Below are 144179 nucleotides of genomic sequence, written 5' to 3'. Positions count from 1 at the left end.
GACCTATATCCATCCTGCCCTGCCTATCTAAGTTCTTCGAAAGCCAAGTCAACAAACAGGTCACTGACCATCTCGAATCCCACCGTACCTTCTCCGCTGTGCAATCTGGTTTCCGAGCCGGTCATGGGTGCACCTCAGCCACACTCAAGGTACTAAACGATATCATAACCGCCATCGATAAAAGACAGTACTGTGCAGCCGTCTTCATCGACCTTGCCAAGGCTTTCGACTCTGTCAATCACCATATTCTTATCGGCAGACTCAGTAGCCTCGGTTTTTCGGATGACTGCCTTGCCTTGTTCACCAATTACTTTGCAGACAGAGTTCAGTGTGTCAAATCGGAGGGCATGCTGTCCGGTACTCTGGCAGTCTCTATGGGGGTGCCACAGGGTTCAATTCTCGGGCCTTTTCTCTGTATATATCAATGACGTTGCTCTTGCTGCGGGCGATTCCCTGATCCACCTCTACGCAGACGACACCATTCTATATACTTTCGGCCCGGCATTGAACACTGTGCTATCTAACCTCCAAACGAGCTTCAATGCCATACAACACTCCTTCCGTGGCCTCCAACTGCTCTTAAACGCTAGTAAAACCAAATTCATGCTTTTCAACCGATCGCTGACTGCACCCGCATGCCCGACTAGCATCACCACCCTGGATGGTTCCGACCTTGAATATGTGGACATCTATAAGTACCTAGGTGTCTGGCTAGACTGCAAACTCTCCTTCCAGACTCATATCAAACATCTCCAATCGAAAATCAAATCAAGAGTCGGCTTTCTATTCCGCAACAAAGCCTCCTTCACTCACGCCGCCAAGCTTACCCTAGTAAAACTGACTATCCTACCGATCCTCGACTTCGGCGATGTCATCTACAAAATGGCTTCCAACACTCTACTCAGCGCCATCCGTTTTGTCACTAAAGCACCTTATACCACCCACCACTGCGACTTGTATGCTCTAGTCGGCTGGCCCTCGCTACATATTCGTCGCCAGACCCACTGGCTCCAGGTCATCTACAAGTCCATGCTAGGCAAAGCTCCGCCTTATCTCAGTTCACTGGTCACGATGGCAACATCCGTAGCACGCGCTCCAGCAGGTGTATCTCACTGATCATCCCTAAAGCCAACACCTCATTTGGCCGCCTTTCGTTCCAGTACTCTGCTGCCTGTGACTGGAACGAATTGCAAAAATCGCTGAAGTTGGAGACTTTTATCTCCCTCACCAACTTCAAACATCAGCTATCTGAGCAGCTAACCGATCGCTGCAGCTGTACATAGTCTATTGGTAAATAGCCCACCCATTTTCACCTACCTCATTCCCATACTGTTTTTATACTGTTTTTTATTTATTTACTTTTCTGCTCTTTTGCACACCAATATCTCTACCTGTACATGACCATCTGATCATTTATCACTCCAGTGTTAATCTGCAAAATTGTAATTATTCGCCTACCTCCTCATGCCTTTTGCACACATTGTATATAGACTCCCCTTTTTTTCTACTGTGTTATTGACTTGTTAATTGTTTACTCCATGTGTAACTCTGTGTTGTCTGTTCACACTGCTATGCTTTATCTTGGCCAGGTCGCAGTTGCAAATGAGAACTTGTTCTCAACTAGCCTACCTGGTTAAATAAAGGTGAAAAAAATATATATATATATATATTTTACTAGAGAGCCCTGTGTACATTACAATTAAAACAGCATAATAAAACAACATACACATATGTGCATAAAACAACATAATAAAACATATTTAATAAAATAAATCATATTCAGCTACATAGAGGTACTCAATCAATAATGTAAACTGCCTGAGTGGCACCAGTACATCTAACTGCAGTGAACTCTGTTCCACAAATTAGAGCCAATAAATCAAAACAGAGATTTTCCCAAATCTGTGGAGACTGTAGGTATCTTTAGTGTTATCCATTCCTGTGAACGGTTTGGTGCTTATGATTCTTAACTTAATATGAAGGAAGTTTCTGTAAGATTTAAATAAAAATAAAAAACAGAATGCAGTTCTCTTCTTAAAGACAGAGGTCCATCCCACATTTTTATACAGACTACAATGATGAGTCCTAAAATTGTCTGTGATGTGGTACTCCAGGACATGACATATCCAACTGTCCAGTAAAGGACCAGGCTCATCAGTAGGTACGAGTATGGATGCTAACCGACGTTAGCCAGGAGGCTTTTAGTACAAGCTAGGCTAGCAAGCCACTTCGACCGCACATCAGTCTGTTTAGAATAACCAAGCGACTTAATGCTACATGTACTTAACCAGAGAGCTATCCAAGCAACTCCACAGTGGGGAGGCAGAGGTAGCTAGCTTGCCTCTGCGACTTAACCAACCTGGCTACAGCTAGCTAGCCTGGTCTCGAGGACCGGACCACCGAGGTGGGACTGGACCCTTCAGCGACAAGTCTGGGAAGAGAGACAAGCGGTGCTTGACCGAGGTAGAGACAAGCAGCGGGGCGTACCCATCAAACCTGGCCGCCCTCTCTCTTTGAGTACCCTCTCGTAATTGGCGACAGAACGTATAGACGCCGGGATAAGCTCGGGCAGCTCCCGCATACACCACACCTAGGCAGATAAGACATTTGCCCCGACAAAAGATGCAATCCATCTCTGCGTCCCGTAACTCAGACTCTGCCAAGGTACCCGGGAGAGGACTTCACTATCTTAAAACAGCAAGCCCCTTCAAGAATGCTACACAATTGTCAAGAGAATCTGCACCGCGGAGTAGGGGAACAGTGCCAGCTGCAGTCAAGCCAATGTTATTGACACTGTCCCCTAGTCCCACACAATAACTTATTCAATTGAGGGCAGCTAGAGCATGAACTGAGCCAATACTTTTTATCTACTTGAGCATGGTCACGAATCCGAACCCGAGTTGTTAGCCTTCGTTGTTTTGGTCGCGTTAGCATCTCACCCATTGCTACAGCCAAGCCAAGCAATCCGAAGAATAACTCATTGGTTTGTGGTTAGGAACTAGAAGAACAAATACAAACTCCAGCACACAACGTCCAGGGGGCGAGCACACTCTACTATAAAATGACAGTTAAGTTGGCGCAAAGTCAGTCTCTTGTTTCAACAATTGTTGCGTTTTGGGGGTGAGTCGTTCCTTATCACATCAGTTCTTCAATCGAATTTGTGAGAGTGTGACTCCCCATTGTTATACCGAGAGTACTGTACAGACTGAAATGGAACTATCCTAATCGCTACCTTTTGAAAAACAGAACTTCAACATTTATTCTTGATTAACGGTCAGATTGAATTACCCAATCCCAATCTGAATTATCATCAGAATCACATTCAGTTTTGAAATACCCAATTCTAAGATTTGAATCCAATCCGATTGCCGAAATCCAATCAGGAAAGTTTAGAAAAACTGTCCCAGAGATCCTCATAAATTGACAAGAATTGTATTGAACAGTATAGTCCCAGTCGGTATTCACGTAATAATAAGGAATTCCCCTCGACCATGGCCACATTCTATCCCATTGGTCCCCAGTGTGAAATAGCCAACTTCGTTGTCGATCTTTAGTTATACAGAAATAACAAAACATGCCGAAGTGCTGCTGTGTTGTTCAACGTACATGTAACCAAAAATCCCAATGTATGGTTCGCAATTCTCCCACATGGGGAAATAGAGCCTGCAAGAAGAGCCCTATGACTTCAGGTTATTTGCCGTGGGATATGTAGGGACCCAGTGTCCAAGTAGGCTACATGTAGCTATATGTGTGGAAAACATTTATTCACAGGTAAGACATTTAACTTATAGTATGTTTGTAACTCCACACACGACTTGTAGATTTATAGGCCATTTGTTTGTGTTGTTGGTCTTGGCTAACTTAATGTTGTGGCCGGTAGCTAGCTACAATAGCACTCACTCACGTAGCTGCTAGCACAGTCATGAGAAGTGGTATCAGGGAAGCCCCACAACATTACGTTTTTCTAAGTAGTGAGAACACCCGGGAGCAGGGGGTGTTTAAAAGTCATCTTTAGACATGTACTATTTTTAAATATAGTTTTGTAATTGTCTAAAACAAGCACACAACAAGAAAATTGCGTTTGAAAAATATGGGCAAACCTAGGTCTTGGACTACTGTATATCGTTGGGTTACCATTTATTTGCATATACTTTTGAGTAAAATAATTGCACCAAGAGCTCCAAAAGCACAATTTCTAATTGAACATGAATTGTGCAGGAAGTCTGCATAAAGACCTCATACGTTGTCCAGCCTCCCACTCTCAGCATTCCAACATGGATACAGGGTGCATGTTGGCACATTATGCACTTTTACTCAAAATACTCATTACGGAAGATGCCTTCAAAGCTGGAATCCTTAATGGTGAAACAGCAACGGTCAGTGTACAATATTACAACAACAAAGAAGTTACTGCAAACAACAATCACAGTTTTTTCTCCTCTGATATTATTGCACATGCGATAGCGTAGCCCCTCAGCTTGACAACAAAAACAATATAAATGGTGGTGGGGAGGCCAGTGGCCCTGTTACCCCTATTGCAGATTCCATCTTTAAATGCCTGTGGAAAAATGCATTCAGCACATCTGTGCAGCTGGGGGATGACTGTCTACTTATAGCCAGAGTGAGGGGGGATGGAGAATGTACTGTATATGGCTGATGTGGGGGTCTCATTTCCTTTACTCTCTCTCTCTCTTTCATCAATAAGGTTTATAACAATGCGTCCCTACAATTCTCCCTTCTTTTCATGCCTTTAATTCCATTACTGCCTGCTGGTGGGAAAGACATCGTGACGGTTGAGAAACAGCTTGACGTGAGGTAGCCACTGAATTTTTACTGCCCATCAGGGAGGGGTAGTGCACTCAGTCCAGGGGAATTGAATGCTATAGGCTGCATAGTGAAAAATAATGATATCAATATGCAGCCTTTGGTAATTTGTTTTCCTTTTTCCTTTCATGGCATGGCCTAAACACAGTGTACGTGCATATGGGACACGTACGTAATGGATTCCATAAAGTAACATCCCTATACTGTAGCTGCCCCCATTGACAGTGCAACAGTGTTTGCCCATTTCAGCATCTGGTTCATTATACGACTGATGAAAGCTTTTAAAGATGAACTTGCCGAGCACAGTTCAGGCCTCAACCCGCCTTTCCCCCTTCACCCCCTACTCCTCTTATGTGAGAACATGTGGAATTAATTTGCATGTTGCAGCGGGGACACTTGGTTAGAAGGGAAAGGGACAGAACGCAGACAAGGAGAGAGGCAGCTGCAGCACAATCAACCAGTCAGACAGCTGATTTAAAACAGGCTGAGACACATGGAGCATGCTGTACAGCTTACCACTAGGACATGAGTGGAGAGGACAGGATTTTTTGTATTCCCATACTATAACTTCTTATTCGTTTTCCACTTTAACTCTCACTTGTGTTCTATTTCTTGTCTTCCATAGGGATTTTTGTAAATTGATGTCTGTTCATGTGAATGGAAGACTCAGCCTTTGGAAAAGTGTGAAATCCATAGGCGTTTCTTTAAAGGGGTAAAGAGAAAGGGAGAGGAGAGGATTGATGAAAGGAGGCAGTGAGTCAGGGATATTAACAGGGAAAGGGAGGGAGGCAGTGAGAGAGGGATATTAATAGGGAACGGGAGGGAGGCAGTGAGAGAGAGATATTAACAGGGAAAGGCAGGGAGATAAGAAGAAAGATTGAAGGGATTTGAGCGGCATGCCAAATCAAAATAAATACCATTTCATTGGTCGCGTTCACATATTTGGCATATCAATCAAACGTGTTATGAAGCCCTTTTTACATCAACAGTTGTCACAAAATGCTATACAGAAACCGAGCATAACACCCCAAAGATCAAGCAATGCTGATTTTGAAGCATGTTGGCACAGAAAAACATGAATGTAGGAAGAAACCTAGAGAGGGGTGGCCAGTCCTCTTCAGGCTGTGCCGGAAGGAGATTACAAGAGTACACGGCCATTAAGGCCAGATGTTAACGCAGGTGTAGCAAAAAGCTTATGTTCCTATCACTGATGACAGTGCAGTAGTACCAAACAAAACATTACTCTGTGGGACAAAGAACAACAAAGGACATACGGGCGAGCGGTAGGTATCCTAGCGGTTAAGAGTGTTGAGCCAGTAACCGGAAGGTCGCCGGTTCAAATCCCTGAGCCGACTATGTGAAAATAATGTCGATATTCCCTTGAGCAAGGCACTTCAGCCTAATTGCTCTGAATAAGAGCATCTGCTAAATGACAAAAAAAAATCTAAACATTAGTGAAACATTGTATTCAAATAAGTGACCGTATCCCAGTATATCTGAAATAAGAAGTCAAGTCTCCATGTCTGGTTGTCAGAGTAGAAACATAGATGTGGTTGTATACAAAGGAAATCATTAATTTAAAATGTTATTAACACCCACTTTGGAAGTAAAGTTCCTTGGGTGTGCGAATAAAAGTATCATGATCCATTCTCTTTGTGCTAAACTAAATTGTTTCAATTGCATGTGAAGACTCATATTTAGGCTTGTCCAATTCCATTTTTCCGAAATTGGCGGGTCTATTACTCGCAAAGGAAGTCCTTTCATCAGTCAGGCTTCTTGGATGTGTTACATTGTATCTGATAGGCAGAAACGTTGATGGTGGCACTGCGACAAGGCACAGGGGAACAGATAGAGACACAATTCAAGCAAAAGTTCCCATTAAACCCACAAGTTTCTTCAGTTGTTGAGATTAATCGACAGGACCTCTAAGGAAATGCCTGGCACAGGATGCCAACATCTGGGGACTGTACCTCAACACTGGGGGTGGTCTCTAGCCCTGGTGATGTTTGGGAGTTTTAGGGTGGTCTGCTTCCCGTCTCAACCGCACTTCCTTCTGCGGCTGAGATAATGGAAGCGGGACGGTGAGAGAGACGCACTGTCTAATTGATTGTTTTGTAAACATATGGACATTGAGTTTACAGAGCAGAATGGAAATCGAGGGGTTAAAAGTCCAGAAAAAATAATCAGACTGACTTCCTGTTTGACTTTACATACGAAGGTGGCATTTGGGATGTTTAAAAAGCTCCAACCTCGCCGAGGGACTCGCAGTAAAACATAATGATTATTTTTGTTGAATCACGTTAGCGCTAATCCTTCTAGAAGTTTATATCACCACCCCATTCGTTTGTGTAGTCGGTGGCAAGCGGTGAAACTCATGTAGGGCTAATGCACGTCAGTGGGTTTCTGAGTCACTGACCCTAAACCGCCAAGACTAACCTCTGAGTGTGATGATAGCCGCTCTGTCTGGGCGAAACATACTTCTAAAAGCCTGGAACATATACCCCCCTGGCCCCTGAAAGTGTTCCCTTTCAGATGCCGGGAAACGATCCAGCTTCGCTATAAAACCAATAATGAGAGAAAGTAAGTTTGGACCAGCAAGTTGGAGCGAGAGTGTTTATAATCAAAAAACAAAAAATCCTCTCCTTCCCTGTTATTGTTAATAGACTGTTTTTTGTGAATGTGTCGTCATTTCCATTTGTGCTCTTTGAAAAGGGAGGAAGGAGGCAGATTGTGTTGGGAGGAGGAGAGCAGGGTGTCTCCATGTTGCCCTGGAGCTCTGCATGTGAAGCCACATCTGAAGGGAAGGGGAGTGGGGGGTTCTGGGAGCCTGGCTGTAATTACTGGGGCACTGATGTTGAGGAATTGATTGAGTTTGTAATGACCGCTTCAAGACCCATGGCCATTCCACTTCAAACCGGGGTCCGTTCAGGAAAGAAAGAAGGGGGAAAGAGGAATGAATTCAAACTTTTCTGCCCTTGTTCAAATGGATCATTCCAGATACACAACGGGACCCCTATCAAAAGAGGTGTTATGTTTAGGATGTGGTAAAGACAGGGCTGGAGTCATAACATTAGTTAACCATGCATTGGTTACACTCAGTCAGTAACATGTTGTTTAACACGTGGATCGACATTTGAATATTTACATTTCCAATGGACCTCTGTTAAAAGACCACATGCTAATATTATTGTTCTTAGATTCTGCCTCACAAAAAGAGGAATTAAACACTTGAACAATTGTGATTAAAAACCTCTTACGGATCAGACCCTTTTTTCCAATTTTAGCCTAAAATGACATACCAAAATCTAATTGCCTGTAGCTCAAGACCTGAAGCAAGGATATGCATATTCTTGACACCTTTTGAAAGGAAACACTTTGACGTTTGTGAAAATGTAAAATTGATGTAGGAGAATACAATACATTAGATCTGGTAAAAGATAATAAAAATTCAAAAAGTATTTTTGTGTTTTTTTTTGTACCATCTTTGAAATGCAGTGTGTGTGTGTGTGCAAAGTTAAGGTTTAGACTGATCCAATGAACCATTGCATTTCTGTCCAAACTGTTGTATCAAGACTGCCCACATGTGCCTAATTGGTTTATTAATAACTTTTCAAGTTCATAACTGTGCACTCTCCTCAAACAATAGCATGGTACTGTAAATTGGACACTGTAGTTAGATTAACAAGAATGTAAGCGTTCTGCCAATATCAGATATGTCTATGTCCTGGGAAATGTTCTTGTTACTTACAACCTCATGCTAATCGCATTAGCCTACGTTTGCTCAACCGTCCTGCATGGGACCCACAAATCCTGTAGAGATTTAAAATAATTTATGAGTAAAAATTTCGTACCTTACTGTGATTGTTTTCAGTTAAAATGGTCAAAAAGAAACAAAAATTGCTTCTTAGCAAAGAGAAATTTGTTGTTGTTACCAGTGCTTATTTTTTCAGGCAAATTGACCGTCTATTATCACAAATAAATATATCTTGGTCCAAAATGGTTTAGACTACGCCCTTTCGACAATAAAGCTAATCACAATTTCCCAGCAAAATTATTGCGAAAAAACTATTCCTGTGCCATAATTATACATATAAGTGATGGGATTCAAACCTAGATCTTTGATGTACCAGGAAAGCACATTAGCCCACAAAGTTAAAGCCTAGATATAGACATAATACAAATGAACTACATAAGCCAATGGAACTCCTAAGGCATGGTTTACTCATCACACGAGTGTCGTCACCGAGTGTAGTCACCGAAGCACCACTTTGACTTTCGCGAAGCGGATCCTGTGTTCTGCCTTTCACCCAGGACAACGGAATGGATCCCAGCCGGCGACCCCAAAAAACGACTTCGAAAAAGGGGAAAACGAAGCAGTCTTCTGGTCAGACTCCGGAGACGGGCACATCGTGCACCACTCCCTAGCATTCTCCTCGCCAATGTCCAGTCTCTTGACAACATGGTTGATGAAATCCGAGCAAGGGTAGCATTCCAGAGGGACATCAGAGACTATAACGTTCTTTGCTTCACGGAAACATGGTTCACTGGAGAGACGCTATCGGAGATGGTGCAGCCAGCTGGTTTCTCCATGCATCGTGCCGACAGAAACAAACATCTTTCTGGTAAGAAGAGGGGCGGGGGCATATGCTTTATGGTTAACGTGACGTGGTGTGGCCACAACAACATACAGGAACTCAAGTCCTTCTGTTCACCTGATTTAGAATTCCTCACAATCAAATGTAGACCGCATTATCTACCAAGGGAATTCTCTTCGATTATAATCACAGCCGTATATATTCCCCCCCAAGCAGACACATCGATGGCTCTGAACGAACTTTACTTGACTCTTTGCAAACTGGAATCCATATATCCGGAGGCTGCATTCATTGTAGCTGGGGATTTTAACAAGGCTAATCTGAAAACAAGACTCCCTAAATTTTATCAGCATATCGATTGCGCAACCAGGGCGGGAAAAACCTTGGATCATTGCTATTCCAACTTCCGCGACACATATAAGGCCCTGCCCCGCCCTCCTTTCGGAAAAGCTGACCACGACTCCATTTTGTTGATCCCTGCCTACAGACAGAAACTAAAACAAGAAGCTCCCGCGCTGAGGTCTGTTCAACACTCCAAGACTGCTTCCATCACGTGGACTGGGATATGTTCCGTATTGCGTCAGACAACATTGACGAATACGCTGATTCGGTGTGCGAGTTCATTGGAACGTGCGTTGAAGATGCAACGATTAAAACATTCCCAAACGAGAAACTGTGGATTGATGGCAGCATTCGCGTGAAACTGAAAGCGCGAACCACTGCTTTTAATCAGGGCAAGGTGACTGGAAACATGACCGAATACAAACAGTGTAACTATTCCCTCCGCAAGGCAATCAAACAAGCTAAGCGTCAGTATAGAGACAAAGTAGAATCTCAATTCAACGGCTCAGACACAAGAGGTATGTGGCAGGGTCTACAGTCAATCACGGATTACAAAAAGAAAACCAGCACCGTCACGGACCAGGATGTCTTGCTCCCAGGCAGACTAAATAACTTTTTTGCCCGCTTTGAGGACAATACAGTGCCACTGACACTGCCCGCAACTAAAACAACACTGCAGCCGACGTGAGGAAAACATTTAAACGTGTCAACCCTCGCAAGGCTGCAGGCCCAGACAGCATCCCCAGCCATGCCCTCAGAGCATGCGCAGACCAGCTGGCTGGTGTGTTTACGGACATATTCAATCAATCCCTATCCCAGTCTGTTGTTCCCACATGCTTCAAGAGGGCCACCATTGTTCCTGTTCCCAAGAAAGCTAAGGTAACTGAGCTAAACGACTACCACCCCGTAGCACTCACTTCCGTCATCATGAAGTGCTTTGAGAGACTAGTCAAGGACCATATCACCTCCACCCTACCTGACACCCTAGACCCACTCCAATTTGCTTACCGCCCAAATAGGTCCACAGACGATGCAATCTCAACCACACTGCACACTGCCCTAACCCATCTGGACAAGAGGAATACCTATGTGAGAATGCTGTTCATCGACTACAGCTCGGCATTTAACACCATAGTGCCCTCCAAGCTCGTCATCAAGCTCGAGACCCTGGGTCTCGACCCCGCCCTGTGCAACTGGGTACTGGACTTCCTGACGGGCCGCCCCCAGGTGGTGAGGGTAGGCAACAACATCTCCACCCTGCTGATCCTCAACACTGGGGCCCCACAAGGGTGCGTTCTGAGCCCTCTCCTGTACTCCCTGTTCACCCACGACTGCGTGGCCACGCACCCCTCCAACTCAATCATCAAGTTTGCGGACGACACAACAGTGGTAGGCTTGATTACCAACAACGACGAGACGGCCTACAGGGAGGAGGTGAGGGCCCTCGGAGTGTGGTGTCAGGAAAATAACCTCACACTCAACGTCAACAAAACTAAGGAGATGATTGTGGACTTCAGGAAACAGCAGAGGGAACAACCCCCTATCCACATCGATGGAACAGTAGTGGAGAGGGTAGTAAGTTTTAAGTTCCTCGGCGTACACATCACAGACAAACTGAATTGGTCCACCCACACAGACAGCATCGTGAAGAAGGCGCAGCAGCGCCTCTTCAACCTCAGGAGGCTGAAGAAATTCGGCTTGTCACCAAAAGTACTCACCAACTTCTACAGATGCACAATCGAGAGCATCTGGTATCACCGCCTGGTACGGCAACTGCTCCGCCCACAACCGTAAAGCTCTCCAGAGGGTAGTGAGGTCTGCACAACGCATCACCGGGGGCAAACTACCTGCCCTCCAGGACACCTACACCACCCGATGTCACAGGAAGGCCATAAAGATCATCAAGGACCACCCGAGCTACTGCCTGTTCACCCCGCTATCATCCAGAAGGCGAGGTCAGTACAGGTGCATCAAAGCTGGGACCGAGAGACTGAAAAACAGCTTCTATCTCAAGGCCATCAGACTGTTAAACAGCGACCACTAACATTGAGTGGCTGCTGCCAACACACTGACTCAACTCCAGCCACTGGGAATTGATGGGAAATGATGTAAAATATATCACTAGCCACTTTAAACAATGCTACCTAATATAATGTTTCCATACCCTACATTATTCATCTCATATGTATACGTATATACTGTACACTATATCATCTACTGCATCCTTATGTAATACATGTATCACTAGCCACTTTAACTATGCCACTTTGTTTACATACTCATCTCATATGTATATACTGCACTCAATACCATCTACTGTATCTTGCCTATGGCGCTCTGTACCATCACTCATTCATATATCTTTATGTACATATTCTTTATCCCCTTACACTTGTGTCTATAAGGTAGTAGTTTTGGAATTGTTAGCTAGATTACTTGTTGGTTATTACTGCATTGTCAGAACTAGAAGCACAAGCATTTCGCTACACTCGCTCTAAAATCTGCTAACCATGTGTATGTGACAAATACAATTTGATTTGATTTGATGTACACTTCATCAACCTCCTCCTCGTAGAGACCCATTCGAGTAATAGCATCAATGTGAATGACGGGGTTCATATGCAGGTATTTGACATGCCAGAAGGGTGCATTAGCCTCGTAAGCCAATGTCTAAGCATTGGCACCCTCTTCCCTTCTAGTCTGGCATTTTATGGGCTCCTGACCAATTATTTTGTATGTTTTTTTTATGCTGATCTTAACTTTTGTAAGTTAAAATCTTTAAGGACTCAAAAAAGGAAACGGACATGAAAAAGAGGCAGGCGAGGCAGCCTCCTGACAAAATTACTTCTGCAAACAAATAGACCACCATTGCCCTCTGTTCTGTTGGTGAATTCACAGTCATTGGAGAACACCATTCGAGACTATCCTATCAGTGTGACCTGGAGAACTATGTTTCTCTGAGTCTTGGCTGAACAAGGACAAAATATACAGTATCTTGCACGTTTTTCCATGCATCATCTCGAACCAACGGCAGCCTCGGGGAGGGGTGAGTCTATTTATTAACAACCGCTGGTGTGCAGTCTCCAATATTATGGAAGTCACAAGTTTTTGCTCGCCTGAGTATGAATACCTCATGATAAGCTACCAAGAGAGTTTTAATCTATCATTTTCATAGGTGTCTATTTACCACTACAAACTGATGCTGACACTAAATCCGCACTCACCGAGCTGTATAGGACCATAAGCAGACAAGAAAATGTGTATCCAGATGTGTTCTCGTGACCGGATATTTTAATGCAGGAAACTAAAATCAGATTTACTTCATTTTTACTAGGCATTTCACCTGTGTAACTAGAGGTGAAAAAGCTCTAGATCACCTTTACTCCACACAGACACATTGCAATGCTCTACCTCACCGTCCTTTTGGCAAATCTGACTACAACTCTATCCTCCTTATTCCTGCTTACGAAAACTCAAACAGGATGCACCAGTAACAGGCTCAATACGGAAGTGGATGCTAAGCTATAGGACTGTTTCGCTAGCACAGACTTGAATATGTTCTGGGATTTATTCAATAATATTGAGAAGTTTACTGCATCAGTCACCGGCTTCATTAATAAGTGCATCGACAACGTCATCCCCACAATGATCGTACATAAATTACATGAGCTGCCCAGTGATGTGAGACGATCAGACGAGCTAAATTCCTTCTATGCTCTCATCGATACAAGCAACATTGAACCATGCATGAGAGCACCAGCTGTTCCAGATGACTGTGTGATCTCACTCTCCGTAGCCGGTGTGAGTAAGACATTTAAACAGGTTAAATTCACAAGGCCGCCGGGGTAGATGACAAGATATCAACCTCACCCTGACCCTGTCTGTAATACCTACATGTTTCAAGCAGACCACCATAGTCCCTGTGCCTGGGAACACCAAGGTAACCTGTCTAAATGACTATCGCCACGTAGCACTCACATCTGTAGCCATGAAATGCTTTGAAAGGCTGGTCATGGCTCACATCATCCCAGGCACCCTGAAGCCACTCAATTTGCATACCACCCCAACAGATCCATAGATGATGCAATCTCTACTGCACTCCACACTGCCCTCTTCCACCTGGTTAAGTAGAACACCTATGTGAGAATGTTGTTCACTGACAACAGCTCAGCATTCAACACCATAGTGCCCTCCAAGCTCATCACTAAGCTCAGGACCCTGGGACTGGATCCTGGACTTCCTGATGACACGGGGACCCTTCATGGGAGCATGCTTTGTACCCTTCTGTACTCCCTTTTCACCCACAAGTGTGTGGCCTCACATGACTCCAACACCATCATTAAGTTTGCCGATGACCACAACACGGGTAAGCATGATAACCAGCAATGATGACACAGGATATAAGGAGGAGTGTGGTGCTAGGACAACAACCTTCCCATCAACGTCAGCAAGACCAAGGAACTGATTGTGGATTTCAGGAAATGGAGCCGAGCACGCCCCCATCCACATCAACGGGGCTGTAGTGGAGCGGGTCGAGATCTTCAAGTTCCTTGGTGTCCACATCACTAAGGAATTAACATGGTCCACAAACACCAAGAGAGTAAAAAAAGAAGGCATGACAATGTCTCTTTGAAATCAGTAGACTGAAAAGATTTGACATGGGCCCTCAGAACCTCAAAAATGTTATGCATCTTCACCGTTTAGAGAATCTTTGACAGGCTGCATCACCGCTTGGTTCGGCATCTGCTTGGCATCCGACCACAAGGCGCTACAGAGGGTAGTGCGTATTGCTCAGTACATCACTGGGGCCGAGGCCTCTGCCAGATAGGATTTCTATACCAGGCCGTGTCAGAAGAAGGCCATAAATATTGTCAAAGACTCCAGTCACCCAAGTCATAGAATGTTCTCTTTGCTACTGCATCGCAAGTTGTACCGATACACCAAGCCTTGAACCAACAGGATCAATCAATCAAGTTGTATTTGTCACATGGCTCATAAATAACAGGCGTAGACAAACAATTAAATGCTTACTGATGGGACCTCCCCAACAAAGCAGAGAGATAAATAGAGAAATCCATAGAAAAATGATAACACAAGGAATAAATACACAATGAATAACGATAACGTGGCTCTATACATACATCCTCAACTGGCAGCTTCATTAAATAGTACCCGCGAAACACCAGTCTCAATGTCAACAGTGATGATGCCATTCTGGGATGCTGGCCTTCTAGGCAGAGTTGCAAAGAACAAGCCATATCTCAGACTGGCCAATAAAAATAAAAGATTAAGATGGGAAAAAGAACACAGACACTGGACAGAGAAACTGTCATGCGTCCTCCGATACACAACCCAACTAAACTGCACTGCTTCTTAACACAGCGAGCATCCAACCCGGAAGCCAGCCGCACCAATGTGTTGGAGGAAACACTGTGCACCTGGCAACCTTGGTTAGCGTGCACTGCACCTGGCCCACCACAGGGGTAGCTGGTGCACGATGAGACAAGGATATCCCTATGGGCCAGGCCCTCCCTAACCCGGATGACGCTAGGCCAATTGTGCATCGCCCCACGGACCTCCCGGTCGTGGCCGGTTGTGACAGAGCCTGGGTGCGAACCCACAGTACAGCGCCCTTAACCACTGCGCCACCCGGGAGGCCCCCTGGGTTGTTTTTAACGTAATGACTCGGTAGCTACCTGCACCCTTTCCCAAGCCATGGCTTGCCCTCACTTTGGCCAATCCCATTTTTAGAGCTGTTCCTGTCTTTGTGTAGGTGTTGGATGATTGTTGAGGATAACCCTTTGTCCCAGAAAAGGATACAAGGGTCAGTAACATGATCTGGGCACAAGCAGATATTAAAATGGAGTGGTGTTACAAAACAGGGACATTTAGGGCCGGTTTTCCAGACCCAGATTATGCCTGCCCTTGGACTAAAATGCATACCCAATGAAGAATCAATTACAAATGGTTGGCTTAATCTGGGTCTGTAATTGGCAATAATTTTAATGTAGAATGAGTTCATGAATCATGGAGATGTTTGTATGGTGTTCAATGAGAGAAAACGTGGACGTCACCTTGAACCTCCAATCTGAAGTGATGCATTGTGGAGGAAATTGTAAATTATGTGAATGACTGTTCGCCCCACTTACGACAGACTTAAAGGCTAAAACATATTTAGGTTATGTGAATTTGGCATCAATTTATCTCCCTTCCCAACTCATCTTCAGGCTATTTTGCTTGTTAGTCTGCAATGGTATCGGTTTGGTCATGGTCAAACACCATTGAGTGAGAGATCTGGAGTGGTGTTCAAATATGAGCAGAAACAGCCTAGACCAGGGTTGACTCTACCGATCAGTTCTTCTTCATATGTGGCTTTCCATACTGTACAGATACATACTTATATGTGATGGGGAAAGAAGATTGACAACTATGTGGGAAACTACTGACAAATCTGTACTAAACACAGGCTTTGTTATGACTGCTTGTCATCTCATCTCATCTCATAACCAACATGGTAAGAAGTTCATTTCCCCAGTTATCCATTTCTGTTATCCTTTCATCGGACAGCTTTTTTTTTTCTACAGTACTCACATAGGAGAGATTTTGGCTCTCCACCAGGGTACAATGTGGGCTATTAGATTAGGAAAGTGATCCCTCTGAGCCACACACACACACTCAGTCTGTAGCTGTGTTCTACATTCGTTCCCTGGTCCTCTCCAGCTGTGCTATGACATGGTTATTCTTAATCTAAAGGAGATCTATAGGGTCACTGACAAAGTGTATGGCTTCTGCTGTATACTGTAATCCACTGTGATCCCTCCAGTGCCTTTACATCTTCCTTTTATCAATTGATACAGTTCTGATTAAACTCCAACACTGTTAACTGGCCATGTGTTTTCAATCTGCAAGCCCTCTTTAACGATTTGAACTAGAGCTACATCCATGTTGTATTACCTATTTGCTTACAATAAAATATGATGTTGATTAAACTCAAATTAAAAACAAACATTCAACAACTGACATGACGCGCAGAAGACATTTGAAGCTTGTATTTTGTTTGCAATGCCAGGTGGATCTGCAAAGCCCCACCCTTGTCCTTGGCGAGGACTTCAGTTGGGATCTTGGACTCCAGTTTGGATCTTGGACTGTGTGACTTTTTACGACCCCCTCTAAATCAATTACGAATAAAAAACACGTGGCTGTAAACCTGTCCCTGTCCAATCTCTTGGGTCATTCACTAAATCTGCAAGAGAACAGTGATTATTATGAATCCACCTCCCTACCCACTCCCCCATGACGAACCTCCTTCAAATTCCCATTGTCTTCGGTTTCAGCTTTTTCTCATGCATAGAAGCTGACTTCAGCTACATATGGCCTCCATACTTACTAACACTCTGTGAAGGCACTCCCAGACTAATCAATTAATTTCAATAGGATCATAGAATGCTGCTTGGATGAGGTAGAACTCTCTTGGATTGCAAAGAAACATTGAATGGAGGAACCCATCATCCAAAGGCTTGCAGTGCGAATAATGGCACTTAAAGCCCCCCTGTCTTTCATCTTCACCTGTCCTTTTACTTGGACCAAACCATGCCTAGACCACAAAGCTAATGATTCACCACTATTGTTATAATATTGTCATTTGGGTTGTGTTGCATCTGTGACTTAGTACCAGGGTTCATTATGAGGAAGAGGGGTGGTTGTTTCTCCACAATCATCAGGGACCTTAATATGTTATATGTTAGACATCTCCCAGAGCCATGTGTCTTCATGGTGCCACCTTAGCATCTGCTTCTGGACCTTAGAGAGGCCTAAGAGGCCTTGTTTCATTCTGAGTACAGAAAATACTGTACAAAGGACTTATTCCTGTAATTTGTCTCCTGAGGAGTGAACGTTTGCATCTAATTTTGTCAAAGGGTCTGATATTTCAGCAAACGTCACTAAATGTTTTGGGTGGGAGGGTGAGAGTGAGGCTTACAGGCCACCGTAAAGAAGGCTAGACCACCCCCTCCACTGATTAGTGACACATTGGTGCAGCTGACACGTTAAACGTATGATCACATACAGGAATATAACAGTAACTAATGTAGCTCGGTTTCTCGTAAATGATGAATGTACAGCACTGTACCACTCGAGGAAACCCCCCAAAAATGTGCTTTAACAACACCAGTGTGCTTAGTGATGGCAACCAGTGAACTTAAACAGCAAGCTATGAGACTGACAAAGTACTGTAATCACATCTGGGTTCTATGGAGCGTACACTTTCTTCATCTTCAGAGATATTTTATGAAAAAGTATTGTTTGGGGTTTGAATGTTTCCCTTTCAAACGGCATACATTCAGAACCCATAATGAGACATAATTGTCGGATGCTTAGCTCTCCTTTTTAAAAGCACCTGAAACCGATGTAGAGAGAAACATAGCATTTGATTGTTCATTGTTCCTCTCCAGTGAATTCCCTGGAACATAGACATGTCTGTCTCCACCCTGACACACTTTGGGAAGCATGCCAGCACTTATGCAAAGGCTACAGACCATGCGGATTCCTCCCCATACTGGTTCTACCAGAGCCTGACTGGAAACGATGAGGAGTGTGTGCCCACTTCAGAGCCTCACCCTGTGTCCCAATCCAATATGGCTGACTCCATATGCAGAGCCCATTAGCTGTAGTCTCACACAGAGGTCACATGAATCCTATTAAAACCCTAATTATACCCTGCTATGCATTCAGACCATGGGTCATTTGTTTTATGACACGTCACTGATTCAGATATATGCTTTTCCATAGAGTCATGGCCCTCTAAGCACTCTCAATGTCTCTATACTACGCCAGCTGTGGGGTTACAGCCAGCAATTAGCTGGCATGAAAGAAAGTGCACTGTCCCCTGACTGCCAGCTATAGCACCACCACAAATAACCAAGGCTTTGCAACAAAGGGCATCTCAATAACAATGTCAATAATATAAGCCCCACATATTTATACATTTGTTTCATTAACTCTAGCAACAACAAAAGAGAGAGCAACAGAGTGACCCTTGCCAATAGCTGAGCACCCAGTGGTGTCTCCATCCAACGATGACATGATTTACTGTTATACTGTATGTAGCAGTCATAAGAGGTTTAATAATTGTAGTTGGGCTTTTTAAAACAATCAAAGGGTTACAAGAAATTGAAAGATCCTATTTTTTTTTCTCATTACGAGCCCTACATGTTTATCCAATGTCTTTATATGATGAACCAATGGTGGAACAAACTCCCTCACGACGCCAGGACAGCGGAGTCAATCACCACCATCAATCTGACACCTGAAACCCCACCTCTTTCAGGAATACCTAGGATAGGATAAAGTAATCCTTCTCACCCCCCCCCCCTTAAAAGATTTAGATGCACTATTGTAAAGTGGCTGTTCCACTGGATGTCTTAAGGTGAACGCACCAATTTGTAAGTCGCTCTGGATAAGAGCGTCTGCTAAATGACTTAAATGTAAATGTAATGTAAATGTAATGAACTCTGGCAAAAACTACATGCATACCACAGACAATAAGTTGCCCTTGCCAATATGCCCGAACGCCCAGTAGTGTGCATCATGATTTGCTATTATAAGCAGTCATAAGAAGTGTAAAAACTAATCTTGGGCTCTTACCAATTACGGTGATGCTCCCACCTTCCTTGGCCGGAATGGTTGACATCTGCAGCCAAAGTGGAGCCGTATACGGTTGAAGTCGGAAGTTTACGTACACTTAATTTGGAGTCATTAAAACACGTTTTTCAACCACACCACGCATTTTTTGAAAACAAACTATAATTTTGGCAAGTCGGTTCGGAAATCTACTTTGTGCATGACACAAGTCATTTTTCCAACAATTGTTTATAGACAGATTATTTCACTTATAATTTACTGTATCACAATTCCTGTGGGAAGTCATACATACACTAAGTTGACTGTGCATTGAAACAGCTTGGAAAATTCCAGAAAATGATGTCAAGGCTTTAGACGCTTCTGATAGGCTAATTGACATCATTTGAGTCAATTGGAGGTGTACCTGTGGATATATTTCAAGGCCTACCTTCAAACTCAGTGACTCTTTGCTTGACAGAATGGGAAAATCAAAAGAAATCAGCCAAGACCTCAGAAATAAATTGTAGACCTTCACAAGACTGGTTCATCCTTGGGAGCAATTTCCAAACGCCTGAAGGTACCACGTTCATCTGTACAAACAATAGTATGCAAATATAAACACCATGGGACCACGCAGGCGTCATACCACTCAGGAAGGAGACACGTTCTGTCTCCTAGAGATGAACATACTTTGGTGTGAAAAGTGCAAATCAATCCCAGAACTATAGCAAAGGACCTTGTGAAGATGCTGGAGGAAACAGGTACAAAAGTATCTACAGTTGAAGTCTGAAGTTTATGTACACCTTAGCCAAATACATTTTCACAATTCCTGACATTTAATCCAAGTATAACTGCCCTGTCTTAGGTCAGTTAGGATCACCACTTTATTTTAAAGTCAGAATAATGGTAGAGAGAATTATTTATTTCAGCTTTCATTTCTAACATCACATTCCCAGAGGGTCAGAGGTTTACATACACTCAATTAGTATTTGGTAGCATTGCCTATAAATTGTTTAACTTGGGTCAAACATTTCGGGTAGCCTTCCACAATAAGTTGGGTGAATTTTGGCCCATTTCTCCTGACAGAGCTGGTGTAACTGAGTCAGGTTTGTAGGCCTCCTTGCTCGCACACGCTTTTTCAGTTCTGCCCACAGATCTTCTATAGGATTGAGGTCAGAGCTTTGTGAGGGCCACTCCAATACCTTGACTTTGTTGTCCTTAAGCCATTTTGCCACAACTTTGCAGGTATGATTGGCGTCATTGTCCATTTGAAAGACCCATTTGCGACCAAGCTTAAACTTCCTGACTGATGTCTTGAGATATTGCTTCAATATATCCACATAATTTTCCTACCTCATGACGGCATCTATTTTGTGAAGTGCACCAGTTCCTCCTGCAGCAAAACACCCCCACAACATGATGCTGCCACCCTTGCGCTTCATGGATGGGATGGTGTTCATCGGCTTGCAAGCCTCCCCTTTTTTCCTCCAAACGTAAGGATGGTCATTATGGCCAAACAGTTATATTTTTGTTTCATCAGACCAGAGGACATTTCTCCAAAAAGTACGATCTTTGTCCCCATGTGCAGTTGCAAACCGTTTTCTGGATCTTTTATGGCAGTTTTGAAGCAGTGGCTTCTTCCTTGCTGAGAAGCCTTTCAAATTATATCGATATCGGACTTGTTTCAAATGTACTTCCTTGTCCCCCAAAGAGAACACACAGAGAAGGTTGGGAGAGGTAGAGAAACAGAAATGCAATTGACACAGGGGTCTTATTCTCTTAACCTGCCTTGCAGTCATTAACTGATCCAATGTGTGTTTTATACCCTCTTGTGTGTGGAGTGTATATCAAAAGCTGTGTAAAATTTCAAAGGCTGATCTGGGTGGTTCTTGGAGGGGGTTGTGGGTACTCATGCTCCAAATATGTGCATTTGTTGTGTTCCTCACATCGTTGTTTCATGGCGGCACAGTGCAGACATATTCTCATTTGAACCTCTCTTTGTTCATGGAGTGGTGGTTTTATAACTCCAATGTAGCATTGAGTGTTTCCATCTAAAATCAAACAGATGGGCCAAATGCTAATCCTTAGCATTTTATGTTTTTGATATGCTGTGCACTGATTAGGACCTGGGCAAAGGACACTCATTCTATTGCCACCGTGGACACCACCCATTGCACACAGATAGTATATAAATGGGGGTGCAGTGCTAAAGGAACTCTACTGTAAATCGAGCTATCTTTGATCAAGATCAGATGACTAAGTACGTCCATAATAAGATAGCTTAACAAATCCCATTGTTTTTGTTCCTCTCTGATCTGATGCGAGGCTGAAACCATTATGCAACAGCTGTGTGGTGTCTCATTGCTTCTTATCACGCATGAGTCCAGCCCTTTCTAAACGCACCTAGCTCATTTTCCCATCTTTGTGCCAACCACATTTTAATGTTAATATAAGCAGAATGTTGTCTGTGTGCCATTAACCAGCAATATTCCTGTCCCATATCACATGCTGTGCCTGTGAAGATGATTAGAAACACGTTTGGCGGTGTTTAATGTGGCAAACATGGATACCCTCTCCCTGTTCAGCCTTGACCTGCTCTCCTCAGGCCTTTGTGGAGATTTACGTAATGGGGCCCGAGGGGTCCCAGATGGCCCCCCGGATGCGTGCAGTCAGATGGCTCTTGTCCCGTGGCCACCAATGGCGGGAAACCCAGGGAGCAGCTATATATTAAACATTACATAGTCTTAACATTCTGCACACTCCCTTGTCCTAACGGTAAAAAAATCACCCGCCTTCTCAAAACTACTAAAATAAAGTAACTTAATTTAATTCTAAACCCCAGATCTATTTTGCATGAAGAAACAATCTGTCATTCATCACAAACTTTGTGACTATCTGGGTTTTCCCTCCCTCTTCACAATGCAGAACGACTGCATCTAGTTGGTGGACACCACTCATTTTATTACAACACACCTGTCATAAATGTTTTCTTTACTAAAGTAGAGGTTTATTATTATGGCTAAGGGTACTGCATAGGTGTAAACTATTTTTTAGCAAGACAAAGCACTTGTATAGCCTAAGAAAGTAGCAGAAATGTGCAGAAAGTAGTTTTGAATGCATTTTATTGAAGGGAAACAATAACCGTAACATAGTAATATATTCTTATATACTGTACAATGAGGAATTCAACTACACAATACTAGTCTTCTTCCATTTGTTTAACCATTGCCCCCACTCCCAAGGTGCATAAACAACAAATAAATCAAATAAGCACATGTATGACAGTATGCAAGTGTGTGTGCATGGACTTTACAGATGTGTTCCTCACATGTGCAGCACATAGTATTTGTTTTAGAGTCCTTCTTTGGGGGGCATACTTGGCATATCCTCTTCCCGTCCCTTCCCCAGCTGCAGCTTCAGGTGTATCAGGACAAGATTCAGCCCCCTGAAAAAGCTTTCAGAAGTGCTGCAGAGGCTGCAGTGCGGGGGAGGCGCTCCCTTCTTTGAATGTGTGGGGTTACAAGTGCCTTTCCCAGCTGCTTCAGGAACACCCTCCTCTTGTTCTGCTTATTGGGCATCCAGGTAGGGTTGATCTTGTTCCATATCAAGAAGGCATTGTATGAGGACACATCAATGAAGTTATGATAGATGACCAGGGGCCAGAGGGCAGTCATCCTTATGCAGCTGTAGTGTTCCAATCACCTTGTCCAGGTTCTCCACACCTCCTTTGTTGTGGTTGTAGTCCAGGATGATGGCTGGCTTCCTGTCCTCACGATCACTGTGTGTGTGTGTGTGTGTGTGTGTGTGTGTGTGTGTGTGTGTGTGTGTGTGTGTGTGTGTGTGTGTGTGTGTGTGTGTGTGTGTGTGTGTGTGTGTGTGTGTGTGTCGTTGGGGGTTTTGTGGTGTGTAAATTATTTTATAACTGCCGGGTCAAAAATGAACCAAAGACAATCTTTGTACCCTGGTGGTGTAAAGCTTTCATGGAAATATGAACAAGGGCGATGTTTCACTTTTTCTAATGTTGGGGTCATATTCAACAATGTCTACACAATGTCTATTTCTGATCAATTTGATGTTATTTTAATGGACCAAAATTTGCTTTTCTTTAAAACAAAAGTGACCACAAATTTTGAACGGTAGTGTATGCATTTTTTAAAACTTATTATTTAAGTATTCAGACCATTTGCAATGAGACTCGAAATTGAGCTGAGATATATCCTGTTTCTACTGATCATTCTTGAGATTTTTCTATAATTTTGCAGTCCTTCTGTGGTAAATTAAATTTATTGTTCATGATTTGGAAAAGCACACACCTGCCTATATTAGGTCCCAGAGTTGACAGTTCAAAAACCAAGCCATGAGGTCGAAGGAATTGTCCGTAGAGCTCCAAGACAGGATTGTGTCGAGGCACAGACCTGGGGAAGGGTACCAAAACATTTCTGCAGCATTGAAGGTTCCCAAGAACACAGTGGCCTCCATGTTCTTAAATGGAAGAAGTGTGGAGCCAAGAACACAATGGCGACTCTGACAGAGCTCCAGAGTTCCTCTGTGGAGATGGGAGAACCTTCCAGAAGAACAACCATCTCTGCAGCACTCCACCAATCAGGCATTAATGGCAGAGTTGCCAGAAGGAAGCCACTCCTCAGTAAAAGGCACATGATAGGTGCATTTTGGCAAACTCCAAATGGGCTAAAGGAGCCTCAGACCATGAGAAACAAGATTCTCTGGTCTGATGAAACCAAGATTGAACACTTTTGCCTGAATGCCAGGTCTCACGTTTGGAGGTAACCTGGCACCATGTCTACGTTAAAGCATGGTGGTGGCATCATCATGCTGTGGGGATGTTTTTCAGTGGCAGGGATTGGGAGACTTGTCAGGATCATGGGAAAGTACATTGAGATCCTTGATGAAAACATGCTCCAGACCGCTCAGGACCTCAGACTGGGTCAAAGGTTCACCTCCCAACAGGACTAAGAGCCTAAACCCACAGCCAAGACAATGCAGGAGTGGTTTTGAGTGATTGCCAGCAAGGGTTTTGCCACCAAGTACTAAGTCATGTTTTGCAGAGGGGTCAAATACTTATTTCCCTCATTCAAATGCAAATCAATTTATAACATTTTTGACATGCCTTTTTCTGGATTTTTTTGTTGTTATTCTGTCTCTCACAGTTCAAATAAACATACCATTAAAATTATAGACTGATCATTTCTTTGTCAGTGGGCAAATGTACAAAATCAGCAGGGGATCAAATACTTTTCCCCCTCACTTAATACTTATGTAAATGTGGTATTTCAGTTTTGTACTTGCAAAAAATCCAGGAAACCTGTTTTTGCATTGTCATTAAGGGGTATTGGGAGTAGATTGGTGAGGGGAAAAAAAAACTATTTAATACATTTTAGAATAAGGCTGTAACCTAACAAAATGTAACAAAAATTAAGGGGTCTGAATATTTTCTGAAATAACTGTATATTAAATCAGGGCCATTCATCATTATTCATCCAGCGAAATTAATGCATTAACCCTCTGACATATAGTTTTCTCCTCTGCAGTCCCAAACATATTCTGTGTTGATGATAATTTGGGTCATGTCACGTGGACATGGTAGGACATTTTAATTACTTGTGCTGTTGTCATAATGCCCTAGCTATGAGTTTATATTTTAATGGTTATAGAATATTTAGGAAAGATAGAAATGCAAATGGAGGTGGTGTTGCCATGTATGTCCAGAATCATATTCCTGTTTGGCTGAGAGAGGATCTGATGTCAGATTTGGAAGTAATATGGCTACAGGTTCATTTGCCTCACCTAATACCTATTCTCGTAGGAAGTTGTTGTAAACCACCAAGTGCTAAAAGTCAGTATTTGAATTGTGTGTGTGAAAAGTTGGATAATGTATGTGATACCAAAAGAGAGGTATATTTTCTGGGTGACCTAAATAGACTGGTTGTCATCAAGCTGCCCACTCAAAAAGAAGCTCCAAGCTGTAACCTGTGCCTGCAATCTGGTTCAAGTAATCAGTCAAACTACCAGGGTATTTACAAACAGGAATCAAATCATCCATGTGTAATGATCACATCTTCACTAGTGTTGCAGAAATCTGCTTTAAAGCAGTGTCCACACCCATCGGATGTAGTGATCATAATATAATAGCCATATTTAGAAAAAACTAAGTTCCAAAGACAGGTGCAGAAAGTGAGTTATAATACTGAACAGATACAAAAGAACAAACATGGGAAGTGTACTGAACGTGAGAGAAAAAACAATAACAATTATTGACAGATGGCTAAGTAAATCCAGGAGTGCTAATGACGAAGTGCAGGTGTGCGTAATGAAGGTTGCCGGGTGTGAATAATGCTGGGTTGCCAGGAACGGTGGTTAGTAGACCTCAACGTTGAGCGCCGGAGAGGGAGTAGACATGACAGGACCTGCCACTTGACACACGTCCTCCTGGCAGGTGTGCGTATTGAAGTTAAAGTTTAAAGTCAATCTTTATTTAACTACACAAGTCAGTAAAGAACAAGAACAAGAACAATTGAATAAAGCCTATGTGTCTATATACGGTGACGACTCAAACAGTATACACATCGGCCACAACAGTATACACATCGGCCACAACAGTAAAATATATAACCGAGAAACTTAACAAAGAGCTCCAGGCGGATTTATAATGGGTAACGAGCAACAGGCTGGTGCTAAATATCTCAAAAACTAAAAGCATAATTTTGGGGACAAATCACTCGCTCAGCGCTAAACCTCGTTTTGATCAATTATTGAATTTGGGGTTATTGAGCAATTTGAGGAGACTTAACTGCTGGATGTTGCTCTGCCTTCTTGACATCTCAGTCGAGTTTTGTCGCACCTGGACTACTGCCCAGCTGTGTGGCCATGTGCTGCAAAGAAGGGCATAGGTACGGAAATTGCAGTTGGTCCAGAACAAAGCATCACGTATTGCACTAACAGTGCTTTTGGAAAGTATACAGACCACTTGACTTTTCCCCAAAAAATGTTTGGCTACAGCCTTACTATAAAATTGATAAAATTGTATTTGTTTTCTTCTCATCAATCTACACACAGTACCCCATAATGACAAGGCAAAAACGGGTTTCTAGAAATGTTTCCTAGTTTATTAAAATAAACTCGGAAATATCATATTTACATAATTATTCAGACCAATTCATCAGTACTTTGTTGAAGCACTGAAGGCAGCGATTACAGCCTCAAGTCTTCTTGGGTATGATGCTACAAGCTTGGCACACCTGTATTTACGGAGTTTCTCCCATTCTTCTCTGCAGGTCCCCCCAAGCTCTGTCAGGTTGGATGGTGAGTATTGCTGCACAGCTATTTTCAGGTCTCTCCAAAGATGTCAGATTGGGTTCAAATCTGGGCTCTGGCTGGGTCACTCAAAGTCATTCAGAGACTTGTTCTAAAGCCACTCCTGCGTTGTCTTGGATGTGTGCTTAGGGTTGTTGTCCTGTTGGAAGGTGAACCTTTGCCCTAGTCTGAGGTCCTGAGTGCTCTGGAGCAGGTTTTCATGAAGGATCTTTCTGTACTTTGCTCTGTTAATCTTTGCCTTGATCCTGACTAGTCTCCCAGTCCCTGCCGCTGAAAACATCCCCCACGGCAAGATGCTGACACCACCATGCTTTGTCGTAGGGATGGTGCCAGGTTTCCTTCAGACATGACGCTTTGCCAAAGAGTTCAATCTTGGTTTCATCAGACCAGAGAATCTTGTTTTTCATGGTCTGAGAGTCTTTAGGTGACTTTTAGTAAACTCCAAGCGAGCTGTCATGTGCCTTTTACTCAGGAGTAGATTCCGTCTGGCCACTCTACAAAAAATGCCTGATTGGTGGAGAGCTACAAAGATGGTTGTCCTTCTGGAAGGTTCTCCCATCTCCACAGAGGAACTCTAGAGCTCTTTCAGAGTTACTATCGGGTTGTTGTTCACCTCCCTGACCAATGTCCTTTTCCTCCAATTGCTCAGTTTGGTGGGGCGGCCAGCTCTAGGAAAAGTCTTGGCGGTTCCAGACTTATTCCACTTAAGAATCGTGTAGGCCACCGTGTTCTTGGGGACCTTCAATGCTGCAAAATGGTTTTGTGATCCTTCACCAGATCTGTGTGTCTCATGGCTTGGTTTATGCTCTGACATGCACTGTCAACTGCGGGACCTTATATAGACAGGTGTGTGCCTTTCCAAATCATGTCCAATCAATTGAATTTACCACAGGTAGACTCCAATCAAGTTGTAGAAACATAAAAATGCTTATTGTCCACCATAATTTGCAAATAAATTCATAAAAAATGCTACAATGTGATTTTCTGGATGTTTTTCTCTCAGTTTGTCTGTCATAGTTGAAGTGTACCTATGATGACAATTACAGGCCTCTCATCTTTTTAAGTGGGAGAACTTGCACATAAGTGGCTGACTAAATACTTTTTTGCCCCACTGTATGTAAAAAGTTTTCTGTTTGTGTTTTTATACATTTGCAAAAGTTTCTAAAAACCTGTTTTGGCTACAGCTTTACTAAAAAAATGATAAAATTGTATTTGTTTTCTTCTCATCAATCTACACACAGTACCCCATAATGACAAGGCAAAAACGGGTTTCTAGAAATGGGCTATTGTGTGTAGATTGCTGAGGACTTATATTCAATCATTCTAGAATAAGGCTGTAACGTATCAAAATGTGAAAAAAGTCAGGGGGTCTGAATACTTTCCGAAGGCACTATACACGGAGGGAAAGTGTCAGTAACATGCATGCCAGTCTTTTCTGGCTCAAATTTGCAGAGAAATGGACTTTATCACTATTGATCTTAATGTGAGGTATTAATGTGTTGAAGGTACCGAACTGTCTGTTCAAGCAGTTGGCACACAGTTCAGACACTCATCCGTAAAACAGAAGACATGCAACCAGTGGTCTCTACAGTCCCCAGTTCCAGAACAGACGCTGGGAAACAGAGCCATGATGACTACATGGAGCTCTCTGTCACCCCAGGTAACTCAAGCTAGCAATTTATTTTAATTGTAATTTTATTTCACCTTTATTTAACCAGGTAGGCTAGTTGAGAACAAGTTCTCATTTGCAACTGCGTCCTGGCCAAGATAAAGCATAGCAGTGTGAACAGACAGAACAAAGTTACACATGGAGTAAACAATTAACAAGTCAATAACACATTAGCAAAAAAGAGAGTCTATATACATTGTGTGCAAAAGGCATGAGGAGGTAAGCGAATAGTTTCAATTTTGCAGATTAACACTGGAGTGATAAATGATCAGATGGTCATGTACAGGTAGAGATATTGGTGTGCAAAAGAGCAGAAAATTAAATAAATAAAAACAATATGGGGATGAGGTAGGTAAAATTGGGTGGGCTATTTACAGCTGCAGCGATCGGTTAGCTGCTCAGATAGCAGATGTTTGATGTTGGTGAGGGAGATAAAAGTCTCCAAATTCAGCGATTTTTGCAATTCGTTCTGTAATGATGTGCACTGAGAGTCGGGAAGCAAGTTCAGGGAGTGAGTGTTTTAATAAAATAAATGGAACATAATATAACACAAGAAACACTAACAGCACAAAAACATGAAACTGAAATGGAGACAATGACGCCCCGGAAAGGAGGCAAAGGGAGTGACGTCAGGGAAGTGATGGAGTCCAGGTGAGTCTGACGATTCGCAGGTGCGCGTAACGATGGTGACAGTTGTGCTCCATAACAAGCAGCCTGGTGACCTAGAGGCCGGAGAGGGAGCACATGTAACAAAAACTAGTTTAAATAACTGATAAACGAACAGCTTACTACACAAAGGGGACTGTGAAGAGACACAGCCGTTTTGTAATTTGTACTGTACTATGTATTAGACATAGATATTGTGTGCATGTACTGATATGTACTATAGGCTGTGTGCGACATTTAAAATGTATGCAATTCAGTCCATGACTAATAATGTTCTGTACTATGTATTATGTCACATTTCATGTGGACCCTAGAAAGATGCTTTTGCAGTGGCTAATGGGGATCCTAATAAACATCAAATGAGAGGCTTTTAAGCAGTCTTTCAACAGAATGGTGTTAAAGGCCAATTGCCAGTGATTAAGTTCGAAACACTAGCTAGGTTCCATCCAATTTGGGACAGAATTTCATGAGATTATTATAAAATGTGCATTTTATTTTTTTGCATTTTCAATAAAAACGGACTTGTTACAGATAAAAGGCTGTGCTTGATGATGTAGTGCACATAAAAAAAGTTATGTGCCGTATATAAAATGTAAATTCAATGTGCTTCCATTGCATTTTCCAATCTATCGATGGTTTTGTCACGCAAGATGTTGAGATAAATGGCACACTTGCCCAATCTGGTTTTCATGCATACAACAGTTAGTTGATAAGGTTGACAGGTGAGGTTATAATATAAGATTCTTGTTGTTAATTGGTAGCTAAACACTGATCATCATGTCACAGATTAGCATATTTATTGGAAAGGAGCACCAAGCTCATAACCTTGAATTTTCAACACCATGTGAAGTTATGAATAATTTATTTAATCTGTAGTTAAATAAATAATGCATGCTTTTTCAAGTTGTGGTAAGAGGACACCACAACATAACATCTCTGTTCTATCAATACTTGCCCAAGAAATCGTTTACCCCGCAATTTGTCACAGAATTCCTTTTACCGACACAAAAAGATCCCACCATGTAGAGTAAGCAAATTGTCTGTCGACATTTCTGAAATTGTACTGACACTTCCTGTTTCCATCACAGCTGTCGTCATTTGTTTTATATGGTATGACTGAACTTGCATAAAACTATGGATGGAAACGTGTTTAAACCTTAAGAATCTAAGCCTAAAGAGGAGGACACATTGAATATTCAAGACACATTGAATAACAGATTCAAACATGAAAAAACAGATCGTCAAAACATTTATTAAAAGGAAGTTTGTGTTAAAGTGTCTGTCCTGTATCTGACAGATATAAGAAAAAAAATAGGAAATGATTTACCCATATTTAACCCCTTATTTTTGTTGCACTAAACTACTTTCATATATACACTTCCATAACTTTTTTGAAACTGGTACTGGGCCACTTTCAGACGAGTCCTGTGAGGTTTGTGGGTGTCCTAGGTCAAAACATGTACGTGTTCGTAAGAGTCTCCCCTTTCCATAGAGGGGTCATATTAGTTTGTAGCCCGAACTGTGCGGTCAGGCAGAAGTTGTCAGATCGACGGTACTAACTTCAGACGAGTCCTGTGACGCTTGTGGGGGAAAGTAAGAGCACCGTTCGTACGCTACTGAAGTTTCTGTGACGTCTCATGGTCTGACAAACACTGCTGTAGCTCAGCCACCTTCCATCTTAGATGCGGAAGGCTGCCATTGGAAAGGAAAACCCTTGGGAAAATCAGATAAAAAAATAAAAAAAATGTAAGCATGGAATGCTAAAGTAACGGAGAAAGCCAATAGTTGGGGAACGTCAGGTATCGGTTAAGTCCTCAAAAGGTTGATTGTGTGTCCAAACACACATGATTCTTCCTGTTGAGAATTTGAGTAAAACAATACTGTTCAAACCTGCTCACATCCAAGAATAACTGATTCAATAGCATTGTAAGTTTGTATGCAGAATGGTGGGTGTGTTCGCTGGATCTACATTCGCCCTTGTGGTTTGTCTGTAAGTGTTTCTCTCAATGGGGGGGGTGAAAATTACCACAATCATAGTGGTGCTTGCTTTGATTAGAGGAAAACACTGGATAGACTTGTATGTTGAGGTGAAATCCCCCAGTGGTTACAGAGCCATTCATTAGAGTTACTTACCAGCCTAGAGCAGGTATGTAGTGCTCATACGATCTGCCAAACATTGTCCCTGTAATTACTTTGGAATTGCTCAAACTTTAACTACCACAGGACTAGAATCTGTTGAAAGTATAGGCAAAGGTATTCATCTCTGCGATATTGCACCATACATTATGTTCCCTTGCATTTTAGATTAAAAAAACTGTACTGAATCCTACCGCTGCCAACTTAAAGTGGACGGTTGAAGTTGCACCTGGCTAGCTTACGTTCCGAGTTCCTATCTCTGCCATGAGACTAGGGGTTTATAGTATTTATGTTTATACGTCCCCCATGCTCATCGCTATAGTAGACTTATGACTTAAATCAAACCTTATGTACTATCTCCGGTGGATGGAGGTTTAGGTGTGGAAGATGTGATTAGCTGGGTCTGTAGTCTGTACAACAAGGGCCCATAGGGTCTTCTGTGACAGGGGTGTTGTCACATCTCAGGGTGTTTAAAAAAATAGAGAGAGACCGAGAGGAAAAAATATAGAAAAAGTTTGAATTTCCCCAGCTGTAACAACTCTTGTGATCGAGGGGCCCAGGGCACAATCTGTGGTTTGTCCCTCCGTCCTAGTGCTGCCGTCACTCAAGGACCATCCGGACGGCTGAGAAAATGATTAAGACAGACCACACACTCCCCCTCACCCGCCATACCCCGGAATAGCCAAAGCAGCCCCATCGAATCAGTTTAGAAAGACCTGAAGAGGTTTCCAGATTAGAGTTTGAAGAGGGCCTTATCTACGTATAGTGTCCCCATCTAGTCAGTTATTATTGCTATCATCTGCCATAGAACAACTTTAAGTGGTAGGAAATGAAAATAGGCTTTCACTGTACAGAGAAGGTTAGACTGAGAAACCAAAGAAAGGACGGGATTAGGGGAAAATAAAGAACGTGAAGGCAAGGAGAGGGATTTGCAATGAGGTGAACTTTGGGTGCACTGTACAGATTTGCAGCCAGGCAGGTTTTAGGTTCTTGCGTCATCACTGGATGTAGAAATAAATGAAATATCAGCAAGAGCAGGTCAAATCACATGGAGGGCCTCACACACCCCAACACAAACCCCAGGCAGGTGCCGTCTCTATTTAAGATGATGCTTTCCCCCCTCTCAACTGGAAAGTTGCTTGGATTGCAGTTGCGGAGGTAAAACATTACAGCAGGACTTACAGCAATAATAAAAGTACTATAATAGTTTAGGTTGTGCTGCAGTCTCGCTACAGAACATGGAAGAAGCAGCATTGTGGTCACAGGAACAAAATTATCACCAAAAAGCAGAAAGTAATTAAAATGAGTGGATAAAGGTATTTTTTGCTTTGGACCTGAATGGACACAATACAAATATTTGTGAATATGTTTCTTTGTTCAGTGGACTCTCCTGAAGGACACTTTGAGGACAGTATAGTGTAACTTTTCTGCTCCTCGGGGAGACCAGCGCGGAGACACCTAACATTGTGGGGAGGTGAAGGAGAGCCAGGATGATGGGCTCTCTCCCTTTGAGGGGGAGTGGTCTCAGCCATGCTGGGCTACAATAAAAGGCACTTGTGTGGACCTCTAAGGAGCCCAAACTTTCCAGTAGCACTACCGGCGGCTGCTGCACCAGGGTTGCTGGCACACCTCGTAAAAGAAAGAAAGAACGAAAGAAAGAAAGAAAACAAACAAAGAACTCTTGATTTTGATATATTTGCTACCTAGCAAATTAGTGTGACATTTCATATTGAAGTTCTTTGCATTTCCAGTGAAGCGGCCCCTTGGTGTGAAAAAAAGAAAATGAGAGCTCTGCTTTGCACCGCTTTGCTTTCTCTGACCCTGGCCAGCAGTGTGTACAGTGATACCGACAGCACTGCTTCTGCACCAGTCAACGCAGCAGGTAAGTGTGTGTGTCTGTGCGATGTGTCTCTGTGTGTGTGTGTTCGTGCAGGGGTGTGCATGTGCGTGCCATGAGGCCTCAGTAAAGTGGGACCATAGACTAATATAACAGCAGGGTCATTATAGTGGTTGGTAACAGATCCCTCTCTGGGATGCCATTCACAGTCTGACTCACCACTGACACATTGACTAACGGTTTACGGCTGAGCCACTGGCTGAGCATAAATCAGCCTGTCAGTCACAATGGCTTGCTTCCACACATCACAAACTAACGGTTTTACACTGCATATGGACCAAACTACTATTTTTAGAATGAAAATGTGTACGTTTTTAATTTTAGCTCAAATTGGGTTCTAGTTCAGAATTGTTCAAAAGTGTTTACAGGTAAACTGTAGATAATTTATTATTATGTCTACAAATGGACCACTTGGCCTTTTTTTGTTCCTTGACAATGTATTTATTAGGAGGGAGTGAGAAGTGGAAAATTGGAGGGGGACATTTTCAGATTGCACCTGCTCAAGCTACACAATTGAGTTTAACTTAAAAATGGCACCTGTGGCCTACACCAAATACTGTGAGATATCTTACTGCCAAATGCAATAGTACAATACCACTGAGAAACATATGGTTCTAGCTCAAACTAGAGTCTCAATGTAAAAAGTGAAGAGTATTTGAATGAATTTGTCCAGTCCTGTAGGCTGACTCAGGGGATTTGAGTTTCAGCATGTGTTCGCTCTATCACGGTAGAGAGAGAAATCCTGGCAAAAGGCAAAACATTTTTTAACTTCCTCAGAGTCTGTAGATGAGATGCTGCTGTTCTGTCTTTCTTGTCTGTGTAAACATTTGTTCTACTCCTAATGGCCTGATGATGTCAGAAGTTTGTGCATGTTTATTTGTTTTATTTCACAATTATTTATAAAGGTTAGGCCAGTGCTGTGACACAACACACACATGTTATGCACTCAAGAAATATTCAAGCAAAGTTGCACCCACCTTTTAGAAAAAGAAATTGTCTGCCTACCTTTCTGTCACGTCAACCATCCATCCAAATCAAATAAGTCCACGAGTCCGTCTGTCTTCATAAACGTTCACTCACGTAGCCTATTGCATCATGTAGTAGGCTACGTGAGTAGCATCAACTAATCATCAACTAGATTTTGCCGATGTTGCCTTTTTGGTTGTTGTTTCGAGCAGATGGTCGGGGGGGGGCTGAAACATAATTACACATTGTTTTTAGACTGCAGATTGACCACAAGAAGCCCAAACAGATATAATAATTGACAATGACATGATCATTTCAAACCTTCCTTACATTTGTATGTGATCACGTGTCCTTCTATTATCCGTGGGGATACTTGGAGTTGAGTTCCTAGTGTTTTTACAGGCTTTCATGTCCAACAAAGAAGAAAAAAAAGCAATGAAATAAACAACTTTGGTTTTGTGTTTTTTTTTGGGAGTCAGAAAACTTGAGCCAAATAAAAACCACCCGTGGGCCAAATTAACCACCAGTTGGGGAATCCTGTTATATGTGGTAATCCAATGAGTAACACTGCAGCTGTAGTTTGCCAGTAATAATCATTCATCACATATACTATAATCGATACAAAACTTTCAGGAAGTAGGGTATTTAATGCAAAAATGTTGTCACTCTTTTCTATTTTATAAAATGATCACATTCTCTTTCTCGCTCAAAGAAGGCAATTTGGCCCTGGCTTGCAAACTAAATATCTTGCATCATGCTGTAAATGAAGGCAATTAAGAAATGTTGGCCTAATAAAAGCATATTTGATTTAACCCAATAAAAAAATTGGAGAGTGAGTATAAAATCGCATTTCGATAGATGCACGCATCAGTATGCTATTATAGCCTATCTGCAGTGGAGAGATTATTGTACAAGGATATGTTTTCTGTCAGCTGGCTACTGTCGGAAAGTTACAATCTAATGAAACATTTGTTACATAATTTAGCTCATGAAGTGGACGTTATATTGCACATTCAACACTAACTAGGCGATCCCTATCCTTTTTGTAGGTCTTCGTATATTACCATGGAACAATAGATGTAGAGTCAATAGCATACGACAACATAACACGATGGACAATGTTGATTGGCAAGTGGAATGATGTCCAATAGGATTGCAAGGTAAAAGTGGAAGATGGGATCAGGTTGGCTCCCTTATCCTTGGTTAGTAGAGACTTCAGAAAATATGATAATTGTTACCCGCAACATAAAAATGTAGATGGGGGGAGTTGACGTTTCTTTGTATGCGTGGATGTGTGTGTTTGTCAAATAAAATAAAAAACATACACATGGTTAGCAGATGTTAATATGAGTGTAGCGAAATGCTTCTAGTTCCGACAATGCAGTAATATCTAACAAATTCACAACAACTACCTTATACACACAAATGTAAGGGATGAATAAGAATATGTACACATGAATATATAGATGAGCGATGGCCGAGCGGCATAGGCAAGATGCAGTAGATGGTATAGAATACAGTATATACATATGGGAAGAGTAATGTAGGATATGTAAACATTATTAAAGTGCCGTTATTTAAAGTGACTAGTGATACCTTATATTTAGTCCATTTATAGTGGCCAGAGATTTGAGTCTGTATGTTGGCACTATGTTAGTGATGGCTGTTTAGCAGTCTGATGGCCTTGAGATAGAACCTGTTATTCAGTCTCTCGTACATGCATGCGTGTGTGTATGAGAGAGAGTGGACGTTTTTTGGGCACGTGCCAGGGTTGTGTGTGTAGGTGTGTGCCTTGGTCACAGCTATGCCTGTTAACTCCATCTTCTTATTGATTCAGGCTAGCTGTGCAGAGCTGTAGGATGTTGTAAAGGATAGCATTCTAGCAGGCCTGGGTTGGTGTGGTTTATCACTCAATGATACACATGTAGTTACAGCTGTGTAACATACTCTCTCACTGTATACATACTGATGTAGGCTTATAGGCTAATTAGTGACTAATCAACTTCCTCGGTTGCACCTTCAACATCTCAAAGACCACAATTACACCAAGTTAACATAAGGTTAGGATAACATTATTTAACTTCTGTAGACGCCGAACATACAGTATATGCCGCATGGCAACGTTGGACCATTATAATGTCACTGTTAATTTATTCCTTTATGATGTTACTGTTAATTTATTCCATTATGATGTTACTGTTCATTTATTGCCCTACGTTGCTACACTCTCAAAAGGCACAGCTGTTTCCAATAACGCGGTACTGTAAGCATTTATGGAGTGAGAGAGAATTGTGTATGATCGTAAAAATGGCAGTAGGTATTGGCTTCTGCTGTACTTTTTAATTGTCATGCACATGTGTTCATTTACTAATTCTCTCCTCTCTTTCATTTTCACCCCACCCTTAACAAAATATGTGTGTGTGTGTGTGGGGGGGTTGGTAATGGTTTAATGATCCGTTTCTATACGTTACATCTGACAATTAGGGGGAACCCTTGACCCCACAGAAATAGCCTTGTATAAATAAGCTAAGGCTTGATATATGACAGAATATTTAGCTGCTTGCCAAGTGGTTAAATACACATGCCAAGCTGTCACTTTATGAGTGCAGTGTATATTACTTGGGGCCACATACACTCAAGGGCAATATATCTCCACTGGTAACTCAGGTAGCAGGGACAGGGGTAAAAGAGCAGTCTTACACTCACATCTCTACTGAAATTAGGCTTTTTTGGGTGCAAAGGTTCACCAATATATCTTTACAGTGTCATTCTTTGTTCACCAATATATCTTTACATGGGCATTCTTTGTTCACCAATATATCTTTACATGGGCATTCTTTGTTCACCAATATATCTTTACATAGGCATTCTTTGTTCACCAATATATCTTTACATGGGCATTATTTGTTCACCAATATATCTTTACATGGGCATTCTTTGTTCACCAATATATCTTTACAGTGTCATTCTTTGTTCACCAATATATCTTTACATGGGCATTCTTTGTTCACCAATATATCTTTACATGGGCATTCTTTGCATAGTCTTTTTTGTATAGGATCTGTCTGTTCTTGATGTTTCATATGCATGTGGTCAGTCTATGTGCTGTATGGGGTCTCATTGTACAGGTTTTATTTAGTTCAACCGCATAGTGTTTCCTGGTAGCTATGAGATCTCTTATTTGTACCATGTACACCCCATCCCCAGCCTCATATGTTCAGGGATTATGAACCTCAGCCAGTGGTTTATGAGCACTAGAACAATGTTTCTATAAATCAGACAAACAAGTTTATTTTTTATTTTTTATTATTTTAACCTCGTATCTGTCGAATAGGAATCAGAAACGTTTAGGGATAAATCCTGGATGGTGTCACATCTGGCCGACTGCCGTTGATGTTGTCATGCGCTCCCAGTTTGATCAGTCATTCTGGGCTTTCAGTTTCCAATGAAACTTCACTCAACGGCTTCCCAAGTCCAGAATTTATGAGGCAGAGAGAAGCTCTGAGTCACAAGCCAGTGACAGAGGGAGAATTCATACAAAGATACTGGGCCTCTTCATGAAACTCTCCATGCCCCATTCTTTTAAGGAGTGGGATTTTTTGTTCTGCTTAGTAAACCCTTTGGCATGCGTTTGGTGTGCCTGCCTGCCTGCCTGCATGGAGGCGAGGTGTCTGGGTGGGTATGGAGGGGAGGGATGGTGGTGAGTGAGTTACAGCCCAGAGGAAAGGAAGGAAATGAAAGAGCGGTTGGAGTTAGGGATATAGGGTGAGATTACATTTGTCAGGCAGCACAGCTTCTGCTCATTAAACCCCTCTGCAGGATAGCGTGCAACTGATAACGTGTAGGCCACTATTAAGCCGAGCCACATGTCGGCTATTTGCTCTGTGTGCATGGGAGAATGGGGTTATGGGTTTTAGAGAGGTTGGGTGGTAAATCAGGGGTGGAAGAAGTTGGGGTGTGGGGGAGAAATGATCAGAGCGGAAGGCTGTTCACCTGGAATACCTGGTAGCGATTCCTGCATCTGTAAATGGCACACGTGGAAAAGGTTTTGCCCATTGAAGAGACAGCAGAACCATTTTCCAGTCATGGCTTTGGTGTGGCTCAAGGAGAACCTGGCAGAGACAAATAAAGAGGCAAGGACGGAGAGAAAGAGGAATAGAGAAACCAGGAGAGACAGTCAGACACAGAAGGGAGGAAGGGAAAGCGGGAGAGAGAGAAGCATATTATTTTGTTAAGCTTGCACACCGACTAGGACGACTGCGGAGACTAGTTAGTAGCTGCTGACGTATTTTGACCAACCAGGTATCTATCCAACCTTTTTATGAGTAAAGTACTTGTCGGCTAAAAAAAAAAGTAATTACAGGCCTATTTGAAACAGAACGTTTTTTTCCGTAAACTTTCCAAATGTCGACAAATCAAAATACACTAGACAAGGTGGCATCTTTTTGTGTCGGTAAAATTAAGAATGCGAGATATGTCGGAGGAAACGCTTTTATGTACAAATATTGTTGTGAAGGGTCTGGAGGTCAGGGAGATTGTGGGAACACGTGGAGTTGTCGGAAAAGCATGCAGTTTATTAGGATACAGACAATATAAATGATGATGAACTTCACAGGGTGGTGAAACTACAAGGTGATGAGCTTGATTGTCCTTGCCAAAAAATATTGAGGGTTTTATTCTAGTAACATGATAATGGATGCTTTGCTGCAGTTTGAAAAAAAAATAATAATCTTGCTCTTTTGTCCATAACAATAATCTCATCATATAGGCCAGGGGTCTCCAACCAGTCAATCACCTATGAGTAGCTCGCCAAACAATTCCGAATGTACACATAATTTTTTTTCGCCGAATACAACTGCTGTAGACCTTACAGTGAAATGCTTACTTACAAACCCTTAGCCAACAATGCAGTTTTAAGAAAAGTAAGTGTTAAGAAATATTTACTAAATAAACTGAATAAATAACAAATACTTAAAGAGCAACAATAAAATAACGATAACGAGGCTATATACAGGGGGTTCCGGTACAGAGTCAATGTGCGGGGGCATAGGTTAGACGAGGAAGTAAAATATAGTATAAATCATTTCAAATTCCTTATATTAAGCACACCAGACAGCAAAAATAAAAATAAATATTTGTATATATGGATAGCCAGGGACATACTCCAACAGTCAGACATTATCTACAAACAAAGCATGTGTGTTTAGTGAGTGAGCCAGAGAGGCAGTAGGATGACCAGGTATATTCTCTTGATAAGTTCGTGAATTTAACCATTTTCCTCTGTCAGGGAAAATGTTTGGAGTAAAAAGTATATTATTTTCTTTAGGAATGTCCTGAAGTAAAAGTAAAAAAAATGTTTTTTAAAGTAAAGGACAGATTCCCCCCAAAACGACTTTAGTACTTTAAAGTATTTGTACATAAGTACTTTACACCACTGCCTGTATGTTACCGTACATAACGTTCTCAAACAAACATCCCCTCCCTTTTGAGCAGAGTATGCCTGTAGAAATCATCAGCAGCCTTTGGAAAGAACCAAGTCCCCTTTCGAGTCATAAGCTTTTGTAGATTTCCATCCAATTGGCGACAGATGTAAATGTGAATTTTCTAAAATCTCCATAAAAACAATATGCACATTTTCTCACCAGATATGTGTTTCCATACTTCCTTAATGTTGATACTTAAGTATATTTTAGCAATTACATTTACTTTTGATGCTTAAGTATATTTAAAAACAAAACATTTTACTCAAGTAGTATTTTACTGGGTGACTTTCACTTTCACTTGAGTCATTTTCTGTTAAGGTATCTTGACTTTTACTCAAGTATACGAATAGGGTACTTTTTCTACCACTGCATATATAACAGGAAATGCTTATTTTACTCTTACTCTCCATCATATAGACAAACTGTTTGTCTTTTTGCCAAGTTTGTATAGTTCATTGAAGTGTGATGTGTCAGCATTGTGCTATTTAAACCCTTTAATTTACTACCCCATATATTTAATGAGAGGCTGATGTGTGGTGACCATTGGCTGCTCTGTCTGGCCCAGGGGGATATATATCCTGGGGCTCTACACACAGCTTTATTGGTTGTGGCTGCACCAGTGGTGAGTAGGACATGGGTCAAGTGCATCCCATTATGTCCCTGCCTGGGCTCAGTGGGCTGTGTGTAGGCAACCACTGGGTGGGGTCCCCACAAAGCACCACTCTCATAAAGGGCCTGGAGGTCAGGGAGATTGTGGGAACTCACGTGGAGTGACTGATAGCAGCTACCTCTCTGAACTGAAGGGTGGCCTGGTTTGGAGGGAGGCCAGGAGGGAGGAAGGGAAAGAATGATGATGGCCATAAGATGAGGGAAAACGTGTCTGTTTGCAAACCGTTTAGTCACCTCATTTTGTAAATGCTGAATAGCAGGATGCCCAACTCATGTTATACACAAGTCAGCTGGGGCGGGTGAAAGATAAACATTTAATTTTGGGGGTTAATGTGGATTAACGTTGAATTTGTTAACTGCCAGAGCTGGTCATGGTATATAGTTTGGTGAGAGCTAGGTGCAGATGATTTGCAGAGGCGGGAGAATGGCTGGTTCCAAAAGCTGAATCTATTTAGGACTGAAGGGCTACTTTGATGATATAGCTGATTGGCCACTACAGAGAGGGGAAGAGGGAGAGTGTGTGTGTGTGTGTGCAGTGGTGGAAAAGGTACTCAAAACTGATAGTCACCCAGTAAAATACTGCTTGAGTGAAAGTCTTAAAGTTTTTATTTTAAAATATACTTAATTCACTAGATTCTTACAGAATAAAATTAAAAGTAAAAGTTGTCAAAAATATAAATAGTAAAGTAAAGTACAGATTACCCTAAAAAATACTTAAGATGTACTTTACACCACTGTGTGTGTGTGTGTGTGTGTGTGTGTGTGTGTGTGTGTGTGTGTGTGTGTGTGTGTGTGTGTGTGTGTGTGTGTGTGTGTTTCTAGGCAATGTTGAGAGGGGCATTTTTCAGAGATCTTTTACTGCTTTTATGCTTGCCAATGAAACGCATGCAAAACTATAATTATTGAGGGCCATCTTGATTCTTGTAAAAGTGTATGTCCTCGCACATCAATCTTTAAAATAAATGCATTACTCAAAACATTAAAAGACGTGACACGTCTGAACTGACACCAGTAATTAAAATCTCTTAAGGATCCGCTCCTTTTTTTCAATTTTTGCCTAAAATGACATACCCAAATCTAACTGCCTGTAACAGGCCCTGAAGCAAGGATATGCACATTCTTTGAAGTTTGTGGAAATGTGAAAGGAATGTAGGAGAATATAACACAATAGATATGGTAAACGACAATACAAAGAAAAGTGGAAAGGCCATCATGTATTATTCCAGCCCAGCAGCAATTTAGATGTTGGGCACTAGATGGCAGCAGTGTATCTGCAAAGTGTTGGACTGATCCAATGAACCATTGCATTTATGTTCAAAATTTAGTATCAAAACTGCCCAAATGTGCCTAATTTGTTTATTAATAACTTTTCATGTTCAAAACTGTGCACTCTCCTCAAACAATAGCATTGTATTCTTTCACTGTAATAGCTACTGTAAATTGGACAGTGCAGTTAGATTAACTATAATTTAAGCTTTCTAACAATATCAGATATGCCTTTGTCTTGGGAACTTTTCTTGTTGTTACAACCTCATGCCAGCCGCATTAGCCTACGTTAGCTCAACTGTCCCGTGGACGAAATTAATGCAACTTTGTTATATATTCTACTGTATTCTTCTGATGCTTTAGTAACTCTTGACTTACACTACAGCTTTTCTTGTCCTTCACAGAGACTGAACTTGGTGATCAGAACCGTGTGTTTGCCAGTCGCGGCTCCAACATCACTCTACCATGCCGGCTCCACCGCCGGCATGGGATGTCTTTCGGCCGCATGGGCATAAGGATCAAGTGGACCAAGCTGTCTGCGGATGAGTCACTGGAGGAAGATGTGCTGGTGTCCATGGGCTTCCACAAGAAGAGCTACGGCAGCTTCCTGGGCCGTGTCCGCCTGCTGGAGGCTGACGATGATGACGCCTCACTGCACATCAACGACGTGTCCCTGGACGACATGGGAAAGTTCCGTTGTGAAGTCATTGATGGCATGGACGATGTCATTCATGAGGTTACCTTGGAGGTGCAAGGTAGTGTAGGCTACAGCGACGGTAAATCTTTATCTTTTTACTTCCTGCTCAGCGATGGCCATATCATCCCGCACATCACGTCACCACCCTCCATTTAATTTTGTCCTCACTGTTCTGTCTTTATGGTGTTAATAGACTTTTGTTACCCTGTAAATAAGGACAGGAGGTTTTCATGACCCTACCCATAAACTACTGTCTGGAAGAAATGAATGGTTTCAAGACCAGAGCCAAGAAATAATGGTTTCAAGACCACAGCCTGTTTCCTTATTTTCAACACCTCACCACCATTATATTGATTTAGGTGTAGAAATACAAAAGACAAAAAAGACAGCTTTTGTTCATTTTTCAGAGTTTGTGCTGATAATATTCACACAGCCTTTCACTGCAGTACATGAAAACACATTTTCCATCTGAACTAATCCCACTCCGCATCGATTCTAACATCCTCCTTGCTCATACAGTACTATTTACATAATTGTGAAAGGAGTCCTGTTCTTCCTTTTAATATGTGGCACAAATACAACCTTTTTTTAACATTCTATTCATAAAACTGAGTCAGCCTGAATCTATTGAATACTATTACACGGTCATAGGTCCCATCTGGGCCAAGACCGCCTGAGCAGATTTTGCTCCAGGTTAAGAAAAGGGATCTTTAATAGAGAACAGCTAGCTAGCTGGCCATAATGAAAACAGGCTGGAACGACTGTCTATTGTTAACATTGGAACAAAGTCATGCCCAATGAAAAGCCTCAGTACTGGTTGTGATTTTCCCTCAAAGTAATCCAATTAAACGTTCTCTTGTTTGCAGCTGTATACATCTGACAGTCAAGCACTCAGCTAGCACTAGGCTACCATGGGATGCAGGCTTGTGTCAAAGGTGAAACTACAGATGCTGATGTAACAATCTAATGTGTTTACAGGGGATTGTTTTTGCTTTATCGGCTCTTAGTTGTTTCTAAACCACCAAGGGCCAAATGCAACCCTCTCTGTTAGCTAGCAGTGACATGAAGTACATTAACAAGGGATAAAGAAGAGCTGTTGAAGTCCAATTCAGTGCATTTTTATTTGTGCCTTTATTTAACAAGGCAAGTCAGTTAAGAACAAATTCTTATTTTCAATGATGGCCTAGGAAATAGTGGGTCAAGTGTCGTGTTCAGGGGCAGAAGGACAGATTTGTACCTTGTCAGCACGGGGATTCAATCTTGCAACCTTTTGCTTATAGTCCAACGCTCTAACCACTAGGCTACCCGCCGCTTTCCAAAACATTGCATCTCATAAACAGTATTTCAACAATCACTACAGCCAAACGAAAGCCACCTTTCCCTCACAGAACTTTACATTTTAGGCATTTAGCAGACTCTTATCCAGAGTGAGTCACAGTAGTGAGTCCATACATATTCATACTGGTCCCCCATGGGAATTTAACCCACAGCCCTGGCATTGCAAGTGCCATGCTCTTCCAACTGGACACACTGGACTACATTTCACACATATAAGGGATTACATTTGTTTGTAGGCCGGACACACATAAAATACTGGTCAGGACAACCGAGGAGTGAACCAGCAAAGTCTGAGTCAAGAAGGGAATTAATTCAATTACATAACCATAATGCCTAAGGGGCTGTTTTACGGCTGTAAAATCACATAACTGAACCACTAAATGATTGACACCAGAGGTTCCATTTGCTGTACACAGTTGATGATTGTGCTTTGTGTTATAGTGCTTTGGAGTCTTGTTCTGGCCTAATGTATTTGCTAGCTTGGCTGTTACAGCCTAATTAAAACGTAAACAGCGTGAGATGTATCTCCCTTCCCTGCTGAGGGGCAGAATACCACAGAATTAATCAGTTAGAAAAGTCTGAATCCTCTCTGGAGGGCGGCTGCTCTTTTATCACTCACCAGGAGCTGCAGAACCAAGAACAGCAATAGCTTACACTCACTAACATATACTATCAGATCGTATGTCAGAAACCCTCAATCCCTCATGAATGGTCCAGTCTAGACCCAAGGACCACACACATGCTTTATCCTACTGGCTGGCTGGGTCTGCAAACCCACAGGAGGGTGAGTGTGTAAAACATAAATCCAAATGTTTTGTGTTAGAATATTATTCCTCTCCTAGAGTATGCTGTGATATACCGTGTTTTATGTGTGTCTGTATGTTTTAATGTACGGTAGGTTTCCATGAACTGTAGTTATATAACATGACTATGCTATGGGTCTCTATCCGCTGTGGTGGTTCAATTAAAGACACAAAAGAAACATTCGCGTAAGGACACATTCAAAAAAGAGCATGTCATAAAATGGATATCAATCGATTCCGACTCGCTAATAGTTGTCTTACAATAGAATAACAACAATATCGAGTTCAGTTGGCATTTACCTGAATGGGTGCTCCATGTAGCCTAAGAGCCACATTAGCTATGATATTAACCCCAGCTCCTTGCTCATTCCCAGGTGTGGTGTTCCCTTACTCCCCACGGCTGGGTCGATACAACCTCAACTTCCACCATGCCGAGCAGGCTTGCCTGGACCAGGACTCTGTGGTGGCCTCCTTCGACCAGCTCTACAAGGCCTGGAGGAGTGGCCTTGACTGGTGCAATGCCGGTTGGCTGAACGACGGCTCCGTGCAGTACCCCATAACCAACCCCAGACAGGCCTGTGGAGGAGTCAACTCCGGTGCGGGCCTGAGAAGCTACGGCCAGCGCGACAAGTCCAAAAGCCGCTACGATGTCTTCTGCTTCACCTCTGCCGTCAACGGTGAGTTTGTCTGCTTTATATGGTTGTTTTTGAGGAAGTCATTGGACATGCAGTATCTATTATTAGAACAAAAGTAGTAGAAATAGATAGGCACACATTACAGTAGGGAAGAGTTCATCAGCTTATCTAATTGACCTCTCTTTAAAATGAGGCAACCCAACCAAAATCCTCTGTTTTCCTTTGGCCGTCTTCCCTCTCTGACCTCAGGCCACTTCTACTGGCTGGTGCAGCCCGACAAGCTAACGTTCAACGAGGCTGCTCAGGCGTGCCAGGATGACGGAGCTGAGATCGCCAAGGTGGGTCAGATGTACGCTGCATGGAAGCTGAACGGCTATGACCGCTGCGACTCTGGCTGGCTGGCTGACGGCAGTGTCCGCTACCCCATCTCCAGACCCCGCAGGAACTGCAGCCCGACAGAGGCGGCTGTGCGCTTTGTGGGATTCCCCGACAAGAAGCAAAAGCTCTTCGGCGTCTACTGCTTCAAGGGCCAGCAGTGAAGAGGAAATGGCTTAGCCCTGAGCACCAAACCCATATAACCATCAAAGAAAAACAACAACAACACCACCAATAAACAAAATATGCATATCAGGACTTAATTTGCATGAAGTAGCATCAGCTCATTACCTTACCAATACTGTGATACATTTGTTTTAATGAATAGTGTAAAATCTCATTTTTCATACCACAACCGATCCAAGGCTATTTTCTAAGCTGAAACAAGCGTTATTCCTTAACATTTTCAGTCATGTAATACGTTGCTCATATAATATGACAATACCATTTTTAGTTATACAAAATGTTGGTCACATAATAACACGGTACTATGGTTGAAATGGACTGGATGAGTTATCTTCTAAGGGCTAGATTCAATCAGATCAGCTTTAGCCAACATCTATATAGCGATTTGTTTTGGCGCTGTTGGAGGTGGAACTGCATTAGAGCTGTCAAATTGGCGAGTAGCTCGTCTTGATCACTGTTGCAAAGCCACAACCGTCCCATTCGCATTAAAATTGTAGGCTACAGAGAAATAATGTTCTAATTGAAAATCATTCAATGAAATGAGGATTTCTGTCACCGTATTCAAGGTGTAGATTACGTCTCACATTCCAGTGTTTGAACCTGGAAACAAGGCTACAAGGGATTTCTCTTAATTCTACTCCGTGCAGCCAATTGCAACATCCCCTTTAGGTATAATTCCAGGAGCCACTTGTGGATTTGACAGCTCTAACACAGTTCCAACACCGCAAAAACAACCCCTATGCGGATGTCGGCTAAAGCAGATCTGATTGAATAGAGCCCTAACTAACATGTACTGTGGCCTATCTAGCAGCTTATGAGCTAAATTGCATGAACATAAAGACCACTGTTTGACTATGGCAGAAGTCTATTTGGATTTCAGTAACACTTGCACAGTAATGCTACCACAAAAAAATCACATATATATTTCAATCCGAATCTGAAGTGAATATTCATCTGAGCAGAGGGGCATTTCACAAAGGAGATTCAAGCTAACTTTCCTGAAACAGCAAACTAGGATATTGTTTCAGAATTTCAGAAATGTTTGCTATTAATTTACAGACCCTAATCTCTGAAAAACACCTTTGTATTTCTGCTTTTATTTTACTGATACCTTTCTCTCCTCAGATAAAAGTCAGTGAAGGAATAATCTCAGCGTACAATAGGCCTAGTGTTTAAAAACAATGACCTAGCCATCCAATCACAGCCAAGTGCATATCAGGATTGCAATACAATTGGAGTGAATCCTTGCAAACTAAGCGGGAACTCTGATATTGGTATTTAACAGCAGTACAGAAACAGCTGTATGTCTGTGTAACACTGGAATGGCAGCCAAACAGGGATCCACATTGACAAACTGCTGCTGTTGCAAAGGATTTGGGTTGATTGTACATCATCGCCGAAGTTACGAGCTGCAAAGGGCTTACATTACACTTCTCAGGGCATGCAACCCCCTTTAAGATCCCGTTGCTAGTGTGCAACAGTGCTTTAAGACAGTGCCTTAAGCCTTAAGCCAGGTGACCATTTTGGGTGATCCATCCAGGCCACCCAAGACCTGCTTTGAGAACTGCCAATTGTATAATTCTGTCAAAACGATGTTGAGCAGCTTTTACCTTCACGCACAAATAAAAACGCAGGGTCTGACTCAAATCCTGACTTGAAGAGGTTGGTCCAGTCCAGACTCGAAGATCAAAAGAGTCACAAAGCATTTCAGAACAAATATAAAGTGGGAAAAAAGAGAGACTAGAAATATTCCATCTGACTTGTGGTCTATATATGTTATTGCTGCTTTGTATTCTCTTAGCATTAGAATACTAATCGTCCCCTAAGGACATGCAGGAGGTCGACAACTGAGATCTGTGTTGACTGAAATCACAACCACTAGCCAATATTTGCCAATAAAACTGATCATACAATTTTTTTTGTGTGTGTTGTATTTCGGCTAACCTTTTTCTCTTTCCTAGATCTGGCATTGACAGGTAGCATGTGGTTATTTGGTTGAACCTGATTTACTAACTGCAGTTAGATAAAAAATAGACTGACACACATTCCTCGGTGGAGGTATTATTTGTTTTCTAATGCCTAGTACCTTTTTAAACAAAAGACCAAACTGAAAATAAAAACTTGGTGATAGATTTTTGATGCTGTGACTTTTTACCCTCCTTGTAAAGGTTGTTTTTCTGTGTATTTCTGTCGTCGTTGGACCTGAACTAACAACCATGAATTATGTTTTTAGAAATGCTGAGGTTGCCATTGTGGCAGTAGAACACTGTTTGCAGAGCATAGAAGTTTGCAAATGAAGGACATTCTCTCCTGTCTCCATTTTCAGTGTAGCATGCAGTTTTTGATTGAAAATACATATCCAAAATAAGCCTCTAATACTCTGTGTGTATCAAACATTAGGATTTAAACTCAGCAAAAAAATAAGTGTCCCTTTTTCAGGACCCTGTCTTTCAAAGATAATCAGAAAAATCCAAATAACTTCACAGATCTTCATTGTAAAGGGTTTAAACTCTGTTTCCCATGCGTGTTCAATGAACCATAAGCAATTAATGAACATGCACCTGTGGACACTAACAGCTTACAGACGTCGCCTATGGGCACAAACCCACCATCGCTGGACCAGACAGGACTGGCAAACGACGAGTCGTGGTTTTGTCTCACCAGGAGTGATGGTCGGATTAGAGTTTATCGTCGCAGGAATGAGATTTACACCGAGGCCTGTACTCTGGAGCGGGATCGATTTGGAGGTGGAGGGTCCGTCATGGTCTGGGGTGGTGTGTCACAGTATCATCAGACTGAGCTTCTTGTCATTGCAGGCAATCAACGCTGTGCGTTACAGGGAAGACATCCTCCTCCCTCATATGGTACCCTTCCTGCAGGCCCATCCTGACATGACCCTCCAGCATGACAATGCCACCAGCCATTCTGTGTGTGATTTCCTGCAGGACAGGAATGTCAGTGTTCTGCCATGGCAAGCAAAGAGCCCGGATCTTCCGACCCCTTGACTTTTTCAACATTTTGTTACATTACAGCCTTATTCTAAAATGTATTAAATACCAACAAATCCTCAGCAATCTAGACACAATACCCGTAATGACAAAGTGAAAACAGTTTACACATTTTTTTTTAAAGTGTATAAAAAAATACAATAAATAAATCCTTTATTTACATAAGACCCTTTGCTATGAGACTCGATATGGAGCTCAGGTATATCTTGTTTCAACTGACCATCCTTGAGATGTTTCTACAACTTGATTGGAGTCCACCAGTGGTAAACTAAAATGATTGGACATGATTTGGAAAGATACACACCTGTCTATATAAGGTCCCACAGTTGACAATGCATGTCAGAGCAAAAACCAAGCCATGAGGTCGATGGAATTGTCCGTAGAGCTCAGAGACAGGATTGTGTAATGGCACAGATCTGGGGAAGACTCACCAAATAAATTCTGCATCATTGAATGTTCCCAAGAACACAGTGGCCTCCATCATTCTTAAATGGAAAAAGTTTGGAACCACCAAGACTCTTCCTAGAGCTTGACGCCCGGCCAAACTGAGCAATCGGGGGAGAAGGTCCTTGGTCAGGGAGGTGACCAACAATCCGATGGTCACTCTGACAGAGCTCTAGAATTCCTCTGTGGAGAAATTTCCAGAATGACATCCATATCTGCAGCACTCCACCAATCAGGCCTTTATGGTAGAGCGGCCAGACAGAAGCCACTCCTCAGTAAAAAGCACATGACAGCCAGCTTGGAGTTTGCCCAAAGGCACTTAAAGGACTCTCAGACCATGAGAAGCAAGATTCTCTGGTCTGATGAAATCAAGATTGAACACTTTGGCATGAATGCCAAGAATCACATCTGGAGGAAACCTTGCACCATTCCTACGGTGAAGCATGGGGGTGGCAGCATCATGCTGTGGGGGATGTTTTTCAGCGGCAGGGACTAGAAGACTAGTCAGGATCGAGGCAAAGATGAACGGAGCAAATTAGAGAGATCCTTGATGAAAACCTGCTCCAGAGCGATCAGGACCTCAGATTGGGGCATGGGTTCACCTTCCAACAGGACAACTACCCTAAGAACACAGCCAAGACAACGCAGGAGTGGCTTCGGGACAAGTCTCTGAATGTTGTTAAGTAGCTGTCCACAATGCTCCCCATACAAACTGACAGAGGATCTGCAAAGAAGAATGTGAGAAACTCCCCAAATACAGATGTGCCAAGCTTGTAGCATCACACCCAAGAAGACGATGTAATCGCTGCCAAAGGTGCTTCAACAAAGTACTGAGTAAAGGTTCTGAATAGTCATGTAAATGTGATATTTCAGCTTATTTTCAAAAATGTACAAAATCCAGTTTTTGCTTTGCCATTATGGGTTATTGTGTGTAGATTGAGGGAAAAAAATGTTTTAATACATTTTCTAAAAGGCTGTAACGTATCAAAATGTGGAAAAAGTTAAGTGTTCTGAATACTTTCCCGAAGGCACTGTAAAAGAAGGCTCTACTTTGTGCAACCCTGGCATGGATTTGACATAAAACACTTAAATTGTGGAGGTTAGTGTGATCCATAATAAACTTGAAAAAATACAAAGTTATAAACATTTACATCTACTGTACATACTATCAAGACCAAACCTATAGGAAATATGTGTATTTCCCCTTTATCTCCTCTGGCTGTTAATACTTCTCCATGGGAGACATGCCAGCTGTGCTTCAATTTACTCTTATCTAACAAGTGAGAAAGCAGGACAGACTACACTTCTACTTTCTTTGCTTTGGTAGGGAGCTTTATCTCCAAGTGGTTCTAACTGTGGTGAAACTGAATGGGGATACGTTTGTGTTAGTGAAAAGAAAACCCAGAAGAATGTAAGGGTGTTAATTATCCCATGAACTGATTGACATGCCACTTTAAAGAGGTCGTGTGACACCCTCTTCCAAGACTACTTAACGCACTGCAACCGCCAGGGAGATGGCTGGAAATGGCATTAAGGCCATAAAAAACTATGTAGAGGTAAATAGGGACAGTGCTGTTTACAAAGCAGTCATGAGTATACAGACTGTGTGCGTGTGTCAGGGGGTTACATTTCTTTCCATATTTGTTATATATATTCTTTATAACTTGGCAAGTCAGGTAAGAACAGATTCTTATTTACAATGACGGCCTACCCCAGCCAAACCCTGACAACGCTGGGCCAATTGTGTGCTGCCCTATGGGACTCCTAATCACGGGATTTGATACAGCCTGAAATCGAACCAGGGACTGTAGTCTTGCACTCAGATGCAGTGCCTTACACCGCTGCACCACTCGGGAGCCCCTGTTTCATGCTCATCACTGAAATCCAGATTAAGGATGAGGAGATGCCACAGAAATGAATGAATAATGTACTGGCAGGGGTGATCTTAAGATGGCGCCAACAGATATGGCATCTCTGCTTCCAGTTCATAAGGAACTTCGCATTATAATTTTTTTTTTTTTTTAATTGTTCACAAGTATCTCGCTACACCTGTAATAACATCTACTAAATGTGTGTGACCAATTCAATTTGATTAGACTCAGGCGGAGAACTGAGACGACCAGGAAACCAGCGAACGCAAGAGCACATTTCCTTTCCAAAACAGAAGAGGTCCCAGAAAGCATCTGATATCCCAAAGAAACCACGTGAGAGTCTTGTTTTCCGGAGCTTAACAGCGGGACATCTGCGTTTCATGATGGAGACCTGTAATCACAAATCAAGTCTGCTGTATTGACAGTGCAGCAGTCTACACAATGAGAACTTAACAAGCACCTTGTCATGGAGTGCATGTCCATGACTTGTAGACAATGACACTGAAACAAATTATTGGTTGAAGAAATACTCTTTATTGTTTCTCTTCAAGGTATAGCCAAAGATCCTGAAACAAAAGAGAATGTTGGATTGAGTAGTTGAGTAATCACGTTGGTAAAATTAGCTATTTTTTTCCTGAAACGAGAAAAACAAATTATTCCAACAGCACAGTCAACTTATTTTCCCCATTGGATCCAGTGTGTTCAGTTTGTTCCACGTAAGGCGTCAAAGTCAAGTGTTTGCTGTGCGTGCCATGTATAAACCTGCCCATTTAAACGTACATGATCTAGCAATGTGAAATATTACTAGAATAATTGAAGTGTTGGTAGAGTATAATCATATAATTTAACCTACCTCGCGGCGCTGTTTCCTTGTTGAAGTGCGGGTGTGCTTGAGGCAAATTAGTCTACTTCTTCTCCTGTGGGGTTTATTGGCGGTTGGCATCCAACGGTATGGTGCATTACTGCCACCTACTGTACTGGAGTGTGGGCCAGAGACGGGGGAACATAATCCTACATGACAGCCTCTTTGCTCTTAAAAAAAGATAACAAAATATTTGAGACTATATCTAATGATATCCTACTCAATATACTCTTTAAAATAATTTCCTGTATCCCCTTCTCCCTCAAACTAGACCACAGCCTCTCTCTTTCCTTCTGATACTGCCCACACTGTAGCAATACATGCTCCACGGTCTCTGTTTCCTGGCAAAATTACACTTTCCTGTTGGATGCTTTCCTATCACATTTAAGGACTTATTCAACTGGCTGTGTCCCACCATTAATCTTGTAAAAATAGCCTCCTCTCTTCTGTCCCTACCCGCCGTCCCCTCCTTGACTTTCCTCAGTACTTCAAATAAAAGCCTGCCCTTAGTATCTCTGTTCCATGGTTCCTGCCATCTCTGCACCATCACTGTCCACATCAAGGCTTTTTGCCTCTGCCCTGCTCATTGAAACTATAACATCAACATCCCCACTTCTAAGTGCTTGTTTAGCCAGTATATCAACTGCCTCGTTCCCCTCCAACCCCAAATGGGCTGGGACCAAAGTAAATCTTATCTGTATATCTATCTGTCTAATCCTGCCATGGGGTTGTAGCACCTCATAAAGCAGGTCTTGTCTGCTACGTGACCTAAAAGACTGGAAAGACATTAACACTGCACATGAATCAGAGCAAATAACTACTCTGTTTGGCTTGACTTCCTCCACCCACTGCAAAGCCAACCGTACGGCCATCAGTTCCGCTGTATATATACAGCCAGATGATCTGTAATACGTTTCCTGACTTCCATCCCACATTCCTGCACTACAAATGCTTAGCCAGTACGTGTCCTTGGATCTTTTGAACCATCTGTGTAAATGGCCACAAAATCCTCCCTCCATATCTTTCTGTAGTCTCTCCAACACTTCTAGATCAGCGACTGGAGGCGGGAGTGGCCATGGTGGATTTACAGGAACAGCTACCGTTGGACTAAACTTCGGACTGAACACCACCTTCCGGAGACACCTGAAACCCCACCTCTTTAAGGAATACCTAGGATAGGATAAAGTAATCCCTCTCACCCCCTCCCCTGAAAAGATTTAGATGCACTACTGTTCCACTGGAGGTCATAAGGTGAAACAGCTCTGGATAAGAGCGTCTGCTAAATGACTTAAATGTAAATGTAAATGTAAACTCCCTTCCATACAGTCCCATCTCCTTCGCCTGGGTATTACCTACCCACCCAAAGCTTGTGTTTTGTCTTTGCTTATCTTCACAGCATGCTTGTAAAATCTCTTTTGCAGGATGAGACACCCCATGTCCCTGTAGGTTGACCCAATAATGAATTGCCAGCTGCTGTCTCCTAATATGCAATGGCGTAGCCCCCATCTCCACCTGTAGTGCAGCCACTGGGGACGTCCGAAATACCACACTACATATTCTGAGTCCTTGTCGCTTGGTAAGGATGTCTGGGCTACTGAACTATACTGCCATAGTCTACTACAGATCGGATCAATGCAACATACATGGTCCTCAATGAGGAACGCCCAGCCCCCAAATCCTTCCCCATCAGACAACACATCACATTTAGCACCTTCTTACACTTTCCCACAGCTCTCTCAATGTGTTCTGCCCAGGTCAGTCTGGTCCTAGTGTCAAAGTACACCCCAAGGAACCTGAATCCCCCCCACCCTCTCTTAGTCTTGCCCATATAACCTCAAGCATACTTTATCTCCCACCTTCATCCTGGTAAAGAAAACTGTCTGAGTTTTCTCTACAGAGAACCTGAATCCCCACATTAATGCCTAGCGTTCTACCTCGTCAATTGCTTCATGTACCTTCCTGACTATGCATGGCTTCTCTTCCATAAGGCCCCATCATCTGCAAATAACGACCGCCCAATATCCGGTTGTACCTGAGAGTAAACATCATTGATCATGATTGAGAACAACAAAGGACTAATCACTCTCCCCTACTATGGTGTACCGTTATCCACCAGGTGCCTGATAGTGACTTTCCCACCCTCACCTGGATAGATCTTCCAAACAGTAAATCCTTTATCCATTTGTAAGTTCTCCCTCCTACCCCTGTAATATTAAGCTTGATTAACGATCCCTCTTTCCACATCATATCATACGCCTTCTCCACATCCTGACCTCTGTTTCTCAGCAGAGCACTGGGTCCATAGTTCCCCTTCCCTGCCTAAACCCACTCTGATGTGGCGTTACTAGCCCCCTGCTCTCCAGGAAGTAAGTTAGCCTCTCCGTAATCATACATTCCATAATCGTACATACATGTGATGTTAAAGCTATTGGCAGATAGCTTGTTGGCCTCATTGGGTCCTTCCCTAGCTTCCAGATTGGCACCACTACTGCCTCCTTCCAACTGTCTGGTCGTTTCCCCTCCTCCCACACTGTGATGTACAACACCAAAACCTTATCCAGTGCCTCATCACTAAGATGGGCCAACATAACGCATGATCTTTCCCAGGTGAAGTTAACCTTGCCTTACCTATTGCCCTTTTCACCTCTGCCATGGTAAATGATGCATTCAAAGCATAATTTACATTCTCCCTCCTTTCCAGTACTTCAGGATGCTCCCCTCTCATTTTCTCTCTCCCCCTCTGCCCCTCCTCTGACAAATATCTAGAGCTATGCACTTCCACAAACGCGTTGGCCATCATCTCTGCCTTCTCCTCGTCTGTTACTGCCACATCCTTCTCACCCGTGAACACTTTGCCTGACAGATGTTGGGCGTTATGCGTCATTTTCAGTACTCTAAATGACCTGTCCCTACTCCTCACCATTTCCCCACACTCCTCCGTCCACCATGGGACTGCTTTCCTCCTCCTCCTCCTCCCTGAACTCTTAGGTATAGTCTCAGTAACTGCCCCCACTAATGCTGTTCTCAACCAGTTATTCATACTATCCAATGCCCACTCCACCCGAGGCCTCACATGCTCACTCAGCTCCTGAAACTGATCCCACTTTGCCCACCTCCCTCCGGCCTACTGGGCATAATATGGAGTAATGATCACTCCCTACTGTCGACTCCTCCCATACCTCCAACTCCCAGATTCCTGGCATCGCACTAGATACCAGAGTGAGTTCCAAGGCAAACTCTTTCCTTGTGGCTACATTAATCCTGGTCCCTCGGCCATCATTCAAGCACACCATCAGATCTTTCATTTCTATCACATTTTCTAACACTTGGCCATTTCCCTCCATCTGTTTCCTCCCCAGAGCGTGTTGAGGGCATTCAAATCCCCACACCATATTATCTTACTTCTATCCTGCACTTCCAGGTCCAAATATCTGGATTATAGTAGTTCACTACCACTAGCACCACTCCTCTCAACCACACCTCCACCACCACATACAGTAGTCCTGTTCAATACCTCTGCCTAGCATCCTGCAGGGAAGTCCTTGCTTTATGAAGGTGGCACCCCCCTCCCCTTACAGCTCTGTCCCTACTAACCACTACATATGATGATAAACTCCATATTCGGTTTGAGCAATGTTACCTACACACAAATCACAGGTTTAGCTTGCATATCTACAATGATCTGCTTGAATTCCTGCCCATTAGCCAACAGTCTTCGAGCATTCTATTGCAGTACTACCACTATAACTAAGATTCAGTAAAACATGACTCCACCCTCGGCTGATTGATGTAATCTCAAACCTCTTCCCATGTCAACGCTGTCATACTCAGATGTCTCCCAGCAGCTTTCACTATTTGGGTCAATATCACTAAAAGTGTTATTTTTTGTCCTCAAAATAAATCATTCAAAATTGTATATAAAAAATAGAAACTGGATCAAATTTCAAAAGTATCCTTATGTGTGTATGTCTTCATAACAATAGAAGCATAATGACATAGTCTTCAAAGTAAATTTTATACATTTTAGACTAGGGATCCACGATACAGTGCCTTCGCAAAAGTATTCACCCCTTTGGCATTTTTCCTATTTTGTTGCGTTACAACCTAGATTTGGATTTGGATTTCATGTGATGGACATACACAAAATAGTCCAAATTGGTTAAAAAACAACTTGTTTAAAAAAATTCAGAGATATTAAAAAACGGAAAAGTGGTAGGTGCATATGTATTCACACCCTTTGCTATGAAGCCCTTAAATAAGATCTGGTGCAACCAATTACCATCAGAAGTCACATAATTAGTTAAAATAAAGTCCACCTGTGTGAAATCTAAGTGTCACATGATCTGTCACATGATCTCAGTATATATACACCTGTTCTGAAAGGCCCCAGTGTCTGAAACACCACTAAGCAAGGGGCACCACCACGAAGATCAAGGAGCTCTCCAAACAGGTCATGGACAAAGTTGCGGAGAAGTACATATCAGGGTTGCGTTATAAAAAAATATCCAAAACTTTGAACATCCCACAGGTCACCATTAAATCCATTATTAAAAAATTGAAAGAATATGGCACCACAACACACCTGCCAAGAGAGGGCCGCCCACCAAAACCTCACGGACCAGGCAAGGAAGGCATTAATCAGAGAGATAACAAAGAGACCAAAGATAACCCTGAATGAGCTAGGACCATTTTAAGCCGTAAACTCCACAAAGCTGGGCTTTACAAAAGAGTGTCCAGAAAAAAGCCATTACTTAAAGAAAAAAATAAGGTAACATGTTTGGTGTTCACTAAAAGGCATGTGCGGCCTCTCGGGTGGCGCAGTGGTTAATGGCGCTGTACTGCAGCGCCAGCTGTGCCGCCAGAGACTCTGGGTTTGCGCCCAGGCTCTGTCGTAACCGGTCGGGACTGGGAGGTCCGCGGGGCGACGTACAATTGGCCTAGTGTCGTCCGGGTTAGGGAGGGTTTGACCGGTAGGGAAATCCTTGTCTCATCGCGCACCAGCGACTCCTGTGGCGGGCCCGGGCGCAGTGTTCCCTCCGACACATTGGTTCGAATGGCTTCCGGGTTGGATGGCGCTGTGTTAAGAAGCAGTGCGGCTTGATTGGGTTGTGTATCGGAGGACGCATGACTTTCAACCTTGGTCTCTCCAGAGCCCATACGGGAGTTGTAGCGATGAGACAAGATAGAGGCTACTAAACAAAAAAAAAAACACAAAAAAAAAAAAGGCATGTTGGAGACTCCCCAAACATATGGAAGAATGTACTCTGGTCAGATGAGACTAAAATTGAGCTTTCTGGCTATTTGTTTTTACCTTTAAAAAAGGTATAAGAACAAATTCTTATTTTCAATGACGGCCTAGGAACAATGGGTTAACTGCCTTGTTCAGGGGCAGAATGACAGATTTTTACCTTGTCAGCTCGGGGATTCGATCGTGCAACCTTTCGATACTAGTCAAACACTCAAACCACAAGGCTACCCTGCCAGCCATCAAGGAAAATGCTATGTCTGGCACAAACCCAACATCTCTCATCACCCCGAGAACACCATCTCCACAGTGAAACATGGTGGTGGCAGCATCATGTTGTGGGGATGTTTTTCATCGGCAGGGACTGGGAAACTGGTCAGAATTCAAGGAATGATGGACGGTGCTAAATACAGGGAAATTCTTGAGGGAAACCTGTTTCAGTCTTCCAGAGATTTGAGACTGGGGTGGAGGTTCACCTTCCAGCAGGACAATGACCCTAAGCATACTGCTAAAGCAACACTTGAGTGGTTTATAGTTATGCACGCTCAAGTTCTGTTTTTTTGTCTTATTTCTTGTCTTTCATAATAAAAAATATATTGCATCTTCATAGTGGTAGGCATGTTGTGGAAATCATATGATACAGCAACCCCAACAATCTACTTTATTCCAGGTTGTATGGCAACAAAATAGAAAAAATCCAAGAGGAGTCGGACAATATTAGCTAAAAATGCCAACATCGGTATCGGCCCGATGTCTAGTTACCGTGCATACCTATTTAACGTAGGTACATGACGTAATAATGGCAACACAGTATTTCTAACCTAGCCCACACAATGTCTGCTGTGTGGATCGAGCAGTCAACAAGGCAAAATCTATTAAAGCCAAGACTATGGAATTTGTTCCCCTTGACAATCAACTATTCTCTGTCGTAGGTGATGTTGGATTTAGCCGACTAGTCGAGCACCAGTACACACTACCAAGTGCGCTATTTTCAGATGTTGCCCTACTGGAGATACATTCACATTCAAAGAGGGTCAGAAGTTTACATACACTCAATTAGTATTTGGTAGCATTGCCTTTAAATTTTTAACTTGGGCCAAACGTTTTGGGTAGCCTTCCACAAGCTTCCCACAATAAGTTGGGTGAATTTTGGCCTATTCCTCCAGACAGAGCTGGTGTAACTGAGTCCGGTTTGTAGGCCTCAATGCTCGCACACGCTTTTTCAGATCTGCCCACAAATGTTCTATAGGATTGTGGTCAGGTCTTTGAGATGATGACTCCAATGCCTTGACTTTGTTGTCATTAAGCCATTTAGCCACAACTTTGGAAGTATGCTTGTGCTCATTGTCCATTTGGAAGACCCATTTGCGACCAAGCTTTAACTTCCTGACTGATGTCTTGAGTTGTTTCTTCAAAATATCCACATAATTTTCCTTTCCTCATGAAGCCATCTATTTTGTGAAGTGCACCAGTCCCTTCTGCAGCAAATAACCCCCACAACATGATGTTGCCACCACCGTGCTTCTGGGTTGGGATGGTGTTCTTCAGTTTGCAAGCATCCCCCTTTTTCCTACAAACATAACGATGGTCATTATTGCCAAACAGTTCTATTTTTGTTTCATCAGACCAGAGGACATTTCTCCAAAAAGTACGTTCTTTGTCCCCATGTGCAATTGCAAACCATAGACTGGCTTTTTTATGGCGGTTTTGGAGTAGTGGCTTCTTTCTTGCTGAGCGGCCTTTCAGGTTATGTCACTATAGGACTCGTTTTTACTGTGGATATAGATACTTTTGTACCTGTTTCCTCCAGCATCTTCACAGGGTCCTTTGCTGTTGTTCTAGGATTGATTTGCACTTTTCGCACCAAAGTACGTTCATCTCTAGGAGACAGAACGCGTCTCCTTCCTGAGTGGTATGACGGCTGTATAGTTCCATGGTGTTTATACTTGTGTACTATTGTTTGTACAGATGAACGTGGTACCTTCAGGCTTTTGGAAATTGCTCCCAAGGATGAACCAGACTTCTTTTGATTTTCTGATGATGTCTAGCGAAGAGGCTCTGACTTTGACAGTAGGCCTTGAAATACATTCATAGGTACACCTCCAATTGACTCAAATTATGTAAATTATCAGAAGCTTCTAAAGCCATGACATCAATTTCTGGAATTTTCCAAGCAGTTTAAAAGCAGTCGACTTAGTGTATGTAAACTTCTGACCCACTGGAATTGTGCTACAGGAATTATTAGTGAAATTATGTCTGTAAACAATTGTTGAAAAAAATACTTGTGTCATGCACAAAGTAGGTGTCTTAACAGACTTGACAAATCTGTAGTTTGTTAACAAGAAATTTGTGGAGTGGTTGAAAAACCATTTTTATTGACTCCAACATAATTGCATGTAAACTTCTGACTTCAACTGCACATACTAAAGATACAGTAGCACTGTCAAAGCTGTACAAAAAAGTCTGCAATCAAGAAATCACCGGTCACAAACAATGTGTTTACAATAACGCATTGGTAATAAAGCATAATTTGTTAAACTGCAACTTCTGGGGAAGCTAGCTTTAGCATGGTACCTTTAGCTAGGTTGCCACTTGTTTTTCGCCTATTGCAATTGAACTTCAGGTCATGAAAATAAATAGCTAGCGAGCTACTTAACCTCTAGCGACGAGCAATCCCGTATCCGGGAGCGTAATCATAACCTCAAGTGCATTACCATAACGCAACTTTTCCTATTCATGAAAATCGCAAATTAAATGAAATAAATATATTCAAACACAATCTTAGCCTTTTGTTAACAACACTGTCATCTCAGATTTTCAAAATATGCGTTACAGCCAACGCTAGACAAGCATTTGTGTAAGTTTATCATGGCATAATGCTATGCTAGCTCTGCTGGCAGCAGGCAACATTTTCACGAAAATAAGAAAAGCAACCAAATTAAATCATCTACCTTTGAAGAACTTCGGATGCTTTCACTCAAGAGACTCCCAGTTAGATAGCAAATGTTCCTTTTTTCCAAAAATATTATTTTTGTAGACAAAATAGCTCCCGTTTGTTCATCATGCTTGGCTGGGAAATCGACCGGAAAATGCTACCATTACAACGCCAAACTTTTTTCAAAATTAACTCCATAATATCGACAGAAACACGGCAAACGTTGTTTAGGATCCATCCTCAAGGTGTTTTTAACGTATGTATTCGATAATATATCCATCAAGGCAGTTGGTTTCTCATAAGAAACGATTGGAAAAATGGCTACCTCAGTATTTTACGCAAGGTTTTCTCCGGGAGACACCATGCGACCACTCGCCCTACATGGTCTCTTACAGCCATTCTCCAATGGAAATGCCTAAAAAGACGTCACAATGCTGTGGAAAACGTGGAAAACGTAAGCTGACTCCTAGCTCCTTCACAGCCATATAAGGAGTCATTGGCATGAGGCGGTTCCCGGAAATGTGGCACTTCCTGATTAGATTTTTATCTGGGTTTTGCCTGTAACATCAGTTCTGTGGCACTCACAGACAATATCTTTGCAGTTTTGGAAACGTCAGAGTGTTTTCTTTCCAAAGCTGTCAATTATATGCATAGTCGAGCATCTTTTCGTGACAAAATATCTTGATTAAAACGGGAACGTTTTTCATCCAAAAATTAAAAGAGCGCCCCCTATATCCAACTGCTTAACCCTGTTGCCCAAATCTAATGTTATAAGCAGCCAGCTAGGGTCAATTGGCTAGTGAGGCTTTTTTGACTTTTCGTCTGGACTTAGTGCTCGAGCCTTGTGCATTTTGATTACTGGACTAAACGCGCAAACAAAACAAAAATGCCTGTGTTTTTCTGTGACTAGGTGCTGACCTAACATAATCGCATGGTGTGCTTTCGCAGTAAAGCCTTTTTGAAATTGGACACTGTGGTTGGATTTACAAGAAGCTTATCTTTAAAATGGTGTATAATACTTGTGTGTTTGAGAAATTTTAATTATGGGATTTCTGTTGTTTTGAATTTGGCGCCCTGCAATTTCACTGGCTGTTGTCGAGGTGGGATACTAGCGTCCCACTTGTACCAGAGATGACATCACAAACAGGAAATTCTGTCACTTCCTTTGCGGGGAAAACAACTTTGGTGAACCTGGTGAGTATCTAGATTTCATAGTATTACATTTTAATCGTTATATGTTTGGTGAGGTGTTGTGGGAAAGCATAACTTGTTATGCAGAAATACAAACAAATATTTTTGTCAAACAATGCAAATTCCTTTTCAAGTGGCAACCATTATCCTAGCTTCATCACAATCACTTGGAGCATAGTTGCTAATTTTAGCTCAAACTGTCCACACTGTTATTGTCCACCCTGTTATATATGTACTGTACACTGAACAGGGTGGACATTCACTCAACAGGGTGGACAAATTGATATCTTGCATTAATGTATTGCTAAATATGTGTTTTTGTTCATAAATTGTGTTACATAATTAGAGTATACATAGCAGGTATAGGATTTTAAGAATAAATAAATATCAATTGAATCAGGTTTTTCTGAAGGAATGGCACCTCTTAGTGCAGTTGAAAGACAGTGGCTGTCAGGGAGTGTACGGGAGGCGAAGTCAGGTGCAGGAGAGCAGAGTATAGTTATCAGGCACACTTTTATTTTTGTTCCAAAACCGAGAGCACTACATAAATCAAACGAGCTCAAAACACAGAACATAACAAAAGTAAAGCGTGTAATAAAACATGAACATGAAACAATTACACACAAAGTCATGATGGGAACCAGAGGGCTAAATGCATGTAGATTGATTGGGGAATGAAAACCAGGTGTGTATGGAACAAGACAAAACAAATGGACATGTGAAAAATGGAGCGTCGATTGGCTAGAAAGTCGCTGACTCCAGTCACCCAAGTCATATACTGTTCTCTCTGCTACCACATGACAAGCGGTAGCAGAATGGAAAAAGTTTTACACTGCTGCTACTCACTGTTTATTATCTATCCATAGTCACTTTACCCCTACCTACATGTACAAATGACCTCGTTAACCTGTACCCTCACACATTAACTCGGTAACGGTACCCCCTGTATACATCCTTGTTATTGTTATTATTATTTTTTTTAACTTTTTTAAATTTTTTACTTTAGTTTATTTGGTAAAGATTTTCTTAACTCTTTCGTGAACTGCATTGTTAGTTAAGGGCTTGTAAGTAAGCATTTCAAGCATGTGACAAATAAAGCTTGATTTGATTTGATGTGGAGATGACTTGTGCTTCAAAGTGTGAGGGGGTTGTTTTAGATTGTGAACTGTACAACAATATGGAGTCTTGCATTGGTAGCCATAACATTTCCTCTAATTCATTTGTTCTGTCATATCACTCGCATTTTAAAATACAATTTATTATGTACACCTTTCTAGTACTGGGTTGGACCCCCTTTTCCTCCAGAGCAGCCTGAATTCTTTGGGGTCATTCTACAAGGTGTTGGAAGCATTCCACAGGGATGATGGTCCATGCTGACGCGATGGCATCACACAGTTGCTACCAGATTGGACGGCGGTTCCATCTCATCCCAAAGCTGCTCAATTGGGTTGAGGTCTGTGGACTGTACAGGCCACTCAAGTAAATTGGACTCGCTGTCATTCCAGGCAATGTATTTCCACTCCTTAATTGTCCAGAGTTGGTGATCGCGTGCCCACAGGATGCGCTTCTTCTTGTTTTTAGCTGATAGGATTGGAACCCGGTGTGGTTGTCTGCTGCAATTGCCCGTACTTGACAAGGATCGTCGAGATGTGCGTTCCGAGATGTCGCTCTGCACGCCATTTGTACTGCGCCATTATTTGTCTGTTTGTGGCACGCCTGCTAGCTTGCAAAATTGTCGCCATTCTCCTTCGACCTCTCATCAATAAGCTGTTTTCACCCACAGGACTGCCGTTGACTGGATGTTTCTTTGTTGCACCATTCTCTTTAAACACTGTTGTGCATTAAAACATTCAGGCAGGAATAGAGTACCTCCTGGATACATGTTCAGGAGTTACTCAAGATTTTCAAGTGAAAGTAACTATCCCAGTTCATTGACAGTAGCTGTTCTTGTAAACAAAGATTTGAACAGTAAATGTCATGTCTTGCAACTACTGTAGGGCAAATGTTGAACAGTGCCACCAAATGTTCAACAGTGCCACCAGTCTGTACTACTAACACAGAGAGGTCATGTTGACCAACAGATCAAAAAAGTCTAAGCTTACTTCTGAACATTAATTCATGGTTTGGAATATGGTTTGAAACCTAGACTCTACCAGACTGGTAGTGAATGTAATGGTGGTGAGCTTACAAACAAAAAGGAGCCTAAGTAAAATGAACAAACATTTATTATTTTGGAGGGGTGACGGAGAGCAGGTCTTGTTCTTAAAAAAAAAAATCACAAACATCCCAGACATTCACATTGTAAAATAAAAAGTTATGCTATGAATATAAGACGTTATTATGTGCACTTTAATTCTAAAACACAACTGGCAAAACGAGAAACATACATGACAAGAATGGTTTTAAAAAGCACAACTGTTGGGGACTCCACAAATTGATTACAGTCTTCAATTGTGCAACACAAAATCTCTACAAAGTGTTTGGTAATATTGTGACGAGGACAAGGCATAATCAGCTGTTTGAAGCCCTACACTTTGGTCCATTGTTGACCCCTAAATGTCAAACTATGAGGTCAATTTAGTGTAGTGTGTAGTAAAGGAATATCTTCATCACATTGACTAATACTGTGATGATAGCTGTCTCCTGCAAAGCCTGTACGATACATGTACAAAGTATTGAGACTGCCGTCAGGCCAACTGATTGCATCATCAGAATATTTCACTGATGACATAATAGCATAGCAAGAAGAGGAAAAGCAGCTTGAAAAAATAAATTATATCGCATCTCTTGTTGAAAAAGGTGTTTGTTCAGGTCTTTTGGAGTGTTTCACGAGCACATTCTCTCAATTGTCATTTTGCATTGACCTAAGAAAACGGCACCCATTGTCAACGTATTATATATTCTATAAATATCTATTCATATACAGTTGAAGTCGGAAGTATATATAAACTTTTGAAGATTGAAGTCATTAAAACTCGTTTTTCAACCACTCCACAAATTTCTTGTTTTCAAACTATAGTTTTGGCAAGTCGGTTAGGACATCTACTACAAATGTTAACAGACAGATTATTTCACTTATAATTCACTGTATCACAATTCCAGTGGGTCAGAAGTTTACATACACTAAGTTGACTGTGCCTTTAAACAGCTTGGAAAATTCCAGAAAATTATGTCATGGCCTTAGAAGCTTCTGATAGGCTAATTGACATAATTTAATAACATCATTTGTGTCAATTGGAGGTGTACCTGTGGATGTATTTCAAGGCCTACCTTCAAAGTCAGTGCCTCTTTGCTTGACATCATGGGAAAATCAAAAGAAATCAGCCAAGACCTCAGAAAAAAAGGTCTGGTTCATCCTTGGGAGCAATTTCCAAATGCCTGAAGGTACCACGTTCATCTGTACAAACAATAGTACGCAAGAATAAACACCATGGGACCACGCAACCGTCATACCGCTCAGGAAGGAGACGCGTTCTGTCTCCTAGAGATGAACCTACTTAGGTGAGAAAAGTGCAAATCAATCCCAGAACAACAGCAAAGGACCTTGTGAAGATGCTGGAGGAAACGGGCACAAAAGTATCTATATGTAGTAAAACGAGTCCTATATCGACATAACCTGAAAGTCCGCTCAGCAAGGAAGAAGCCACTGCTCCAAAACCACCATAAAAAAGCCAGACTACGGTTTGCAACTGCACATGGTGACAAATATCATACTTTTTGGTCCTCTGGTTTGATGAAACAAAAATAGAACTGTTTGGCCATCATGACCATCGTTATGTTTGGAGGAAAAAGGTTGAGGCTTTCAAGCCAAAGAACACCATCCCAACCGTGGAGCACGGGGGTGGCAGCATCATGTTGTGGGGGTGCTTTGCTGCAGGAGCGACTGGTGCACTTCACAAAATAGATGGCATCATGGAAAATTAAAATAGATGGCATCAAGGAAAATTATGTGGTTATATTGAAGCAACATCTCAAGACATCAGTCTGGAAGTTAAAGCTTGATTGCAAATGGGTCTTCCATATGGACAATGACCCCAATTATACTTCCAAAGTGGTGAGTCAAAATGGCTTAATAAATATATAAAATGTGTGGGCAGAACTGGGAAAGCGTGTGAGAGCAAGGAGGCATAGTTGCTCCAGCTCTGTCTGGACGAATGGGCCAAAATTCACACAACTTATTGTGAGAAACTTGTGGAAGGCTACCCGAAACGTTTGACCCAAGTAAAACAATTTAAAGGCAATGCTACCAAATACTATTTTAGTGTATGTAAACTTCTGACACACTGGGAATGTGATGAAATAAATAAATGCTGAAATAAATCATTGTCTCGACTATTTCACATTCTTAAAATAAAGGGGTGATCTTAATTGACCTAAGACAGGGAATTTTTACTTGGATTAAATGTCAGGAATTGTGAAAAACTGAGTTTAAATGTATTTGGCTAAGGTGTATGTATTCTTCCGACTTCAACCGTAGGTGTTCCTTTTGTCGAGGTCGGAAAGGGCAGTGTGGAGTGCAATAGAGACTGCATCATCTGTGGATCTGTTTGGGCGGTATGCAAATTAGAGTGGGTCTAGGGTTTCTGGGATGATGGTGTTGATGTGAGCCATGACCAGCCATTCAAAGCACTTCATGGTACAAGACGTGAGTGCTATGTGTCAGTAGTCTTCTAGGCAGGTTACCTTATTGTTCTTTTAAAACATGTTGGTATTACAGACAAGGATGAAATGTCAGGAATTGTGAAAAACATAGTTTAAATGTATTTGGCTATGGTTTATTTAAACTTCCGACATCAACTGTATATTTATCTTTACAACACACGGATGAGACGGGATGAAGGCTGCAGCTGATGATAAGGAACTGGTTATTTGTTCAAAGCTGACCTCACAAGCACTCTAAATTGATTGGCTCGGCATCCCCCATGTTTCTTTTCTCTTTCAGTGATCTGAAATCTGATTGGTCAGTGATGTGTGCCATCCAATAGTCTCAGGGCCTGCTCCGTTCCTCTGGTAAAGATTAAATCTTGGATGAAAAACTGCATGAAATACATACAGTAATCATGTTTAACAACAGGAGCTCTATTGATGTTAAACCCAAGGATAGATCCTCTTTCTTTGAAATTGTATTTCCGGATTATGGAGAGGACCTTAATGGGAGATGTATTGGTTACTGTGGATTCATTTGAGCGGTAGGAGCTGCGTAGCACAGACTATTTGAAAATTTTTTGAATTCTTTTGCATAACACAAGCGCAATAATTTCACAAAAGCTGGTCTTTGCCTGTATCTTTTTCACCATGTAAGAGTTGAACAATCTTCAGTCTGTGTAAAATAGAGGACTGTCTAATGAATGCACTATTTGGTTTGAAGTTCTTCCCCAGCACACTCATGAGAGGTTATTTTTCTTTAATTTCCAGTAGCCAGTGGAAGGTATCCACTTTGGCGTTGTTATAAATTAGTGTCCCTATATCAGAATATTCTTTGAAAAGGCACTTCATTCCAAGATTCCATCATCAAAATGGTAAGAAAATTTCACATTTCCTTTGGGTTTGTTTTTTTTGTTCCTTTTTTGTTCAAATGTATTTTCTTTTTTCATTCGTAAAAAAAACCCATCTCCACATGAGTGACAGTCATGCATTCCTATTGTGCAGATTGTGAGCAGGCGTAACCTAGCCTAACCACGGTGATCACTGTCTTCTGTTTCGCCTGTTCACCGATCTCCTCAATCTCCTTCCTCGATGGTGAGGACGGTGTCGGGCCTCTGCCTCGTCGGACCGCCACTTGTAGTTGTTACTGCTGAACAGGCTGTATTTCTGGTGCCTCCTTGAGAATGTCCTTTGGGAGTTTGATGCTGAGGAAGAAACAATAGCACTTTGTCGGAAAATGTGGAGTGAAAACCGGGAAAACAAAGGTATCCTCACTAGAATCAGTCAATTAATCAATCTATTGTACTTACGACTCATGCAAGCAATTTTGGGGATGTCCCATCGGCCATCTCCACGGCAACGGATGGTTGGCACATGCCTCTGGATGAAGCCGCCCTTACACTGATACCTCACCAGAGCATTGATCTCATAGCGTGACCTCTTCCTGCCGAAGGTCTGGGCATTGTGTACCAGAGGGGGCTGATTACAGGCCACTGAGGAGAACACACAGGGGTAGATGGAAGAATGGATGGCTGAATGGATGGCTGAATAGATTAATGGATGGATGGATTGGATGGATTGATGAATGAATAATGTACACAGTCAGTGGATTGAAATAGCTCTCAACAAGGCACTGCATGTTTTACATTGTGTAGTTGTGGTGAACACACTCCCTTTTTTTAAATATGGCAAAAAGTATAAATAAGTCAAAAGTAAAAATAAAAACGACAAAAAACAACTTTGTCTTACCTGTGCCTTTCTTGCAGGTGAAGGTGAGGTGATAATTACAAGGCACATCGTTCCACTGGCCGTCCTCATGCCAGATCATCACCACACAGTCCTCTCCAGATGAGAAGAAACTGTCCGGCTGGTTGGGGCGCCAGTTTTCGTATTGCTGGTGGGGAGGGAAAGAAAGAACAGAAACAAACGATTATGAAAAGATCATCATCATCATCATCAGTAGCAGCAGCAGCATCATAATCATCGTCGTCCTCATCAGCATCCACCTCAGCATCATCAGGTTTAGGATTATGTTTATTTCAACATCTTGGAGAAACATATATAAAATCTGAGGCAATACAATATAAAACACAAGTCAAATATATGATCAGTGTATCATCAATAAATCATAAGTCATAAACAACCAATTGGGAATACCACTAAATCGAATAGGATCAGACCAGGATCTCCGTAAATACACCTTAGAGATTTTCCACTAGCAAGTGTCTCACTTTGTCCTACCCCATACAATACAGAAACACATACTCTGTCTCCCTAAGAACGACAGCTAACAGCATGCTGACAACACTGCTTATCTCTGGGGTACAATTGGAACAGTAGATATGGTCAGTGATAGTCCAGTCTTAAGGCTACACAATCAGTACATTCACTATCACAGTAAATCACACATATTTATTACCCCTAACATGACCCACCAGCTCCCCCTTGCTATTGCACATAAGTGTACCAAGTTAGATTCTATTGATAATAAAGGAACTTGGGCTTTTACGAATAATGTGTAAGATGCATTGTTTGATGCAGCAGGAGGGAGCAATACTGCTGTTGAAAATATAAAACAAATGCCATTGGTTTCACATGTTCAGTCTGCGTTACCAATAGCCTTTCAGTATGTACTGTATACTGAACAAAAATATTGCAACAATTTCAAAGATTTTACTGAGTTACAGTTCATATGAAGAAATCAGTCAATTGAAATAAATGCATTTGGCACTAATCTATGGATTTCACATGACTGGGAATACAGATATGCATCTGTTGTTCACAGATAACTTAAAAGAAATGGGCCTCACAATGGGACTCAGGATCTCTTCACGATATTTCTGTGCGTTGAAATTGCCATCGATAAAATGCAATTGTGTTCGTCGTCCGTAGCTTATGCCTGCCCATACAAGAACCCCACCGTCACCATAGGGCACTCTGTTCACAACGTTGACATCCACAAACCGCTCGCCCACAGGACACCATACACGTGGTCTGCGGTTGTGAGGCCGGGTGGACGTACAGCCAAATTCTCTAAAACAACATTTCAGGTGGCTTATGGTAGACATTAAATTATCTCGCAACAGCTCTGGTGGATATTCCTGCAGTCAGCATGCCAATTGCACACTCCCTCAAAACTTAAGACACCTGTGTCATTGTGTTGTGTGACAAAACTGCACATTTTAGAGTAGCCTTTTATTGTCCCCAGCACAAGGTGCACTTGTGTAATGATCATGATGTTTAATCAGCTTCTTGATATGCCACACCTGTCAGGGGGATGGATTATTTTAGCAAAGGAGCAATGTTCACTAACAGTGATGTAAACAAATTTGTGCATTTGAGAGAAATACGCTTTTGTGTGTATAAAACATTTCTGGTTTTTTTTTTCAGCTCATTAGACATGGGACCAACACTTTGCATGTTGCGCTTATATTTTTGTTCAGTGTAGTTAGGTTGGTGAGGCAATTTCTGAATGTGACTGCTGTATGTGATTCTTATATTCCCCACACGGGGGCACTATTTTCCTTTTTCCTGTTCAGATCAATACAGACTTTTGACACATCTGTAACTATTATAATGGTCATGCTGTGGCCCTATAGACATCACAGCAAAAACATTTGTAAATTATATGTATTATTTAAACACGTGTTTACTTATAAACAAGATCAGGCGAAGAGTTGTAAAATGTACTGTCACTTAGGGTAAGCTAAATAACTTTTCATTTTCCCCCACTTTCAAACTGACCCCTCTGTCTCTCTGACCACCCTCTTAGCCTCTATTCTAACCCTCTCCACCCCTCTGTCCTCTATCCTCACCCCCTCCACCCCTGTCCTTTATCCTCACCTTCTCCACCTCTCTGTCCTCACCCCATCCACCCCTCTGTCCTCTAACCTCACATCACCCCATCCACGCTGCTGCCTCAGAGACCCCAAAGGATACTGCAAGACCAGCTACACTATGACATAATTGTACAGAGTTTTCTGAGAGAGGCTTCACTTCAAAGCCAAACAAAGGAAGAGAAAAGAGGTCAAAACACAAAATAAACTGAGCATGTAAGCCCTGCTCAGATACACATTTACACTGCTACAGAATATGTGCTGTGCAGCATGGAAATAGTCATGAGAAATATAAGGTTTCTACTAGAAATACAACGTCATGTTGACAATTTGTAAGATGGTGGACACAGATCCATTTTGGAATATAGAATATTATCAATTCATCCATGGAAAGTATATTCCAAATGCTACACCAACAATATAATTTTCCTAAATCAGGATTTTTTTTCCGAACAAGGTGAGAGTGGGGTTAAGAGACGGAGGCTTCTCAATGCCTTGCTATCGTCACTGTACAATACAATCTTAGAAGAGAAAAGGTGCTATTTAGAACCTAAAACTGTTCTTCGGCTGTTCCCGTAGAAGAACCCTTTGAAGAACCCTATTTTGAAAAACATTTTCCAAAGAAGCCAAGTCAACAAACAGGTCACTGACCATCTCGAATCCCACCGTACCTTCTCCGCTATGCAATCTGGTTTCCGAGCCGGTCACGGGTGCACCTCAGCCTCAACACTCAAGGTACTAAATGACATCATAACCGCCATCGATAAAAGACAGTACTGTGCAGCCGTCTTCATCGACCTTGCCAAGGCTTTCGACTCTGTCAATCACCATATTCTTATCGGCAGACTCAGTAGCCTCGGCTTTTCGGATGACTGCCTTGCCTGGTTCACCAATTACTTTGCAGACAGAGTTCAGTGTGTCAAATCGGAGGGCATGTTGTCCGGTCCTCTGGCAGTCTCTATGGGGGTGCCACAGGGTTCAATTCTCGGGCCGACTCTTTTCTCTGTGTATATCAATGATGTTGCTCTTGCTGCGGGCGATTCCCTGATCCACCTCTACGCAGACGACACCATTCTATACACTTTCGGCCCGTCATTGGACACTGTGCTATCTAACCTCCAATCGAGCTTCAATGCCATACAACACTCCTTCCGTGGCCTCCAACTGCTCTTAAACGCTAGTAAAACCAAATGCATGCTTTTCAACCGATCGCTGCATGCACCCGCTTGCCCGACTAGCATCACCACACTGGATGGTTCCGACCTTGAATATGTGGACACCTATAAGTACCTAGGTGTCTGGCTAGACTGCAAATTCTCCTTCCAGACCCATATCAAACATCTCCAATCGAAAATCAAATCAAGAGTCGGCTTTCTATTAAGCCTCGTTCACTCACGCTGCCAAGCTTACCCTAGTAAAACTGACTATCCCACCGATCCTCGACTTCGGCGATGTCATCTACAAAATGGCTTCCAACACTCTTCTCAGCAAACTGGATGCAGTTTATCACAGTGCCATCCGTTTTGTCACTAAAGCACCTTATACTACCCACCACTGCGACTTGTATGCTCTAGTCGGCTGGCCCTCGCTACATATTCGTCGCCAGACCCACTGGCTCCAGGTCATCTACAAGGCCATGCTAGGCAAAGCTCCGCCTTATCTCAGCTCACTGGTCACGATGGCAACACCCATCCGTAGCACGTGCTCCAGCAGGTGTATCTCATTGAGCATCCCCAAAGCCAACACCTCATTCGGCCGCCTTTCGTTCCAGTACTCTGCTGCCTGTGACTGGAACGAATTGCAAAAATCGCTGAAGTTGGAGACTTTTATCTCCCTCACCAACTTCAAACATCAGCTATCTGAGCAGCTAACCGATCGCTGCAGCTGTACATAATCTATTGGTAAATAGCACACCCATTTTCACCTACCTCATCCCCACAGTTTTTATTTATTTACTTTTCTGCTCTTTTGCACACAAATATCTCTACCTGTACATGATCATCTGATCATTTATCACTCCAGTGTTAATCTGCAATATTGTAATTATTCGCCTACCTCCTCATGCCTTTTGCACACATTGTATATAGACTCCCCTTTTTTTTCTCTACCGTGTTATTGACTTGTTAATTGTTTACTCCATGTGTAACTCTGTGTTGTCTGTTCACTCTGCTATGCTTTATCTTGGCCAGGTCGCAGTTGCAAATGAGAACCTGTTCTCAACTAGCCTACCTGGTTAAATAAAGGTGAAATAAAAAAAAAATAATAAAAAAATAAGGTTCTACATGGTGCCAAAAAGGGTTCAACATGGAACCAAAATGGGTTCTCCTATGGGGACAGCTAAAGAACCTTTACGGAACACTTTTTTTCTAAGAGTGTACACCAGAGGAGGCTGCTGAGGGGAGGACGGCTCAAAATAACGGCTGGAACAGAGCAAATGGAATGGATTCAAACCATGTGTGTGATGTATTTGATACTATTCCACTTATTCCACTCCAGGCATTACCACAAGCCTGTCGTCCCCAATTAAAGTGCCATCAACCTCCTGTAGTGGACACATTTCCAACAACATACAATAGTGTTATGTCATCACATCCCACATACACTATATGCCTGGAATAATTTGTGTAACTCTGCTTCCACACACTACAATGCGCACACACACACACACACACACACACACACACACACACACACACACATACAGTTGAAGTCAAAAGTTTACATGCACTTAGGTTGGAGTCATTAAAACTCGTTTTTCAACCACACCACACATTTCTTGTTAACAAACTATAGTTTTGGCAAGTAGGTTAGGACATCGACTTTGTACATGACACAAGTAATTTTTCCAACAATTGTTTAGAGACAGATTATTTCACTTTATCAATTTATTTATAATTCACTGTATTACAATTCCAGTGGGTCAGAAGTTAACATACACTAAGTTGACTGTGCCTTTAAAAAGCTTGGAAAATTCCAGAAAATGTTTTCCATGGCTTTAGAAGCTTCTGATAGGCTAATTGACATAATTTGAGTCAATTGGAGGTGTACCTGTGGATGAATTTCAAGGCCTACCTTCAAAACTCAGTGCCTCTTTGCTTGACATCATGGGAAAGAAAAACAATTGTAGACATCCACAAGTCTGGTTCATCCTTGGGAGAAAATTCCAAACCCCTGAAGGTACTACGTTCATCTGCACAAACAATAGTATGCAAGTATAAACACCACGGGACCACGCAGCAGTCATACCGCTCAGAAAGGAGAAGCGTTCTGTCTCCTAGAGATGAACATACTGTGGTGCGAAAAGTGCAAATCAATCCCAGAACAACAGCAAAAGACCTTGAGAAGATGCTGGGGGAAACAGGTATGAAAGTATCTATATCCACAGTATTGACATAACCTGAAAGGCCACTAAGCAAGGAAGAAGCCACTGCTCCAAAACTGCCAAAAATAGAACTGTTTGGCCAAAATGACCATCGTTAAGTTTGGAGGAAAAAGAGGGATGCTGGCAAACCGAAGAACACCATCCCAACCGTGAAGGACAGGGGTGGCAGCATCATGTTGTGGGGGTGCTTTGCTGCAGGAAGGACTGGTGCACTTTACAAAATGTACAATGACCCCAAGCATACTTCCAAAGTTGTGGCAAAATGGCTTAAGGACAACAAAGTCAAGGTATTGGAGTGGCCATCACAAACCCCTACCTCAATCCTATAGAACATTTGTGGGCAGAACTGAAAAAGTGTGTGCGAGCAAGGAGACAGACAAACCTGACTCAGTTACACCAGCTCTGTCAGGAGGAATGGGCCAAAATTCACCCAACTTATTGTGGGAAGCTTGTGGAAGGCAACCCGAAACGTTTGACCCAAGATAAACAATTTAAAGGCAATGCTATAAAATACTAATTGAGTACTAATTGAGTGTATGTAACCACTGGGAATGTGATGAATGAAATAAAAGCTGGAATAAATCATTCTCTCTACTATTAATCTGACATTTCACATTCTTAAAATAAAGTGATGATCCTAACTGACCCATTACAGGGAATTTTGTAAACTTCCGTACATGTAGAGTATATATTGACACAGCTTCAGAGCTGCTTGGAATGCACTGCTGCATTGATCAGAGCTACCATCTCTCAGCGAGGCTTTTTGTTCAAATAGTCTGTTCAAAGCTGTGACCCCCCCCCCCTCTCTCCCCATTCCTTCCCTAAGGCCCCCTGCAGGGACCCTGTTATTACGGTTAGCAAACACATCAGCTTCCTGCTTTGCTGACTGACTCAACAAACACCCGCTTGGGCAACCCCACAACAGCCCCCTGCATCCTCCACAAAATAATCAAACAGGCTCTCCCCCCCCCCACACACACACACACTACAATGCACACACACACACACAGTAGAATTTATACATGTCCTTAATTAATTGAGAATCAAGGCCGTGCGTGTTTCAGTTGAAGTCGGACGTTTACATACACCTTAGCCAAATACATATGAACTCAGTTTTTCACAATTCCTGACTGAATTTAATCCTAGTAAAAATTCCCTGTTTTAGGTCAGTTAGGATCACCACATTATTTTAAGAATGTGAAATGTCAGAATAATAGAGAGAGAGAATTATTCATTTAATCTTTTATTTCATTCATCACATTCCCAGTGGAGTGGTTGAAAAACAACTTTTAATGACTCCAACCTAAGTGTATGTAAACTTCTGACTTCAACTGTATATGTACTCTACCGTTCAAAAGTTTGTTGTCACTTACAAATTTCCTCGTTTTTGAATGAAAAGCAAATTTTTTCCCATTAAAATAACATAAAATTGATCATAAATACCGTGTAGACATATTAATGTTATAAATGACTATTGTATCTTCAAATGGCTGATTTTAATGGTATATCTACATAGGCGTACAGAGGCCCATTATCAGCAACGATGAAGAAGTGACTCAGGGATGCTGGCCTTCTAGGCAGAATTATTCTGTCCAGTGTCTGTGTTCTTTTACCCATCTTAATATTTTATTTTTATTGGCCAGTCTGATATATGTATTTTTCTTTGAAACTCTGCCTAGAAGGCCAGCATCCCGGAGTCGCCCCTTCACTGTTGATGTTGAGACAGGTGTATTGGTGTACTATTTAATGAAGCTGCCAGTTGAGGACTTGTGAAGCGCCTGTTTCTCAAACTATACACTCTAATGTACTTGTCCTCTTTCTCAGTTGTGCACCGGGGCCTCCCACTTCTCTTTCTATTCTGGTTAAAGCCAGTTTGCGCTGTTCTGTGAAGGGAGTAGTACACAGCGTTGTACGAGATCTTCAGTTTCTTGGCAATTTCTCAAATAGAATAGCTATCATTTCTCAGAACAAGAATAGACTGACAAGTTTCAGAAGAAAGTTATTTGTTTCTGGCCATTTTGAGCCTGTAATCGAACCCACAAATGCTGATACTCCAGATAGTCAACTAGTCTAGAAGCCGGTTTTATTGCTTCTTTAATCAGTACAACAGTTTTCAGCTGTGCAAACATAATTGCAAAAGGGTTTTCTAATGATAAATTAGCCTTTAAAAATTATAAACTTGAATTAGCTAACACATCGTGCCATTGGAACACAGGAGTGATGGTTGCTGATAATGGGCCTCTGTACGCCTAGGTAGTTATTCCATAAAGAAATCTGCTGTTTCGAGCTACAATAGTCATTTACAACATTAACAATGTCTACACTGTATTTCTGATCAATTTTATGTTATTTTAATGGATAAATAATGTGCTTTTCTTTCAAAAACAATGACATTTCTAAGTGACCCCAAACTTTTGAAATGTAGTGTACTTCTAATGTGTTTTTTTCTTCTCCTGTCCAGCTTCTTAAGCAAGAGATTATTTAATACCAGTTATGTTAATACACTCTGCTCCCAGATAAAGCCAAGATACAGTAAAGCTGACCACCCACCCAGGCCCACTACCCTACCCCCCTCCGCTTCTCTCTATCTGCTGCCGTGCACAGGTGCTGCCCATCTGTGTGTCTGGCTGCTGGTTGGTGGCCCTTCCCCCGGGTGCCTGCTGTGCTTCCTGAGGAGAGGGAGGAGAGGGGGAGGCCTGTACCTGTCTGTGCCTGTCAGCTCCTCTCGATTCCGCATCACTGACACCTTCATTCCTATCTCTCTCAGCTGAGAGGGGATCCTGCTGCAAACGGACACAACTTATCTCCTGCCCCCCAGGCACTCTCTGTCCCTCCCCCTTCCAGCCTCCCCTGGTGATGGTGGGCTCTTATCTTTGAAGTGAAGAGTTAATCTGTTTAACGTAGCTGAAAGTAGTAATTAACCACTTTCCTGTTTCGTGAGGGGAATCTGCAGTAAGTTTACACAACCATAAACAAACACACGTCCACTTGAGCAGACGCATAACGCTACATACTGAGGCACACCTAGTGGCTCTTTTTTTTATTGTTAAAGTTTGTGAATGACAGAGATTGTTGTCATTGAGTGGCACCCGATGTCACTGGACATATAGTGTAGCGTGACACCAAGCCAGTGCGCTCAACAGGGTGTTGAGGACAAAGTAGTGTACGTCGTGAGAAAGTGACCAAAGTGAGTTTATTTTTTCACTCCTTCAGGATAATCTTTTTCAATGTAACCTTTCTTTAACTAGGCAAGTCAGTTAAGAACAAATTCTTATTCACAATGACGGCCTATGCCGGACAATCCCGGGCGACGCTGGGCCAATTGTAAGCCGCCCTATGGGACTCCCAATCACGGCTGGTTGTGATACAGCCTGTATTTGAACCAGGGTGTCTGTAGTGATGCTGAATTGCAGTGCCTTAGACCACTGCGCCACTCGGGTGATGGCCACCCAGACGGTGGTGTCAGCAACATATTTAACAGGATTCAACACTGTTTATTGAGGCAAAAAAAGTGTGAGAACCCCTTCTTACCATGGGCATGCTGTCGGTCCAGCGGAAGTCATTATCGTACATCTTATCGTTCAGGCCGATCCATTGGTAGTCCTGTCCAAGACCTGGCGTGCATGGCACAATGAAACACAGGAGGTCAATGATTTGATTCCACTGCCTCATTTAGGTGTCTTTCAGTCCCTCCATAAACAGAGAGAGGCATTTTTTAAATACATGCACCACTCTTCCTGTTCCGCCTGCCTGCCTTCTCTCTCTCTCTCTCTCTCTCTCTCTCTCTCTCTCTCTCTCTCTCTCGACATTTGTCGTCTACTCTGCTGGCGCTGCCAACCAGCCAGAAAACTACTGTAGTCATCCACTATGCCTCTTTAACTTTTGCTCCACAGCCCATATACACTGATGAGATGAGCAAATGCTGACTTTAAGGCGAGCAGCATGGGGATACATGTGTTGGAAATCCCCTGGTGTTTCTGGAAATCCGTTCCAGATATATATATATATATATATAGGATAATCCTACTATTGGCTGCTACCCTGCAGGGGTTGTGCCTTAGGAGGTATACTGTCTGTGACATGCCGTAGAAGTAACTTACAGGTTGTTAATACTGTGTTATTGAGCATTCTTCTCTGCCAGAGTGTCTGTCTGCTTGCCTGTCCGGTAATGCAAATGCTTTGAACTACTAGTTGGTTGTGTCTTGTGTGCAACTAACAGTGTTGTTTGTGTGTCGTGTACGTGCGTGTGTGATATCACACTTACGGTTGACAAACTGCTGCTCATCATGGGAGAGAATGCTGGTGAGGTGTGCCCCCTGTACCCGACACTCCTTCTCCGCTGTATCCCAGTTCCTCCTCTGGGGGATGTACTTGTAGCAGTGTCCCTGGAACTTATGCCAGCCGTAGTCACACGTCTGAGTGTCTGAGAGAGAGAGAGAGAGAGAGAGAGAGAGAGAGAGAGAGAGAGAGAGAGAGAGAGAGAGAGGTAATATGATTAGTAGATACAAAGGTTACACGTATTCCAATACCCTTTCATTATTATTTCACTGAAAAATATAGAGTCTGCCTTAAGATTTAAGAATGTCCAATCTGTCCAACACCTGTCGGAGCCTGGTTCTATCTGCATGTTTATCTTTGTTTGTTACTAATCCTCCAGTGCATAACAAACAGATTAAGGAGATATTTGGGAGAAAGACAGGGTACTGTGCGTCTGGCTCTGCTGCTATCTCGGACACACTGATTAGCGCTGTCGCTCTCACTGTACTTCTCTCTCTCAGGGTCAGGATATGGCCGCTGTCTCCTTTACCCCCCAGCACCACTAAACGAGTGGGGAGGTCAAACAAAGAAAGACACTCAGGGTCGACAACAGCAGGAGTGTCACACGAACATCCTGGATAGCTGTGTGTACTGTGTCTTCCCCAAATCTCAGGTCGACGCTAAACAATTGTAAGGTTATTGTTCTCAGCATAGCTAATTAAACGTGAAATACTGTAAGACCACGGTTTTGGAATGTAATTGATATAGCTCTGCTAGGTGAATAGTTACAGGGGTTCACAGGTCACATTCTGCATATATGGATAATTGTGTTGGGAAACCCCTGAATTGGTACCAATTAATATTCTCGAATATAGTTGAGCATCAGCTGGCAATTCCTAATATAGATTAGCATCAGCTGGCGGTTCCTACAGCCGTTACTGTAATTGGAACCAAGCCAGGCGTTTCCCAAAATAAGAATCTAAGTATGAAGCATTACACATTGTTTAGCGATCAATCCCCTCAGTTTCTAACAGAATAACATCTCCTAACCTCATTACACAAGGGCTGCATTTACACAGGCAGCCCAATTTATACTTATTAGTCTTTTGGTCGGCTCGGAAAAAGATCTGATGTGATTGGTCCAAAAGCAATTTGTGGAGAAAAAAAATATCAGAATTGGACTGCCTGTGTAAGCACCGTTTTTTCAATATCAGATTTCATGAACCATTTTGATTGTAACCCTGTCATGATGCAATCATGTGTGTGTGTTGTGTGCTTGTGTGTACTACTGTGACACGTCTATTTACTTCTATTTACTATTTACTCTCTCTCTCTTGTCGTGGTTACTCCCTCGATACAGCTGCACAACCCTATGGATTTAATTGTGGCCTTTTCTCTGTTTGTCCAACCTTACTGTTTCTCCTCTGGCACGAGACCCTTAGAAAACAGCTGGGTCTTAGCACACAGAATCCGGCCCTGGCTCGCTGATGAGTGAAGGCAGCAACATTCGAGGTGTGGTCGGGACAAACTGGCCAATGTGGATGATGCCCTTGGTCAACACACTAGGGTCAAAATGGGGTGCAGCGAAGCTATAGACTCGAATAAGAGGCTATGAGTTGGTCTGGATGGCATCATCCTTAGTTATCACACCCATCAATGTCAACGAGTGTCCCGACCCAGGTTCTGTGGAACAAATCCAGTAAGGTCTACTGATTCCTTTCACATTCACTGCTTAAGGCCAGGGAATGATTGCATCATTGTTGAGCTGATTAAGACTAGCACACCTGTACTGGTAAATTCCTTTACAACTTGACTGGGTGGGCATCAACCAAATGTCTGTGATTTCTTTATTAGGCCATTGTGTTTCCAGTCATGTGGAATTTGTAGAGACTGTAGCCCCTGGCAATGTGTTTAGTAACACTACCCTATATCTTAATAGTATGAGTGCCTGAGGCCGACACTAAGGCCTGTAAAATGTGGATGTCCTGAAGACATAAATAAAGATGTTTATGACTCAGAGACTGTCTGTGAGTGGAACGCAAGCAGGTGTTATGGAGAAGGCACTGAATGGAGCTGTACTGTGAGGTGGGAGGTGACCATCCCATTTCTACTCTAACTCCAGTGTTTTAATGACTCGGTCTCATCGTCTCACTCTATTTCCCAAGGGCTCAGGTAACTGATCACATATTAAGATGGATCACACATACACACACACAATATCTGGAGATACGTCACTTTCCTCAAAACAATGCCGAATGTCTTCCCTCTGTTACCTAAATTCAATGATGTGTGATGTATTTCGGTGTGAATTAGAAACCAGCGATGGATCACCTCACACCATTGCTACGAACAATGACGTAGTTTATTTTACTCTGTCATATTCTCCCTTGTATGTACAAGTGCTCTAATGTGTGGATACACTGTAGGTTAGGACATAACATTTAAAAAAGCCTGAAAGCCTGGAAGCCTGAAACAACCTAAAAACCAATATCTGATCAAATGATTTGATTCAGCTGATATGTTCGACACGGAGAGGATCATACTGACAGATCCCATGGAAATTGTAACAAACATACCTTCATCACAATACAATCCAGCATAGCTTGGGAGGCAAACACAGGTGAAGGAATTCTGGCCGTCAATGCAGGTACCTCCATTGCGACAGGGGTTGGATTGACATTCATCAATGTCTGAAAATAATTTTAAAATAACATGGGTAGATCACACTGCATAGGTAAACAAAAAAAATGTTGGCACATGGCTAATGCACCCAACGCTACCACCAGTAAGCCACCAAAATGTGTCCTCTTTCAAATGTATTTCATTAGCATATTGAGAACTGATCATCACACTCTACAACGCGTAGTAAAAAACATTCTTGGCATACCTGTTTCACAACGATCCCCACTGTAGCCAGGGGCACAGCTGCAAGATTGGAAATGTCCGCTTCTGTAGCAAGAGCCCCCGTTCAGACAAATGTTCTCAGTGCAGGAGTGGATGCCTGTGGGTTAGATCAGAAGTAAAATGAGAAAAACAAACATTCAATTGATATCACATTCTAGAAGAAGACAAATGTGAAATGACAAATGTTAAAAAGTATGATATGATGATATTATTTCCATTACACACAATAGCATTGTATCATTGACCACCATTTTTAAAATGACATACCTGCAATCTCAACAACAGTCATCTGGCCCAAATCCATTCCAGTCTCAGCTGAAGTGATAGTTTCCACTACCTTGATGGGGGGTTCACCCTCGACTAATGTAGGTCCTGATACATTATCATAGTCCACACTTTCCTCCTCCTCAGATGAAGGAGTGCTTTGGATCATAGAGACCGATTCTGTCTGGCTCTGTGTTTCAGCTGGCGATACAGTTGTGTACTCTGGCATTTCCCACATTGGCATCTTAGTGGCAGGAGTAACAACTTCAGAAGCCGTCTTTCCTTCGGGACTGCTCTCAGAACCCGCTGACTCAATTTCAGCCCTAGGATGCGTGAGAGAGGGTGAATCAGTGATGGCGGTTGCAAGTTCTGCCTGAGTAACAGAGAGGGATGGGGTGGTCTCCTCTGCTGTGTCACTCTCCGGCTTCACAGGGGAAACTACGGTCACCTTTTTCTCCAAGCCGCTTCCTGAGCTGCTTTCAGAGCTGGAGGAGGTCAATGCTGACTGATTCACAGACGGGTTTGACACTTCCTCCGAGCTGCTCGATGAACTGCTCTCTGAACTTGATGACGCACGCTCAATCTTCTGAGCCTCCGTTGGGACACTGCTGAGCGTGGTCGCTTCTACCTCAGGTGTTGTGGTGGTTTCAATGAGGGAAGGTTCCGACTCAACCTGTAAGGGCTCTGTAATACTTTCATAGTCCACTTCTTCATCAACGTCTGTCGTGGGTGTTCTATACACTTTAGTTTCTAACACTTTCTCGGTTAGAGGAGAGCCAATGGCAGAAATGTCTGTTTCTTTGACCTCGGCCTCTTGTTCGGAGCTGCCCTCTGCACTAGGAGAAGCATCCTCTGTTGTAGGTACCTGGCTTGAAGCTTCAACCTGTTCCTCTTCCTCTGATGTAGATGGTACAGCATCAGTCTTCACTGGAGAGGCAGTGGAGACACAATTTGATTCAGAGCTCTGAGCGGGTGTTGTTAAAGTGTCAACAGACTGGCTTGAATCTTCCTCAGGCAGCATGGGTCTGGTTGTGGGCATTGCCGTTTCCTCAGAAAATATGTCCGGTTGGGAACGATGGGTAAATGCAATCTCAGACAGGCCCTCTTGGAGCGAAGCCTCAGGTGTTGTCAAGTCTGGTTTGGGGGAAAATGTTGTGACAAACTGGATCATCACATTGGCCTCCGTTGTCACCTTAGTGGATTGGACAGAGACAATTGGAGGGGCTGTACTAGCCAGGAGAGGAGCTTCTGGTGCAAAACCATCTGTGGTGAAACTCTCACTTGTCTGGTCCCCTGAGCTCTTGTCATCTGTAGAAGGTAAGACGGAGTTGCTTTCAGTATCATCAATAACTGACGGTTTGTCAGAGCCTGCTGGTCTCTCTGTTTGCTCAGTGACTTCACTCTCTGCTGTTACAGATTCCTGTGAAAATGTTGTAGCTTTCTCAGTGCTATACATAGAAGAAACTGTAGTAGTTGGTGAGTCTTTGGTAAACATATGAGGAGTCTGGTCACCTGAGCTCTCCTCATCTGTACCAGATAGGACTGAGCTCACAGTGTTTTCCATTGAACTGGAAACACCCGGTGGCTGTTCTATGCCTGTTGATTCCGTCTGTTTTGTTTCTTCACTTTCAGCCGTTATTTCAGCAGAGGCGAGGTCACTCATTGAGTCGGGTTTCTCTGTGCTGTACAGAGAAGACACTTTTGTAGTTGCCATCTTTTCACTATCTGCTCTTGTGGTCATTACGTGTGGCATTGCTGTGGTTGTCACTTGTTCAGTGGCAGACTCTTTGGCAGACATATCAGGGGTTTGATCACCTGAACTACTTTTGTCTGTAGAGGAGAGGACTGGGCTTGTCTCCGTCTCATCAATAACAGGAGTAGATGACGGCTGTTTCGAGCCTGATGGCCTCTCTGTTTCTTCTGTGACTTCAGTCTCTGCTGTTACAGTTGCATGTGAAGATATAGTAGTTTTCCCAGTGCTATACAGCAATGAAGCTAAAGTTGTGACAGACTCTTTGGTAAACATATCAGGAGTCTGGTCACCTGAACTCTCCTCATCTGTATCAGGTAGGACTGAGATCACAGTGCTTTTCATTGAACTGGGAATGTCTGATGGCTGTTCTGTGCTGGTTGCTTCTGTCTGTTCTGTTTCTTCACTCTCACCAGTTATTTTAGCAGAGGTGAGGGCACTCGCATATTCAGAGACTGGTGATGTGGATGTCTGCAATGGCTTGGCTGTGCTACTGTGCACATGAGCTTCTGTTTCAAGAGACTCCTGGGTGGTCATTGGAATTGCCCCTTCTACTGAACCTGTTTCTGTGTCATCAACACCTGGAGTAAAAGACTCCTCAGAGTCTGATGCTTTTGTGGTCTGATCAATAGCAGCACTCGCATCTGGTGATTTTGCTGTTGTCATTACATGTAGGACTGGGCTCGTCTCTGCCTCATCAATAACAGGAGTAATTGCTGGTCCCTCGGTTTGGTCTGTGCCTTCAGTCTCTGTTGTTACCGATTCCTGTAATAATGTTGTGAGTTTCTCTGAGCTAAACAGAGAAATAACTGTAGTTGTTGTAGTTGCATACTTTTTGGTGAACATAGCAGGTTTCTGATCACCTGAGATCTCTTCATCGATGGAAGTGAGGACTGAACTTGTGTCAGAGGCAGTGCTGACAGCTGTAGGTTCTCCCTCTGGTTTTGTGGTTGTTTGAAGAGCAGGTTCAGATTCAACCTGTGACAGATCTGGAATATTTTCATGGTCCGCCTCGTCCTCAATGTCTGGCAAAGCAGATGTGACCACAGCGGAAGCAGGTGTACTGTACACTGCAGTGGCAATGTCTGTGACTAGAGAAGTAACAATATACCCGGTCGCTTCCTCCTTTATAGAGATACTGGTGGGAGTGCAAGTCCTGTTGACCTCACTGTCTTGTTCTGAGCTGACCTCTGTATCAGTAGAAACTCTCTCTGTTGTAAGTCCCTGGCTTGAAGATTGAACTTCTGATTTAAATGGTATTGCTGTAGAAGCTGTGGCAACAAAAGGTGATTCTGAGCCCTGTGCAGGTGTGGTTACAGTGTCAGTGGAGTCCCTTGAATCTACCTCAAGCAACATGGGACTCGTGGTGGCCTCTGCAGTTTTTTCAGATGAGATGTCAATGAGAGGATGTTGGGTAAATTCAATCTCAGACCTGGCCTGATGGAAAGATTTCCCAGGCATTGTCATGTCCACCTCGGGGACAAAGGTTGTGACAAACTGGACCACCACATCAGGCATTACAGATGGCTCAACAGTGGAATGGACAGACAAATTCAGCTGGGAGTAAGCTTTCTCTGTGTTCTCAGTGCTAAACAGAGACGACACTGTGGTAGATGTAGTCTTTTCACTCTCTGCTATTGATTTTTCAGGTGACATTGTTGTGGCTGTTACCTGCTCCATTTTGACAGTACTGTCAAATGGAGAAACTGTGGTAGTTGCAGACTCTTTGGCAAACATATCAGGGGTCAGCTCACCTGAGCTCTCTTCATCTGCGGGGGTTATATCCGAAATGGAAGCAACTGAATGTTTCTCAGTGCTGTAGAGAGAAGAAGCTGAGGTTATAGCAGTCCTTGCAGTCTCATCTGGCACAGTTTCATTTGACGATGTTATTACTTGTCCTGGTTTCTCAGTGCTAAACAGAGAAGAAACTGTAGTTGTGGCTGTAATTTGTTCACTTACAGTAACCGACTCTTTGGAAAACGTTTCATGGGTCAGGTCATCGGTGCTCTCTTCATGCATGGAGGTTATTTCTGAAATGGACACAACTGGTGGTTCCTCTGCACTATACAGAGAAGAAGTGGAAGTCGTAGCGGTCCTTGCAGTCTCATCTGTTACAGTTTCATGTGACATTGTTGTTACTTGTAATGGTTGCTCAGTGCTAAACAGAGAAGAAACTGTAGCTGTAGCAGTCTTTTCACTCTCTGCTGTTGCAGTCTCCTGTGACGCTGTAGTATGTTTCTTAGTGCTATCCAGGGAAGAAACTGTAGTCACAGAGTCTTTGGTAAACATATCAGCGGTCTGGTCACCAGAGCGTTCTTCATCTGTGGAGGTTAAATTGGAAGTGGAAGCAACTGATGATTTATCTGTGCTATACAGAGAGGATGTGGTTTCAGAGAGTTTGGGTGTCCAAGTTGTCATTTCCTCCCCAGAGATGCCCTCCTCTGAGAATGAAGGTGCTGGAGTTGTAACCTCTGTCACTTCACCCTTCTCAGTAGCTGTTGAGCTCGTGTCTGGGGTGGGAGTTGTGGTTTGGGAGGTCTCCACTACAGAGGCGGAGGTTCCAGAGCCTTCAGAATCGTCATCTCCAGAAAACTCATCAACAGGCAGTGGACTGGTTGATTTCACAGTCTCTCTGTCTTCCTCAGTTGACACTGACGTCTGTTGTGTAGCAGTGAAAGACACCACGGTGGCTTGCTTGGAACTAGATAAAGTTGTTGTGTTCTCCAGTTCAGAATCCTCATCAGAACGGCCTTCTCCTGCAGATTCAATAGTAGTAGGAGAAGGGGTGGTGGATAATTCCATCTCATCTGTCAGGGATTCATCATCCTCACTGCTAACTGTGGTCTGTGTGCTTGCATCTATGGGGTGAGTTGATGCATGGGATGATACAGGGGCAGAAGGAGTAGTCTCTGTATTGGACTGCTCTTCAGTTACACCATCTCTGGAAAACTCATTAACAAATATATATGATGTGGTGAAGGCCGTCTGAGAGCTGGACTCTGTGAAAACAGTTGTGGCTTGAGTGGTTTGAGCTACAGTGGACATGACCTCTGAACTAGATGCCTCAACATACTCTACAGATGATGTGGTGGTTGTTATTACAGTCTCTGAATCTTCAACTTTTGTAGAGCTGCTTGTCGTCTCAGCACTTGCCTCTTCAGATATATTTACGGAGGTGACTGACGGGATATGTGTTGTAGCCAGACTCGGTGGGTCAATTGTGGAAGACGAGTAGTAATCGGGCCCAGACCCTTCAGGTTCCTCTGTCATTGCAATTGAAGAGTGTGGTGTCATGGTAAGGGCTGTGACTCCCCCTGCTTCCTCTGCAAATATGGTGGGGTGGAATTGTGAGGAGGGGTCCACCATTGTCACAGTATCAGCATCAATTATTGTGTCATCTTTAGTGATAATCTCAGGGGTTGTGGTCATGCTGTCCACAACAGTGGAGAACAGTTCGTCCTCATCTATGGCCTCTTCTGTAAATATGATAACTGGGCTTGTTTCTGGTTTTGTACCATGCAGCACCATGGTGGGGGTCTGGTTAGTTTTGGTTTGGCTGCTGGTTGAGGTGATGATCATAACCTGCTGGTCAGTGACACCCTGATAGATAATAGAGGGGATGGCAGTGGAAATGGGTGACTGTGAACCAAAAGGCACTGTTGTATGGTCTCTGCCAGTGGTGTGGTCCCTTGCTACAGTGTGGTCTCCAGTGGTTAAATGATCACTCATTGTATGGACTCTCATTGTAGTATGGTCTCTTTTGGTTGTAGAGAATTGGTGTGTTGTATGGTCACTCATAGTTGTACGATCACTCCCAGTAACAGTAACAGGGGGCTGTGTAGCCTCAGGAAAGATGGTGGTTTCTGTGTCAGGGCTGATATGACCTTCCTCATCTGGGCCTGGTGTGCTTGACACAATGGATTCTGTTTGACCTGTTGCCTCGCTGAATGTGTCTCTCTCAGTTGACGGTTGTTGTTTGGTTGTGAACGCCATCCGTTTTGATATGTCATCGACACCCGTTGTCTTGGGAGTGGCGTAGAACTGAGGTGAAATGGAAGTCTGAGAAGCTTGCATTATTGTTGACATTGGTGTGGTCATGACTTGTTCTGTCTTGACAGTACTGACAAGAGAGGACAATGTTACAGTGACAGACTCTTTGGTAAACATATCATGGGTCTGGTCACCTGAGCTTTCTTCATCTGTAGAGGAGAATACTAAGCTTGTCTCTGTGTTAGGGAGAACTCTGAATATGGTAGCTTCTCCCTCAGGTTTTGTGCTAGTTTGAACAGGTGAAGGTAAATAGTCCACCACTTCGTCAATATATGGCAAAGTGGATGGTGTGAAAGTGGCGGTAGTAACAAGTTGTTCTGAGCCTGATGTTTTCTCTGTAACTTCGCTCTCTCCTGTGGTCATTACAAATGACGGTACTGTGGTTGTCACTTGTTCTGCTTTGTCAGTGCTGTAGATTGAAGTAACAGTTGCAGTGACAGACTCTTGCGTAAACATATCAATGGTAAGGTCACCAAAGCGCTCTTCATCCTTGGAGGTTAAATCTGAAATGGAATCAACTGATGTTTTTTCCGTGCTACACAGAGAAGAAGGTGAAGTTGGAGCAGATCCTGCAGTCTCAGCTGTGGTCAGTATTTGTGTTGGCTTGTCAGTGCTGAACATGGAAGTTCCTGTAGTTGTAGCAGTCTTTTCACTCTCTTCTGTTGCAGTTTCCTGTGACGTGGTGGTAGGTTTCTTAGTGCTATCCAGAGAAGAAACTGTAGTTACAGAGTATTTGGTAAACATATCAGGGGTCTGGTCACCAGAGCGTTCTTCATCTGTGGAGGTTAAATCTGAAATGGAAGCAATTGATGGTTTATCTGTGCTGTATAGAGAAGAAACAGAAGTTGGAGCAGTCCTTGCAGTATCATATATTGCAACTTTATGTGACTTTATTGTCAATACTTTTCCTGGTTGCTCAGTGCTGAACAGAGAAGAATCTCTAGTCATGGATGTGACATGTTCTGTTTTGTCTGTGCTGTATACAGAATAGAATTTAGCAGTGACAGACTCTTTGGTAAACATATCCGGAGTCTGGTCATCAGAGCTGGCTTTGTCTGTGAGTGAAATGGAAGCAACTGATGGTTTATCTGTCACATCACGTTCCAGGGCCTGAGCTTTGCTAGAAGTAACCTTTGCAGTTGTGCCAGATGACATAGTTACATCAAGCTCAACATCTGTTTCTTGGATTGTTTCAGTGCTGAAAGAAAATGTGTTAAAATCCTGCTTTGTTCTTGCTGTACTAGACAGGGGAGGATAAGTTGTGCTTGCAGGTTGCCGAGTAGACACGTCAGAGATGTCTGAACTCTCGTCCTCTGTCCCTTCCGCCTCAGCTGTAGAGTCTATTGTCAAGTCCCCACTACCCTGCTCTGTGAAAGAGGCTGTGGAAGCCTCTGTTGTATTATCTGTGCTTGACATGGAAGGAGATTGGATTAATGTGGATTTCTGGGACTGTGTGAACTCTGTTGAAGATTCAACACGAGGTGTTTCAGACGTGCTTTCAGTCTCTCTGATTTCAGTCTCATTGGTTGCAACAATGAAATGGTCCTGTGGTTCAGTGGTGGTCTGCACTTGTGCCTCCTCACCTGACTCTTCTGCTTGGATTTTCTCCTGGACACCATCTGTTGGTGATATTTCAGAGACCTCCATGTCTACATAAGTGAAGGAAGTGACAAAGGGTTTTGATGTGCTTGCTTGTCCAGTTGTTTGGTCCACAGAAAGCTCCAGAGTTTCAATGTCTGCAGCGGGAGTGTACAAGGGTGTTTCATATATTTCTTCTGTGGGTGTGATGACTGTTCCTACAGTTGTGCTTTGGAAGGGGTCACTGCTGATTATTGGGGAGGAAGATTTGGTCATCACAGCTTCTGACCCTAGTGATGTTGCTGTAGCAAATTCCTTGTTAAAAATATCAGGTGTCAGGTAGCCAGAGCTCTCTTCATCTGTGAATGTGACCACTGAGGCCGCCACATGTGAGTCAGAGCCAGCTGAATGTCCCTCGGTGCCTGTTAGTTCTTCTGTCTGTTCAACCACCTTGGTTCCATCAGTTACCTCTGTGCTTACTGATTTTGTAACCATTGAGTCTGTTGAAGATGATGTAGTATGCAGTGGGGCTGTTGTAACAGCATATGTGTCATCACCTGAACTCTCATCCTCTTTGCCCTCACTTTCTGAAGTAGAGGGTTCTGTGAAGTCTCCACTTCCCTGCTCAGGCAATGAAGCAGTGGCTGATTGTATTGTTTCAGCTGTGCTAGTGGAGACAGTATATTGGGATGACATAGATGCTTGGCTGATCTGTGTTGACCGTGTTGAGGATGTAACACTTGGAGCATCAGATGTACTCTCTGTCTCGTTGATTTCCGTCTCATCTGTGGCTACAGTGAACTGGTCCTGTGGATTAGTGGAGGTCTCCACTGGTACCTCTTCACCTGAACCCTCTGGCTGAGTTGTCTCTTGGTCATCCTCTGTAGTTGATATACCAGATCTCTCCATGTCTATGGGTGTAGAGGTACTGTGAGTAACCTGTGTTGAGGCCCCGGTTTGTTCTGTCACCTGTCCAGTTGATGAACGAGGAGTGGTATAACTACTGACAAACTCAATTATCGTAGCTTGCACCTTGCTAAACATATCAGGGGTCTGGTCACCAGAACTGTCTTCTTCTGTTGAGCTCACTGTTGTTCTTGATGTAGTGTACGCACTAACTGACTCTGATGGGAATGCCGTAGTTGCAACAGATTCCTTGGTGAACATCTCAGTTGTGGCACCACTTGAGCTTATATCCTCTTCTGAAGTGAGGATGGCTATTGTCTCTGTTTCATCAATGATAAAAACAGCTGATGTCGCAGATGTCTTTTCACTCTCTGCTGATGCCCTTCCCTGTGACGCTGTGGTAGGTTTCTCAGTGCTAAACAGAGAGGAAGATGTGATGATTGTATTCTTTGAAGTCTCAGGGGTTACAATTTCATGGAATGCTGTAGTTACTAATTGTACTGGTTTCTCAGTGCTGAATAGAGATGACTCTGTTGTGGTTGCAGTGTCTTTGGTAACAATATCAGGGTTCTGGTCACCTGAGCTCTCTTCGGCTTTGGAAATGAGGACTGCACTTGTGTCAGGGGCAGTGCTGACGATTGTAGGTTCTCCCTCAGGTTTTGTGGTTGTTTGAATGGTAAATGGTATAGGTTCAACGAGTGGAGGCTCTACACTTATGTCATAGTCCACCTCTTCATCAATTTCTGGTGAAGTGGATGATGTGACAGTAATGGAAGCTAAATGTGTTGCTTCTGTGCTGTACAAAGAAGATGTAGGTGCTAAGGAAGATGTATTGGTAAACATTTCAGTTGTCTGGTCACCTGAGCTTTCTTCATCTGTAGAGATGAGGACTGAACTTGATTCTGTGTCATCAGTAATATGGGAAACAAAATTATTTTCTGTTACTGGTTTCTCTGTGCTATGTAGAGATGAAGCTGCAGTAAGAGCTGTCTTTGAAGTCTCAGCTGTTGCAGATTCATGTGACGACGTCGACACTGTTTGGCTTGGTTTCTCTGTACTGAAAAGAGAGGAGACCGTCGTAGCTGCAATTTCTTTGGAATAAGTATCAAGGATTGAGCTTGTCTCTGTATCGCCAATGTTGGAAACACCTGATGTCTTTCCTGTTTGTCGAGTCGGTTCAGATTCTGTTATCTCAGTTAATGCTTCCTGCGAGGTGCCGATCACTGTAGCTGATGTCCCCATCGATTCCCATGTCTGATCTATCAGGCTAACCACGGGAGTCATTGATGATTCCTGGGTAAAGATTTCAGTTGTGTCTGCTGAGCCCTCCTCTGTGAGGGTGTATATAAAATATGCTGTTTTCTCGACATTTGCAGTGACTGATGGGTGGACAGTTGCATCTGTTGTCTTTGTGGTAACGTCCAAGGAAGTGGCGGCAGTACCTGCTGTGGTCGGGGACCCAAAAGGTGACACTGTCGATGCCCCATTAGCATGTCCACTGGGTCCAACGCTTGTTGATTTAGTAGACACCTCGTCCCTCATTGTGACTGTGCTGAACAGAAGAGAGGCTTTTGTTGCAGAAGTCACACCGGTGAACATTTCATGGGTCTGTTTACCTGAGGTCTCTTCATCTGTAGAAGTTATTACTGGAGATGTAATAGTAGTGCCTGCCATACCCAGAGTAACTGAGAGTGTATCTTTGCTTGAGGTTTCTACTTTCTGCTCTGTCACACCCCTTATCACAATAGCTTCCTGTGTTCTGTATCTGCTGACTGAGTCTGATGGAGAGGGCATGGTTGTCTTGATCATCTGAACAGTAGTGTACATTGGATACGCTGTTGTCACTGGAGTCTCTTTGGTGGACATCTCAGATGTCTCTTCATCTATAGACCTGATGGCTGCATCATCAATAACTGGAGTTAGTCTTCCTGTTTTCACTCTCACTGTTTTCTCTATATCAGGCTGTGTTGTGGTTGTTTCCAGCTCTGTTTCGATTGTGCTTGAAGCCCTTTTTGTGGGGGATATATTAGAAGTCTGGTCACCTGAGCTCCCTGTAGTGGATGAAGAGGAAGTTGTTTCTGTGCCATAAGAAACAGGATAAACTGGACGTTTTTCTGTGACAGTGCTTTCTGCAATTCTTTCTGTGCTGTACTGAGAAGTTGCTGTGGTTGTAGTGACCTTTCCACTCTCTGCTGTTGCAGTTTTTTCTGATATTGTTGAAGTTTTCTCAGTGTTATACAGAGAAGAAGTTGCAGAGATTGTAATATTTGATACTGAAGTCGTTACATGTTCTGGTTTCTCAGCGCTGAACAGAGAATACACTCTGGTAGTTGTGGTGTCTTTGGTAAACATTCCAGGTGTCTGATCACCTGAGCTCTCTTCTTCTGTGGAGGTGAGGACTGAACTTGTAACAGGGGCGGTGCTGACGGTTGTAGGTTCTCCCTCAGGTTTTGTGGTTGTTTGAACAGCGGAAGGTATAGATTCAAGAAGTGAAAGCTCTTCACTAGTGTCATAGTCCACCACTTCAATCATATCTGGCAACATGGAGGATGTGACAGTAATGGAAACTAAACGTGTTGCTTCTGTTCTGTACAAAAAAGACGCAGGTGTCACGGAAGAAGTCTTTGTAAAAATCTCACTTGTTTGGTCACCTGAACTCTCTTCATCTGTAGTGGTTAAAGAGGAAGGTATTTCTGTGCCATCAGAAACAGAAGTAACTGAAGGTTTATCTGCGGCTGTACTTTCTGCAGTTTTCTCTGTGCTGTAGAGAGATGTTGCTTTAGTTGTCGTGGTCTTTCCACTCTCTGCTGTTGCAGTTTCTCGTGACATTGTTGTAGGTTTCTCCGTGCTATACAAAGAATATGCTGCAGATATTGTCACCTTGGATGTCTCACCTGTTGCAGTTTCATGTGACAATGTAATCCCGACATGCCCTAGTTTCTCTGTACTGAACAGAGATAATAGGTTGGTGGTTGCAGTGTCTTTGGTAAACATATCAAGGACTGAGCTTGACTCTGTGTCATCAATAATGGGAACACCTGATGTCCTTCCCGTTTCTTTGGTTGGTTTAGATTCTGTTATCTCAGTTAATACTTCCTCTGAGGTGTCGAACACTATAGCTGATGTCCCCATTGGTTCCCAAGTCGGATCTATGAGGGTCACCACGGGACTCATGGACGATTCTTGGGATGATTCTGTTGCAGTTTCATATGACGCTGTAGTCCCTACAAGTCCTAGTTTCTCTGTACTGAATAGAGAGGACACTGTGGTAGTTGCAGTGTCTTGGGTAAAAATATCAGGGGCCTGATCACCTGAGCTCTCCCCATCTATAATGGTAAGTACTGATGCAATTGTCTGAGCATCAGCACTCTTCTCACCAGTAGTGGAGGTGACTGAGCTTGTCTCTGTATAACCAGTAACAGGGGTACCTGAAGGTTTTTCCCTGTTTGTGTGCCTCTCTGTGACCCCTGTGACAGTCTCCACTGTTGCAGTGTCTTGTGACATTGTTGTTTTCTTTGTGCTATATACAGAAATAATTGTGACGGTAGCGGTCTCAGTGTCAGCTGTTGCAGTTTCATGTGATGCTGTAGTCACTGCATGTTTTGGTTTCTCAGTAATAAACAGAGAATGTGCTGTGGTTGTTGTAGTCACAGAGTCTGTGGTATCACTTGTCTGGTCACCAGAGTTCTCTTCATCTGTAGAGGAGACTACTGTGCTCATCACTGCGTCACCAATGATAGGTGGAACTGATGGTGCTTCTGAGTCTGGTGGTTTCTCAGTCTGACCTGTAACTTCACTTTCTCCTTTTGGGATCGTTACGTCTGGCATGGCAGTGGTTTTCATTTGCTCTGCTTGGACTGTGCTATAAACAGAAGAAACAGCTGTATTGACAGGCTCTTTGGTAAACGTATCAGAAGGCTGGTCAACTGAGCTCTTTTCATCTGTTGCAGAGGGGATTGAGCTGGTCTCTGTATCAGTAGCAGAAGTTTCTGTGGCTTTACTTTCCTCTGTTTCATGTGACGTTGTAGATATTACATCGTTTGGTTTCTCAGTGCTAAACAGATAGGAGACTGTGCTGGTTGGAGTGTGTTTGGTAGACATATCAGGCATCTGGTCTCCCGAGCTTGTCTCTGTTTCATCACTTATGTGGACAGTGGAGGGCTTTTCTGTGACTGATGTCGCTTCATTTGCAGCATCTCCAACTGTTATATCTACAGGTTGCTTAGTGGTCGTCATCTCAATCTCCTTTTTGATTGAGCTGAACAATGTAGCGCCACTTGTGGCTGTAGACTCGGTGGGGAACATATCAGGAGTCTGATCACCTGAGCTCTCTTCGTCTGTGGAATCAAGGACTGAGCTTTTCTCTGTAACGGGAAAAGATGACGGTTTTTCTGAGCCTGACAGTTTCTCAGTCTGCTCTGTAACTGCACTCTCTGCAGTTTTATGTGACACTGTTGTAGTAATTACTGGTTTATCAGGGCCATACAGAGACGACACTGTGTCAGTTGCAGTGTCTTCGGTGAAAACCTCAATTGCCTGGTCACCTGTCCCTTCGTCTGTAGAGGATAAGGTGGAGCTTACATCTGTTACCTCAGTATCCATTGCAGAACCACTAGAAAAAGCTGTGCTGATAGTTACAGAAGGTGCAACTGTTGATGATAGATCGAACATTTCACTGGGTTCAATGCTTGATAATACCGTTGATCTATCATCCTCCTTTCTGCCCGTGCTAAACAAAGGAAATGCTGTTGTCACAGGAGACTCCTTAGTGGACATCTGAGTTGTCTTTTCTCCAGAACTCTCTTCATCTTTAGAAGTGACGGTTGTGCTAGTCTCTGTGTCATCAATAACAGGAGTTGCTGATGGTTTCTCTGTAGCCTCGCTGGTTGCTGTTGAGGTTGTGGTCACATCCTCTTCTGTTTTGACTATACTATAAGGAGGAGAGAGATGTGTTTCAGTAGCTATGCTAGTAGACATATCAGGATCACCTGAACTTTCCTCCTCCATAAGATTTGGGGTAAGTGAAGGATTATCTTTGCTTATGGTGTCTTCTAGTTTAGGTACCGCACTTGTCACAACTGTGGCCTGTGTGGTGTATCGGCTGACTAAGTTTAAGAGAGATGCCATGGTTGTCTTAACCATCTGAATAGTACTATATATTGGAGAGACAGTTGTTGCAGGAGATTCTTTGGTTGGCATTGGAGATGTCACTGGATTCTTAGGACTCTCTTTATCTGTGGAAGTGGAGGCTGAGCTTGTCTCGGTCTCATCAATGATAGTAACAACTGAATATTTTTCTGTGCTTGTTGTGCCTTCGGTGAATGCTATTACCTCTCTTTCCATTGTTGCTTGTTGTGTAGTGTCTGCTGAACTTGTTCTTGGTGATGTTTTTGTGGATCCTAACAAAATCTGTTCTGTGCTGGATAATGGAGAGCTGGTCGTGGACATTTCAAGAGTTTGGTCTCCTGAGCTCTCCTCCCCTGGTACAGAAATGACACGTGTTGCAGTAGTGTATTTCACTGTGGGAGACACTGAAGGAAGGCTAACCGTTGTTCCATCTTGCTGGCTTGTCAAAGATTCAGCTGTGGTAGAGATCATTGAAGGTGATTCCGTGCTGCCTGCCTCTTTGGATGGCATCACCTCAGTCTTGATTGTTTCTACTAAATGTGTCTGGCCACTTGTCATTGAGGGAGGCAGAGTGATGCTAGCTGGTTCCTCAGGAGTGTGTGTGGCCTGTGCTGATCCTTTCTCCTGGCCTGAGGTGGTGCCCTCAATGTCATTTATGGTCGCTGGCACTGATGCATCTTCAACATCACCAGAAGAGCGTGTAGAGACAGACAGTAGAGGGGTTTGAATGGAGATGTCAAAATCCGGAAGAGCAGAGGTGCTTTTTGTTACGTCTGCAGTGTCATTGTCATCAGTGGCCCCGTGCATTTCTTTTGTGGGTGAAACAGAGGGCTCTTCCCCTTCTGGCTGAGTCACCTCAGCATCCCTGTCATCATCTGGGGGTTGTATCCCTGACCCCTCCACCTCTTTGCCATACACAGAGGTGCTGATTTGTTGGTTTCCCTCAGGAGTCTTGGGTGCATGAGCTGTTTGGCTTTGGGTTTGTTCTGAAGTTTTGCTCACTGCTGTGCCAGATATTGAAACAGTGGACACTGCTGCAGTGGATGTAGTTATGACGTCACTTGGTCCCTCTGTGGTCTCTGAAACAGATGATAGACCCTCAGCTCTTTGCTCCGTTTTGGACGGAGTGGTTCCCACCATTGTTCTGACAGGTGCAGAGGTTGCAGTCACATCTGTTTGCATAGTACGGCCTTGTGTGGTTTCCTCAACCTGCTCTGGGGTTGTGGTAGGAGTTGACTCCACATGAACCACCTCAGGCCCATAGTCATAAAAAAATTGATCTAGAGTGGACATTGACAAAGGCAGTGGGGTACGTGAGAATGGGTCCCCCGTGGACTCCAAAGGGCTCTCCTCATGATCAGGCTTATCTGGTATAGTATCAGGTATCTCTATCAGAGAGTAATCAAACACAGTGGGGGTCACCTCCTCCTCACTGCCCCCCAGTGCGGTCACATTCTCCTCAAACTGGTCACCTCTTCCTCTCCCTGCTTCCTCCTCTACCTGTCTTCTCTCTTGCTCCAGGGTCACCTCGTGTTTGCCATTGATGAAGATCAGCGTTGGAGTCATGGTGATGGCAGCAGAGGAGAAGAAGTCAGGTTCTCCACGGCCCGGGAGAGGTTCACCGTCCACCAGGGAGGGGGTGGCCCGGTCAGGAACGACAGGGATGACAGGGAACTGACCCAGGTCAGGCACCTCTGGGAACACAGGGAACTGACTCAAAGTGTCTAAGATCGGCAGAGTCATATCCACTGAAAAGAGAGAGGAAAATGGGGAGAAAAGATGAGAGAGTGAATGAAACACATGATAATGACACTATGATGAGCAATAGTGTGGCTAGCCTTAGTTAATGCACTCCTACAGAGGTCCATGCAGGCCAGACATTTTGATTGCTATACGCTTGCAGAAAGAGCATACTCCAAGATTTATAATGATGTGTTTTGGTTGTCAAAAAACTCTACACATTACACTGATGGTCTCTGTTTCAATATATCACTTTTTCCTAGAATAACTGTGGCTCCTGTGAGTGTCCGTCATCTGAGTAGGCTACTGGTGACAATCAGCAATAGCCTTTTGGGAAGAAATATCCTTTCTATTTTCTTCTGTTATATTCCATTATTTTCTTACTGTAAAATATATGTGTGTTGACTGTGTTAGGGTAGGGCCTGTGATGTCTGCTAAACGAACAAGATGATTTCATAGGCATGGAGCAGCCATAGATTGGCATGACGCAGCCATAGCCTCGGCCACTAAGCACAGACAAATGCTCCTCAAAACGTGCTATTCTGTTCTCTTGGAATAAATTGACTTATAGCATGTTTTTTTTTATGACCTTCCTAAACAAAACAGGGTTGATTTCTTTGTGAATGTGCATATTAACACTGGAAAGTCAGAGCATCGTCATGATTCAAAACCAAGTTAAATGTTTAATAGAGCATGGATTATCTACAGATGAACAGATTTGATCTTGTGCGACAAGACATTCCTATGAATACATGAATTGAAAGGCATTTTCCCAAACCTCCACAGTTCTCCTGTCAGTGTTCAAAGCCCTGGAGCTGTATTTAGCGATATTCCAAACAAAACAAATCAATCCCATGTTTGTCCTGCCTTAACTCTCACCAGCTCAATGCTTTACAATGTCATCTGGCCTACCTCACATTGTTTGGCACTGATGCTTCAATCAGGCTCTTACGGGGAGCATTATCATTATCATCAGGCTCTTACGGGGAGTGTACAAATCATTAGGAACACCTGCTCTTTCAATGACATAGACTGTCCAGGTGAATCCAGGCGAAAGCGAGGATCCCTTATTGATGTCACTGGTCAAATCCCCTTTAATTTGTATAGATGAAAGAGAGGTGACAGGTTAAAGAATGATTTTCAAGCCTTGAGACAATTGAGAGATGGATTGTGGACGTGTGCCATTCGGAGGGTGAATGAGCAAGACAAAAGATTTAAGTGCCTTTGAACGGGGTATGGTAGTAGCTACCCGGTGCACCGATTTGAGTGTGTCAAAAACTACAATGCTGCTGGGTTTTTCATGCTCAACAGTTTCCCGTAATTATCAAGAATGATCCACCACCCAAAGGACATCCAGGCAACTTGACACAACTGTAGGAAGTATCGGAGACAACACAGGCCAGTATCCCTCTGGAGTGCTTCCGAGACCTTGTAGAGTCCATGCCCCTATGAAGTGAGGTTGTTCTGAGGGCAAAAGGGGGTGCAACTTATTATAGATAGGTGTTCCTAATGTTTTGAACACTGATTGCATACAGTGCATTCGGAAAGTATTCAGACACTTGTACACATTTTGTTATGTTACAGGCTTATTCTAAAATGGATTAAATAAATAAAAAATCCTCACACACACAATACCCCATAATGACAAAGCGAAAACAGTCTTTTACGGATTTTTGCGAAAATAAATACTCAGACCCTTTTCTATGAGACTCAAAATTGAGCTCAGGTGCACTCTGTTTCCATTGATCATCCTAGAGATGTTCCTAAAACTTGATTGGAGTCAAATTCAATTGATTAGACATGATTTGGAAAGGAACACACCTGTCTATATAAGGTTTCACAGTTGACAGTGCATGTCAGAGCAAAAACCAAGCCACGAGGTCGAAGAAATTGTCCGTAGAGCTCCGAGACAGAACTGTGTCGAGGCACAGATCTGGGGAAGGGTACCAAAAAATATCTGCAGCATTGAAGGTCCACAAGGTCCCCAAGTGGCCTCCATCATTCTTAAATGGAAGAAGTTTGGAACCACCAAGACCATTCCTAGAGCTGGCCGCCCGGCCTAACTGAGCAATCGGGGGAGAAGGGCCTTGGTCAGGGAGATCCAGAGTTCTTCTGTGGGGATGGGAGAACCTTCCAGAAAGACAACCATCTCTGCAGCACTCTGCAGCACAGTGGCCAGACACCCCACTTGAAGTTTGCCAAAAGGCATCTAAAGGACTCTTAAACCATAGAAACAAGATTCTTTGGTCTGATTTAACCAAGATTGAACTTTTTGACCTGAATGCCAAGCGTCATGTTTGTAGGAACCTGGTACCGTCCCTACGGTGAAGCATGGTTGTGGCAGCATCATGCTGTGGGGGATGTTTTGAGTGGCCCAACCAGAGACTGGATTTGAACCAAATGTAACATCTCTGGAGAGACCTGAAAATAGCTGTGCAGTAACGCTCCCCATCCATCCTGACAGCGCTTGGAGGATCTGCAGGGAAGAATGGGAGAAACTCCCCAAATGCAGGTGTGCCAAGCTTGTAGTGTCATACCCAAGCTGACTCGAGGTTGTAAGGTGCATCAACAAAGTACACTGAGTAAAGTGTCTGAGTACTTATGTAAATGTGATGTTTTTTTTATACTTTTGCAAAAATGTTTTTGCTTTGTCTTTATGGGGTATTGTGTAGATTGATGAGGGAAAAAACAATTAAATACATTTTAGAATAAGGCTATAACGTAGCAAAATGTGGAAAAAAATCAAGGGGTCTGAATACTTTCCGAATGTGCTGAATGCTCGGTGTAACACTGACCTTATTAAGCCCCTGCCCTTTGGGCTGCAAGGTCCCTCTCAGACCCCAAGTCAGCTTAGGCCCTGAGAAAAGATAGACATCCTGTTCCTGCCCTGAGCAGATCCACTGGATGTCAGTGTCTCCCTGGAGAGGAACATGCGCAACATCCGAAAATCGGCCCACACAACTGCCTAAAGCCTTTGGAAAAGAAGTGCTCACGCGTCCCCTTGAGGCGCACACTCCTGTTCTTTTTCTTCTTCTCCAAAAATGTTAACAAACTTTGTGCTTCACTCCCTGTTCTGACAAAACTATAACTATCTATAAAGCAGGTGGCAAATGGCTTAACACAGAGCAGTGTTGTGGTCTCTCTGTTATAGTGAACAGCTCTGCATTCTTTGGCTTGTGACTTGCAATCCAACCAACGCCAGGGTAGGGGATAATGGTTATTCATTCACTATTCACTCCTCCTCCATCCATCTCTCTCTCCCCCATCTGAAAAGTGGAGTTTCCCACAAGCTGTGGCTCAGCTAGATTAGTGGCTGGGAGAGAGAACACCTGCAGGAGTCTGACACCTGTTTAAGGCCAGTGGAGCCTGGGAACACAAGAGAGCAATAACCCAACCCCACACACACACACACACACACACACACACACACACACACACACACACACACACACACACACACACACACACACACACACACACACACACACACACACACACACACACACACACACACACACACACACACACACAACCCTATTTAATCACCGCACCTTACCTCACTCGACAGCCCCAACTCACAACCACTCCCCTCCCCTTTCTACTCCCCACCACCCCAATTGCCATGGCTCCCCGCTTCCCCCCTGTCCCTTCCATCCTCAGTTGCTCAGTGGCCGTTGCCCAAGCTCCTGGTGCCGTATTACGAATCTGTTCAAATAAAAACAGACGCCCACATAAACCCAGGCCAGCGGTGGCTCGGGAGGAAGAGCAGTGCTCCATGCTGAGGACAGGCACAAACGCTCTGTTGTGTGCAAATCATGAACTCAGCAACACAACTCACCAGCCCCACAGGGCCTTGTGTATCTCATTACTGCAATTCAATGGGCAGGTAGTTAATGTGGTTGCTTTGAAGGAATCGTTTTGCACTGGATAGCACATAATAAGGTTGGACCACACACTAAAACCTGACGATCAAATTATAAGTGGAAAATACCAATGTACACCAATGGAATCCATTTGTTCTTTCTGATCTGGGAGATGTGAATGCTTATTCTAACTTCTCAAGCCCTTTGTTTACTATGACTCCAGTGAGTGTACAAAACGGACAGTATCTTTCAGATGGCCAATTTCCATAAAACAGGGGTTTCTTCTGTGAACGTCCTGGTCGCACCAAACAATATGCCACTAAAACACCCATCATCTCCCTCTCTAGTCAGGCCACCACAACACCAGCGGCTCAGCTGTCTTTACAGAGCAACTAACTTCCACAGTCCCATGTCAGAATTAGACATTCATCCATGTTTCTCAAATGTCAAATGTAAAAGTTGTTGCAAACATCAAATTTCGAAGTGTTTAATGTCACGGTTAAGCATTAACTGGTTAAGGTAAGAGTTAAGCTTTGTTAAGCTTTGGGATAGACTTAAAACAAAAATCTCAAACAAACTTTCTATCGTTCGATTCAAACATGCATCCTTTGGCACCGGAGGCATATGTTCATCCATGTTTCTCAGACATCAAATGTCGAACAGATGCTTAAGCCCATCCGCCATCCCTGTCCACAATGCCCTAGCAAAACTGAATCCTACTTGAAGGTAACAGTTGCCCCTGGTGGCCGGTTTCCACGACTTCTCCCGAAGTCGTCAGATGTGGATGGATGTCGAATACTGTACCACAGGTGGCCTGGCTGCACAGAGAGGGGAGACTTTGCCTTAAATGTTTATCATAGTACAAAACGTGTACGAGTACACACAGCAGTGTTCTAGAATATTGAATATACTTATAATTCTCAGCGCAGCTCAAAGCAATTTCTCCAACTGTCAACACGTTCAAATTAATAGAAGACGTGTACCAGAGCGGCTTTGGTTGAGAATTGTGGGGAGGTGCGTCTTCGGGTGTGCGTCAGACTATGGAGTCTCAGCATCTGTGGACTATGCTTTACGCTTTTAGTGGGGACATCACCCCTGAGTTGGTTTTCAGGCTGCAGTGTGATGACATGCATCTGTGCTTAGTCAGGTAGGCTGCCAAGCCTCCTCCTTTGCTGCCAGGCTGGCAGAGAGAGTTACACATATACACACACACACACACACACACACACAGAGGGTGTGGCCTTGGTCCTTGGTGTGGCTCCTCTGCACACAGCTTTGGCTCTCATCCCCAGGTTGCACCGGCAGGCCTGCACTCAGAGGGAGAGGGAGTCCAGATCACCAGTACCCAGGCTCCATGGCAGCCATCTGCCCATGGCAGTCCCAAACCATGTGTGTCTTGTACCACTGTGCCAGAACACTAGACTTATTTACAATTAGTGTAGCACCACATTAGGTCAGGAACGCTTGAGTGCATAGCTCTGGTTGGATGCTCACAGTTAGAACATAGAGTAATTGCTGTGCTGGAAACCATGTATGTGCATGTATTCCTTCTCTCCTCATATTTCTCTACCTCAACGTTCTTCAAGACCAGCCATATCCTCTGACTCAAGGGGCAAAAGTATAAAACATTCCCATATACTCTAATGTGAAGTGGGTGAGGTAATGTTACTGACACATGTTAAAAGGCCACTATAGGATAAACTACTGGCCTTACACTGAACAGTGGCATTATGACTCATGGTAAAATATTATAATTATGCTATCCTTTCTATACCCCAGCATTACTCAACAATTATGAGTAATTTAGCCTGAGACACACTGCCACTCTGAGCAACCATCATCCAACCAATAACCTGCCTACTAAGTCGTAAGACACTCCTGCTCAGTAATCTCTCCACTGGCCGATTGACTGTGAGGTGAGTTGTGGAACTCAACACACCGCATTCCGTTGTCTTACACCATTGCGGCTGCCTCCATGAAGGAGAATTACCAGAGATAGTGAAAAAGAAAAGGTGGGGGGAGTAAGCCTAAGCCATAATTTACATAACTGAGGTTCCGGAGGCCTCACTGTTATGCTGACCACAAGACCCTGTTAATACAATAAACAGCTGCATGCCGAGAGATTGTGGCCTTTTTCATTTTTCATTCAGTGTTTATTTCCCTATGACCCCCATGTCTGTCTGGACATCTGTTCAGCTGGACTGACTGACCGAGTTGAGGTGGTCCAGGCACTAAGCTGCAGTCTGTCAACGGATGTGGGAGGGAGGACCCACAGAGGAATTCGCGAGCTAGCTAGGGGGGATAGGAAAACAATAACAAACAAAAAAAACGGGTTTTGCAGGAGGTCCCTTGATAGGTCTGGAAGGGTGGACATGGAATATATATACCTGTTTACTATTATTTAATCCCATGGCTTGATTAAAAGTCATGGTATTTATTTGTTTTTTGAGCTTTGTAACTACGGTGTATGATGATGTAAAAATCTGACAATAGGCTGATACTCAGGGGCTTTTCTTCTGTCATTTTCGAAGGGTCTTTTTAAATAGCCTACATGATTCTTGCTTGGTCTAAGGTATTTTTATTTAAATACGCTAAAGTGGTCTATATAGAGTCAAATGTTGTGATGATTTTAATTAAGGCCAGACAACACACCCTAATTAAGGTCATTTTTCTCCCTTAATCATATCACAATCAACCTTTACCAGTTGAATGTGGACACAAATGTTTAACTTTTTTGTATTACAATTCATTTGAAATAGCGTATGTAAAATATGCAAATGATGTGATTCCTCATTAAATATGTGCATATTTGTAGATCACACAAAAAACATTCTGAACACTGGATGAAGTCAGCCTAAATATGTTGGTTTCATTTTGTTAAGGTACTCTAGGACTGAATGTATACATAGCAGATTGTGGATAAATAGGTTTTTCAATCTTTCCAGCAGTAAAATACTAAAGAAAGAAAATGGCCGTTAAAGACAAGTACACTGATTTTAGACTATTTAGACCCAATCACCATCTCTTCAAAGTACGTTGCTACATACAGTATAGTCCAGTTTGTAACATTCTCTATGAAATGGGTTTTTGAATTGTGTGATTCAATGATGGGAATGATGGAGGTCCAGTGGTGTTTGAAATGATTAACACCCTTGATAAAGATGAGCAATAAATGACTGTAAAAAATAAAATAAATAGCTCATATACTGAGCTACATGTGTATTGTTTGCTCCAATATACAATTATACGACATGAATACAATTGCTCAGGGATTTGGTTGAACAATTAATACATTTTTTCTCAAAAATTATTGACACCCCTAAAGATTCTTATAAATCGATTAGTCAAAATTGGTATTTGGTCCGATATTGCTAGCACGTAATGACTACATCAAGCTTGTGACTACACATTTGTTGGATACATTTACGGTTAGTTTTGGTTGTGTTTCAGATACTTTTGTGCCCAATGTAAATAATCCATTGTGTCATTTTGAAGTCACTTTTATTGTAAATAAGAATATAATACGTTTCTAAACACTTCTACATTGATGTGGATGCTACGATGATTGTGGATAATCCTGAATGAATCGTTAACAATGATGAGTGAAAAAGTTACAGAGGTTCAATAATCATACCGCCAAGACATGCTAACCTCTCACTATTACCAATAACATTTGGTTGTTACCACTCAATCCATTCTAGCAGCAGGCTACACAGAGAATGGAACAGCTGGATAATGGAAATAGCTTGATTCGCACAAAATGGAATATAACGTTGCAGACCATTTCATGTGTACAATCGTCTAAAGACCTGCATCACTCTACTGAGAGTGTTCCCATTTCTAAAAGGATGCATTTTGGGTATTCTTTGAGCATATGTCATACGTTTTTTTCAGAGCCCCTGTACTGCACAACGAGAATGAGTAAATTAATCACTGGTGAAAGTGAAATAAATAAAAAGTGCCTGGATCCTTAAATTACAGCGCATTCAGAAAGTTGTCAGAACCATTGACTTTTTCCACATTTTGTTACATTACAGCTTTATTCTAAAATGTATTTAATAGTTTTCTCCCTCATCAATCTACACCCATAATGACAAAGCAAAATGTATATAAATGTATATTCCATTTTTTTACTGATATATAACATTTACGTAAGTATTCAGACCATTTACTCAGCACTTTGTTGAAGCACCTTTGGCGGCGATTACAATCTTGAGTTGTCTTGGGTATGAGGCTACAAGCTTGGCACACCTGCATTTGGGGAGTTTCTCCCATTCTTCTCTGCTGATCCTCTCAAGCTCTTTGCATTCAGGCCAAAGAGTTCAATCTTGGTTTCATCAGACCAGAGAATCTTGATTATCATGGTCTGAGAGTCCTTTAGGTGCCTTTTGACAAACTTCAAGCAGGCTGTCATGTGCCTTTTACTGAGGAGTGGCTTCCGTCTGGCCAATCTACCATAAAGGCCTGATTGGTGGAGTGCTGCAGAGATGGTTTTCCTTCTGTAAGTTTCTCCCATCTCCACAGAGGAACTCTGGAGCTCTGTCACCTCGTGAAGGGGTCTGAATACCTTCCAAATGCACTGTAACATTCCATTTACATAAAAGATAGAGATTTGGTTGTGGCACATTAATTCTACAGTATATTAATGTGTTTGTTTCGGTAATGACAATCATACCGGCTGTATTTCTGTATCTTAAAAACATGATTGCTGACATGCAAAACTATTTGGGTCGATATCAACAATTGACTAATGAAAAGCAAATACCAAAAGAACGTTTTTGGTCAGAGTTTTCCTTAACTTTTTAAGATATTTTTTGGGGTGGGAATGCAATTTGCACCATGTGTGTAGAATCACCCATATACGTAGAGATACATGATAAACTAGATAGCTAACTGTGTTGTCACCCATGAAGATGTATTCAATCATCTAGCATAGTTAGCACCCATGCTAAATCAGAACACTGTTAGCGTATTCCAAAAGAGGAGAGCTTCACCATTTGCAAAGCCAAAAAACTATAAATATTATAGCTAAAATTATGATTGGTGTAAGCTTTGGAAAAAACCTGATGAGATATGTTCCATAAAGGTACTGAAATGAACGACAACCAAACCAGATGCTGATGTAGCAACGCCTCTATGCGTATGTCTGTGTGTGTGAGAGAGAAAGAGAGAGCAGCACATGCATTCTCCTTGGCTGAGAGTCAAAACCCCCACTTCAGGACCCTGGACAGCACATGGTCTTACTGTATCTGCCAAAAAACCCTCTACTGTACATTCATGTGCATTGGGGGAGAGCTGCAGCACAGTATGCCATAAGTGTTAACACATGCCTATGTTACAGACAACCACTCTCTGTCACATAGGGCCTAGGCCAAAACATAAAGAGCTGTTCTCCACAGTAAAACCAAAACATGTACTGTGCTTATGTTTTCAATAAGCTTTTTGGCAAGTCAACAGTTTGAAAGTGATCAAGTTGAAGTCACACCCCAGTAACAGTAACCTAACACATCTGACCTCCTACCAGAGCAGACATAAAGGATCCCAGGCAGGGGCTGATCTGAAGAACTAGTCCTTATGCACCACATTACTATGTAATAGGCCTAATCCTAATACAGAAAGTACTGGTCTTTCCAGGTGACATACAGCAAACTTTATCTACCGCAATTAACTCATGCAGACAAGATTACTGTCAGGAAAAGAGAACATCTGGAGAGATATTTGGAGTTTGACCTTTATATAACAAACTCTGAATTGTTACAGAGCAACATTTACCTAAGATGTCTAGCCTATATCATATAATATAGTGAACAAGAGGTATTCTTCTTACCTGACTCGCTTTGCTTCTGCTCGTCGGCATTGATGTTGATAACTTGGATGGGGAGTCCATCTGGGCCCACAGTGGCTGGAGCGCTGGTGGAGATCAAGGGAGCAAATGAGAAGTACTCTGTATCGATGTCTGTAGTGGTGTCCTGGACTTCAGTCAAGGTTTCACTGAGGGACTCAGGAAAGTGAGTGTTGGACTCTTCAATGACCTGATCACCTGAGCTCACATCCTCAGCTGACGTCTCACTGTCGATGAGAATGGCGGCTGCTGTTGGGTTCACTGAGGAAGGTTCCTTAGAGGTCACGGTTGCATGTGAAGTGGTGGTAGTGGGATCACTTGGTGGGTCCTGTGTTTGACTCGCATCCTCCTTGTACAGAATGGCTGGTGTCTCTACATCATGAGGAAGAGGTTTCTGTGTGGGCTCAGCTTTAGAAGCACCTTCTGTCTCAGCCGGGTGAGTGACAACTTGTATGATTGAGTATTGGGATGAGGGTGTGGTCGGGGCATCAGTTGCTGAGCCATCTGAAGGCTTTGATGATGACTTTGTTGGTATTGCTGATCTTGTACCTCCTGATTGTGTTGGGGTGGTGGTCTCCATGCCGGAGTTGGGCTCTGTATCACACACGATGGTGGTAATCATGGTTGCTTCATCCATGACAGTGGTGGATGAGGTGCTTGTTGAGGGATCGTCATGCACCGCTTGGGTTGGCGGAACGGGTGCGATACCCTCTACAAAACCTGCAGTTCCAATCTCATCAACATAGTCTGGGGAGGGGGTTGTTGAATGAAGGCCCTCAGAGTATGGCTCTCTTTCTGGGTACACTGTCGTGCCAGCGGGACTTGATGAATCAGTGTGGGGGCTAAGAGTGCTTCTGTCCTCGGTGTTTACTGCCACTGTAGATGATGACCTTGGTGTAGGTGACAAGGTGACCGCAGCAGTGGAGCCCAGGTCAACGATGGTTTCAGGACCCATTCCACTGCCCTCCACATCTTCAGTGAATAAGGTCACAACCATACTGGGAGTGACAGTGGATATTGTGGATGGGGTAGTTTCAGTGATGACTGCATTAGGGGATCCCTCAAGGACCTCTGCTGTTGTGGGTGGGGCAGTGGCCTCCACTTCCCTATGATCAAAGGGTTGAGAAGTAGTTCCACTTACAGACGCATCTGGAGTGGCTGAGGCCATCACCATTGTGGAATCGTCTGTGGTTTCAAGAGTGGACGGCTGTTCAGTTACACGTAGACTGGACTCATATGTAGTGTCCTCAGTACTAACAGGTTCATCTTTAGTTTTCTCAGTGCTGATTGGTTCAGTTGGTTCGGTTGTCGAAACTGATTGGGCGTCTATCAGGTCAGAGGTAATCTCTGCAGTGATCCCTTCCAGGGTGGTTTCCTCTACGCTTCCGTGAGCAAACATGGGTTCTGTGCTTGGAGAGGCCTCTAGAAGAATGTCAGGCTGAACTGTGCCCACTTCTATCACATAGTGATTCTCTGGTTCTTCTGTGGGCTCAGCCAATCTCTCCCCAGACACTGTGCTCGATGGCTGGTCCACGGCGGTATCTACGGACACTTCAGGTGTGGCATCTTCTACCTGGATGACTGCAGTGGCCTGAGGGGGAGCAGGGAAGGTAGAATCACTAGGATGTGGACTTCCTGTTGTAGGTGGAGCTTGGAACGTGTCTCCACTGGGAGGGACCGACTCCACATGGCTTGGGCTTTCCTCAAAGTCATCAACATTGTAATCGGGGAAGGATGTTGTCGTGAAAATGTCACCTTCTTGTTTTGCAGCGGCAGTGGTGTGTGGCGAGGTCACCTCCTCAAGATCGCCTTCATGCGTTCCCGGGGTGGGGCGAGGCGATACCATGCTGGTTGAGAACATAGACGAAGGGGCCGCTGTTTCGGCTGATTTTCCGGTCTCTGAAACAAGTTCAAAACTTGGGGTCTGATTAGTGCTGCCTCTGTCCCGGGGAGAGAGAGCTATGGTGGGACCAATGGCGGATGTGGCCAGCATGGGGGGGGATGTAGTAGCACCCTCCACAGACACTTCCACCCACGTCATCTGATTTATCCCCTTCTTCCTAGCTGAGGATAGAGAAAGATAAATAAAGTGTATTACTGTCAAATAAATCCCCAGGCAAAAAAAACAGCAGACCAAAATAAGCAATGACCAGCATAGGAAAATTTGGCCAGGCCCAAAAATACTTTGTTACATAAGATCAGAGTGATTCATAGACGGTAAATTAATATCCCAGCGTTTTATTTTTGGACCACATAACTATTTAATCTGGGATCTTTCATTCTATTTTCAAACTATCCAGTTCCTGTCTGAGGCTCCTTGGCTGGCACCAGAATGGCACGTTTGTCTTGGCTATACCTTGCCAACTCACTCAGTCCACCAGGTTTCACACAGCACTACCCACTCACAATGCAACACAATGCCAGTATAGACTTCAGTATGAAACCTAGAGTGAGAAGTAGTCTTTAGAGATAACATGACACTTAGAGAGACATCATTGTCTTGTGGGACTTACCCACAAAGCTTTGACAGCTACTGTTTCTACCCCTGGTCCAACCATAAATTCACCCTCACTCTCTAAGAACTAATTATATAATTCTGAAATGCTATGGAGGGGACTCTCTGGAGCACAGTATCCTCCCCCAGAGGCTTGTGACCATAACAAGGGTTGACATTACCAAGCAATGGTCGTAAACTGTGTCTTGAAGTCCAATATTATCATGTTGATCCACTCTGAACGTTCTTTTTCCCCCATTCCCACCACTAACACGGGCTAATTTACCTCGCTAAAGCAGATAATGTCGGTGAGGTCATTTTCAAAGCTTTCTATTTCGGTGCACACTTTGAACATTCATTTTACATGTCCTACTGTGTCTACGGGCATTCATGGGGCCATTTAAGAGTCAATTAAACAGCATATAAACTTTTCGGCATCTTCTGGTATGGTTTTGTGGAGTGGCCCTGAGGCTTGTCTTCTGGTCTCTTCCATGCCTGTGTTCCCACAGTCTCTGTGTTTACTAGTGTTTCCCTCCCTGTGGTCCTGCTCCTGACTTTTATATTTATTTGTATTCGTGGTCACTTGGGCTGCTACTCCAGTATTCATATTAAATAGACTAATCATAATTATGATCCCTCCCTATAAGTTACAGCACTGTATGAATAACAGAGGTTAAGCTGCTAAGAGACCAAGACTGAATTCCTCCCAGACTGCTCTGTGACTGGATCAAAGCTTGATTGTTCAGAAGGAACATCCTTGCTTGTTCTCACCCTGTCCCAATGTCTGACCCTCACTCTCCACTCACACTCTCTCTCACCCTCTCTCTCTCTCCCTCTCTCATATACCGTACAGACACAGGCACAGACAGTGTGACAGTTTCAGTATCCTCTCCTCGGTGGCGCGACACAGACTGCGTAAAACAGAGGGCCACTGTTCACTACTACGTACTTGCCCTCCTTCTCTACGCGGCTATCTCTAATGTAAGGTTTGAGAAACTTTTTTTACTAACAGTATAAATAGACCCTGGTCTATAAGAAAGCAGAGGGAGTGCATTATCTCACGGATGTTTGTGTGCGGTCACTTTTACTGGGTCCTTTGTTTTCTCCAGTCCAGGGACCAATTATCCCTCCATTTTCCTCCTCTGCCACTCTTTCATCTAACTGACTAATGTTTATACAACATCTTCTTTGGTGTTTTTGTGTTCCTGCAAGGGGAAATTGTGAAGAATTCCAGCCAATGGAAAAGGGGTTACTTGAAAAGCACTTAGGTGAGAACAAAACCAAAAAAGCACAGAGAGCGCTAAAATGGAATACACAAAGCGGGAGGTCAGGGTGCCCTGTTTGTGTGACCTCCTAACCCTATGGGGACTTATCACACGGAGAGCTAGCGTCTCTCAGGGAGACCCAATAGCCTGGTAGGGGGCAGCTTATCTCGCTGACCCTCTTTTAAAAAGATGGAAAGGCCAGGTCAGAGGTCACCGAGGCTGACTGGCTTTAGAAGTCCGGCCAGTAGCTTCGTCCATTAACCTAACGTCTGCTCCGATAACTACCAAGTGAGAGCGATGGAAAGGGGAAACTCTGACAGCCGAAACAATCTGAAAGAGGAGGAAAGAGAGAGATAGGCTGACAGGTGCTGTATCTGCACTTTTAGTCACACGGATATAGTCATGTTTAGATGCAGTTTATCTACCTTCGATCAGATAAGTACAGTGCCTTCAGAAAGTAATCATACCCCTTGATTTATTTAACTTTTTTTTTTGGGGGGGGGGGGGGGATCAGCTTTAATGGATTGTGGCTTCTATCAATGTAATTGTCTGCATCATTTCTAATCCCCTATACATATGTTTTTTATTAGTAAATTATTATTTCCATCTTTATTATTTTCCCCCTTAACCTACCACTCCTCCCCTAATTGGAGTAAACTAATTAAATATATTTTCTTTCTTTATTTTGTTGTGTGACACCCTGAATTCAAAATTGATTAAATCAAAACATTTTCACCCATCTACACACAATGCCAGTTAATTACAAAGTGAAAACCCATTTTTAGAATTTTTTTGACATTTATTGAAGTATTCATACCCCTGTGCACGATTTGCCCATTATTATTTTCAAAATTCTCCAAGCTTTGTCAAATTGGTTGTTGATCATTGCTAGACAACCATTTTCAGGTCTTGCCATAGATTTTCAAGTAAATTTAAGTAAAAACTGTAAGTCGGCCACTTAGGAACATTCGTTGCCTTCTTGGTAAGCAACTCCAGTGTAGATGTGGCCTTGTGTTTTAGGTTATGGTTCTGCTGAAAGGTGAATTCATCTGCCAGTGTCTGGTGGAAAGCAGACTGAAACAGGTTTTCCTTTAGGATTTCGCCTGTGTTTAGTTCCATTCCATTTCTTATTTATTCTGAAAAAAATCCCCAGTCCTTAATGATTAGAAGTATACCCATAACATAGTGCAGCCACCACTATGCTTGAAAATATGAAGAGTGGTATTGGGTAATGTGTTGTCTTGGATTTGCCCCAAACATAACACTTTGCTTTGCCACATTTTTTGCAGTATTACTTTAGCGCGTTGTTGCAAATACGATGCATGTTTAGGAATAGGTTTGTTCTTTACAGGCTTCCTATTTTTTCCTCTGTCAATTGGGTTAGTATTGTGGAGTATTGTGGAGTAATTGGCATTTTACCTATGTTGTTGCCTTACAACCTGGAATTAAAATAGATTTTTTTTCTCTCATCATCATTTGATTTACACAACATGCCTACCACTTAGAATTTTTTATGTGTGTGTGAAACAAACAAGAAATAAGACAAAAAAACTGAAAACTTGATCGTGCATAACTTTTCACCCCCCCAAAGTCAATAGTAGAGCCACCTTTTGCAGCAATTACAGCTGCAAGTATCTTGAGATATGTCTCTATAGGTTTGGCACGTCTAGCCACTGGGATTTTTGTCCAATCATCAAGGCAAAACTGCTCCAGCTCCTTCAAGTTGGATGGGTTCCGCTGGTGTACAGCAATCTTTAAGTCATACCACAGATTCTCAATTGGATTGAAGTCTGGGCTTTGACTAGGCCATTCCAAGACATTTAAATGTTTCCCCTTAAACCACTCGAGTGTTGCTTTACCAGTATGCTTGGGGTCATTGTCCTGCTGGAAGTTGAACCTCCATCCCAGTCTCAAATCTCTGGAAGACTGAAACAGGTTTCCCTCAAGAATTTCCCTGTATTTAGCACCATCCATCATTCCTTCCAGCCTGACCAGTTTCCCAGTCCCTGCCGATGAAAACATACCCTACAGCATGAACCTGCCACCACCATGCTTCATTGTGGGGATGGTATTCTCGGGGTGATGATAGGTGTTGGGTTTGCGCCAGACATTGTGTTTTCCTTGATGGCCAAAAAGCTAAATTCTAGTCTCATCTGACCAGAGTATCTTGTTCTATATGTTTGGGGAGTCTCCCACATGCCTTTTGGCGAAGACCAAACATGTTTGCTTATTTCTGGCCACTCTTCCGTAAAGCCCAGCTCTGTGGAGTGTACAGCTTAAAGAGGTCCTATGGACAGATACACCAATCTTCGCAGTGGAGCTTTGCAGCTCCTTCAGGGTTATCTCTGATTAAGGCCCTTCTAGCCTGGTCCATGAGTTTTGGTGGGTGGCCCTCTCTTGGCAGGCTTGTTGTGGTGCCATATTCTTTCTATTTTTTTAATAATGGATTTAAATGGTGCTCTGTTGGATGTTCAAAGTTTCTGATGTTTTTTTATAACCCAACCCTGATCTGTACTCCCTGACCTGTTTGGAGAGCTGCTTGGTCTTCATAGTGCCGCTTGCTTAGTGGTGCCCCTTGCTTAGTGGTGTTTCAGAACAGGTTCATATATACTGAGATCATGTGACACTTAGATAGCACACAGGTGGACTTTATTTAACTAATTATGTGACTTCTGAAGGTAATTGGTTGCACCAGATCTTATTTAGGGGCTTCAGAGCAAAGGGGGTGTATACATATGCATGCACCACTAGGTACTTTTTTCATTTCACTTCACTTCATTTCAATTTGGACTATTTTGTGTATGTCCATTACATGAAATCCAAATAAAAATACATTTAACTTACAGGTTGTAACGCAACAAAATAGGAAAAACGCCAAGGCGGATGAATACTTGGGATGAAGGTCATGCTCAAAGGGTTATTTAATATACCAATAGGTACCCTTCCATGCGAGGCATTGAAAAACCTCCCGTGGTCTTTGTGGTTGAATCCATGTTTGAAATTCACTGCTCGAATGAAGGACCTTACAGATAATTGTATGTGTGGGGTACAGAGATGGGGTAGTCATTCATGCAACTTATTATGTTACTTGTTAAGAAAAAAAATTCTCCTGAACTTATTTAAGCTTGCCATAACAAAGAGGTTGAATACTCAAGACATTTCAGATTTTCATTTTTGATTAATTTGTTAAAAAAATATGTGTGTAGACCAGTGACAAAAAAAATCTACATTTTATCCATTTCAAATTCAGCCTGTAACACAACAAAATGTGGAAAAAGTGAAGGGGTGTGAATACTTTCTAAAGGGACGGTATACTATGAAGTATTTTAACAGCTTATATATTGTATATTTTATGAAGGAGTACGTGACTGTTTTCACTGCTCAACTGCGCCAATGAGGTTATCCGAGGCTAACCACAGAGAAAGGAAACAAAAACACGTGTCCTGCCTTGAAGTACAGTAACACAGGGGATAAAACCGGACAGATAATGATTGTGTCGGACTCTCCAATACACTATCGGTAAATATATCTTCCATTTAGTATCAGATTGAGCTATGCATCGAGTTCAAAGGCAGCATGAGTTTAGAATGATGATTTCACACTCCTGTGAGCCAATCCCAATTTTTGGTTCCAGAGGTAACGGGCGGTGAACCGAAAAGGACATGCAGTGAGGTCAGTAATTCACTGTGCTGGGCTACATAGCCTAGCTCTAGCACAACACGCACAACGCTCTGCATAGGGATGCGTTTCATCTGTTTTGTTGACGGTTTCTTCTATCAACAAACAAAAAGAAACACGAAAGTGACCATGCAAATGAACCTGACAGTTGATTCAAGATGAGTTATAGACATTATATTGCAAGAAGGCTGTTTTGTAGATATCTCATTATTTGTGTCAGAGAGGGTGCTGCAAATATGAGTATTGGGGAGGGGTGCAGGAGCTACACCCTTAAGAGGGTAACATCACCATTACTCACAGCGCTGGCCTTGAGCAAAAAATACTAAACTCTATGAATAGTGTGCTCTTAGAGTGCTCTTTCAAATCCAAAATGTAACATTTGCTCATAGACGAGAATATAACAGTAAAATGCCTATGTATGTTTACCTTTGAAGCAGTATGCTCCCAGCTGGGTGATGGGTTCTGGGAAGCCAGTCTGGTTCCTGTAGCGATACATGGTCCTGACGCCCAGCAGACCACCGCCGCACTGCATTCTGGGTACCGCAACGGGGTGGCGAGCGCTGCCGTCGGCCAGCCAGCCGTAGTCACACCTGTCCAGACCCTGTCTCCAGGCGGAGTGGAGCTGACCCGGCGACGCCAGGACGGCGTTCCTGTTCTCACACTCCTCCTTTGCCTCCTCAAACGTCATCTTATGGGTCACAGGCGCGTAGTATACCTCACCTGAGACAAATAGGGGTTTCATGTAAAAGGCGACTTTCTAGTGACTGATTATCAGGATATTTTCATGCAAAGTCTATGTTTGCCTTGACTGATCTAGTGTGCTGAAATACTGAACTGTAACTGCTTACACTAACAATAGTGTTAACACTAAGTTATACCTACATTTGAGTTCAGTCCTCACTATTATAAGAATGTAGATTTACCTTTTCATAAACTTCTATGTGACAGTGCTTCAATATATCCAGTCGATATGGATATGGGGGGGATTACTTATCATTCCAATTTTACCATGGTAGTAGTTGCATAGACATATAGACCCATCATTACAACCTAGTGTCCATGCTGTGGAGGGCTCTGGGCCCAAACGTTCTCATTTGGGACTACAGTGCAGCATTCATTCCATTATCCTGAGGTGGGCTAGCAATGCTGACTATGTGTTTGCACTCACAAAGACAGTCTGTCTATCATGCCATTAGGTCCCCCACCGTGGGTGTGGCAGTCCATAGTTAATGTGGTCAAATTAATCTTTCAAAATGTAGGTTTCCCACTAAATGAAGATGACAACACTTATTGGCTGTGTGTTTAACTTGGACAACATAATCAAACACATCAGAACAGACACCGTACTTGAGCAACTACATCTGCTCCTCAGCTGGCCCCCCCGTCACACTGCATAAAAATCAATACCACTAATACACCACCGTTACACATGCCAATGATATCATCGTACTCCTCGCTGACTGATCCAATGATCCAGAATGACATCCCCTTAGCCATATGACCCTCAACCTGATGTGGTGGGGGATATATGTGGGCTAAATGTTGAGTAGCCCAAATATCTTTAATCTCACGCCTGCACTCTTAGCAAACAAGGGTTCCAGAAGGGTTTTTCAGCTGTCCCCATAGGAGAACCCTTTTTGGTTCAAGGTAGAACCCTTTTCCAAAGAGGGTTTTACCTGGAACCAAAAAGGTTCTTCTACCTAGTACCAAAAATGCTTCTACCAAGGTTTCTCCTATCGAGACCTACAAAGAACCCTTTTCGGTTTTAGAAAGCGCTTTTCTTTCTAAAAGTGTGCCTTCAGTTTAGCGGCCTGAGGAGTGATGTTAGAGCTTATAAACGAGCAACGGGGCACGCTGCAACTGAGGTTCAATTTGTCATCAGGCTCAGCATGGAGGATACACAAAGAGAGGATGAAGTGCATTGGCAGCTCTGAAGCTTTTCCTTTATGGTGCCAGCAGCATTTAAAGCTCCCATTATCACACAGTTTCTGGTGTCTTTTTTTAGAACCTTTTAGAGCCTGGTCCAATGTTGAGAGACTGACAGCTTGTCTCTGTTGATCGCTGTGATTGTCAGGGGAAAAAAACGTTTGGCACTTTGCACTCTTTTACATAGAGTTACTGTACCTTTCACTCATTTCTATTTACATACCCCAAAATATGTTATAAACAGTCAACAAAACAAGAAGTAGCCCAGTAAATATTTGGAGAGGAAATGCCACACCAGGTGAATTTACTTGCTTACATTAAAATACCAGACAAAGACCTAAATTGTACATTGTCACCTCTTTCCATCTCCAGGTGTATAGAAACTCACTTCTCCCCTAACTAGCACCAGTGTACAGAGCACCTGTGCGTGGTTCCATTGGATGTGCTGATCTTGCATAGGTTTTCATTGTATGTATCACTAGGCCACTATGTCCCACATTTTGTTCTCTTACCATTCAGCTTGTCCACATAACAGTACACATCATAGGTCTCTGTGGCCTTTCGGGGTCCATATGTCCTCACCCCAGGCTTCCCCTGCAGGTTTCCATAGCAGCCTGGTCTCGGTCTAGTGATTGGGTATCTAAACATGCAAAGAAAATACAAGATAATGTAATTGATCTGCAACCGGAAATGTCATTGTGTCAGTCAACCTCACACCATAAAATGATGACAAAGACAAAAGGGACTGCCAGGTGAGTTAGAATACAGCTGGAACTGTCACTGGCTTGAACAATCTCAGTATATGTGCAGTTCACATTCAGGCCAATGACAACTATGGCAGAGTGGGTAAACCAAACAGTTTTATACTTTAGGCCCTGTAAAAACCAGTTACCAGTAACCTGGGAGCCAGTCCTTTTCTGATTAAACCAAAGATGTCTACTTTGTCTTCGACACAAATGGACTAGAATATATAATTGATGGTCATCTTTTTTTTAGGGGGTATAGATCAGCTTAGTAGTGCAGATATATTGTAGCTTCCATCAATTTAATTGTCTACATCATTTCCAATTCCGAGCATGAAAAATTATTTATATACAAATATTTTCCTTTCTTATTTTCCCTTAACCCTACCACCCCTCCGATAATTTGGGTAAACGAATGGACAACAACACTTAAGCTTCTACTTCCAGCTTAAACATACTATATACATTTATGGACACAGTGTATTTTAAAATAGTTGTCCTTTGTTTGTTTTAATCCCATCCTTCGGCTACCATCAACCTCTCCCATCTATCTCTGAAGACCGTCCAGTTGTATATCTATTTTGCCATATATTTTTAACCGTGCTGTTTATCAAAAATTCTGAACCTAAATACATTTTACAGACACAGTATATTTTTTATAAGTAATCTTCTTGTTTTTTTTTATCCCACCCTTCAACTCCACAACCCCTCCCATCAGTCTCGTAACACCATCCATTTTTGATTTGTATTTGACATGTATTTTTCAGCTGTGATGTTTCACAAAAGTTCTGAGCCTTTCTATTCTCACAGTTTCTCCGTATTGTAAATTAAAGATAAACATATTTTCTCAAAGATTTGTTATGTTATTGATCGATTGACTATGACTTTTCAAATCACCCAGAAATGTTACCTGCAGAGTTATCTCCAGGTAAATGTTGCACTTCTTCAAACATTCCTGGACCTGCGACCAAAAACAAGCTACATATGGACAGTACCAAAACAAAATGATCGAATAATTTGGTCTCTTCGCAGAAAATCTGCAAAGCTGGGATGGTTGTATCCCCCATATATATATATATAACATTCTATTGGTTCCAAGAATTTAGCATAATAATTTAAATAGAAAAATTATACGTTTTGAATCCGGCGTTGTTTTGCCTATCAGTTCATAAACCATGTGGCATGGAATCGCTACATTGAAAATCTCTTCCCAACTATTTTGCAATATATATGGCACAGCTGTCAATTTTTTGGTCCTTAAATAAAACTGGTATACTTTTTTATTTATCGCAATTTTCTTTCACTAATTTTGGTCTTTAATGCAGGGCCAAAAGATAAGCTCCTTACTTGTTCCCCTTTCTACTCGCCTCTTCTATTTTTGCAGTAATACTGCAATTAGTTGGTTGTAAATTTGAGTAGAGCAGACATTTCCATATATTTTTGTTAGCTGCGTGTGTGACATTACTCCACCGGTCCTATTTATGATATAATTGAATGTTTCTTTGTCAATTAGTATATTTGAGCTTAAACACAATATTTGTTCTGTCTTTTCTGGTGGATTAAACTGAAATCGCAACCAACTTTCTATTTCTTGTTTTAGAAATAGCGATATTTTGGAGATTATTTATTTTCATTTTTACCTAACTGACAGATCTGCGATCCAACCTGCATCGCAGTGGTCAAAGCCGTCCTCATACGCTGACTTCAGCTGGTCAGGCGTGGCAATGGAGGCTCCTATTGTTTGGCAGGCCTGGACAGCACTCTCATAGTTCATGGTGTACCTGCTGGTGCTTGCCCGGTAGTGAAACACAACACCTGGGAATAAACACATACATACACGAAGACAAATTAGGTCCTGTGTAAAAAAAAGTAAAAGAGTACAACTGAATCAGGGGTAATGTCTAAAAGCCTTGGTCACGTTGGCAGTTTGAAGTGACTCAGATCAAAATGTTTGCATATCCATTTCGAATCTGTTCTTTTTCCTGCAGTCTGAACAGACAAAAATAGGATATTTCAAGCCACATTTCAAACCACCTTCGTAGATGATTTGAAGTCAGATACAAATCTGATTCTGTCCATGGCAGGCATTGTTGTCACCTTAGCTTGCTACATAACTTCTGAGATATCAGCCTGCACTACTCCCCCCTCACTCGCCATTACTATGACACCTAGCGTAGCCATGTCAGCAAATGCAAACACACACAAATCCGATTTGGTTACTTGTAACTTGCCGATTGTACAGTCAGTATTCCCAAATGGATTTGAAAAACAAAAACAATTTGAGCATTAAGGCCTGCAGTGTGAACAAGGCTAAATAGCACACGTGTGAAATAAATCAGGGTCTACATTTCTTGTGATGATACAGTATATTACAATTTAGTGGAAGATTACTAGAATCCTCGGCAATGACCACAAGATAACTCTGGATGATTTAAAGACAATGCCATGGCCCTGACTTCCCATATTTGTGTAAGCTGACTGACTGATGCCTTGATTATAATTGATGCGAGTTGGAGAGATGAGCGGTTGGGTTTCTGTGAAAGCCAAAGCTATCCCATGTCAACCAATACCTGTTTTCAACATATCCCAAATTGGAGCTATGTCTCCCAGATAAAGTAACTCTCAAAATAAAGATGGGGGAATAGAGGCTTATTAAGTTAAGATTTACACCACAGTTCCCTACACAGTTAAACGATAGTGCCGCAGTAATCAGCGGTAATCAGTCTGGTAATATGAGACTACGGTGCAGATTTCATAGCTATGGAACTGTTCTACCCAACTTGGAACATGGACTATAAACAGCAAGGTTCAACTGTTATGGTAACACCTTATCGATGACTGACCGTAATGTGTGTGTCTTTGCTCTGATCATGCAGTTGTCCTGATGAGAAGACTCAACGAGCCCATCCACTACGCACTGTTTACAATCAGAAACGGCCTTGAAGAAAACCCATACGAGATACATCTCTAGTGAGAATATGTGCCCGTGGCACAAAATGCAGGAAACCCCTAGTCTCCAGTCAACACACGTGCTCCTTCATTTCATCTTTACTGATTGGCACAGTGAAGGAAAGTGCTTTGAATTGTCACTCAAACGTATCCGCCACCGCCCACTACATTCAAAGCTTGGCTCATTAACTTCGGAAGTGTTCATATTTTTCCAACATGAATTTACCAGGGTGTCAATGTGCCTAGAGGATTTTTGCTCCAGCATAAGGGAACGAGCAGAGAAACTGACTATACTTATAACTGTAAATGTTTTGAGCGTGGATTAAGTAAGCATCAGCAAAACCGTTAATGCCAAATATAAGCGTCATGACAACAACAATAAATCAATAGCACACAAGACTGAACTAGGCATACTATTATAAGGTTATCCTTCACTCGACCTCTTATACATTTTAGAGAGGCGTAAATAACAGTGGTGAAAAGAGACAGAAAAAAAAACAGATGACACCAACCGTTGACATTGAGGTTGACCGTGTCCTGCGTGTCCTCGATGCCGTACATGACCTCGCAACGGTAGGTGCCGGCATCGCTGGCTCGGAGCTTCACCATGGTCAGAGAAGAATCCCCCACATCCTCTGGGTGGCTGGGCACCGACACACGGTTCCTGTAGGTGGAGCCTATTTTAATCTTGCCATTTTGGGCCACCAGCACTGTGGATTCCTTTTCCCCTTCAATTTTGGTCCATTTGATGCGCAGGTAGTCGGTGCTGGGGGTGGTGCCATTGGCGTTGATGGCGGGCATGGTAGTGGGTATGGTGGAGAAGTGGCACGGCAAAACTACCTTCCCCGAGAGGGAGCCACTCACGGGCCTCGCCATGGGTAATGTGTTGGAGACTGGGAAACAAAGTACAACAAGTCTAGGTAAGGCAGTCAAAATAGATAGGATACTGAACAAGTGCATGTTTTTTTTCACAACCAATGGAATCAGAGAATAACAATGTTAGCTGTGGGCACAGTACCAGCATGGGTGATACTGGACAACAACAAAAAACACAATATGTTGATTCAAGTTTGTCCCCTTTGACCACACTACCTACCTATGTGATTGTGTAGTCTGTGACAAGATCTTAATAAAAAGTCAAACCTTCCATTCAAAGTTTAAGTCAGTCTTTATAGAGGCTTAATTAGTCAAGTGGGTAAATCTTTACATTAAGTTGCCCCTATTACTATGTAACTACACAGTAATGACTGTAGTAACGACGATGTAATCACATTGGTGTAAGTATGTAATTACATGTAACAAGGTTGTAGTGCTATCAGTTATTACGCAATTGGAACAAGGAATGTGTAATGACACATCCACTTGCTTGTATTACCATTGAATCCACATGTAAACAGGCTCCTGAAGGGTTCTATCCCCAAGCCATGAGACTGCTAAATAGCTTACAAAATGGCTTCACAGTTTGACCCTTGTATTTATTTAAATGTTTGCACTGTCTCTATGCCCACTAATAGGACTCTACGCACTCACGCACACTGACACTCCAACACACACATAACATGCACCCACATTTATACTGATGCTACACACATACAATCTTCATTAACTCTGCTGCTACCCTGTTAATCATACATCCTGATGCCTAGTCACCTTACCCTGAACCTGTAGATATCTACCTCTATCACTCCAGTATTCCTGCACATTGAAAATATGGTATTGGAACCGACCCTGTGTATAGCTTCTTACTCTCTTGTGTTCTTCTTATTTCTTATTTTTATTTGTCATGTGTAGGGCTGTGGCGGTCACCAAATTTTGTCAACCGGTGATTGTCAGGCAAATAACTGTCAGGCTCATGGTAATTGACCGTTAATTAACATAAACACAATTAGCATCTCCTGGCATATGCACACTGATGCAGACCTTTGGAACGTCTACATTTCAAATCAAATAAAAAGTCGAATAAATCCCTGTAATATAGCCTACACCTTCACAATATATCCATGATTTATTTTAGACAGGTCTAAAGAAGCATGATGCGAAGAAAATGTAGTCTACTTCAGAAGAATCTAATAGCATATTTTGAGTTGTCTTTATGTTAGGTCCTGATCTGGCTATTCCAACTGGCTGTGGGCTACGCTAGTTCATTTGGCAGACAAGATTTGCTTAGAATTCCATGGCATTATTTTATATTATTTTATAGTATGAAGAATACAATTGAACCAAGCTGAATAATATATAAATATTTTCTCTAAATTGGGCACATGTGGTTATTCTGTGTTGAGTGGTTAACACATAAACAGGTAATCCAATACCCTTCATTTGAAATTACTCATGTAACTTTAGCTGTCCTACAAACGTTGGGCTGTATGTTTAGATTTGTATATATATTGTAAGGTTGCATAATGCGACTCTAATGATGATCTGAAAAAAGTTACTTGAAAGGCGAGAGCACTGCTTAGTTTTTTTGCGCAGGCTGTAAACACTTCCTCAGTCTTTCATTCACAATTTGACAAGAACTTGACAGTTCCTCGAATGTCACGGCACCCCCTTTGCGGCCGTACAGCACAAAACTCCATGCCTTTTGTGGCCAGTGGCCATTGTGCCCTTCTCCCTGAGTGCTGCATGCTCCTAAGCACCTCTCACTCACATGGCTCTCCATCACGTGATCGGGTCTTTCTCATAGGCTCCAAGTGAAGACAGATACATAGGGGACGCAACTGCGCGCATCCTTATCTAATTCCGAGGTGCATATTGAAGATATTGGAAGAACTGTCCACATTTACTTTTTTTTCAGCCAACAAGATGAGTAGGCCTAACGAAGAGCAAAATCACTAGCCTATTTCAATCTTCTATCCCCCATAGTACAAAGGTTTACCTATTCTATTCTGTGCAAGAAATACATATTCCTTACATAGTCTGGGACATTTGTGGGATGCAATAGATCCCAAATTAATACAACCACTAGCATCAAAATACCTTTTTTTACGCAATGTGGCGGAAGCAACAGATCAGAACATTTAGCTTAAAATGTTGAGAAACTATCAGGATATTTCTTCACATTATAAGCGCAGCAATGCGCACATGGCAGTAGGCTATAAACACGAATGTTCAATTAGCGTGAAAACACCATTGTCAAAAGTGACCGCAAATGCGATTATGCATGTAATGCTTTTATTATAAAGGTGCATTTTTATGGTGAAAATTATGTTCCCCAAACTTGAAACTCACACGCTGCTTATGAATGCCAGTTAGGCTCTAAACCCCTTGTAAAAGCAAATGAATGTGCTTAATTTTAAGAAGCTATTTGGCCACTTTAGTTGTGATACAAACCTTATCAAAACATATAGGCCTATGGGCTAGGCTACATGAGTTTAAAATATATATATATATATATATATATATATATATATATATATATATATATATATATATTTCACCTTTATATAACTAGGCAAGTGGGTTAAGAGCAAATTCTTATTTACAATGACGGCCTACCAAAAGGTAAAAGACCTCCTTGTGTGGCTGGGGGCTGGGTTAAAAAAATATAAATAAATTAAATAAAAATATAGGACAAAACACACACCACTACAACGAGAGACAACACAACACTACATAAAGAGAGACCTAAGATGACAACATAGCATGGCAGCTCCACATGAAAACACAGCATGGTAGCAACACGTGTTGCTCTGATTTTAAAAAGTCACAAAAGGCTGTTTCTTATGTTTGGGCATCATTCACAAGTGATAATATATAAGTGATAGGCTAATATTGTCACCCATCAGACTATTCTTGATTTAATCGTGTCTTTTACATTTACTAAATAATATACAGTACCAGTCAAAAGTTTGGACACACCTACTCATTCAAGGGTTTTTCTTTATTTTTACTATTTTATACATTGTAGAAAAATAGTGAAGGCATCAAACTATGAAATAATACATATGAAATCATGTAGTAACCAAAACAGTGATTTTAGATTCTTCAAAGTAGCCAGCCTTTGCCTTGATGACAGCTCTGCACACTTGTGAGCCTCTCAACCAGCCTCATGAGGTAGTCACCTGGAATGCTTTTCCAACAGTCTTGAAGGATTTCCCACATATGCTGAGCACTTGTTGGCTGCATTTCCTTCACTCTGCGGTCCAACTCATCCCAAACCATCTCAATTGGGTTGAGGTCTGGGTGATTGTGGAGGTGTTTCCTAACTTTTGACTGGTACTGTATGTGTTTTGACTTGGAATGGACCATTATCATGCACCTATCTCGAAACAGGGACAATGGGAAGAAATACATATCATCTAGGTACTAAAATAGCGAATTGAGGACGCTTTTACCATGGTTCATTTTCATACCAGTCGGGTAGGCTATACTCCTGTTGTAAAGATAAACTATGTGCTTAATATTAGGAAAGTTGAGAAATAAATATAGTAGGCCTAGCCTATGGAAAGCTGATGGAATCCTCCTCTTTTTAGTACAGGCCATCACTTTGTTTTCTGGTGCAATTGCATAGCCAATAGAAATGTTGCCCAACATGAGCTCATGGGCTCTCATGAAGTGTTTGATTAGAGTTTTGAACACATTTTCTTGGAAGTCAGAGTGATTAGAGGGTAAATAGAGTGCTGAATACTAGGCAGTTGGCAAGTTTGGTAGGCTACTAAAGACCATCTGCAGCATCAGAGCTTGGAGAAGCCGAATTACCATGAATGAAGGGTCACATGCAATTTGACTGCCTTCATGACTCGTGTAGTACTGTGTGGCAGTACCGCCTATGCGGCAGTAATACGGTCACTGCAACAGCCCTAGTCATGTGTCTTTGTTCTACCTTATGATATTTGTAGTACTACATTGATTTTGATCACTGCATTGTTGGGTTTAGAGCTTGCAAGAATGGCATTTCACTGTACTTGTGTGCATGACATTAAAACTTGGAACTTAATAGCAGGGTTGATAAATGGGCTAGGACCTGGCAACAACAATTGTAACAAGGCATACCCTGTCGTTAACTACCGGTCATGTTCTATTTCTTTATTTCTATGTTATGACCTGGCTCAAAGGCTATACCGAATCAAGTGTAATGTAAGAACATTGTAGTTACATACGCGCATCTATGGCGTACATGCACCTACTCAGGAGCAAGCAACTTAATGTAAAGTGTAACCCAGTTTGTTCACCTTTATGATGACTATGTAGTTACAATGTAACAACCTTTGCAGACAATAGGCTGACCAGGAGAAATTAGGAGACAGGAGAAAAATATGTATAACTATTTTTAATTACATTGCACTTACAATATAACAATCTTGACTAGTGACTAGGTGACAGGATAGATAATGAACAGTAGCAGCAAAGTAGAGTATGTGATGAGCCAAAATAGTAGAGCAGGAGATTCCACGTAAATGCACGGTAATAAAGCTGTCGCGCTATCAGTAATTACACATGTGGAATAACCTTTGAATGTGTAATTACACATTCCCTGTTCAAATTGTCTAATAACTGTTAGAGGCACAAACGTATTACATGTAATTACATAGAAACAACGATGTAACTACTATGTTGTTACTACAGTTATTACTGTGTAGTTAAATATTAATAGGGGCAACTTAATGTAAAGTGTTACTGTCAATAGCATTGCTATTTTGCTATGAACCTCTCATTCAATAACATACACAGAGGGTGTTACAATCACTCCAAGACTATACTATATAGAAAAAAAACATGGATCATACTACCAAACTGGCCCTTGGGAAGTCAATCATCATCCTCAACATGATGGGTGGGGAGCCTTCCAGTGAAATACTGTATATTCACAATGTGCTGTATAGAAAAAGTGTATAACATAAAATATATGTTCTCCACCCACAAAACAGAGGTCGAACAGGAAAGGCATGTCTCCATCCTTAAAAGTTGTTCCACAACTATACAACTTGTCCTGAACCATAAGACCAACTGATTCCTTGTTCTTCCTGGGTATCAGCGCTAAAAAGATTGGCTGGTTTCCCAAACACAGATTATGCCTAGTCAGACTAAGAAGCACTTCCCGTGGAGAATGTAGGGTAAATGTAGAGGACGTGTGTCAGGTACATGGTTGCTCATGGTCTCGTGATTGGTAGCCATGCCTGAGACTTCAAAATGACTGTTGGCCCTCTGACCAAAGTCTAACGGTCAAGAAGTTGGATTCTCCTGTGTGAGACCCGGGTTCAGATAATGCCTGTGAAATTAGCATCGCATCGGGTCATTCTAGACCAGTGTTTCCCAACTCCAGTCCCCGATTACCCCCAAACAGCACACATTTGTTGTGTTGCCCCGGACAAGCACACCTGATTCAACTTGTCAACTAATCATTAAGCCCTCAATGAGTTGAATTAGGTGAGTTTGTCTGGGGCAACAAAAATGTGTGCTTTTTGGGGGACTCGAGTACTGGAGTTGGGAAAACACTTTCAGGCAGCAGGTCAGACAGGCCAACAGTCCTCTAGAGCAAGGTTATTCACAATTCCCTATCTTTAACTATTCCTTTGTATAAAGTTATCCACACAAAGTGACTCCCAGTCTCGGTCTATATGACAGTCAGAGCCACACTTACACACAGTGCACACCCTCACAATGCCAGATGCAATGTCAGAGCAACAGTCTGAATCACCTAGGCCACCGGAACAGGATTATCCCATTGGAGGGAATCAACGAACGTTCCGAGCAACAATGTTCAGAATGTTTTGTAAGTGGTGTGGGACAGCCCCTAAGGCATGAGCCAGGGCTCTAAACAGAGAGACTTATTAGTGCTGAGATGTGAATCCAGCTGTTTTAGCTGAATCTAGACTGGGACCTGGGCTTGAAAGGTGTCCTGTCTGTACCCAGAGATAGGGCCAAGGACCTGAGGCTCTAGCTGCCAACTGTTGCCTAGCACAGGGCTGACCTTACCCTGCTAGGATAGCAGGGCTGTGGGCTCACAGTCACTGACTTGGTGCAGTCTGCATCACTTGAAGACTGGGGTGAAACCTTACTGCTGTGAGACATGGGGTTGTAACAGCAATGATTACAGAATGGAAACCAATACAACACAGTAGTTCGCAATTGACTGGGGTTCAAAAAGTTGTGTCTGACCACTTGCAAAACACCCAGAGATAGAGGGAGAGAGAGTAGTAGTAGTAGTAGTAGTAGTAGTAGGCTACACTTACCAAGCCCAGATACAGTTTGACACAGGCAGTATAACCACAGGATATGTTTTACATTCAGTATCATCTTGAGCCTGAAGGTGGGATGGAAACGCAATGCATTAATTGATAGTTATAATGAGACATACCCCCATCTGCTATAAGGTCTAGCAAGACCCAAGTGGGCAAAATACACATTCATTACAGTGAAGATTTCATAAGATTGCCATGTCAGCACATTCAGAAGTGAGTGGGGGAGCTAACTGGATGATAAGGGAATCCTGATAGGGGAAAATTGGATGCAGTGTCATTTCACAGCCCAGAACAAGCGTCCATGGTCTCTCTACTGCTAGTATCATGCCCCAAAGGTGCTCTAATGGTAATTTGTCAGTCTGGTCACTTCCTCCTAATGCGTGGGTGGTGAGATTGAGAACCCCATGGAGGTAGCCTCCTGTGGAGTCAAATCACAAACGTGTGGGATAAAGGGGGACGCTGAAGAGTGCCTGTGAGTGGCCTCATTTGCACTGCGGTTATGTAAACACAATTGAAAATGTTAAAGAAACACATTTATCTGATATCACTCTTTGAGTGGATTGCGGGAGAGTTCAGGGCGGGTAAACTCTGTGGCATGTTAATTAGTGAGTCTAGAGGTGAATCAATACACTCAACCCTAAAAAGAACAGTCATCGAAAGAAACAGGCGACTTGTCTTTTTATTTTTTATTTTTTTTAGAGGTGGAGGGGGTAGTCAGTGAGTTGTAGCCTATGTATTAATCTGTCTGTCTGTGGCACGGCATCGCGTTCTGTCATTGATTTATCTATATTATTAGCCTCATTTCAAGGCAAAATTGCGAGAGAGACATCTGGGTGGACGAGATTATGCCTACTGTCTCATTAACCAGTGTATAGCGCGCCATAATTTGGATAGCCTTGTTTTACAATTTAAACTATTTTTTCAATAACCATTTACACTGTGCATGAATTCACAAAAAGGTTTACATAGTGTGTGTTATTCGTTCTCCCTGCTTGTGCATAAAAGCGCATCTGTGCAAGCATGTAGTTTATACAATTGTTGAAATCCTCAATAGGTTTCTCAGTGTTTTGGGAAATTAAATGCAGTCATGCTGGGTGAATAATATAAGAATACTGCATTAGCGTCACTCGACGGGTGTATAATTGGTTACAGGTGTTTGGCGCATATGAGGATAAAAGAGGGGTTGCCATTAAGCGGCTAGTGCTGTATGTCACTATAAAATGCACCTTGCTACGAGTTTGAACTGTGAAACAGAGATTATTTTAATTGTCAACCTTTCCCACTACGGTGTATATATGAAAACAGCTGTGGGCTACCCTATGTCAATGTTGCTTACATTTAAGGACTTGATGTGACCAATACCATTAGAATATAAACTTTCAGAAAGGTGGCGCGTAACTGAGTGGAACGGTTTCACCTATCAGGCTACACAGTCTACAGAATAATACAACATTTAGTCTTCAAATGTGGACACACTTTGAGTTAGGCTACACGGACAAGGCAACGTTGCCTACAAAAGCTGCACGTACTTAACTGTGTTGTCCAATGAAGCTATCCTCCGCAAACGATGCTCAAATAAAACATCTGAAAATGTAACTTGTGGCTCTAGATTATTATTGAATCCCTGTTCCAAGGCAAATAGAGAAACACAATATGATAAACCTTGGAAAGGTCATCATAAAGGCTCATTAATGTTTATAACACATTCTAAAGCAAAGTACCTGGATGTTTGAAGTCAATTGAAACTTCTTGAGGATTTCAACAATTTCAACAAACCCTAATAAAATGCTTAATTAAATCATATAAATTATAATAATAACAATACAAAGCATTACCTTAAACACGGTTTTAACTCCATGAAATAGAAAAAGAATCTGTTAATATCCTTACAATTCCAGTTACTACCATGCGTAAAAAAGTGCCCAAGAATATGTTATCCGCAAGTCCGGCGCTTAGCACTTATTTCCCGGGCGCGCTGTTCCTCTCCAATCACTGCTGCTGTGTTAATTTGTCAGTGTTTGAGAGGAGGAGCGCACTGCCCGTCCGAAAATTGAGTGGACACTTTAGGGAGGGAGAAAAAAAACACATAATTAGACCCTCTGTCCAACAAGAACATCCTCATCCGATAAGATTGTTGCTACATCACACACATCGCTTGCACTGGTCGGACCGTTCTCAATGGAACAGTTTGGAACACAGACGTACTCATCGGTACATTTTATAAATACAAAATAATGATGTACCGAGTGTACAAAACATTAAGAACACCTGCTCTGTCCATGACATCGACTGACCAGGTGAATCCAGACTAAAGTTGTTCCTTATTAATTCCTTATTGATGTCACCTGTTAAATCCACTTCAATCAGTGTAGATGAAGGAGAGGAATCAGGTTAAATAATTATTTTTTTGAGCCTTGAGACAAATGAGATATGGATTGTGTATGTGTGCATTTCAACCGGGTATGGTAGTAGGTGCCAGGCGCACCGGTTTTATTGTGTCAAGAACTGTAACGCTGCTGGGTTTTTCACGCTCAACAGTTTTGACATAACTGGGGGAAGCATAGGCGTCAACATGAGCCAGCATCCCTGTGGAACGCGTTCGACACCTTGTAGAGTCCATGTCCCGAAAAATGGAGGCTGTTTTGAGGGCAAAAGGGGTGCAACTCAATATTAGGAAGGTGTTCTTAATGTTTTGTACACTCAGTGTATGTTTCAATTAAATCTAAAAATTATCAACCAGAGCTATTATATTTTTGTCCATACCTTGATCCAAGATATTCCGTAGATGATTAACGAATTCCTTTGGAATAAAACGGTGTCCAAAATTGTTTTGCAAAGGAACAAAGGCTGAACATATTCAACTGTCCCAATATTAACGGCCTTGTGCTAGCTAACAGGTTGGACACCACACTCACAACTGTAGAGGGAGATGGTCGCCCACTGGACAACATTTATATACAGCCCTATCGAACCAACTGGGCTACAAATGATGCAAAAACGTCAACATTTGCGCAACAGTTTTTTCCTGCCACCATACGGTCCGGGGAATTGGTGATAATTAAACAAAATAATCTCATCTTCTGTACAGAAATATAAGAAGTTAGTAAATTCACTAATAACTATTGCAGTATTTCATTAAGTTCACAATGGACAACGCAAATAAAATGCCAGTGTTTATATTTGAGGCATTGTGGTTATCCAACTACAACTGTAGTTTAGGCTAATTTACAGCTCTGATTTGGTCTGGTAACTGAGACCGACCACTAACTTGACCCGACAGAGCCAGTGAGTGATCTGACAGTAAGTGAATTGCCCTTTCCTTGTGCTTCCACACAGTGGAGAGGCCGGACCACACTTAGTTACCTCCTGTCTGCTAATCCCGTTCATTGGCTACTGCCAGATAAAGAGGCTGGATGGACCTCTGGGGAGGTGTGTGACCAAAACTGTTAAAAAGAGATTACATTGCGAAATCGTTGTCAGAGGAGCCTGTTCATTCTTAAATCCCTAGTGGATTTCACATGCAGTCCTTCTCATGGAGCCTGTCTTCGATTTAACATTTCCTAAAATAGTTGATGATATGTGCACTATAACTTTTTTTGTTTGGGATAAATCATATATTTCTCAGGTGTAATATCCCACCTCTCCATAAAATATTTCATAATGGAAAAAAATGCGTGGCCAGGTTTAGGAACATGTTTAATCAAAAATAGTTAAAAGTTCTTGTTTTTGAACCAATGACTCAACTAAAAAATAATAAAGGAGATTTAATAGAACATGAATGTAATGATGTTTCACCTACCTTTGCAAGACAACATGTTTACGTGGGGGAAAGTGGGACCACCACACCTGTTATGTGCTTTGAATTTGGTATATGATCATTCATTAAATAAAACTGACATTTCACTCCATTATCATTACAGTGGATACACGGTGGGAATGTGTGTGTTCCTTCGCTGTAAAAAGTATGTGAATGTGCCTACTTTTGCACTATATTCGCCTAGTCAGTTCAACTGTGCTGACCGATGTCTGAACATGCAAGGTTACATCTGTCTGGCATTGGAATGCTGATTTCCCCTTGCATGACATCTCAAACAAGCTGATTTGTCTCTAAACCTTTGACACTTCATGTGTTGTGTGAGACCTGCTTAAGTCAAACATAGAAGACATATAGGCCATAGTGAATTTCTTACTAACATACACTTTATGTAAGCAGTTTATATGAGATAAGAAGAAATCAAATTTAAATAAAAAGAGTTTGATCTGTATTATAATTAACTAACAAATCAAATGTTTCTGTTATAAAAACAGTGACATGTTTTTATGGGGTGAGTATTTCACAAAAATTAACTTCCTCTTCCAAATTGTACAGTGCTATCCCCCTTGACAAGAAACAACAAATCAAATCAAATCAACTGGTTTTGTAGAATCTCTCTCAAAATCAATGCACTGCATTGACAGTGGTAAATCACTAGCTAGATTTCCATCCTATTGGCGACAGATTTTCATGAGTATATTTGAAAATCATATAAACAATATGCACATTTCCCCACAAAAGATGTGTTTCCATCAAATATACTTGTTGTGGATAAAAGGCGGTGCGTGATAACAGGTAAGGTAAGACCCAGATGCAGACAACGTCGAATTAACAACAGTTTATTAATCCAACAGGGGCAGGCAAAAGACAGGTCAAGAGCAGGCAGGGGTCAGTAATCCAGATAGGTGGGGCAAAGGTACAGGACGGCATGCAGGCTCAGTGTCAGGGCAGGCAGAAAAGGTCAAACCTGGGAAAACTAGAAAACAGGAACAATCAAGAGACAGAAACAGAGGGGAAAATGCTGGTAGGCTTGACGAAACCAAACAAACTGGCAAAAGACAAACAGAGAATAAAGGTATACAGTGGGGCAAAAAAGTATTTAGTCAGCCTCCAATTGTGCAAGTTCTCCTACTTAAAAAGATGAGAGAGGCCTGTAATTTTCATCATGGGTACACTTCAACTATGACAGACAAAATGAGAAAACAAATCCAGAAAATCACATTGTAGGATTTTTATAAATTTATTTGCAAATTATGGTGGAAAATAAGTATTTGGTCAATAACAAAAGTTTATCTCAATACTTTGTTATATACACTTTGTTGGCAATGACAGAGGTCAAACGTTTTCTGTAAGTCTAAACAAGGTTTTCACACACTGTTGCTGGTATTTTGGCACATTCCTCCATGCAGATCTCCTCTAGAGCAGATGTTTTGGGGCTGTTGCTGGGCAACACAGACTTTCAACTCCCTCCAAAGATTTTCTATGGGGTTGAGATCTGGAGACTGGCTAGGCCACTCCATGACCTTGAAATGCTTCTTACGAAGCCACTCCTTCGTTGCCCAGGCGGTGTGTTTGGGATCATTGTCATGCTGAATGACCCAGCCACGTTTCATCTTCAATGCCCTTGCTGATGGAAGGCTTTGTTACTTTGGTTCCAGCTCTCTGCAGGTCATTCACTAGGTCCCCCCATGTGGTTCTGGGATTTTTGCTGACCGTTCTTGTGATCATTTTGACCCCACGGGATGACATCTTGCGTGGAGCCCCAGATCGAGGGAGATTATCAGTGGTCTTGTATGTCTTCCATTTCCTAATAATTGCTCCCACAGTTGATTTCTTCAAACCAAGCTGCTTACCTATTGCAGATTCAGTCTTCCCAGCCTGGTGCAGGTCTACAATTTTGTTTCTGGTGTCCTTTGACAGCTCTTTGGTCTTGGCCATAGTGGAGTTTGGAGTGTGACTGTTTGAGGTTGTGGACAGGTGTCTTTTATACTGATAACAAGTTCAAACAGGTGCCATTAATACAGGTAACGAGTGGAGGACAGAGGAGCCTCTTAAAGAAGAAGTTACAGGTCTGTGAGAGCCAGAAATCTTGCTTGTTTGTAGGTGACCAAATACTTATTTTCCACCATAATTTGCAAATAAATTCATAAAAAATCCTACAATGTGATTTTCTGGATTTTTGTTCCTCATTTTGTCTGTCATAGTTGAAGTGTACCTATGATGAAAATTTACAGGCCTCTCTCATCTTTTTAAGTAGGAGAACTTGCACAATTGGTGGCTGACTAAATACTTTTTTTGCCCCACTGGAAATACACAGGGGATAATGGGGAAGATAGGCAACACCTGGAAGGGGGTGGAGACAATCAAAAAGACAGGTGAAACACATGAGGGAGTGACAGTTACACCCCCCCCCCCCCCCCAGGGGGATACGCCCAGAGTCCTACCTGGGCGCATACCTGTTTGACCGGGGTGTCGGCGTTGGAAATCCACGATGAGGCCTGGGTCCAGGATGTCCCTGGCGGGGACCCATCACCCTCCCCGTCAACCAGGAACTGGAAACCCCTGCCCCGAGGTCAAACCTTCAGGAGACGCCTCACCGTGTATGCCGGTTGGCCGTCGATGAGACGAGGGAGAGGGGTGGGCCTGGAGACAGGAGACAAATGGCTGTGAGACATGGGTTTAACTCTGGACACATGAAAAGTGGGGTGTATACGAAGGGTACGGGGCAACAGAAGACAAACATCAGAGGGGCTAATTATTTTAGAGATGGGAAATGAGCAGATAAACTCGGGGGGGAAGGTTTGTGGGATTCCACCCGGAGAGGCAGATCCCGGATGGATATACCCTCTGTCATACGTTCTGCCCAAGATGATGCCGGGGTCTGATGGTTGATACCCCAGGGAACACTCAAATGGCAATAGGTCCGTGGCAGAGCAGGGAAGGGTGTTGCGTGTGTATGCCACCCACACAAGCTGCTAGCTCCAGGTAGTGGGGTTGGCGGAGACCAGGCAGCGCAGAGTAGTCTCGTGGTCCATGTTGGCTCACTCCGACTGGCCATTGGACTGGGGGTGGAACTCAGAGAACAGGCTGGTCGACGACCCAATGAGGGTGCAGAAAGCCTTCCAGAACCGGGACGAGAACTGAGGACCCCGGTCAGAAACCATGTCCACGGGCAGTCCATGGATCCAAAAGACGTGCTGCACCATGAGCTGGGCCATGTCATTGGCTGCGGGGTAGTTTGGGGAGAGGAATGAAGTGGGTGCTGCGCCTCCCAGACCTGTTTCCCTATACCCCAGCTGAGTGCCATCACCAGGCATGAGGTAGGAAGGATGGTCTCGGGCTCCGGGGTGGTAACCATGGGGCTATAGTGGCAAGTCTGGATCCCTGCCGGTAAGAGAGGGAAAAGGTGAACCAGGTAAACAGCAGGGACCATCTCGCTAGCCTGGAGTTGAGATGCTTGGCGGTGCGGGGATATTACAGGTTTTTGTGGTTGGTCCACACAATGAACGGATGTTCCGCCCCTTCAGCCAGGGCCTCTTTTCCTCCAACGCCATATTCACAGCGAGCAGCTCATACTCATAGTGGCCACTGGCCATGGTGAAGGCGGTCTTCCACTCGTCCCCCTCTTGTATCCGCACCAGGTGGTAGGCGTTCAGTAGATCCTGAACACCTCCCAGAGGTCCTGGTACTCCGGTGGGATGGCGGAGAGGTCCGGGGCACCTTCAGAGCCCTAAGGAAGACGTCCAGGGGCAGGATTCGCAGACTTCAGACAATGGGCGTGGCAGAACAGACTCCAGCCTATGATGGCACCCGTAGACCAGTTGATGAGGGGATTGTATCGCTGGAGCCAGGAGAATCCCAAAACCACAGAAATCTGAGGAGACTTGATGAGCGGAAATTGAATAGTCTCGCTGTGATTCCCCGACACCCGTAGGGGCGGCAGTTAGCATAGTGGTTAGAGCCTTGTACTAGTAACGGAAAGGTTGCAAGATGGAATCCCAGAGCTGACAAGGTAAAAATCTGTCATTCTTCCCCTGAACAAGGCAGTTAACCCACTGTTTTTAGGCCGTCATTGAAAGTAAAAATGTGTTCTTAACTGACTTGCCGAGTTAAATAAAGATACAAATAAAAAAGGTTGATGGGGGTGGTATTATCAGTGACCCATCCTATCTAGCGCCTGCACAGTGCTCTAACATCCATGGGAATGGAGAGGGGCTGAGTGGGGATGTTCAGCTCGGAAGCCAGGGTAGAGTCCAAAAAGCTGACATCGTCCCCAGAGTCAATGAGGACCTGGAGGATTTAGGCTGGTTTCCCCACAGCAGAATGACATGAAAAGGGATGTGAGCAAGGGAAGCAGAAAAGTTCTCCATATGGCACACCAGAGTACTCACTTTTACCGATGAGCCTGGTCTTTTAAAGGAGAAGAGGGCACAAAATGACCAAGAGTCCAGCAATACATACAACTCTTCGTGTTGATCCTGTAATGCCGTTCCACTGGCGACAGCCCAGCTCTGCCTGGTTGCATAGGCTCGGGAAGTGGTGACTCGGCCGTCTTCTTCGACTCTCGGGGGAGGTCAGGAAGCCTCGTGTTCTCTCGGCAACAAGACCATCGGGGACTTCCGGGGTGACTCGGAGGCCAGGTGGAATCCCTGGACTTGCAGGCAAACATGAATTTCGTCTCCCTCCGCTGTCCCCATAATCACCACGAATACGGATGGTCAACGCGATGAGGCAATCGAGATCTGTAGGTAACTCCCGAGCAGCTTGTCCTTGACCTCCTCCACTGCACAGTCTGCCACACTGCGGGAGTCCTGCCGAAGCTGGATTTGCTTCTGGGCAGCTTCTCTCCCAGAGAACGGGGCATCAAAAACCTTCACCTCTCCCATACAGCAGTAGCCCAGGTGAGAGACCTCCCGGACATCAGCGTGATGAGGAAGGCTATCTTGGAGCAATCTGAGCGGAAGGAGGACGGCTGAAGCTCGAAGACGAGGGCACACAGCTATAAACGACCGTCAGGTGCTCAGCTCTCTATTGAAGCATTCCGGTGGATTTAAGCAGGGCTCACGAGAATGTGGAGTAACTGATGAGACAGCTGAGTTACTGAAGGTCTATGGGGTTACCACCGTGGTAGACTGCCTCCCAGACATCCCGCAGAATTGCTCCTGCAAAAAGCCCAACGCCCGGTCATGGCATTCAGCCAATGTTTGTACCCCCTCCATAAGGCCACAATTCCTCTCACCGACCAATGGTGGCTCCTTGGGAGGACATGGTGTTGCGCAGCTGGCCCAGGTTTGCTGGGTCAGTCATGGCCAGTTCGTACTATCACGTTTCAAGGTAAAACCCAGATGCAGACAGCGTCAGATTATTAATCCAACAGGGGCAGGCAATAGACATGACAAGAGCAGGCAGGAGTCAGTAATCCAGATAGGTGGGGCAATGGTACAGGATCGCAGGCAGGCTCAGTGTCAGCGTATGCAGAGGTCAGTAATCCAGATATGTGGGGCAAAGGTACGGGACGGCAAGCAGGCTCAGGGTCAGGGCATGCAGAAAAGGTCCAAATCGGGAACTAGAAAACAGAGGGAAAAATGCTAGTAGGCTTGATGAAACAAAACAAACTGGTAACCGACAAACAGAGAACACAGGGGATAATGGGGAAGATGGGCGACACCTGGAGGAGGGTGGAGACAATCACCAAGACAGTTGAAACAGATCAGGGTTTGACAGTGGTTAAATTCCCATGTACTGAATAAAATACTGATGGTTTCATTACAAAACAATGTTGCATTATATACCGTATATACAGTATATACAGTATATATATATATATATATATATATATATATATATATAATGAAACATTGTTTTGTTGCAGACAACGTATATATATATATACACCCTATCTCAGCTCACTGGTCACCATAACACCCACGCGTAGCACGCACTCCAGCAGGTATATCTCACTGGTCATCCCCAAAGCCAACATCTCCTTTGGCTGCCTTTCCTTGTAGTTCTCTGCTGCCAATGACTGGAACGAATTGCAAAAATCGCTGAAGTTGGGGACTTATATCTCCCTCACTAACTTTAAGCATCAGCTATCTGAGCAGCTTACCGATCGCTGCAGCTGTACACAGCCCACCTGTACCTCATCCCCATATTGCCTTTATTTACTTTTGCTCTTTTGCACACCAGTACTTCCACTTGCACATCATCATATGCACATCTATCACTCCAGTGTTCATTTTCTAAATAGTCATTTCTTCGCTACTATGGCCTTTTAATTGCCATTTGCACACACTGTATATAGAGTTTTTCTACTGTGTTATTGACTGTACGTTTGTTTATTCCATGTGTAACTCTGTGTTGTTGTTTGTGTAGCACTGCTTTGCTTTATTTTGGCCAGGTCGCAGTTGTAAATGAGAAGTTGTTCTCAACTGGCCTACCTGGTTAAATAAAATATATAGTGAGAGTGCCCACTATGTTATTAGCATGCGCTGTCTAGACAACAGTTTAGATACATGTACTGTAGGTCTAGACTACATGATGAGATTATTTTTTATTTGTCAAAAGGCAGCCAAGCATCGATGATCATGCCACCAGAAGCAGACCCTCGATATTAATTGGAAAGGACCATCAAGATCACTGTACACTTTCACAAATGATTTAATCTGTTCATGAGTTATTTCATCTGTAGCCTAATAAACTGCAAGAATTCCCAAGTCGTAGTAGCAGGATCACTCACCATATCAACGCGTTACTCCAGGTTTACTTCGATATGATGTTTATTATAACAATATTTGGGCATAAAATCGTGTCAAACGACATTTCTCACACAGTATATTTTACCAAAACTAAAATATCTCATCATGTCTTGCTATTTTGTTTTGTCTACATTTGTAAAGTTTGCCGATACATATTCTGTTACCACCAGGCCATTTTGTGTTCGACATGTACTTTACTCAGATAAAACGGTTGGAAGAAAAGCCGTTTATAGACAAAACCTCAGTTTGTCTGTGATGCTGCGAACAACCTCGAAAGCGCATCCAGATTGGCTGTCCACCACTGCAAATACAAAAGTCATATATCGTTTAGTTTCCTTGTGCAAAGTTAACACTAATGACAGCCCTTAAAAGCAGTCATTGAAAAGGGGCCTCTGTTAATCAAAGCTGACAGGCAGGTCTGGTTGGCAGGCTAGCTGTGCAGGCTAATTGTGTGAAAGCACTGCCTTGTCTCAGGGCTCCTCAGACCAGATGAGAGCTGGAGCAGAAGTTATCGGCCTGTTGTAGTGAAGATGGTCCTAGCCCCCTGGGGGCACTTTTAAAAGTGTTATGTGTCTTTTGCATGCATGTCTACACTGTAATCATCCCTGGGTTGACCGCCAGTTACCTACTATACCCCCTCCCTACAGCTTTCTGGCCTAGACTGGTAAACCATGAAAACAGATGACGGTAGTTTGTGTGTGTTTTTTGTGGGGAGGGGGGATGGGAATGTGAGGCAGGGGAGATGCAGATTTCTGCCCTGCTAGAGCTGCCCCGGTCAAGTGTAAGTGCTGTTATTGTGAAGTGGAAACTTCTCGGAGCAACAGCGGCTCAGCCGCGAATTGATCGGTCACACAAGCTCACAGAACGGGACCGTAGCGCGTAAAAATTGTCTGTCCTAGGTTGCTACTCTCACTACCGAGTTCCAAACTGCCTCTGGAAGCAACGTCAGCATAATTACTGTTCAACGTCACCACAATGAAATGGGTTTCCATGGCCGAGCAGCTGCACACAAGCCTAAGATCACCATGGCAATGCTAAGCATCAGCTGGAGTGGTGTAAAGCTCGCAGCCATTGGACTCTGGACCAGTGGAAACGTGTTTTCTGCAATGATGAATCACGCTTCACCCTCTGGCAGTCAGACGGACGAATCTGTGTTTGGCAGATGCCAGGAGAACGCCACCTGCCCCAATGCATAGTGACAACAGTAAAGTTTGGTGGAGGAGGAATAATGGTCTGGGGCTGTTATTCATGGTTTGGGCTAGGCCCCTTAGTTCCATTGAAGGGAAATCTTAAAACTACAGCATACAATGACATTCTAGATGATTCTGTCATTCCAACTTTGTGGCAACAGTTTGGGGAAAGCCCTTTCCTGTTTCTGCATGACAATGCCCCCTGCCCAAAGCGAGGTCCGTAAAGAAATGGTTTGTCGTGATCGGTGTGGAAGAACATGACTGGCCTTCACTGAGCCCTGACCTCAACCCTACCAAACACCTTTGGGATGAACTGGAATGCCGACCTTAAGACAGGCCTAATCGCCCAACATCAGTGCCCAACCTCACTAATGCTATTGTGTCTGAATGGAAGCAAGTCCCTGTAGCAATGTTCCAATAACTAGTGGAAAGCCTTCCCAGAAGAGTGGAGACTGTTATAGCAGCAAAAGGGGGACAAATTCCGTATTAAAGCCCATGATTTTGGATTGAGATGTTCGATGAGCAGGTGTCCACATACATTTGGTCATCTAGTGTATATTGTTTGTAAACAGTATATTATTAATCATCACCCCCATATGCAATTGTTTAATAATCAGTCTCCTCTTGCACTCTAAAGGTTCCTGGTGTATCCCTTAGGGGTTCTTCAAATTGAAACTGGGGGAACCCCTATAAGTTTTTGAATAACCATTTAAAAGGGTTCTTTAAAGAACCGCTTTTAATGGATCTTCGAATAACCTTTTGAGGTACATTTTTGACCTAGCCCCCTCTCCTATTATTATTATTAATAGTAATAATAATAATAATAATAATACGCTTAACAATACAAAAAACAAACTTTTAGTTGTCAGTTGTTTTTTTATGATTTTAGTGGCAAAGCAGAATAAGAAACTATTCCAAATATGAGGTAAACTCCCAGCAGAGCACCAAGTCCAATGGGTATACCCTCTAGTGTGTTGATGTTAATGAGTTGACGTTCTCCGTATCCTTAGCCAGAAATATTTTATAACAGGTTTGTTGTTATATTCATCAGTGGTGTAGTGAGGGTGAAGTCTGTGAATCCCCAAAAATAGTAATTATACAGATAATTAACAAAACATGCACATGACAGTATTCATACCTTGGTTTTTGTGGTAAAATGTGAATGAAAAAAAATGTTTTGATAATGGTTTTCATACACATACCTTGTCCATAATGTGGAGGCCTATGGGATTTTCATTGAAGAGGTAAGGAACAGACACCTCTCAAGTCCTCAACTGGCAGCTTCATTAAAAAGTACCTGCAAAACACCAGTCTCAACGTCAACAGTGAAGAGGCGACTCCGGGATGCTGGCCTTCTATGCAGAGTTCCTCTGTCCAGAGTCTGTGTTCTTTTTCCCATCTTAATCTTTTATTTTTATTGGCCAATCTGAGATATGGCTTTTTCTTTGCAACTTTGCTTAGAAGGCCAACATCCCGGAGTCGCCATTTCATTGTTGATGTTGAGACAGGTGTTTTGCGGGTACTATTTAATGAAGCTGTCAGTTGAGGACATGTGAGGCGTCTGTTTCTCAAACTAGACACTAATGTACTTGTCCTCTTGCTCAGATGTGCACCGGGGCCTCCCACTCCTCTTTATATTCTTGTTAGAGCCAGTTTGCGCTGTTCTGAGAAGGAAGTAGTACACAGCATTGTACGAGATCTTCAGTTTCCAGCAATTTCTCGCATGGAATAGCCTTAATTTCTCAGAACAAGAATAGACTGACGAGCTTCAGAAGAAAGATCTTTGTTCCTGGCCATTTTGAGCCTGTAATCGAACCCACAAATGCTGATGCTCCAGATACTCAACTAGTCTAAAGAAGGCCAGTTGTATTGCTTCTTTAATCAGTACAACAGTTTTCAGCTGTGCTAACATAATTGCAAAATGGTTTTCTAATGATCAATTAGTCTTTTAAAATTATAAACTTGGATTAGCTTACCCAGCATGCCATTGGAACACAGAAGTGATGGTTGCTGATAATGGGCCTCTGCATGCCTATGTAGATATTCCATTTTAAAAATCAGCCGTTTCTAGCTACAATAGTCATTTACAATATTAACAGTGTCTATACTGTATTTCTGATCAATTTGATGTTATTTTAATGGACAAAAAATGTGCTTCTCTCTCAAAAACAAGGACATTTCTAAGTGACCCCAAACTTTTGAATGGTAGTGTATGTAAATGACATATTTCTGCAGTTCATTGTCAATGTGATGTAAGTGCCTTAAAATGTGTTTGGACCCCAGGAAGAGTAGCTAATTGGAATTGATAAATACAAATACATGTGAAAAAAATTGCATTCAGTTGCTTAGTCTTCTAAACTAAAAACAACATGCCTGTTATCATAGAAGTATATTTCCTAGGGTAAAAATAAAGTAAGGATGATACTTGTCTACTACAAATGTGACTTTGGCTCTAGCAGCAAATAGCAAAACGTGTCAGCAAGTATTCAGAAACGTACACAGCTGGTTGGAGAGTAACATTGTCAACGTCACCGGCCTGAATCAATTCTATAGCTACAGTCCCCCTTTTAGCATATAAATTACTTCCAAACTAGAGAAAGTTATTTTTATTGCTATATGTGTATTGAGTTGATGAAACTTTGAAATTAAGTTCCAAGCTACCTTGGTAGCACGGTGTTGTAGAACGAGTGTCTTATGAAACACATTCTAGACACTGTCTCCTGCAATCTTGCCATAACTTATTTGACGGAGAAATATCAGCTAGATAGGCTACACATATGCAGCTAGCTGCTGTTAGCTTGGCTAAACACAAGGTCAGCGCAGGCTTTAGCCTACACAGAGAACTGAATCAGCTGACCATCGTGAGATGGCGAGTCAATCAGGAGGGGAGAAGTCTCTTAACTTTGTTCTTTCCAAAGCAAAGTTAGCTGTACTCACTTCTGTCCTAGTTTGTTGTGATTGAATGGCAAAGATACACAGAAGAAACACCCACATCAAACCATTGTTTCAGTCATGGCCGTTAGCATTTCTTAATGACCAAGTTTCAAAACAAGGCCAAATCTGGAAGTTCAGTCCCCCTTTAAAAATATTTCAGAGGGAGAAAGAGAAGAGAAGAGAAGGTGCTAGCAATTGCAAACAGGCGCTCAGAGGATGAGGGGAGCACGGCACAACTGTCTTGTGTCAATACCAGGTGTCAGTCATAAGCGGAGGGTAGGCACCAGGTGTCAATCATAGGATAGGTGTCAATCATAGGAAAGGTGTTAATCACCTTTGGACAGCCAGTCAGTCATCAATAGTAACACAGAGGAGTTGCAGAGATGTTCAACAAAACCAATGACATGGGGCTTGGACTTCTGAAGTTTGAAACTTTGATTTTGGTAGCAAATGATCACTACCAACAAGGTTAGGATTTGGGTAAGGTGATCCTAGATCTGTGCCTGAAGTTAAACTGTAACCAGAGCTCTTTGCTTATAGTGATTTGCCATTGACCTTGTCCGTGCCACTACTCTACTCATCATTTCATCCTCCAGTCAACACACCACATGACTAGACAGGGGCTCACAGGGATTTTACAAGGGAGGCCCCTCTCTTCCCTCCCCCTAAAGTGATGGAGAGGCAGTGTCCAAACCCACGAGGGAGGGTTGTAACAGGGGAGGGAGATAAGGGCCTTTCTCAGACAGCTGCTCCAGGTTAGTGTGCTTCATGTTCAGACAGGCTGGACAACACGTAGCAGAGATCAGGTACAGATCATGCAACTTAAACAGGAAATGGCCAAGGAAATGTAATTTTCTTCCAAAATACTGCAATAATTTTATTGATGGATACAATACATGTTTGGAAAGGTTGGTATACTGTATACCGATATCCCTGTAAAGTAATTGATGCTCAGTAGTTAACTCAAGAGTAAAATTAAATGTTTATTGTAAATGTCTGATAAGTTCCTGAATAGTAATCCCACAGGGATGACTAACCACCAAACCTGCATACTTCCACACAGTCACACACGCTTTTGTACCTTCCGATGAATCCTAGTGATTCCCAGTATAACCTCATGCGATTGAGTTTATCAATAATTTTACCCCCTACCAAGCTTTTGACATTTTCCTCTGAGAAAAAAGGCGTTTGTTAACGAGAAACATGTTCTTTGCTGAGTGATAGACTTGAGTCAATTACAGGCAATAGTTTGTAAAAGTGTGGGAACCATTTCATTCCCTACCTCCTTGCTGTAAATAAGTGAATTAGTGCATACTGCTCCATAGGGGATTCAGAATCAAGTTTAAAAGTTTATTGCTTCTACACCTGCATTGCTTGCTGTTTGGGGTTTTAGGCTGGGTTTCTGTACAGCACTTTGAGATATCAGCTGATGTACGAAGGGCTATATAAATACATTTGATTTGATTTGATTGTCATGTGCACAGGGTACAGCAGGTGAACAACAGTAAAGTGAAATACTTACTTGCGCACTCTTTGCCAACAATGCAGTGAAGAAAAGTTATAATATAGAGAAGAAAAACATGAAACATTTGAGATGAAAAACAAAAACACGACAATACAAGTTACAGTGCCGTAAAAAATATTTGCTCCCTTTCTGATGTTCTCTATTTTCTGTGGTTTGCTACCTCAGGACCTGGACGACTTGCCTTAAAATAGAAGGAATCATTTGTGTCAGAGAAGTATACAGAAGAATATTCAGGCCATCTGTCTGTGAGCTGACGCTGAAGCACAGCTGGATAACCGTAACCTTAGCAAGCAGTTGCTTATCAACAGATAGCTTTGTTAATAGTATGACCCTATGTAGATCATCTACAGATGGGCTATCCAAATAAAGTGTTACCAAAACATTTAACACCAACAGACGTGGACTACCCATGTTGAAAGCCTGAGGTGTCAAAGCTTCAAATGTTTTGAATTTGTAATAGGGGCAATAAATATCTAGCAATGTTTTTTTCTTAGTCTCATTGAAGATGTTCAGTCAGTTGGTTTGTGAGAAACTCGGAGCACATATAGAATCCTGCTCAAGGCCACTCTGCAGCAAGGTTGTCATTATCACACTTACTGGTCAACAAGACAGCACTAGAGTAAACCACAGAGCTCAGCTTCATTCACATTATTAGAGCAATTAGTTTACACTAGTGTCTCAGTGAAAATTAAGCCATTACTGGAAGTGAACGAACAAACTATTTAAATGATGGGTTGAAACTAGAAGTGGAAACCTTTTTGTCTCAGAAAATGTATAATGACTGTCCTCTATCCTCATATATGAGCAAGAAAAGGACAGGGGATCTTGAGATCTTCATTTGGTTCCAATCATGGGGAGAGTTAACAAACTTCTGGTATTGTAAGGTCAGCTTTCCTATTGAGGATGGTAAAATCCCCAATGAAGACTAGAACTCCTTACCAGTTTATCCTCTAAATTCACGTAAGAATGTTTCCCACAAGAGGCACATTTATGACATTGTTACTAATAAGCATGCACCCATTAAGAAAAATGATTTAGAGACTGAGGCAAAAGGAATGGCAAATAAGTCTGATATACATATTGGCAAAAGTACAAAAAAATTCAGAAATCATGTGACTAAACTGAATAAAAATATTAAATTATACTATGCAACAAAGATCAATTATATAAAGAGAGTAAAAAGCTATGGAGCACCCTAAAATACAATTTTGGACAAAAAGGAAAACTCAGCCACATCATTCATTGAATCAGATGGCTCATTCGTTACAATACCCACTAATATTGCCAACTACTTACATTTTTTTATTGGCAAGATTAGCAAACTTAGGTGCAACATGCCAGCAACAAACACCAACCCTACACATCCAAGTATAACTGACCAAATTATGAAAGGATTGTCATTTTGAATCGTGGAAGAGTTGAAAAAAGTATTGCTGTCTATCAACAATGACAAGCCACCTGGGTCTGACAACTTGGAGTTAAAATTACTGAGGCTAATAGTGGATGATATTGCCACTCCTATTTTCCATTTCTTCAATCTAAGCCTACAAGAAAGTGTGTGCCCTTAGGCCTGGAGGGAAGCAACAGTCATTCCACTACCAGATAATTGTAAAACCCCCTTTACTGGCTCAAATAGCCAACCACTCAGCCTGTTACCAACCCTTAGTAAACTTTTGAAAGATATGGTGTTTGACCAGATACACTGCTATTTTACAGTAAACAAATTAACAACAGACGTTCAGCACGCTTATAAGGAAGGGCATTCAACATGCATGGCACTTACACAAATGACTGATGATTGGCTTGAGACAAATGTATGATAATAATGTTTTGGGAGCTGGTTTATTAGACTTCATTGCAGCTTTTGACATTATCGATCATACCCTGCTGCTGAAAAACTGAGGTTTTACCTCTTTACACCCACTGATATATTGTGTATGAAGAGTTACTGGTCTAGCAGAAGACAGAGGGTGTTCTTTAATAATGTAAGCCTCTCCAACATAATCCATAATACAACGTCCGGCTCCCGGCGCACGTCGTATGTGGCAGGGATTGCAAACTATTACAGACTACAAAGGGAAGCACAGCCGTGAGCTGCCCAGTGACACGAGCCTACCAGACGAGCTAAATCACTTTTATTCTCGTTTCGAGGCAAGAAACATTGAGGCATGCATGAGAGCATCAACTGATTCGGATGACTGTGTGATCACGCTCTCCGTAGCCGACGTGAGTAAGACCGTTAAACAGGTCAACATACACAAGGCTGCGGGGCCAGACGGACTACCAGGACGTGTGCTCCGGGTATGTGCTGACCAACTGGCAGGTGTCTTCACTGACATTTTCAACATGTCCCTTATTGAGTTTGTAATACCAACATGTTTCAAGCAGACCACCAAAGTCCCTGTGTCCGAGAACACAAAGTCAACCTGCCTAAATAACTACAGACCTGTAGCACTCACGTCCGTACCCATGAAGTGCTTTGAAAGGTTGGTAATGGCTCACATCAACAACATTATCCCGGAAACC

The 144179-nt window shown here is 42.7% G+C and overlaps 3 protein-coding genes across 4 annotated transcripts; 1 reads left to right on the top strand and 2 right to left on the bottom strand.

Annotated features, from left to right (window-relative positions):
* The first annotated feature begins 32745 nt into the window (after positions 1-32745).
* On the top strand, positions 32746-47629 carry LOC115139731 (hyaluronan and proteoglycan link protein 1-like). Of its 2 annotated transcripts, none has more exons than XM_029677439.2 (4): positions 32746-33064; positions 41868-42218; positions 44676-44978; positions 45186-47629. In XM_029677439.2, the coding sequence occupies exons 1-4, from the start codon at positions 32965-32967 to the stop codon at positions 45473-45475; spliced, it is 1044 nt and encodes a 347-aa protein (XP_029533299.1). In that variant the 5' UTR covers positions 32746-32964; the 3' UTR covers positions 45476-47629. The 2 variants fall into 2 exon arrangements, with proteins under 2 accessions (XP_029533299.1, XP_029533298.1); XM_029677438.2 differs by having other exon boundaries at positions 41868-42239.
* A 13918-nt stretch (positions 47630-61547) lies between these two features.
* Positions 61548-125487, bottom strand: LOC115140643 (versican core protein-like). The gene is made up of 12 exons (XM_029678982.2): positions 125424-125487; positions 118764-119144; positions 116943-117117; positions 115072-115199; positions 113060-113353; positions 80060-80173; positions 79749-79862; positions 77180-77338; positions 76447-76529; positions 67447-67591; positions 67008-67190; positions 61548-66902 (listed from the first exon to the last, which is right to left on the bottom strand). Exons 1-12 carry the CDS (start codon positions 125485-125487, stop codon positions 66739-66741), a joined length of 2004 nt encoding a protein of 667 aa, XP_029534842.2. The 3' UTR covers positions 61548-66738.
* LOC135574632 (mucin-2-like) lies at positions 80214-107042 on the bottom strand. Its single transcript, XM_065026077.1, has 9 exons — positions 105182-107042; positions 100584-100661; positions 94172-95499; positions 93956-94043; positions 89485-89715; positions 86867-89172; positions 84574-85690; positions 80344-81648; positions 80214-80230 (listed from the first exon to the last, which is right to left on the bottom strand). Exons 1-9 carry the CDS (start codon positions 107040-107042, stop codon positions 80214-80216), a joined length of 8331 nt encoding a protein of 2776 aa, XP_064882149.1.
* Positions 125488-144179: the final 18692 nt, after the last annotated feature.

Source organism: Oncorhynchus nerka, linkage group LG13, assembly GCF_034236695.1.
Source record: "Oncorhynchus nerka isolate Pitt River linkage group LG13, Oner_Uvic_2.0, whole genome shotgun sequence".
Classification (NCBI taxonomy): domain Eukaryota; kingdom Metazoa; phylum Chordata; class Actinopteri; order Salmoniformes; family Salmonidae; genus Oncorhynchus; species Oncorhynchus nerka.
This window is presented reverse-complemented; position numbering and strand designations above follow the sequence as displayed.

What these genes read in the sequence shown, in the direction of transcription:
- LOC115139731 (XM_029677438.2), top strand. Translation starts at nt 32,965, where the DNA reads ATGAGAGCTCTGCTTTGCACCGCTTTGCTTTCTCTGACCCTGGCCAGC. An exon ending in TGCACCAGTCAACGCAGCAG is followed by an intron (nt 33,065 to 41,867) that starts GTAAGTGTGTGT and finishes TGTCCTTCACAG; the next exon opens with AGACTGAACTTGGTGATCAG. An exon ending in CTTCACCTCTGCCGTCAACG is followed by an intron (nt 44,979 to 45,185) that starts GTGAGTTTGTCT and finishes CTCTGACCTCAG; the next exon opens with GCCACTTCTACTGGCTGGTG.
- LOC135574632 (XM_065026077.1), bottom strand. Translation starts at nt 107,042, where the DNA reads ATGGTATCGCCTCGCCCCACCCCGGGAACGCATGAAGGCGATCTTGAG. An exon ending in GCAGAAGCAAAGCGAGTCAG is followed by an intron (nt 100,662 to 105,181) that starts GTAAGAAGAATA and finishes CTCTGAGTGCAG; the next exon opens with GCCTGCCGGTGCAACCTGGG. An exon ending in ATATGTTTACCAAATACTCT is followed by an intron (nt 85,691 to 86,866) that starts GTAACTACAGTT and finishes ATTATCTATCAG; the next exon opens with GGTGTCACTGACCAGCAGGT.
- LOC115140643 (XM_029678982.2), bottom strand. Translation starts at nt 125,487, where the DNA reads ATGATACTGAATGTAAAACATATCCTGTGGTTATACTGCCTGTGTCAA. An exon ending in TTATGTGGACAAGCTGAATG is followed by an intron (nt 113,354 to 115,071) that starts GTAAGAGAACAA and finishes TATTTGTCTCAG; the next exon opens with GTGAGGTATACTACGCGCCT. An exon ending in TGAGCAGCAGTTTGTCAACC is followed by an intron (nt 76,530 to 77,179) that starts GTAAGTGTGATA and finishes CATGCACGCCAG; the next exon opens with GTCTTGGACAGGACTACCAA.